Source organism: Vanessa cardui, chromosome 23 (assembly GCF_905220365.1).
Source record: "Vanessa cardui chromosome 23, ilVanCard2.1, whole genome shotgun sequence".
NCBI lineage: Eukaryota > Metazoa > Arthropoda > Insecta > Lepidoptera > Nymphalidae > Vanessa > Vanessa cardui.
In genome coordinates, this window is record NC_061145.1 from 2,800,182 (window position 1) to 2,933,917 (window position 133,736).

At 33.7% G+C, this 133,736-nt stretch overlaps 5 protein-coding genes across 8 annotated transcripts; 3 read left to right on the forward strand and 2 right to left on the reverse strand.

The window, feature by feature from the left end:
- Nucleotides 1-24,979: 24,979 nt before the first annotated feature.
- LOC124539758 lies at nucleotides 24,980-25,813 on the reverse strand. The gene is made up of 2 exons (XM_047117103.1): nucleotides 25,571-25,813; nucleotides 24,980-25,377 (listed from the first exon to the last, which is right to left on the reverse strand). The coding sequence occupies exons 1-2, from the start codon at nucleotides 25,728-25,730 to the stop codon at nucleotides 24,989-24,991; spliced, it is 549 nt and encodes a 182-aa protein (XP_046973059.1). The 5' UTR covers nucleotides 25,731-25,813; the 3' UTR covers nucleotides 24,980-24,988.
- Nucleotides 25,814-26,207: 394 nt separating this feature from the next.
- On the forward strand, nucleotides 26,208-34,327 carry LOC124539756 (serine/threonine-protein phosphatase PP2A 65 kDa regulatory subunit). The gene is made up of 6 exons (XM_047117101.1): nucleotides 26,208-26,598; nucleotides 28,311-28,545; nucleotides 30,495-30,681; nucleotides 32,439-32,593; nucleotides 33,094-33,211; nucleotides 33,293-34,327. The coding sequence occupies exons 1-6, from the start codon at nucleotides 26,373-26,375 to the stop codon at nucleotides 34,142-34,144; spliced, it is 1,773 nt and encodes a 590-aa protein (XP_046973057.1). The 5' UTR covers nucleotides 26,208-26,372; the 3' UTR covers nucleotides 34,145-34,327.
- A 918-nt stretch (nucleotides 34,328-35,245) lies between these two features.
- LOC124539757 (V-type proton ATPase subunit B) lies at nucleotides 35,246-50,202 on the reverse strand. The gene is made up of 11 exons (XM_047117102.1): nucleotides 49,996-50,202; nucleotides 48,752-48,870; nucleotides 46,997-47,126; nucleotides 45,588-45,719; nucleotides 44,397-44,521; nucleotides 42,733-42,963; nucleotides 41,631-41,733; nucleotides 38,545-38,699; nucleotides 37,814-37,951; nucleotides 36,890-37,018; nucleotides 35,246-36,367 (listed from the first exon to the last, which is right to left on the reverse strand). The coding sequence occupies exons 1-11, from the start codon at nucleotides 50,078-50,080 to the stop codon at nucleotides 36,230-36,232; spliced, it is 1,485 nt and encodes a 494-aa protein (XP_046973058.1). The 5' UTR covers nucleotides 50,081-50,202; the 3' UTR covers nucleotides 35,246-36,229.
- A 1,641-nt stretch (nucleotides 50,203-51,843) lies between these two features.
- LOC124539900 (4-hydroxybutyrate coenzyme A transferase) lies at nucleotides 51,844-95,554 on the forward strand. Its single transcript, XM_047117262.1, has 10 exons — nucleotides 51,844-52,282; nucleotides 81,691-81,853; nucleotides 83,765-83,903; nucleotides 84,670-84,760; nucleotides 87,860-88,048; nucleotides 89,729-89,855; nucleotides 90,228-90,316; nucleotides 92,848-92,967; nucleotides 94,301-94,447; nucleotides 94,984-95,554. Exons 1-10 carry the CDS (start codon nucleotides 52,096-52,098, stop codon nucleotides 95,166-95,168), a joined length of 1,437 nt encoding a protein of 478 aa, XP_046973218.1. The 5' UTR covers nucleotides 51,844-52,095; the 3' UTR covers nucleotides 95,169-95,554.
- A 446-nt stretch (nucleotides 95,555-96,000) lies between these two features.
- Nucleotides 96,001-116,048, forward strand: LOC124539663 (casein kinase I-like). Of its 4 annotated transcripts, none has more exons than XM_047116972.1 (9): nucleotides 96,001-96,455; nucleotides 105,735-105,841; nucleotides 106,801-106,922; nucleotides 108,439-108,633; nucleotides 109,934-110,033; nucleotides 110,355-110,457; nucleotides 110,840-110,926; nucleotides 111,672-111,851; nucleotides 112,827-113,432. In XM_047116972.1, exons 1-9 carry the CDS (start codon nucleotides 96,324-96,326, stop codon nucleotides 112,935-112,937), a joined length of 1,137 nt encoding a protein of 378 aa, XP_046972928.1. In that variant the 5' UTR covers nucleotides 96,001-96,323; the 3' UTR covers nucleotides 112,938-113,432. The 4 variants fall into 4 exon arrangements, with proteins under 4 accessions (XP_046972928.1, XP_046972924.1, XP_046972927.1 ...); XM_047116968.1 differs by lacking the exon at nucleotides 112,827-113,432 and adding an exon at nucleotides 114,558-116,048 and having other exon boundaries at nucleotides 96,003-96,455; XM_047116971.1 differs by lacking the exons at nucleotides 96,001-96,455; nucleotides 112,827-113,432 and adding exons at nucleotides 101,041-101,266; nucleotides 114,558-116,048.
- The last annotated feature ends 17,688 nt before the right edge of the window (nucleotides 116,049-133,736 follow it).

Here is a 133,736-nt window from a genome sequence, read left to right on the forward strand (position 1 = left end):
TTGCACGATAATTATATACTAAAGTTAATTTGCACATTTAATGAAATCATCTAACGATTTTGCAATAGTACGAATTTAGTTGAAATTACCTCGAGAATATTTAAGACCGCAGTGCTACCTTATATTATAAAAATCCCATAAGCTTCCCATAGCTAGGCATAGATGTCTCCTGTTATGAAAAGGTTTGACTCTTATTCCCCACTCTTGCACAGCAGTTTGGTAGGTATACATTTATTATTTTGTTGGTAGGGCTTTGTGCAAGCCCGTCTGGTTAGGTACCACCCACTCATCAGTTATTCTGCCGCCAAATAACAGTACTCAGTATTGTTGTGTTCCGGTTTGAAGGGTGAGCGAGCCAGGGTAACTACAGGCACAAGGGACATAATTTAATTTAAATTAAATTAAATTTAGTTGACCATGTGAAAAACATGATTCTTCCAAATTTGTTACGCGGTATCAAGCAAACTTCTCCTTAAAAGCAAGCTTCTCGTTAAGGGCTTCTATCAAATTTCACTTTTTCACTGCCATTTAATTTGATTAAATTTAACATGAACAATATCCGTTTAACTTTATATATTACTAAATGCATCTATACCCTGCGGTATGAAAAACATCACCGTCCCAATGGAACAAAAGAGTTATGAAGAAAAATTCTAAGCAAGAGCAAAATTTATTACAAATATTTCGCATGTCTCGGTCCTATATTAAAGGCTTTATAGGAATCCTTTGTTTAGTGAAGTCGGAACTAATATAGGGGTATATTGTGTTCGGGATACGACGAATGTCCGACGTGGACAGCGGTCAGTGAGTGCTGAGAACTAGATTGTTTAGCGTTACCATCGAGTTTGGTCTATTCTTACTGACTAACTGACTAGAAAAATATTTGAAGATTTATTGTATGGTAACTGTCTTTGATATATTTGACTTTTATGTATTTTATTGTATGAAATTTAAAAATTTGTTTATAAGGCCAAATTTTCGGAAAAAGTTATAGATTAAAAAATGTCACGTTTTGAGAGTGATTTGACAGACTAGTTGATGTATCTCTGTGTGTCTAAAGTGCTGATTACAATTGTTTGATTTATTTTCTATAACAGAAGTGACTTAGCTACTTACACTGGGATAAAAAAGATGGCAACTCCGGTGGGCAGCAACGGCGATTATTATTAAAAGAATATAATTTTTTCTATTATTATTTTTTATGTTATAGGTTGGCGGACGAGAATATGGACCACCTAATAGTAACTGGTCACCATCACCCATAGACAATGACGCTGTAAGAAATATTAACTATGCCTTACATCGTCAATGCGCCACTGACCTTGGGAACTAAGATGCTATGTCCCTTGTGCCTGTAGTTACACTGGCTCACTCACCCTTCAAACCGGAACACAACAATACTGTGTACTGTTATTTGGCGGTAGAATAACTGATGAGTGGGTGGTACCTACCAAGACGGACTTGCACAGAGCCCTACTTCTACATACTACTTACAAATAGTGTTTGCGAATCCGAATTTATATTTCCTGTACGATCATCTCCAACCGAGGATTCTACAAAGAATAAATGTATGTAAACAAACGAATACCACATCCATTTTTCTATTACACATTATTGATCCTTGTCCTACAAGCACTATCAATATGGTCACCTAATACTTTGCCTGTTCGACACAACTGACAAAAACTTCCAATCGAAGCAAACATATGACCGTTTTTATTGTTTTCTTTAACCTTTACGACCTTTATCTCGTGTTTTACTATTTTAATGGTATTATGTTAGTATTTATTAACTCATTTTCCGTTCATACCGGAAAACCTCGCAACAACTTATAGGCTCGCTAAGGAAAATTAACTACTTCTTTCAGGGTAATGTATAATGAGGTTTTATATATGTACGCCACAAACAATCGGTATTAGGACCAAGTTGTGGTAAGTAATGACATATGACAAAGTTCAGAAAAAAAATTAATGTCAATCTGTAACACATATTCGTTATTTATCTGTACAACAAAAACAGTCTGTAAATTTCCCACTTCTGGGCTAAGGCCTCCTCTCCCCATGAGGAGAATGTTTAGAACATATTCCACCACGCTGTTCCAATGCGGGTTGGTGGAATTCACATATGGCAGAATTAATATGAAATTAGACACATGCATGTTTCCTCACGATGTTATCCTTCACTGTCGAGCACGAGATGAATTATAAACACAAATTAAGCATATCTGTTAAGATGCACGGGTTCTAACCACTAAACCACCTCAGCTTTTTATATAAAATTGTCATTAATTAATTCATTCATCTGTAGTTAACTTGTTCTATTATGAAATAATAATTTATAAGTTCCTGTTAAAAACAAAAGGTAAAAAAAAACATCGGTAAATAAAAGAACAAAGAATACGAAACAACATTTTTGTTTACCAAATCTTAATACTTATGCAAATCAAAGAAATTCCAAGGCAAGGATTTGCCTAACGAACCTGCTATTTGATTTATTGTAGATAAAAGAAATGCCCGCATTTGCTAATAAGGTATCAAGCTTCCCAATAGAAAAAACACGTGTACCTTAATAAATTAACACCGAAAAGAATTGTAATAAAATTACCCTTCAAATAAAGCAGCAGCTATACCTACGGTTAATGCAGCTTCCGTACCAGTTTATTACCTTCTTTCATTAACGTTTCGTTTCCTTAACATCTCTGAGTATAATTTTTAATTGAATAATAATAAGTATTGGACAACATCACATACATTACTCTGATCCCAATGTAACTGAAGCACTTGTGTTATGGAAAAGCAGAGGTAACGACGGTACCACAAACACCCAGACCCAAGGCATCATAGATAACTAACGAACTTTTTTTATATCGACTCAGCCGGCAATCGAACCCGGGATCTCGGAGTAGTGTTCCCATGAAAACCGATCCACACACACTCGACCACGGAGGTCGTGAATTTATTAAAAAAGCATGCCATCAACACCTATTTAAATATGTTATTAATTTCGAGGCAGTCTCGGGAACAAGACATTCGTAGATAATCGAAATATCGAGCTCCACCGAATAAAAAAAACACATGGTAAATATCCCGAAATTAATAACTTTAGTAATAAAAATCACCATGTTAATTTAAAATCTTATATGTAAATATGATTTAGATTTAACTACACAGGGTTCAGGAAAAATTAAAAAATATATAAATATAACGGAAACATATAAATATAGAACAAAACAACTCAAACAGAACATGATATCGTGACAAGAGACATCAAACGCGGAGGCCGGCATCGCCTACTCAATATAAGCTACGAGGAAATAAAACTACAATCAGAATTTGGATGTGTTATTTTTATATTCGAATTAAAAAAAAAAAACATGTAGACTTTTTACAACCAAGTTAAGTCTGGGTAGTTAAGTAAGGTCAAGGTAATCATAATATGTTCTACCGCAAAACAGCAATACTTCATTTCGTTGTTTTGGTTTGAAAGATGAGTAACTGTAATTACAGGAAAAGATGATAACTTAAATCCATCAGCTAATAACGTACTGGTAGATATGAATAGGTATAGACAATTAATATCTTAAAGCACTAAAATAAAGGTTCTATGTTCAGCGGAGACCATAGACAGAAATCATTTACCAGTTTCCCATGCTAGTAATATTGATTAGTGGCATAGTAATATTGATCACTTTGGTAAAATCTGTGATAATCATTATACGTGCACAAAAAGTAAGGATAAGCTTATGAAAAGTTTCCGACTCCGCAAAGTCAATAAATCCTTCTTGGGTCCATATCCGTTTCTATAAAAAAATTACGCAGACAATTTTAACTTTGCCGTTTCATCAATTCCTAATCATTTGTAAAAAAATCGTTGTTAAATAAGGCATATTATTCATTACAAGATTATAAAAATGATAAAAAAGCGTGGAATTAATACTTACATATCATATATATAATAATTAATACATTACATATATATAATGTCAAATTAGCATGAATTTATATTTTTAAATGGTGAAAAAAAGTAACTACTGAGTTTCTTGCTGGTATTTCTCGGTAGAATCTACATTCCGAACCTGTGGTATCTTCTCGTAATATATTTGTTATATGACGATTCAAAATCTTACACGAATAAAGTAGATTTTGGTATTAAATAAAAAGTACAGGCAAACTTTTGCTTTGACAGTAATGTTATCTTATTAAGCCTTAACTTAAGTTATGAGTCAACATAAAGTAACAATCTTGGACGAATTGACGCCCGTTCATTATAACATTTACGACACAGATAGAAATACCAGACTGGAATATAGCTTTTGTGAGGACTTTAATATGTGTTTGAGAGCTGCGAATGTGTTAGTGATAAAGTATATTATATTTTAAAATATACTATTCACTTATCCGGTTTCGTCCGGATTCATTTTAAAAGGCACGTGTCTTTTTTAAGATTAGTCGGAATCGAAACGTATTTTATTGACACCTTTTTTATTTTTGACTAGTAGTCCACCACAGCTTCACTCGAGTTTAGGGGATTTGTTGACATAGGTTATGCAAAAAAAGGTTATGTCCTTGTTTGTAGTTCACTTTATACTTCACATCAAATTTCATCAAATTTCGTTTATTGGTTTGGGAGTTAAAGAACGACAAACAGACAGAGTTACCTTCACATTTATAATATTAGTACATATGGGTACTACCCTCTCATCAGTTATTCTACCGCCAAATAACAGTACCTACTCAGTATTGTTGTGTTACTCACACTTCAAACTGAAGGGTGAGTGAGCCAGTGTTACTACAGGCACAAGGGACATAACATCTTAGTTCCCAAGGTTGGAGGCGCATTGACGATGTAAGAAATAGTTAATATTTCTTACAGCGTCCTTATCTATGGGTGATGGTGACCACTCACCATCAGGTGGCCCATATGCTCATCCGCCAACCATATACCATAAAAAAGTCAAAGTGTAGTTAAAGTGGTAAATGATTCACCCGATAGTAAAGGGTCACCTCCACCATACCACACCATAAGATATATAAGAAATATTAACTATACCTTCATCGTCAATTTTCATTCATTAACACTTAGAAGTTCTTTTTGTTGGTAGAATATGATGAAAGGATTTGAGCAAAGCCTTTAATTCAAGCTTACTCTTAACGGCATGGGAGTCTAGTCAGTCATTTGCAAACTTATAATAAAAAGAATTAAAAAAAGATAATTTATACAAGATGTTCTTCACGTAATTTAATTTGCAATTAACGAAATGAAAACAGACACTTTCTAATATTTTGTGTGAGAGTTTTGATGGATGATGATCGATACGCAAAATTGCCAGAAGAGCAAAACAGATTTAAATTAGCAATTATATAAATTACGGCATCTAGGATACTTTTAGCACAAAAAGGTTCATACCCAAAGTCACGCCATTGAAGCTGCCGACAGTAAGAAGTACTGCTTTTTCATATAGGTAAGTTGATGAACAAATAGAACTTCACCAAGGCTGGTCACCAATGCCCATAGACGAAAATGCTAAAAGAAGTTGTAACCATTCCTTACATCGCCAATGTGCCACCAACCTAGGAAACTAAGATGTTATGTACCTGTAGTTAACTGACTCATTCACCCTTCAAGCTGACAAACAACAATACTGCTGCTAAGTGATAGAATATCTTATGAGTAGGTGGTAAGTATCCAGATGGCATAGTATAAAGCCCTACCACCAAGATCTTTGATAAATCTGAAACGTATGGAGCACTCAAAATCAGTTGAGATACACTTATAATTCATCAATTGAATCAACTTGAAAAAATTTTGACAACCTCTATGGTCGAGTGGTGTGTACGCCGATTTTCATGGGTAGGCCACTCTGAGATCCCAGGTTCGATTCCCGGCCGTGTCGATTTAGATTACCATTAGTTTTCTATGTTGTCTTGGGTGTTTGTTGTACCGTCGTTACTTCTGATTTCCATAACACAAGTACTTCAGCTACTTACATTGGGATCAGAGTAATATATGTGATATTGCCTCATATTTATTTATTATTATTTATTATAACCCATTTCAATTTAAAACAGTTAGATGACAAGAGAAACAGTAGTTTCGTACACCCCGGAAAAAACACACAAATAAAATTTTCCTTCTCATAATACTCTGATTATTTCGATGTTAATCATTCTGTTTATTTACCATTCATAACACCTTATAAAACAATGTTTATCGTCTAAAATTTATAGTAAATGAAATTTAGTCTTAAATTACAAATTTATATACAGAATTAAGACATACCTACATCATTGTTACTTTACGCGATCACAGTACTATTTAGAGATTTTGATCTAGGAACCAAATTACGCTCACCACTCAATCAATCTAGCTGTTTAGGTGTAGTTCAGTGACAAACAGACAAAATAAATAATTATCATTCAAATAATAAGACACTTTATAATGGTTCGTAGATAACACATTTAATCGTATAAATGGCAGTAATAGCTATACCTACATAGTAAAGCTATATGTCTTCATAGCATAAAACAAAGCAGCTTCCCGCCGTCTGTACACTTAAGATCTTTTAAACCACGCAACAAATTTTAATGCAGTTTTCATCAATAAACAGTGTAATTCAAGAGGAACATTTATATGTATAATACATGCAAATTATAACGGAAGAAAGCCGAAAATTTCCATATAAGAATTTCTCCTCAAGCTAATATTAGTATATAGTACCCATTTAAAGCCGTTAAGGGTTGCTTGTAAAGTAAAAAAATAATTAACAGATTATCTACAGACTTTTCCCCAAATCAACAACGAACGTAACGATTTACCGTTGACAAAATATTCAAACAATTTATTATATTATAAGAATTTGTAACATAAAATGCTCATATATACAACAATTGATTGAAAAATAGTTACTGTATAAATCATGACCGCGTGGAATAATGACAAGAATGCTAGCTTTAAAAAAAAAGTATTTAAAAAGTCAGATACTCATAAAACAAAGAATATAAGATAAAAAATAGCAAAAGAATAAAAGCACATCTGATATACGTATCTGACTCGATGGCGAATCGTACGGAATTAATCGCTCGCACGAACTGCTGACCTAATTGCGGACAGACGCTAAACGCCCAATCTCGTGTTGCCAAAACACAAAACTGTCATACGAATACATGTACAGACAGAGTGAGAAAAACCTTCGTCAGTTTTTCAAATTAATTCCTTTATCAAGTCTTAAACTCTTAGTACCTTTTGAATCTAAACATGAAATCATTGCGATACAATATGTCATTCTCGAATAGTAAAGATTATCGCTCATACTGAGCACACGAAAATAGATCTTAAGGTGACGAACCTTTTCTTATCCCGACTGTACATAGAAAAATTTGGTTTATACGAGACTATAAGAAGTCTTACAGGTCTAGACAGTCTTTAGCCTGTAGAAGTAATTTTTATATCATAACTATTGAGGATTCTTGTGAAACACCATAGAAGGAAGGCACTCTTTAATCAGCAATGTACTGCTTTCCATAACTTTGCTGTAGTGTCCATTTAGTAACAGTAAGATTTATTTTTTAAATCTACACACATTCAAGCTGTTATGAAATGTAATTAATGCGTATCCTTCAAATGTAATATTAATAATTATAATTACTATAACGAACGTCGAATATCACTTTCAGAAATTTCACCACTGACGATTGAGAACTTTTGCAAGAACTTTTATACGAACAGAATCGCTTTACATATTATAAAATGGTTATTTACTGTTACATTAACTTGTATACCTCGTCTTAGTCACAATGCCCTTATATGAAGCCTTACCCAACCTAGGTATGCTATATAGAACTTACCTAATTTCCAGCAAAAACAATTTTGGGCACAAATGCAACATCCATATATTGCATTGTTTTTAATACATAAAAAACTTCATCTCATTTTCCCAATGGATGATAAATTTGCCATCAAGCATGTAATAAGCTGTCAAGACTAACAAATGATCGGGTAGCGTTGCAAAAATTCCGTCAAGCCGCTTTTAAAAAACATCACAACACGATTTCCCTTTTAATGTACGCAAGTAAGGCAGCCATAAATTCCCATAAACGCAAGACACTTTTTCATATTACTTTCCACGTTTCAATACGATGCTAAAATTATGTTAGCAGAGCCATCTTCTAATAAACATATATACATATGTTAATAAAATTAATAAATGATGCTGGCCCAGGATATATGCAGGGTTATTGGTAACTCGACGTATATCCGTTAGGAGGTGATAGGGGTGATTATTTTTAATAATTTTATCCCCCATATGCATTATCCAAAGGTGAACCGTTTTTGAGTTATCACGTTTTTTAACTTGTTCAAAATTTGTCAAAAATGCAACTTCAAAAATTTAAAAAAGTATCAATTTAAATCTATTTTTTTTTCTTTTGTTTTATAAAACGATTAAACACTGGATATTTATCAATATTTAAACAATAATTATTGATCCAAATTTAAAAATGCGAGACGGAAAACGAATTTATTTCAATATTTTTTCCTCAAAAATGCCTTAAAAACTAAAAACATCACTATGGAACTTGGCCTGCAGATTATTTTAAAAACATAAACGTTTTTTTATCTTTTCAAAATTGTTTAAAAAGAAGGAAATTATTTCAAATCAATCGAAATAAAATCACCAGAAAGGACGCTTGTAGACATTCGTATTCGAACATGAACGAATTCGTACTAAACGTCGCTCTTTAAAATGCTCACAAAATTAACTAAAAATAAAAGCCAATGAAAAAAAACTTACTCACTCACTAAACTGACATAATTAATACAAATTTAAAATAAAATTCAGACACAGAAACAGTTCAATAGCTAACTTATAAAAAAGATATTTTGTAATATAGCCTAAATAAAGTATTAATAAGCGAATCCGAGAAACTCTCTATAACAGAGCACAGCACACACAGCATGTTCTGCAATGAATAATGCAGGATTCTATCCTTACTATTATGCAATGAATGACATAGGGAGCAAAGTTATTATGTACCTTATACCTGTATTTACAAACAAATGAAATTATTCTTATCATTCTTGTTATCTAAAAATTTTTTTTAAACGAATGTAGTTTGCGCAAGTATTTTTGAACAAAACCAAGTAGATATAAATATGATACAAAATAAGGAGCCTGGATCTCTAAATTTAGTCCTGCAATTGTATAATCAATAACAAAGTTGATAAACGATGATACATTCGTTTACAAAGTATTGGTTGAAGAAGTCTACGACTTTAAAATCAATTAAATGACGCTTAGTTTCGAATATTGTCTCTTCCGTTAGAACTTTGTACAAGATCAAGTCAATCCTAATAGTCACCGCCTAACTGTGACATCTATCCCAACGCGCACAAATACATTTGGCAACTCTTTTCTTTGTCGCACCGCTAAAAAATGGAACTCTTTACCAGCACACGTATTCCCCTCCTCTTATAACCTGGGTGCCTTCAAACGAGGCGTGAAGAGGCATCTTGCGGGCCGGCATGGCGAGGGTGACTAGTGGAGTCATATGCCTAACCGGATATTATAAAAAAATAAAATAAAAAAGCCTCCAAATTTTTGCTCTAAACATTACCAAAGAGTTCATTTCCAGATTAAAGAATCAGCCAATGTGAAGACGGACGCAACGGTGGTTCCTCTGCTCGTGCCTAGAAGTCATGGGACTTAAAATGACTCCAAAACGTGAGCATGTCTGTCATTTCAATATTTTAAAATATATAATAAATAATATGGAGAACTTTAATGGCAAACACTTGTTCCGGTTGTTACTATAATTTACATCATTTTAAAATAACATATTTTTTTTAATTATATACTCGATGGGAATGGTGCATCTCCATTTTAATAACGGCAGGTAAAATAGTAAACCTGGAATTCATATGGAGTTTGCTATTATACTGTAAGTCTGAGGAACACTGGCTCTCAATCTATATGTTTCAAAATCAAAATATACTATATTCAAGAATACTTTTACAAGCACTTTTGAATCGTCACTTAACAACTATGTATTGTATACTAAGTGAAGCTACCACCGGTTCCACAGATTAGAGAAGAGCCGTCACGATCTTAGTAGTGACCCTTTTTCAACATTTAAAAATACATGTTTGTTAAACACAATGAGCTGAGATGGCCCAGAGTTTAGAACGCGTGCATCTTAACCAATGATTTCGGGTTCAAACCCAGGCAAGCACCGCTATATATATGTGCTTAATTTGTGTTTATAATTCATTTCGTGCTCGGCGGTGAAGGAAAAAATTGCGAGGAAACCTGCGTGTGTCTAATTTCATCGAAATTCTGCCACATGTGCATTCCACCAAACCGCATAATGGAAATAATAACCCGTGAAATATGTTTCAAACCCTCTCCTTAATGGGAGAGGAGGCCTTAGCCCAACATTGGGAAATTTACATGCTGTTACTTTAAACACAATTATATATGTTAAAATATATCCTGCCTGGAAGTCAACAAGTATTCATTTCAAGCGTTTTTTTATTGATAAGTATGATCTACGACTCGACTTTAAAATTATTTGTCATATTACAGAGTAATAGGTCTAGTAAGTACTGGTCGTTACTACGAGCGCCATCTAGTTCTCGTAAAATTAATTACAAGAAGATTCCACTGTTTTAATTTGAACATCAAATGTAGATGAGAAACAAAGTAATGTAACATGGGATTACGTCTACTTAAGAATATCCTAGCTTTGATCTTCAGACTGACCACTTTCTAGAATTCAAACGAACATTTATTTGAGACCATGCTGGCCCGCGTCTTCGTTCGTATTCGATTTAAAAAATAAAATAAAAATATAGTTCGTAATAAATGTCATAACTCAATCCTTAGAGAAAATAAAATCTTTCTTTTAAAATTATATCTTTATTTAATTTATAATAAGCCACAATAATAAGATAATAAATAAATTAATAATAATTAAAATCAATGAGATATAATTTTTGTTTTTTTTTGTTAAGACAAAAGACGGATTAGTTATAAAACCTTTTTTATTTTATGACGTTTTTAATTAAAAAAAAAAAAAAAAAAAACTTGACGACATCGACGTTCATTAATTTCCAAACTTCTATTTTCGAAAAAAGAAACAAAACAACAGTTCAGACACAATAACAATTTTATTATATGTAAAGTTACTCGCGCCTCAATTAGTACCTACGTCAAAGTTAGATTTACGTTCCGAATCGAGCTAATGAATAACAAACTTTATAACAATTATTTAAGACACAAATTTCATTGACAAAGAATAGTTTTCAATCATAGTATTATATACGACATTTGTCTTAGCCTTTTAAAAGGTTTGATTAAAACAAGACTATTCAGCTTAAGCTTCAATCATAATTAGATTTGACAAGAAACTGTTTTAGCAATTCTATCTGATTCAATTGATTAAACAAACTTAACCAAATGTGCATCTACACAACTATAATAAATCACATATATGTTCAACGAATTAAAAATTAAATATATATTGTATGTTAATTAGGTTTCGCCTATTCAGAAATCTATCTTAATTTAATATTTCCTAATAATAATAACAATGAACTCACTAAAACAATTCAGGAATATTTATCAGTGATAAAACGAAGTACCTTACTTAGTAGAATGGACTGGTAGTCCAGTACGAGTACTTTTTTAAATGTTATTAATTTTAATCGATTAAAAAAAAACAAAGTCTATAGCTATGGTAATATCTATGGTCATAACTACATACCATCAGGCATGTAGTTATGACCATAGTTATGTTTTAATATTTAAAAAATATAATATTAAAACATGTGATTTTAGTAACATACTTAAATTTTTCCTAATAATAGCTACAAATACCTTTATTAATCGTCCATATGGAAACTACTTATTACCAAATCCTACTTAAATTACTGCAGTAGCAATTCAATCAATCTATCGATTTTTAACGTTCCGTTAATCGTAAACTTTCCACCGAAACTATTTTATCTTAGTAAACAGCTAGCCGTCTATAACAAAATTAATGTGTCCGAATGTATGAAACACTTGTTTTATGTACCATTAAGGCATTAACCTTGATTTTATCATATTGGGGCGTGAATTTAAGAGTTTTGTTTACACAAAGTTTGTAATTCAGCACAATAGATATAGTTTATACGTACCTACATTATCTGTGACAAAGGGCTTAATGGGTCTAATGGCGCGTAATTCAGTTCAGTAATATTATAACTCTGTCCCTAATTGTTTAATATTTATCTGTGGTTTGTAAACAATGATCTTCATTAAATATGTCCTTAAGTAGTATAATATGATTGCGTTTACCAAATTTTAATAGGATACTACGTTTGAAAAAGCACTTCAAAATGTTGAATTTCCTAATAAAAACAAATATATATATATATTTATCCCGCAAACAATTGGCCGTCCACTGAAGGCGAAAATGCATTTAAACTGGCGTCCACCTGCTTTTGGCGTCCGTATACCGGACGCCACTTTTTTAGCCGGTGGCACTGAGGTCCTATACATCCTAGCTAGCCGTAGTACAAAAATCGACGGAAGCTAAAAATCGCTTTTAATAGTTGCAATAAAATATTGAAAAGTTCCCGAAGAAATCACCGCGCAGGTGAGGCGCTGCCGCAGCGCGTATATCGCACACTGTATATCGAGGGGAATTCCTGACTACGGATACGCGTATTTGGCGTCCAAAATTGCGACGTTGCCATCTCGCTCATTACTTACGCGTTACATAATACCTATTCGGTGCTTGATTATTGTTTGTTTTACATCAGTCATTTAATGTTTATAAATAATGAATATTTGAATTCCCGGGGACTTCGTGGAAGTTTTTTTTAAATATATTACAATAATTAATATTTATATTAATTATTCATAATAATAGTATAAAGTATGTCTGTCTGTCTGTTATCTTTACACGCTTAAGCTGCTGAACCGATTTAGATGAAATTTGGTATGGGGACATTGTAGAGAAGAACATAGGATAATTTTGTCTCTAACGAGATAATAAAGGAAAGTAGAAGTTTGTACAGGGAATCTATATCCGATAAACTAATTTAAATTAAATTTGGTATGAAGATAGGATAGTTTCCATCCACGAAGTCATCCTCTAAGGGGATAAAAGGGGGTGAAAGTTTGTACAACATCTATATCAATCGTGATTGGTATCTGTACTCTTAAATCATCTGTTATTGGTAGTTTTTATTATTCGGGGTAAACAAACCGGCGTAAAGCTTAGTAACTTTGTACAGGTACCAAATAGCCATATACGGACGCCCAATAGCTGTATACGGACGCCCAATAGCTGTATACGGACGCCTAATAGCTGTATACGGACGCCCAATAGCTGTATACGGACGTCCAATAGCTGTATACGGACGCCTAATAGCTGTATACGGACGCCCAATAGCTTTATACGGACGCCTAATAGCTTCATACGGACGCTCAATCAAAAAAAAAAAAACAGAAATCAAAATAAAATTTATTCAAGTAAGCTTAAACAAGCACTTTGGAATCGTTATTTTACAATTAAGTGAAGCTACCACCGGTTCGGAAAGTAGATTCTACCGAGAAGAACCGGCAAAAATCTCAGTAGTTATTCTTTTTCAACACTTAAAAAATACAAAGTCATGTTAATTAAATACAATTATTATTTATTACTTTTTTAATTTATTTATCAGAAAAAAAAACAATATTACAGTACAATGTGTTGATTAGCACTATAAAAAACCACAAAGGTTTGTCCCTAATTCTAAAATTTCACTGCGCTTTATATAAATTAGGCAAGTATGATAAATAAGTATTTAAAACGATCATTCTTAAGACTGTTGCAAATTATAACGACGATTATTTATATATTTAAATTAATATATTCAGCTTGGAAGTCAACAGATACCTCCACGCTTTTTTATCATCTATGAAATCTTGTTTCGAATAATATGCTTTTTTTACCAATGTATTTTTTACAAACAATTTGAATTTACGAAATGGCAAAGTTAAAAATTTCTGACGAATTTTATTATAGAATCGGATACCTTGCCCCAAGAAGGATTTATTGACTTTGCGGAGTCGGAAATTTGGTGTTATAAGCTTATCCTTACTTCTAGTGCACAAACAATGATGATCACTGATTTTATCAAAGTGATCAATGTTACTGTGAATATACATAATATTGTTGACTGAGACGCAACAGTGAGTATTCCTACTTTTTTAAAAACATCCCGAAGAGAGTATCTAGCTCAAAGATTATAAATAAACCGGATTGCTCTCTTTTGTAAAATAAAGACAGATTCAATACCTGCAGCGTTACCTCAAAGTAATCTGCCATATGACAAATACTGTGAAAAAATCCAAAATATAATAGACGAGCGGTATCAATCTCAGTTAGTTGTCCAACTTTTCTAAACGCGTATGTTGCAGAGCTGAGTCTTCCTGTTAGGGATGATAAATGAGGACTCCACTGAAGTTTGGAATCCAATTCTATTCCTGAGAACACCGTAGTATCGGCTACATCAAGACGGTTACCGTTTAAAGATATCTTATAATTATGCTTTCGAACATTGGGTAGGGTACAAACTACACATTTTGAGCAATCAAAACTAAATTATTTACTGTTAACCAATTGTGTATCTGTGATAATGCACCGTTCACATCGTCATAGTCAGTTTTTTTTTGTCAACCCTAACAATCAGTGAAGTATCGTCAGCAAACAACACCATATCACAAATACCTTTAACATAAAAAGAAAGATCATTTATATATACCAGAAATAGAAAGGGACCCAAAATTGAACCTTGTACAATAGCCGAACGATCGTGATCTTGAAGCATACAGAACTATTTTAGGTGGTACTATGTGGCTGTATGCTACCAACTATAAAATGAAAGCACTGTTCCCAGTAATTTCATTTTATTATAATTACTATCATTTTATTATCGTAAATATGAAATTTGGCAGGTAGATTTTATGACATTCAGGAAAAATAAAACACAGGAGATAACAAATGCAACAACAAAGTAATATGATAGAGAAGTCATAATTATTCCGATGAAGTTTTATGGACAGAGCCACTTGTGCTAAGAGTGAAAATGAGAGACACGATCATATTTGCGCAAACCTAATATAAAAAATTTGAAATCGCTCAAGTTTTTCGCTGATCCTCCGTGAAATCTGGATAACAGTCGTCGGCGTAATCATGGGTAGGAAGCAAAGGATTCGTATTTACACATTATAATATATCGGACATCCGTATATGTATAAGCCTTACGAATATTGGAACAAAATAAACGTTGAACTGTTTGTACAGAACAGCGATAGGAAAAGAAAGAGACAACAGACCTAAAGCTGGCAACGTCGCACTTCCAAATACAGTCCATCCTGTGAGGACGCTAAATAATCGATGCCATAGATAAATTATGATCAATATATCTAGGATGCCTTAAATGTATCATCATGGTTAGGGGTTCAAAAGTGTTTGGGCATGACTGAAAGACGAATATCGTGGAATTTTTTTTTATCGGAAAACAACGTATCCCAAGGACCTGGAAATCAAAAAACTAAGCAGTATTCATTAAGACATGTTAAGTACAGTAAGGGGAACTTGGGGACGTCGTAATGATGCACCACGTACATGACGCCAAAAAGGTTGTAGGATGTATATATATATATATATATATATATATATATATATATATATATATATATATATATATATATGTCGGAAAAATAAACATTTTTTTTTTGCCATAATATAAATTAATAACTAAAAACGCTGTCTATCATATGGGCAACGTCATATTGATAAAAACAATAGTTAAGCATGTACGACTGCTCTCATTCAACGTTCACAGCTAAAAATATTAGTTGTTTTTGGAAAATAATGAATTTCAATCTCTATCGTTGTTGTTTGATGTACAAATTAGTATTATTTAATATAAAAAATAATAATAAACAAGCATTGAAAAAAAAGGAACACAAGAAAAGTTGTTTATCAAAGGGCGAATGGTATTGAAATAATAGTTTTTACCTATCTGATTTCACACATTGACGGCTAGTATTTTAGGTTACGTTATATATAGACAAAAATTACGACTTTTAATATAATAGAATAATAATGGCCTTTAATTTACTCAAAATCTACATATATTTTAATTTTTATCAAGATAACATAAACTTCAAGGTTTAGCTTCTATTTTTATTTCCAGCATTACCACCACCCACTCACCAGTTATTCTAAAATAAAAGTACTCAGTATTGTTATACTCGTTTTGAAGGGTGAGTGAGCCAGTGTAACTACAGGCACAAGGGACATAACATCTTAGTTCCCAAGGTTGGTGGCACATTGACGATGTAAGGAATAGTTAATATTTCTTACAGCGTCATTGTCTATGAGTGATGGTGACCACTTACCATCAGGTGGCCCATATGCTATTCCAACCTATTCCATAAAAACAAGAAACAACAGCATCTAAGACTATCCCAAAAAACGTCTACGAGGGAATCTACGAGCGACAACTTGTAAAATAAAATAAAATTGAATTTTACCGTTTATAAGAATCCATTAATATAATATTAATTGTATTAAAATTTAAATGCTGATCAGTGTTCATTTAATTTATATATTTATACACTATAAATGGAATTCATAAAAATAACCCAGTAAACACAACGCAAGTGCTAAGGCCGCAGAAAACAATATCGGCACATGATTCCAAAAAATACAGACGACAAGTATCGGTTACGTTAATGGGTCGACGGGTAACGCCATCTGGTGAAACCGACACGCTCTTATTGTTCACAGAGTATAATGAAGTTTTTTGTTTTTTTTTTTGCTGTAATATCGAGAAACATTTTCTGTCAATGAAATATACTTTAAAGGGGATTTTTTTTTAAATCGTTTAGCTACTCAAAAAACATTATACGCTTTATAAATATAATATTTTGTAAATATTTCTTTACATACAAGTAAGTATGTACATACAAGTAAGTTGAATATAACGCCTAAACATAGTCTAATATACTTATTACCAACATTGATATATGTTTAATTAAATATTTCAATTTACTGCCAACATTATAAATACGTAAAAAATCCACAGACAACAATTTTTTTCCTAAAAATATATACTTATTTAGCTGATTATTTATTATAACGAATCCCGTAAATAAGACAATGGAAATAATACTCATCTCAAACGAAATTTATTATATCCAAAGCACTGAGGGCTAACCAACCGTGTTCTGAGAGTCTAATGTACGCGACGGGGTCCGCACTGCATGATGTCGATCACATTATCCAAGAAGTTCGTATATTATGTTGAAATAAATTTAGGTAAAGCGTGAATAGCGAAAATATAATAAATACTCTTTGAGGATGAGGATCGAATTGGGTACAGTCGTATTAATCACATCAAATTCCTTTATTCGATAATAGAGGCAGGTTGAATAATAAAATACCCTGTTCTGAGAATAACCGGCAAAAGAAACTCAATGGGTTTTTTTGTCTTTTGTCAATTTGTGATTATTTACATATATACAATGTCAATAAGAAATAGCCAGAAGGCGATCGTTTCAACCATGAGTTGTTACAACATCTTGGGAATGTATAATAGAATCTTTCGCACACAAGCCTTCTTTAATGTGTTTTCAAATTAATTTTAATACTGTTAAAATCTGTACATTACTTTTGGAGTTTATTACGATCATACAGACAGACAGAGGCGGCCGGACGAGATAATCAAAATAGGAGATTTTATTTTCATAGAAATTAGTACCTTTTGCCTTAATCGCATTAGCGACACTACTCTACGGGTCTCTCTTGGAGCACTGCACGGGAGGAGCGGATGCGTTATATCGCTGCTTCTCCAATCCGTGCTGAGGACGGCCATCACAGTGGTTTTAGTGGGTAGGAATCTCCCATTTTCCCCCAAGGATTTTGGTACCTTGCTGTAGGTTTAAACTGCGAGAAAAAAACGTTACTAGATAGATATCTAGTACCTAGATACGACAAATAGATATACTAATATTATAAATGCGACAGTCAATCAGTCTGTTATATCTTCCCGCTGAAGTCTCTAAACAGATAAATAAATAAAATATGGGTTGACAGTTTATGTGCTATAGGTAAAATTTAATAAATTTCGCATAGGTGAAGCCGTAGTCAGTTCTACAATAAATATAATATTTTTAGAACCAGAAGTAGGAAGTAGGCTAATTTCTAAAACAATTAACATTAATTTACAATAACAATCTATCTACCACAAAAGAAAAATATTTATTATATACAACACAAATAACCATCAATAATTGTGATTATTGATGGTTATTTGTGCAATGTGTTGCACAACAATAATCACAATCGCGATCTCATCGCCTTTTTTTAAGGGAAGTTGTGTGACTTGACGCAGATGTTGCTTGTTTATTCCAACAATATTTATAATAAATTTATAATACATTTGATATCCTTTTGGCATCTTACATTTGTTAATTAAATTAATAATTATTTTACTACGGTCTACGGAACACAAAATGGCGCGCACAATTCTTTTTCCATTGTAGTCTTCTTATAAGATCAAAGACGTGAAAGGACAAATATAATTTCGAGAGAGAAAAATCAATTCTTCGCCCTACGTAAATATTTTGTACGCACATTAACGTTGAACTGATACAGGAAAAATATTATGAGGATTGTTTTGTTTTGAGAATTATGTCAAATGTAATTGTAAGCACCAAGATCATAGAACTGAAATAAGCTCCAAGCTTACTTCTGGTTAATAGAAGCGGAGATAAGGCCTAACCGCCTGGCCACGGGAAATTCGCCGACGCGAAATTTCGCGCGGTGAAACATGTACATTGCTATACGTTTGTCTCATTCGCAAGACGCCAGCCGGTAAGGCTAGCAATGCATCATAAACAGGCTAATCCTTTTGCTTTCTATGACCACTTTTACTTATTAACAAACGAACACATACTTGGTGGTAGGGCTTTGTGCAAGCCCGTCTGGGTAGGTACCACCCACTCATCATTTATTCTACCGCCAAATAACAGTACTCAGTATTGTTGTGTTCCGGTCTGAAGGGTGAGTGAGCCAGTGCAACTACAGGCACAAGGGACATAACATCTTAGTTCCGAAAGTTGGTGGCACAATGACGATGTAAGAAATAGTTAATATTTCTTACAGCGTCATTGTCTATGGGTGATGGTGACCACTGACCATCAGGTGGCCCATATGCTCGTCCGCCAACCTATACCATAAAAAAAAGAATAAGCAATCGCTGCAAACGCCCTTTTTTAACTTATGACAAATGAAACCTACGATTAAAATAAGTACTGCTTATAAAATACTAGTTGTTGCCCGCAGTTACGCTCGCGTTTTAGGTGTTAGTAGAGTTCAAGTTTGCTTCATTACAGTTGCATTGGTTTGTTCGTGAAAGAGCGAAAGACAAACAAAACTACATACACATTTATAATATTCATATTGATAATAGCAAATAATACATAAACAACCTATAACTTTGTTTCTTTAAACATAGTTATTAGAAAAACATGAATGCCTGTTTAAATGTCGTTTACATCAGTCCACGACAAAAGTATAACTCATTTCTCTTTGTACTTTACGCCAGTATTAAGCTCTTGACGATTCTAAAAACATTTCATCCAGGAAATGTCGGTCGGTGCAGCCAAATTGAATATAAAATGCAGCTGACGAAAGCAATACCGAGACTTTACGCTACTCGAGAATGAAATCTCTAATCTTAAATTGTTCCCTGTGACCGGACTAAATCTGGTAATGGCTATATACGTCTCAGCGTAATACTGCAGACTTGTTTATTCAAAACGGACATTACCTTAATTAGAACTAAAAATAATTAAAAATTATTACTATACATATTGAGCTTTTAATTAATTTACATAATCTACTTTACAAGTAGTCGCTTATATCATCTATCCCTATTGTATGCTTATATGTTTAAAATTAAGCAACAAAAAGATTTTGATGCCGTTTTTTTTTAACAAATAGTGATACCTAGATTCAAGAGTGAGGTTTTTGTATATAGTACATGGACAATACAGTAAAGGATTGACGTTTGAGGTGCCGTGTGGATTTGTTCGTTTATAGGTTATTTTCCCTTGAATCCAGTTATTCCCTTATATTTCTGTGTGGTGGTCTTTATTTTTAACTTCGAGTAGGTGAGTGAACTTTGATATATTGTTGGCCAATACGGCCATGGATGGAGATGAGCGATTGAAGCCCCCCGATAAAGGGGGTGGTGTGTACGAGTGTGAGATGGAGACTGAAAATTGTCAGGCTTCTGCAGGCCGAGAAATGTCTCGTAAAAGAGCGGCTGAAAGTGTTAGTTCTGAACCATTGTCAAAGCGTCCCATTACTGACCCAGACAGCGGTCTCGGATCAAATACGCATATTTATAAACATCCATCTCTCGAGACCAATTTCCGTAAATATGGCGTCGAAGACTTCGGTCCATTTATTGTACACGTGTCCCGCACTACTGATTCCCCTAATTCCGGTGTAAGTTTAAAACCCATCCGACTTGGGCTGCTCCTATTTGAAGGTGGTGTCCAGCATATAAAAAAAGATGGCATTAAACAAATTGGGCGCAATCGGTTGTCGGTAGAGTTTAATTCTGCCAACACAGCTAATGAGTTTCTGGACCACCAAATTCTGACCAAACATAACTTAAAAGCTGAAATACCAACATATAATGTTTCCCAACTAGGCTTAGTTCGTGGTGTTCCAACAGATTGGTCAATGGAGGACTTTGTTAATGCAACGGAATACAAGGAAGGCTATGGAAAGATTGTGAAAGCACGCCGACTAAACCGTAAGATAAAAAAAGATGATGGTTCACCTGCTTGGCTACCTCCACAATCTGTCGTTCTGATCTTTGAGGGCCAAACTCTCCCAAAGAAGATATTTGCTTTTTACACTTCTTTGGTAGTTGAGGTATACCAACTTCCTACTATTCAGTGTAGGAAGTGCCTTCGGTTCGGGCATGTTCAGATTGCTTGCCGTTCAAATGCCCGCTGCTACAAATGTGGACAGTCACACTCCGGTGAAACTTGTAACATTCCCTCTGACCGTATCAGGTGTCTTTTGTGTACCGGGAGACACTTAGCTACTGATCCGACATGTCCAGAATTTAAAAGGCAAAAGCGTATAAAAAAAATCATGTCCGAGCTCAGTATCTCATACATGGAGGCTTCTGCACAGGAACCTTCAGTAAGACGAGCTTATTCTGACGTGGCAAAAACTATGTTTGCGCAAACCCCTCCTCAGCCAGTACAGACTTCACCAACTTCTCAATCAATTCCTGGATCCACTCCGCAAAAGACATCCTATCGCAAAACTGTCCAAACTCCTTCCCGTACAAGAACTCCCTTCGCAGAGGGTTATGATCGATCTGCCCACAATAAAATTATTAGAGAACCATCACCATCTCTCCCTAATGGTTGTGGCCTGAATAGATCTCTTTCATCACCTAATGAAAATTTACCAGAACTACTTATTATGCTAATAACAAATATAGTCGCTAAATTTAGCGATGTACTACCGTACGACGTTGCCCCCTTACTTTCTAGACTCGCAGAAATTGTTGCTAATGGCCCCCTCGGGCTTAACCAAAATTCTTCAATGGAATAGTAGAAGTATTGCCCCTAAAAAACCTGATTTAATTAATTTAATTAATGCTCATTCTGTGTCCGTTGCGGCCATCTCTGAGACATGGTTGAGGCCTGGGTCTCATTTTAGAGTCCCAGGGTTCGCCTGTTTACGGGATGATCGTGATGATGGCAGGGCAGGGTGTGCATTACTAATTAAAAGATCTTTTCCTTTTTCAATTATCCCTCTCCCTCCTCATTCCCGAGAAATCAACGCTGTTGCAGCTTGCATAGGCAATATTAACTATATCTCAATTTATATTCCTGACCCTAAACTCTCTCTGATCCCTGACCTTTCTACAATTTTGTTCTCAGTCTCTTCTCCACTCATTATTTTAGGTGACTTCAACTCTCACCACAGCACCTGGGGATCATATTACACAGATTCTTTCTCCCCCTGGTTGATGGACCTTTTTGATGATATCAATGTTTGTGTCATAAATGATGGTTCTCCTACCCGCCGTGCATATCCTGGTCAAAATCCTAATTCAGCAGTAGATATTTCTGCTTGCTCTCCAGAACTCTCATCTTCACTAAATTGGAACGCGTTATCCCACACTTTTGGCAGCGATCATTTACCTATCATAATATCACAACCTTCATCAGTAATTCCAATCCCTACTCCTGTACCCCTTCTCAAACATAAATTACAAGATGCCGACTGGAAAAATTTTTCTTCTTATGTTAAATATAAATTAAACGAATTTAACCAAAATTCTTCTTCTCAAAAGTACTTTAATTTTCGTGATACATTGTTTGAAGCTGCTAACTTATTAATTCCCAGGAAAAAGCCTTACTCTAACAAAATCTCCTCACCTCCCTGGTGGGATTCCGATTGCACTTCCTTCGTCATAAAAAGAGGGAGGGCCGAAGACATCTTTAATGCATCTTTAAATCTTGATGATTTTCAGATTTTACAAAAAGTAACTGCCCGTACCAAAAGACTACTTTCCAAAAAAAGAAGAGAGTATGGAGGGGATTTAGTGAGAGCTTATCCCCGAGAACTTCCGCATCACTCGTATGGAGAAATATGAAACGGTTCATTGAAACTTGACCCGCTTCACTCATATGACTCCTCAGGTTGGCTGGAGGACTTCGCGGATAGCCTGGCCCCTTCTTCTGTTTCTTGCGAGTTCCCTCTTTTTATCCCCTCTTCTCATTTAACTTCCTTGGATGAAAGGTTTACCTTTGATGAATTAAATACGGCACTTAAAGGCTTGAGAGATTCTTCTCCAGGTGAAGATGGTATTCCATACAGTTTTATTAACAAATTAAGCACTCCCAGTCTTCATTATCTTCTGGACATCCTAAATGACATTTTCATTAGAGAAGAAATACCCGATGACTGTAAATGCCAAATTATTATCCCTATTTTAAAACCTAATAAAGACCCAGAGAAGGCTGGCTCTTATAGACCAATTGCCCTTTCATCAACCATAGGAAAAATTCTTGAGCATCTTATTAAAAATCGTTTAGAATGGTATTTGGAAAATAATGAGTCTCTAGCAAAGAGTCAGTATGGTTTTCGTAAAAGCAAAAGCACCATAGATAGCTTGAACATACTTACAACTGATATCCGTCTTTCATTCTCTAAAAAAGAACACCTTGTGGGATGCTTTTTAGATATCTCGGCTGCCTATGACTGTGTCAATATTCCGGTGCTCAGAGCAAAAATGCTAGAGCTGAGTGTCCCAGTGAGAATTGTTCACTATATCTGTAAACTTTTTATGGGCAGAACTATTAAAATTCGTAATGGTGGCCTTCTTCTCCCGCCCAGAACACTTTGGCAAGGTATCCCACAAGGGTCAGTATTGAGCCCCTTGCTCTACAGTATATATACTTACGATCTAGAGCAATCGGTCCTTCCTTTCTGTAATATTCTCATAGCTAATCAAAAATTTATTAGCCTTCTGTCTGATTGGCAAGACTGGATACCAGTGTTCACTGACGCTTCAAAATTAACTGATAACTCCGATGGTAATGTTGGTGCTGCGGTTTGGATCCCAAAATTCAACGTTACTTTATCCTTTAAATGCCCCCTCAGACTTCGGTGTTCACGGGTGAAGCTGTTGCCTTATATGAAGCACTCCTATTTGCTGACTCTCATAATTTCTCTAAAACAATTATTTTCACAGACTGTAGAAGTTGCTTACAAAAAATTTGCAGTAATCAATTCAAAATGAAAATTAAGCTTCCTATCATTTTGAAGATTAAAGAGTTACTGTTTAATTGTAAACAAAAAGGTAAAGATGTGGTCCTTGCTTGGATTCCTGGACACTCTGGTATTGCAGACAATGAGATGGTGGACTCTTGGGCTAAAAATGCAACAATAAGTAGATCTGAAAATCATAGTGGGTTATATCATTCCGATTTGTTACCTCTAGCGAACTTGCATGTAAAAAACGATTGGCAAAATTTATGGGATTCTTCAAGACTGAGTAAAGGGCGTTACTATGGGAATATACAACCTGTGATACCACGAAAACCATGGTTCTTCCGATTTCGAAAAGGTGGCAAACAAGCCACATCTACCATATGTCGCCTCCTTATAGGTCATGCTTGCACACCGGTCTTTCTCGCTAAAATCAGAGTACGCGATAACTCTCTTTGTGAGTGTGGTTTGGACGATGGGACGGTAGATCATATTTTTTTCAATTGTCCCAAACTGACATTCTCTTTATACGTTCTTCCTCCAGATATACCCCGACCTATCAATTTTCAATCTCTTCTCACTTATTCGCATTCTCCTTTTGTAGTTCATTTAATGAAATATATTTCATTTCATGACTTAAAACTTTAAAATATTTTTTTTTTGTCTTTCCTACTAATATTTTCTATTTCCTACTAAAAACTTATTTCTATATATATATATTTATATGATACCGTTATTGTCGTGTGATGTCTGTGTCGTCATTTTATGTTATCTGTTTTAGGTGTCCTGGAACAAATCCCTGAAATTTTCAAAGCCAAACACCGAACAATTTCCCTGCGTGTTACTTTCATAAAATGTCGTAATTGGCCAAATACGTCTCACAAACAAGAGATCTGAATGCCATTAATAATAAAAATAAAAAATACAGTAAAGAAACACTCATAATTTTAAAAGTTTCTAATGTCTAATCTTAAATAAATTATGTAGTATACTTAGTATCAGTATCGCACCCGTGCGCAGCCGGGACGGATCGCTAGTGTGATCGCTAGCTATCGAATAAAATAAATTATTATAAATTACAGATATTGTACATAAATAAAACTCGATAATTTCAGTGACTATTTTATTCACGGCTACGAGAATTGAATACGGAAGATTTTATAGGCACAGTATTCCATAAGAGCAAGAAACAGCGGGTACGCGACTTTTTTACCAATTTGAGGAGTAAAAAAGTACGCAATAGCACCAGCACCGGCCGTATACCATCCCCAAACCCTGTCATTCTGTTGAGAATAAACACACAATGATACGATATTGCATGCTATCATTAAATTCCCTAAATGTGGATTGTCGTTTCCTGCCAACGCCATCACGAATGGAATCAAACCAGAGACAAGATGTAGGGTACTTATACTTTGGTCGCTACGGTATAAATCTGCCATTAGACAAGGCAGTGCTAAATATCGACTAGCGCTGTAACTGATAACATAGGCTGATCGGAAATCGTTATTAAATCTGCCGCCTGAAATAAAAAAATGTATTCTTTATTATTATACACAGATCCCTGTTATTTTTAACTTTAACACAAGATTGAAACTGTTAGGTGTGCAGACAAACAGTATAACGTTATTGCATGATAATACTAAAATATAACTACATGTAACTTCACGCTTTCTACGGTTTTCTCATATATTTCGCTTGTTAAAAAGCCTTACTTTGAAAATGCAAGAATCCCAATATTCCATGAACAAAAAAATTGGCATGCATCCCCGGGTGTGAATAACTTTTGGCATGTGTACGCCCTAAACTTTGGCCGGCTACACAACATAACACAATGTGTGCAATTGATGTATTAAGATCATCTTCTTCTCCCATAATATGTAATTCATTTAAATAAAATTATAAATACTTATCTAAAAATCTCAAAAAGAATAACGTTATTGACAAAAGGGCTAAGTCATTTTAAAAATACTGGCCATTTTATTACAGGCAATGTAAAAAGTTTCATGAATAGTTGAGATGATTATAAATTATAATGTGATTTTAATTTAATCATTCTTATGCATCATTTACATGGATGAGTTATTATAAATGAATAAAAAATATCGGTAATACAGTACGGTTCATTCAATTTTATTGTTTTATATAAATAACGCATTATTTAACGATAATATAACTTTATAAAATTCAAAAGCAACAAAAAAGCATTTAAAAAAATGTAATATACTACATCATGTGAATCTAAAACTCCAAAATTATTACTATTATTATCATACATGATTTTATATAGGTAGAATATTATAAATTACATTCCAATGAGACACGAGTTTACTTTGTAGTAGGCAACACTAAATTCTAGAATCGAGATCAAAGCATAGACAAATCCAATTCTAAACCAAAGGCTTCCATTTTGCTGCTAAATGCGTAAGAATTTCCAAAAAAATAACGTCTCAAATTCGTGTGTACAAACGTGAATACAAAGTAAATTCTTAAAAACGCAGTGATTAACAGTTGAGGATGGCGGCCAGTGATTCCGGGACGGATGACTCACTCTATCCCATTGCAGTACTAATTGACGAGTTAAAAAATGAAGATGTTCAACTGAGATTGAATTCTATTAAAAAGCTGTCGACAATAGCACTCGCTTTGGGCGTGGAGCGAACCAGATCTGAACTCATCCCGTTCCTGACGGAGACCATATACGATGAAGATGAAGTACTTCTTGCTCTTGCTGAACAACTAGGTAAGCTTTTATCTTCAATTTCAGCGTATTACTATTTATCTCCATTAGTTGACGAATGCTTTGTATGATATGGTACTTAATGCTATTTACTTATTAAATAACTATAAGCACGATATTTTAAAATTATTTGAATTCGTATTTTGTAAAATTAAGAATTTATTTAACAGGAAAAGGTTATGTTACAATTTATTTTTTTAGGAACTATGTCTAAACATTTTTAAAATTCTAATTCAATCTTTAGGACGGTATGTTGTAAACATTAGGTAAATTCCTAATTAATTAATTACATGCTCGAGTGGTTGACTAAATACTATAATAATTTATTGTTATATATAATGTTTTGCAATTGTAAATTTTAAAAATTAGTTCAAATTGTAATTTAATCATTAAGTAATTTTAACGTTAATTCTATTTCCATGGAATTATACTGTATATAGCTGGAGTTATATTAACTTTATTTCTCTTTCAACAGTGTATATAGTTGTAATTGATGATATAAATTAACAAAATAATCTTATTACTATGCTGTAGAGGTTTATACAAGTCTTACTAGATGTGTACTCACTCATGAGATAAGTTACCGCTAAACAATTATTTATAATGTTGTTGTTGTCTTCTAGTTTAGGGGATATATAACCAGTGTAAATGCAGGCACAAGGGACATGACTTTTTTTTATATTATCCGGGTAGGCATACAACTCCTCTCCACCTGATTGTAAATGGAAATGGAGTCCAAACGCGAGGACGACTAGTACGCATGAGCGAACAAGCTAACATAAGGAATTTGTAACATGCTTGATGGCATATTGGCTAGATATGAGGAATTAATATTTCTTACAGCAAATTTTTAAGAGTGGTAGTGAGCAAACACTATAAGGTGGCCCATTTTCCTGTTCTACTTATCACTTAAATTAAACTATGTAATATGTACACTGACTCTTGTACATTACAAATACAAAACATTTTCATTTGTGTATCTTGGAAAGGGCACTTTATTTTGTTGTGTCCTTGAACTCTCAAAAGAGATGTATTTCTAATCTATTTACTGTCTTTGTGAATTTAAAAATCAACTCATTACTCTAAACAAACACAATTAAATGATATGTTAATCAATAATATTACCAATTAACTCGTAAATAAATGATTTTAATTGATAACATAATATGTAACACTGAAACACATCAGCTTAAACTCCATTTATGTATATCATAATACCTTTAACATACATGTATATATTTATACTGCAGATCATATCAGTCACTTATGTTTATTTATATATAATTAATGACTATGCTAGATAATGATTGGCTATGAGATTGACAATGAGTTTATAATGTTGTCCCTTTCAGCCCAAATGTACTAAAAAGTTCAGTTAAATTAATATTGTGCAAGAATAAAAAATAAATATTATAACATCAAATCTAATAATACAAATTTATTAAATAGGCTAAGTAAGACGAAACAGTATGTAGCCTTTTATTCATCTGTTTATCAACAATTTTTCTGTTTATATATGCTAAGTACACATGCAGGTTTCCTCTCATTGTTTTCACTTGATAACAAATAGATAAATTTGTGAGCTCATTCTGATTTAAAACTGCAAGACATAATTCTGTTCTTTTCTGTTTGTCAAAGTATGATTACTGTTTCTAGACATCTGAAGTTTGAAGACGTAGAAGTATAACTAAATATATTATCTGTTTGATTCTCAGGAAACTTCATCAACCTGGTTGGAGGCTGTGAATATGCTCACGTCTTACTGTCACCGCTGGAGTCTCTTGCAACAGTTGAAGAGACAGTTGTGCGTGACAAGGCTGTAGCGTCACTGAGAGCAGTTTCCGCACATCACTCACCACAAGCCCTGGAACAGTACTTTGTGCCATTAGTCCAACGTTTAGCGGGCGGTGATTGGTTTACATCCAGGGCATCAGCATGTGGACTGTTCAGGTATTTTTTTTAATAAGTTAAACTTTCTTTTATAATCTGGTTTTATTTACAAGAACAATGGATAGGTTGTCTTATAATGTACCAATGAAAATGTTTTTCTCACTAAATCAATCTATAATAAATAAAAAAATCAAAACTATGATTTGACTATATATTTGTATTTTATGAAGGTAACGCCGTCTTTACTACATTTCAAACATAGTACATACTAAATTGTTGATATATCATTCTGTTTATAATAAATATCAAACAAAATTAAACAGTTCTTCATTAACATCTTTATTTATAATTAATATAATAGATCATTTTAGGATTTTGACCATATGCATCACCTTAAAGCAAAGTTATTTATTTAATCCAATTTTGTATAGGCTATTCCCCACCACTCATTCTAAGGAGATATCAATGATAGGCAAATGTTTGATACAATAACAAACACTGTAGCAAATGGTATGGCGTTATGGCGTAGTGCAAGCCCATCTGATTAAGTATCACTCAGTCATCAGACTACCTTTACCGTCTTTACGCTAGGGCAGACGTGGTACACGCCCAGGGGTACGCCCCCATTCTGAGAGGGTCCTGACAAATCAACAAATTTTTTCACATGTTTGTGCTCACGTTGACGGCTATGTATATTTTCGCCGTATTGGTAAGCAGTAACTTACATATTCATCAAAGGGCTAGTGATACTCTTCATAATAGAAATAGATATACTACAGCCATAAGGTTGTACAACCAGTCAGATATCTACAAATCTACTAAAAGTACCGTACAATCTATAAACTGAATGAAACTGTACTTAGGCTTGGTTAGAAGCAAATTATTTGTACGTGGCAGTGGCGTTAATAGGGCGGTGCCACCGGCGCCCAGGCACAGGGCCTCAAGCCTGCCTGCCAGCCTCTCGGGAGCGCAAGAATAGACAGACTGGGCAAGACTATTGTTTTTTCGTTTGGCTCTTGTTAAGATTCTACTGAGCCTCTAGAACTCGATTCCAATACAAATGTACTTACATGCTAGTATCATTATTAAAACATATATCGCGCTCATTTTTGGCAGCGCACGAGCGTATTTGTGTTTAGTGTTTATCCTTAATGGGCATAGCATTTGCACTAGTGAACCTGCATTTAAGTTTTAGTGAGTGAGACAATAATATAGGCAAAGGGTCTGCTTAAATAGGGCGCAGTTATAGAAGCTCGCACAGGGCGCAGAAAAGGCTATTTACGGCAAATACCTACCCGCATTCTACCACCACACAGAAATACTTCTGTTAGTTGTGATCTAGCTTTGAAGGGTGATTACTACACTTTCATCTTAGTTCCCATGTGGCACTCGTCGTTATATGGTTGATATTTCTGAAGTTGCCAATGTCTATATATGGTCCATACCATCAGGTGTTCCATTTTTAGTAGTTTAAATAATAATAATAAAACTGAATATTTTTATCACTTGGTGGTAGGGCTTTGTGCTAGCCCGTCTGGGTAGGTACCACCCCCTCATCAGTTATTCTACCGCCAAATAAAAATAAATGAAGGGTGAATGAGTCAGTGTAACTACAGGCACAAGGGACATACCATCTTAGTTCCCAAGGTTGGTGGCACATTGACCATGTAAGGAATAGTTCATATTTCTTACACCGTCATTGTCTATGGGTGATGGTGACCACTTACCATCAGGTGGCCCAAATGCTCGTCCGCCAACCTATAACATAAAATAAAAAATAAAATAAAATAAAATCAAGAATCTGTTGAATCAATCTCATGAACTTCCTTCCACGAGTTCGTCATTCAAAGATCGATTCGTCGATCGACACGGCAGCGACGAATGCCGAACCATTTAAACAGTGAATGACATATAATATTTAAAAGTAAATGAAATTACATGTAATGTCTGTTCAAATGTGTCTAATTTTATTCGTAATAAAACCATAATTCCATGGTGTACAATTTTAGCGTATGCTACCCCCGCGTGTCGGCTCCCGTGAAGGAGGAGCTCAGAGGGAACTTTCGTTCGCTGTGCCAGGACGACACGCCGATGGTCCGCCGCGCCGCCGCCTACAAGCTGGGCGAGTTCGCGCGGGTCGTCGAAGTGGAGTACGTGAAGAGCGACCTCATACCGATGTTCGTTACCCTGGCCCAGGTAACGTCACTTCCCTATAACAGCCTGTGAATTTAAATTCTCAAGCTTTAGATAAATACATTAAGCCGATTTGAGCATTTTTCAGTCGAAATGGCCCAGTATTAAAACGCGTGCATCTTAACCGATGATTGCGGGATCAAACCCTCTATAACAGCCTGTGAATTAAAATCATCAGTGTTTTGAATTCTCAAGCTTTAGATAAGATTCAAATCAATAATTTCCGGATAGAACATTCAGCCGATTTGAGCATTCCTAGTAGTTAGAACGAGAGCATTTTAACTGATGATTGCGGGTTCACACCCAGGCAAGCACCACTGAATATTCATGTGTTTAATTTGTGTATATAATTCATCTCGTGCTCGGCGCTGAAGAAAATGGAGTGAGGAAACCTGCATGTGTCTAATTTCAAAGAAATTCTGCTATATGTATATTCCCCGGCATTGGAACAGCGTGCTGGAATATGTTCCAAACCTTTCAAAGGATGATGATGAAGGAAGGAGAAGGGAGAGGAGGCTTTAGCCTAGTAGTGGGAAATTTACAGGGTGTTGTTTTTGTTTTTTTTTATATAAAACCTTTAGTTTGTTATTTTGATTGTATCTGTTCCTCCTTTTTTTATTTCCATGTTAAATTACTTTCATTATTTTAGGATTAGAGGAGTGAATTTGGGTACTTTGGTCTTCTGGATATATATTTTTTATTAATATACTTATTATGTAGTTATATAGTTTCCTTTCTTGAAAGATTGTTATTAGTCGTCTTGGTGTTCTGGATTTCTAGTCTAGTCTACGGTACTTAGATATATAGTGTGGTGTCTCCTTGGTAGACGCCTTATTTGTCTGTGAAATACGAAGCCTTTTGTGTGACGCGAAATTGCAACCGTTGTATGGATATCGCTAATACCTCATGCGTGGCTTATATAACAGTAACTGGTTTACATAGTCCCAGGCCATCTGACCATGACCATATGGCCATCTGGTCACTGATGTCGCGCTTGCCAATACAGCTGGCTTGGAAAATTTTCCATTGTTTTGTAGTGAAGTTAGCCTCTTCACATAACTCAACTCAATCCAGTGAAATAAACATCTGAAAAGCAAATAGACCATAAACATACATACCATTATTTAACTCGAAATGAAACTGCTGTTTATGCTACTGTAATTTGGCTCCACAGAAAACAATGTCTTATAATACAAAAATAACAAATGCTTTTAAAAGATGTAAAGGAGTATCTTTTTAAATATATTTTATTATCATTCCTTCCATAGAACTATTCACACAGGTGTGCCTTGTTAAATTAGTTAATTGTTTATAAAATAAACTTAAGAAATAATATCTTATATGTATTTTTTGCTGACTGTTGATATTAGTCACGTCACGCACACTAATATATCTTTTAAGCGCGAACTTCACTCATTCATATTAATACACGCCGAAAATAATTCACTCCAGTGGCGTAGCTATCGTAGGGCCAGGTGGTGCAGTGCACCAGGGCCCCTGAGTTCAGAGGGCCCTCTTAACTAAACCTTAAGCTGCTAAAGCTAGGAAATCACGACCATGCGCACAAGACTTCTTATTTTGTATCTATAATTTTAAAGGGTAATTATTAGTTAAAGAGGGATGGGAAACGGGGTGAGGGCCTCAATCTTTTTCTATGCACCGGGGCCCTTTATCACCTAGCTAGGCCACTGATTCACTCTCCACGTTGGAGTAGCGTGCCTTCGTGAGTGATTACATTTATGTTTCTATTTCTATTCTAGGACGAGCAAGATTCAGTGCGCCTCCTGGCAGCGGAGGCCTGCGCCGCCGTGGCCGCTCTGCTGCCGCCCGAGGATATGGAGCAACTCGTCATGCCAACCGTCCGCCTGCGCGCTGAGGACGCCTCCTGGAGGGTGCGCTACATGGTTGCTGAAAAGTAAGTCGAATCAAGTACATATATTTCAGTTTAAAACCTAGACCAAATATTTTAACCACTTATTGCTCCTGGAGGGTGCGCTACATGGTTGCTGAGAAGTAAGCCGTCTTAAGCGCATATATTTTAATATAAAACCGAGATCAAATATTTTAACCGCTTACTTGCCCCTGGAGGGTGCGCTACATGGTTGCTGAAAAGTAAACCGTCTTAAGTCCATATATTTCAGTTTAAAACCTAGATCAAATATTTTATCTTCTTTTTTGCATTATACCGTTCTCGTTGTGGTTCATTCCGTTGTTTCCATTGAGTATGATATGATTTATAAACAAAGCGCCAGTGAACTTGGAATTAATTGATTGTAATGTCTGCTTTCTCGGCTTTAGCACCATACTGCTCTTGTTGTGGTTCATTTATTCATCCCGGTTGTTTGATATGCAGTATGATATGATTTATAAACAAAGAGCTAATGAACTTGGAATTAATTGATTGTCTTTTGACAGATTTGTTGAGCTCCAGCAAGCTGTAGGCAGTGAACTGGCTCGTACCGACCTCGCACAAATATTCCAAGCACTCCTTAAGGACACTGAAGCTGAAGTACGAGCCGCGGCCGCTGAGAAAGTAAGTTGAAGTTTGACTAAAACTATGTTGGAGTTATAAAAAGTGGTATAAAATTATTTAAATATAATAATTTCTTTTCAGGTTAAAGACTTCTGTATGAATCTAGACAAGGCACACCAGGAACAAATCATTATGACTATGATTCTGCCACAGATTAAAGACTTGGTCTGCGACCTCAACCAGCATGTGAAATCCGCTCTCGCTTCCATCATAATGGGTCTTAGCCCTATCGTCGGCAGGCAGAACACTATTGAGCACCTTTTACCGTTATTCCTGACGCAATTGAAAGATGAATGTCCGGAGGTCAGGCTTAACATAATTTCAAACCTAGAATGTGTAAATGAGGTCATTGGTATTCAGCAATTAGTCCAATCACTTCTACCGGCAATCGTTGAACTCGCCGAGGACACAAAATGGCGCGTCCGTCTTGCCATAATTGAACATATGCCATTGTTGGCTGGACAACTCGGCCAGGAATTCTTCGATGAAAAGCTAACCGGTCTATGTATGTCCTGGCTGATTGACCACGTCTATGCTATCCGTGAAGCAGCTACATTAAACTTAAAGAAATTAGTCGAACAGTATGGAGCAGCCTGGGCTGAAACGAATGTGATACCAAAAGTACTGGCTATGTCGCGTGAACAAAACTATTTACACAGGATGACATATCTGTTTTGCATCAATGTACTCTCGGAAGTTTGTGGGAAGGATATAACTACGAGAGTACTTCTGCCGACTGTCTTATCTATGGCTGATGACAATGTTGCCAACGTTAGGTTCAATGTTGCCAAGACTCTACAAAAAATGGCGCCATACTTAGACCCCGCCGTGATCCAGCCGCAAGTGAAACCGGTTTTGGAGAAGTTGAACGTGGATCCTGATGTTGATGTTAAATATTTCGCTTCAGAAGCGATCGCTGGAATCGCCGGTTAATTTATATTAATCATTACAACTTTTCTATTTTGTATTTATTCCAACAAAGATCGTTATACGAAGCCCTATACCAACTCGTCAAGTTTCATTCCAGTGTTGAAAATCAATAGAGAACACTTCAGGCGGCATTTAATTTGCACACTTTGAAATTGTAAACAAATTTAATATAGATAATAAAAACCATTCTTGTTTTATTTATAATGACTCTGCCCTTCTGTTATATATCTAAGTTGGTTTGGTACTTCTATTTTTTTTATCACTAATCAAAGACATCGAGATTATGCCATAGACAATTTACCGCATTCACGTAATTTGACATATGACACAACTGAAACAGTAAATGTAATCCATAAGACCTAAAGACTGAAAGGAAAGGTGGAAGTTGCTTAGTCTAAAAATGATGCGTTTTCTTTCAAATGACAAATCAATCAATGTTTGGCTAAACACCACCTCAACAGCTATAGAGACTATAGTTCTATCGTAGAGTAAAACTTATTTGTTGCAAGAAAATAATTCAATCTCAACAGAAAAATGTTCTTGGCTCAAATAAATGCATTTTCATCTATATCCGTAGTACAGTAAAAATACATATCGAAAACCGGGTTTTATTTTACTGGCATGTACTAAATGTATAACATTTTACCTTGGATATGAGAATCAATAACCTTCACAAGTATTTCAAAAGTTTTATCTCTTTTATTACTTAACGCTTAAAATTTTGCAAGATTTATTCACCAAGGCAAGTTCTTCGAATTTAAATTACTAATAATATGTATTGAAGAGAAAAGGGTAAATGTCGTATTGGTTGGAAGTCAGAGAACTGTTTGCACCCAACATTTGCACTCCAATATGCCATGCGTAGTTGATTGCTCTCATTTGAGTTTGGGGCCATAATCTAATTCATTCAGGAAAATATCATTTTCACAATGCTGAATGTCACTGATATAAATTGCTAGATATTGTGTAACATTATGAATTGACAAAATATAACCCAACTATATAGTATGGCTCCTTATCAAACAATTTCCTCCTAGTTTCCAAACCTCATTTGTAAGCTATGGATCAAGGTTTAATATTTTATGAAAAAAAAAAAACGAATAATTTAACTTCTATACTTTTTATTTCCATAAAACAACAATGTCCTAATTCACTTATTCATTGAAGATAGAATTTAAAGAGTGAACGAGGAGAACTCGACGTGGAATGTAACACGTTGTTACGGGGCTATATGAATTTATTATTGCTATTTACATAAATAACATTCTGTCACAAATTGTTACGAATTCAGAGATATCACACATGGACGTGTATTACGAATGATGTTATTACAATATAATTTTATAGATTAAATACATTTCCTTTGAACACACCTTCAACAATTTGTGCACGAAAACAACAGATAAATATCATGTGTCGGAGAAGCACCAGCGTTATAACAAAAATACATTTATTATTCAATTCGTCCAGCAAAAATCACTACTTCAGAAGAAAATATATACACGAGACGGCAACATTTCCTTTCACGTAGCAACACCGTTATATGGCTGTATTATAAACATTTATTTATTTTTCTCTAATTATTATAAAGCAACACGATTGTTATAATTTTGTAACTTGATTGTAATACATGTAATACACATTATTAATAAACTATTAACAACTTACTAGTAAACAGTATAATATCTTACAATTTACCGCGGACCGACATCCCAGCCGAGCGAAGAGGTAATAATAATAATAAATAAAAAAAAAAAACTATAAATATAATCTCCGCTATAATTAAAATCGTTGTACAGTTAATTCACTCAGAATTTACTTTCATAAAAGCAACACTATTGATGAAATAAGGTAAAATTAGAATCAGTGTTGTCATAACATATTTGCTATATTCCCTTAGAAATACAATGTAGGATGTTTATTACAAAAAAACATATCTTATATAAGGAATTAATGATATAGGCTACAATCATTAACATCCCCTACTTTTTTCGAGGCGAATATTCTTCGATATAGTATGACAACACTGAATATTAAAATAATAAAGTTTCTGGCTAGCGTGTCGGGCCGCGCATGCGTGGGGCGGGCTTAGTGGCGCGAGTCTCTGGGATAGAACTCTGCGAGGATGGAAGCCGGGATACGTTTGAGCATCTCCTTGGGGAAGATACGGAGAAGCTGCCAGCCGATGTCCAGGGACTCGAAGACTGTACGGTTCTCGTAGTTGCTCTGGAGGAATATTGATATGATATGAACATTTGTAACATACACTATTAAATAGGCTATTTGACTGGTTTTTAAAATCCATTTTATATTATTTAGTAGAAGTTAAGGAACCCAGTAAAAGTTTTGTTTTTTATTTCTAGTACATATTTGCCGAAAAATATCGTATAAAAAAATCTATATTTAAATAGCGCGCAAAAACGCTACTTGGACAATATGGCGCTGCTATGGTCTCCGTGCATCACTTATTTTAATCTAAGGTACATATAGTAGAGAAGCAAAGTTTACAAGAAAGTGACTTCATCATAAGCCCGGCCAATCAGGAGCGTTTTGTGTCACGTGACAAACGTTTGAAAAAATGCATTTTTATTTAAGGATTTTTGAATAAATTACGTATTATTTTCAACTTTCGTTAGTAAATAACCATTTTTAAACTGTAAATATACACTGATTACAATAATTCACTATTTATCTTTGGCATTGTCAAATAGCCTATTATAAGAGGAATAGCTAGTTCGTATAAGTCACCTGGGTGATGAAGTTCTTCTCGAACTTGGTAAGGAACTCGAGGTAAAGCAAGTCGTCGGGCGTCAGCGCTTCCTCACCGACCACGGCTTTCATGGCTTGCACGTCCTTACCGATAGCGTAGCAGGCGTACTGCGGAGCAACACGAAAATATTATGTCATATAATATACATGTCACCGTAACATTACAAAATCCGTTTTATTACAATCTGACGAGACGTATTGTAATCTGTTGAAATATTGTGAACTGCGAAATATGATTGCAAATTAACGTATCATTTTTCGCTATATTGTAATCTATGGAAGTTAAACTGTCAGATTACAATCTGTCCCTCTAAATAAATAATAATCATAAACATTTATTGAGCAAATTACACTACTTTCACACAACATGAAAAACGAAACAACATAACATAACAAAATATCACTTATCCAAAAATACATCAAACAAAAAAAAAACTTAAAATACAACAGAACAAGTTTTGAGAGTAAAAAATTAATAATTAAAATAATATTAAACAATAAGTAGTGTGCAGCAGTGTTATTTAGCCGAAAGGAGATCCACTCAGTGAAAAATAGAAACAGCATTGCTTCTACACTGATTTTCAGTGGTCTCCTAAATTCACAATAATCAATGCTCACACTAATAAATAGTTTAATTAGTTTTGTTGGAATACTGAGAATTATTTAGAAATAAATACAACAGTAAAGATTCATGTTAAACAATAAGTAGTGTGCAGCAGTGTTATTTAGCCGAAAGGAGATCCACTCAGTGAAAAATAGAAACATAATTGCTTCTACATTGATTTTCAGTGGTCTCCTAAATTCACAATAATCAATGTTCACACAAATAATTAGTGTAATTAGTTTTGTTGGAATACTGAGAATTATTAAGAAATAAATACAATAGTAAAGATTCATGCTTACCAGTTGGTTGGACACGTCGGAATGGTCCTTGCGGGTCATGCCCTCGCCGATGGCGGACTTCATCAGACGCGACAGGGAAGGCAGCACGTTGACTGGTGGGTAGATTTGTCTGTTGTGGAGCTGACGGTCTACGTAGATCTATGGGAATAAATTTAATGATTAAACATAGTAAAGTAACAGCCTGTACATTTCCCACTGCTGAGATAAGGCCTCCTCTTCCATTAAGGAGAGGGTTTGGAACATATTCCACCACGCTGTTCCAATGCGGGTTGGTGGAATGCACATGTGGCGGAATTTCAATGAAATTGGACACATGCAGGTTTCCTCACGATGTTTTCCTTCACCGCCGAGCACGAGATGAATTATAAACACAAATTAAGCACATGAATCAGCGGTGCTTGCCTGGGTTTGAACCCGCAACCATCGGTTAAGATGCACGCGTTCTAACCACTGGGCCATCTCGACTCATTAAACATAGTCAAAATCAAAATAAACTTCATTCAAGTAGGCTTTACAAGCACTTTTGAATCGTCATTTTACAATTAAGTGAAGCTACCACCGGTTCAAAGTAGATTGGAAACTCAGTAGTTACTCTTTTTTAACATTTAAAAAATACAACGTCATGTTAATTGAATACAATTATTTAAATTAATATATCCTGCTTGGAAGTCAACAGGTCGTAATAAGATTTTTTTTACAGCCTTATAATAAATATGACGTCATATTCTCACCTGTCCCTCAGTAATATAACCCGTCAAGTCAGGAATTGGATGGGTGATGTCGTCGTTAGGCATAGTCAGAATAGGGATCTGTGTGATGGATCCGTTACGGCCCTCGACACGTCCGGCACGCTCGTAGATGGTGGCCAAATCCGTGTACATGTAACCTTTGGTGACAAAAAATATATTATATATTGAACATTTCAAAAATTCGTAAATCTTTTATGGCATAATAGGCTATTTCATTGTTTCTTAACCTGTGGTCCGCGGACCCTTGGGGGTCCGCGAGTATAGGTATGGGGGTCCGTAGTCTCATCTATGGACCATTTAATAATAACAAATAAATGTAACTAAAAGTCTCTCGTAATCGCTACGCTTTTAGCATGGCGAACGTGCGCCAGCGACGGTGTCCGAGACTGAAGTGAAGTCCGAAATGTGCGTGCAGGCTATAACTCTCCCCGCACCGCCCGCGCCTGACACTAGCGCCGAGTAATCATTTGTGTTGTGTGCTTGCGCCTGCATTGTTTTGTTTTGTGTTGTGTTGCGTTGGAGACGTTACGTTACGTTTTTAAAGTGATTGTGACTATTTGTGACAATGAAACGCTGGTTAAAATCAAATGATTCCGCTTCAGACGAAGCAAATGAAAAATCTTCGACTTCAAAGGTTAAACGTCGAAAGTTTTGCAACGAATACTTAGCTTTCGGTTTCACAAGTACCAATTTAAACGGCGAAGAAAGACCTCAGTGCGTCATATGCTACGAAGTTTTGTCGAATGAGTCAATGAAACCGGCCAAACTCCGACGTCATTTAGAAACAAAACACCAAGATCTTCGTGAGAAATCTAAATCCTTTTTCCAAATTAAAGCTTCGGAATTAGAGCGAAGCAAAAAAACAATGATGAAGACTGCTACTGGGACCAATAACGAAAATGCTGTATTAGCGTCTTACCAAGTATCCTTGTTAGTTGCAAAAAGTGGTAAGCCTCACACCATCGCCGAAGAATTAATATTACCGTGCGCTAAAATTATGGTTTCTGCTATGTTGGGAGACAAAGCTTCCAAGGAATTGGACATAATATCGTTATCAAACAGTACAGTGAAGAGTAGAATTGATGAAATGTCAGGAAATGTTAAAGAGCAGTTGATTTTGAACGTTAAAGCGAGCACATTTTATGCTTTGCAATTAGATGAGAGCACAGATATTAGCAATGATGCAAACTTGCTTGCATATGTTCGTTACGAACACAACGACGGTATAAATGAGGATTTATTATTCTGTATGCCTCTGCCTTCGCATACTACAGGTGAAGCTATTTTTGAAGTATTGAACAAATTTATGTCCACTCATGAAATACCGTGGGATAAATGTGTGGCGGTTAGTACCGATGGTGCTCGAGCTATGACCGGTACACGAATAGGACTTCAGGCGCGCGTAAAGAAGATGAATCCATCTATTGTCTGGCATCATTGCTGCATTCATAGAGAGGCATTAGCTGCTAAAAATATGCCAGAAAAATTAAAAACAGTGTTAGATGACATAGTGCAGGTAGTGAATTTTATTAAAGCGAGGCCTCTAAATTCCCGTATTTTCGGAATGATTTGTGAAGAAATGGGAAGCATTCACAAGCAGTTGTTATTGCATGCTGAAGTACGTTGGTTATCTCGTGGCAAAGTTGTGTCACGTGTTTTTGAGCTGAGAGATGAGATAAGAATATTCTTTTTGAAAAATTCTGTAGGCGGAGCTAATAAACATGCTGATAAATTTAATGACTTTGGATGGCTCTCAATGGCAGCATATTTAGCTGATATCTTTAATGCCCTTAACGAGCTGAACTTGGGTCTGCAAGGGAGAGATAACAACATCTTCCAAGTTGAAGATAAAATAGAAACGATGCTAAAAAAGATTGACCTTTGGACTAATCGTACAATTAAACAAAACTATAATCACTTTCCTACACTGGCAGCGTTTTTGGAATCCTCTGGTGAAGCAACGTTGTCAACACAAGTACAAGACGAAATGATTAAACACCTCCGCACGTTGAGGTCTTCGTTTCGGAATTATTTTCCAGTACCCGACAAAAATAAAACTTGGATAGTAGACCCTTTCAACACAGACGTTACTGATATCATTGGCTTGACAACGGTACAGGAAAATCAATTAATCGAAATATCCTGTGATTCAGCTTTGAAACGAACTTTCAAGGAATTCTCTTTGTCAAGTTTTTGGTTGAATGTAAAAAAAGATTATAAGGAAATATCAGAAGAAGCACTGAAACATTTGCTGCTTTTCTCAACCACATACCTCTGTGAAAAGGCATTCTCTGCTCTGGTATATACTAAAAATAAATACAGAAACAGATTGCATGTGGAATCCGATTTGAGATTACAACTTAATAGCAACATCAACCCAAACATCACTAACTTAGTTGCAAAAAAGCAGCACCAACCTTCACACTAACGTTTTTGTATAACTAAGTACTTTTCTTAATATATATATAGTAGATACTAAAATAAATGTTCAGAAAATTATTAATGTTTTTTTTTATTATTAAGGGGTCCTTGAAATTGTGCTTGATTGCCCAGGGGTCCGTGAACTGTAAAAGGTTAAGAAGCGCTGGGCTATTTGAATGCTTTTTTAAAATCCATTTTATATTATTAGGTAGAGGTTAAATAACCCAGTAAAAGTTGTTTTTTTTATTTCTAGTACATATTTGCCGAAAAATATCATATTAATTCCATATTTAAATAACGCGCCAAAACGATACTTGGACAATATGGCGCTGCAATGGGGTCGGTGACGTCACTTTGCTATATTTTAATCTGTGGTACATATAGTAGAAAAGCAAGGTTTACAAGAAAGTGACTTCATCATAAGCCCGGCCAATCAGGAACGTTTTGTGTCACGTGATAAACGTTTGAAAAAATGCATTTTTATTTATTGATTTTTGAATAAATTCAGTATTATACCTCAGTTATTATATTCAGTAATATACACTGATTACAATAATTCACAATTTATTTTTCGCATTGTCAAATAGCCTACTTTGGCAAAAAAATTAACCAAGCTGTTAGCGGGTGTAGTACATGGGGAGCCTTACCTGGGAAACCTCTACGTCCGGGCACCTCCTCACGAGCGGCAGACACCTCACGCAGAGCCTCCGCGTACGAAGACATGTCAGTCAGGATTACCAGTACGTGTTTCTGTAGACGGACAACACCGGGTTAAGCGAAGCCTTGGACAAAGTGACTAAGAGCTATTTATCGATTATTTTGTAAGAGGTGAGGGGACCATCCAGGTCCGGGCTAAATCAAACTTTAAATTATTCAACATTTCACATAAATCGCTGATCACTGTATAAAACGAAAACATGGAATATTTTGACATACATTTATATAAACTTATCTTTTTATTTTGTAGTGGTGAAAAAAGCTTTATCAAAAGTATAACACCTCGCCTCATTGCCTCCTGGGCTGGTTCGTTTTTTGTCCAGAGGATCGGAATTGCGATTCAACGGGGAAATGCTGCTAGTATTCTTATTTAATGTTAATAATTCTTATGTTAAAAAAAGGAAATCTTTTCTATAAACAAAATCGGAAATCACTAAGTGCCTCCACAGTTGTATGTTCAGGAATCACAATAGACTTAATAGTCGAATAGCATATAATACACAATGTCATGTGTCAACATAAATAGCAATATCACTAGCTATTAACTGATATTTATCGGCTTTCTATTAACAAGCTATGTTATTGAAGAGTGTTTGTACACTTTCACTAATCTGTAAACTTATTATTTACAACAAATGCCTTGCCAACTTCCTTGGTGGTAGGGCTTTGTGCAAGCCTGTCTGGGTAGGTACCACCCACTCATCAGTTATTCTACCGCCAAATAATACTACTCAGCATTGTTGCGTTCCGGTTTGAAGGGTGAGTGAGCCAGTGTAACTACACGCACAAGGGACATAACATCTTAGTTCCCAAGGTTGGTGGCCGCATTGACGATGTAAGGAATAGTTAATATTTCTTACAGCGTCATTGTCTATGGGTGATGGTGACCACTTGTCATCAGGTGGCCCATATGCTCGTCTGCCAACCTACACCATAAAAAACTCACTAACAGTAGCTCCCAACTGGCATATTAAACAAAAACATTTTTAACGACACTACTCAACAACAACAGCTGAGATATTCTCGACTCACCTCACACTGGTAGGCCAAGAACTCGGCGGCCGTGAGGGCCAGACGCGGGGTGATGATTCTCTCGATGGTGGGGTCGTTGGCCAAGTTCAAGAACAGGCACACGTTCTCCATGGAACCGTTCTCCTCAAAGTCCTGCTTGAAGAACCTGGCCGTCTCCATGTTGACACCCATAGCGGCGAACACGATGGCGAAGTTGTCCTCGTGGTCGTCCAAGACTGATTTACCGGGAACCTAAGGGATATACAATAATAATAATATATGAGACAATCATCATCCTCCTGCCCGAATATCACGACGTATTTACACATATTTAGATAATGGCATTTATGATAAACACTCATGACAGCTTATATAATACCGTCAAGGGCGGTTAGATGGAACTAATAAGTATTATTACCATATCGAGATCATACATTTGATAAGGCATCTAATCATATATTCAAAATTTTCGGGTTACACTAGGTGTGTATATTAGATACACTAGGTGTGTATATTAGGTATATTTTTGAATACTGATCATATTCAAATAGCATCATCGTTATAATAAAAAAGCGTTGACTTAGTATTTTGTGATTTCTAGATATATATGTCATATTTCTATGTAGGTATGTCATATCATTATCATCCTCCTGTCCTTTACCCAATTTTATTTGGGGTCGGCGCAGCATATCTTCTCCTTCCATACTTCTCTGTCAGACGTCATCTCACAAGTAACATTCTTTCTAACCATATCGTCTTTCACACAGTCCATCCATCGTTTTCTCGGTCGTCCTCTACGTCTACATCCATCCACATCCATGCTCAAGGCCTTCCTCACAATGTGTTCCTCATTCCTCCGCATTACATGCCCATACCATGATAGCCGATAATAATATATGAGACAATATCACATACATTACTCTGATCCCAATGTAAGTAGCTAAGCACATGTGTTATGGAAAATCAAGAGTAACGACGGTACCACAAACACCCAGACCCAAGAATAGAAAACTAATGGTAATCTACATCGACTCGACCGGGAATCGAACCCGGGACCTCGGACTGGCGTACCCATGAAAACCACACTATTCGCCCACGAAGGTCGTCAAAGAATATTTTATCGTTATCTAATTACGGAGAGAAGAGAAGTTAACTAAATATATATTATAGTGTTATTTTAAATTGAATACAAATGATGATCAATATTGACAAAATATACTATATGTCACACACTGTCAAAATGTCGGACGATTATCGTCAATTGTAATTTATTGATAAAAAAAATTAATAACTTCTAAGTTCATTTAAATTTACTTACTGTATTTTTATTTATTAATACTTTCTAGACCAAATATGTTTGAAAGAGAAGACAATTTCAAAAAGGTTTAAATTTTAATTTCATTTTCGGACAAAAAAAGGTGTTTATTTTGCCAAAATATATTTTTTGTTGCTTTTTATAAGGATATACAACATTGAGTACTATTTTAAAAACCGTAGAATACCCTATTGTTGGTAAAATGAGTGAGCCTTCAATGAGGACTCAACTCATGATTTGAAGATGCTGCAACCTCTGCTACAGCTGTGGTACTGATGTACTCTCTCGACAACCAAGATGATTCTGGCTTTGGAACTATCTTGTCAAATGGTTGGGTTAGTTAGGTTAGGTTATAATTTTTTTTACGAACCTTGACAAGACCGGCCTGTCTACAGATCTGCGCGGCGATTTCGTTGTGAGGCAAACCGGCCGCAGAGAAGATAGGGATCTTCTGACCACGAGCGATGGAGTTCATCACGTCGATAGCGGAGATACCTGCAGTCAGATAATGGTTATAGAGTGCTGTGTAATTTGAGTCAGTTAAGGTAAAATAACGGTTGACCAAAATCAAAAGAGGTTCACCAATAATAATATCAATTATATGTTTCGTAGATAATATATTATTGTATATGCACTAGAAGTAAGGATAAGCTTATAACGCCAAGTTTCCGACTCCGCAAAGTCAATAAATCTTTCTTGGGGCAAGGTTTCTATAATAAAATTCCACAGACATTTTTAACTTTGCCGTCTCGTAAATTCAAATCGTTTATAAAAAATACATTGGTGAAAAAGGCGTATTATTCGATACAAGATTTTGTAGATGATAAAAAAGCGTGGAATTAATACCTGTTGACTTCCAGGCAGGATATATTAATTTAATAATTGTATTAACTAACATGACTGTATTTTTCTAAATGTTGAAAAAGAGTAACTACTGAGTTTCTTGCCGGTTCATCTCGGTAGAATCTACTTTCCGAACCGGTGGTAGCTTCACTTAATTGTTAAATGACGATTCAAAAGTGCTTGTAAAAGCCCTCTTGAATAAAGTATACTTTGATTTTGATTTATAAAAACAAGATCAGAAACAAAAATTGTTTCAATCAATCAATCAATAAAAACTTTTAAAAACAAGCGTTTGTGCTAAGTACTGAACTATACATTATACAGGTATTATTGATTGTATTGTCTCCTTAACTAAGTGTTGACAACAAACAGCTGAATAAAGATAAATAAAGAGAAAATAAGTAGGAATGTATCAAAATGTACTTTCCAGATGACTAAAATATTTAGTTAATTTTAAACAAGATTAATTTACAATTTAAAATGAAAACATTACAGTGTTGTATTCTAAAATTAAATTATAATAATAAATAAAAATAAATAAAATATTTCATCAAAACAAAACAAAATAAAATTTAAGTTAATTATACTGCAATAAATAAAAAAAAAACTGATAAAGACACAATATTAATTGCATTGTTATATTACATAAAAAAATTACACAAATATTCAATAATGTATTACTTATATTCTTTTTTTATATATAAGTCAGTTAACTTACCAGTCTGAATCATTTCCTCGGGGTAGATACGCGACCATGGGTTGATGGGTTGACCCTGGATATCCAAGAAGTCCTCAGCGAGGATTGGGGGTCCCTTGTCGATTGGTTTACCGGAACCGTTGAACACACGACCTGATTGGATTTATTACATGTTAAGTAGATGGTTCTATCTTATTAATTAATGCTTGAAAAATTTGGTATATTAAACAATATTTTGACTATATTTTGGGAAGGCATCAAACAAAGGGGAGATTGTAAATGGTTAACATAAGACATTGCAAGGCCTTATCCACTCCTACTACTTCCTTAAACATTAAATATGAAAAATACCAAAACTTATTGGCCCAAAATGCCCCAAATAAATTAAGTAATTACTGATATTCCTATTTAATTCCCTCAATTCTATTTAAGCCAAGATCGATCCTGCGATTTTTTACAATGAGGCGGCTTGTAAACCACTCAGCTATTAACGCTTAAATTATCTATGATTTTATCTCTCTCGTGCTTTTATAATACAGACTCTCTCTCTCCCCCTCTCTCTCTTTATTCGAACCAAAGCAATAGTGTATACATGATACACATCTGCATAGAGCCTTACATACAACATAGGCAGAGCTTATAATTTTTTTCCAACAAATTTAGAAATAATAATTTCATAATATGATTTTAATTAATTATTTTCATTAATAGTAATAAATAAATAGGAATAAAAAATACCAAAATCATTTTATTCATAAATAATTGATAAAGTTAAATTATGTTTGACAATATAAAATCTTATTTCTCTAATTCTGTAACATGTTGCGTAAATACAACTTTAGTTTTAACTATCTACATGTTTATCTTCGAATATCGTACCATAGTAGATAGTAACAATTTAAAGGTAAATTATTATTTCTAAAATATTACGTTTTACTTTTAGCATTCATGGATCAGAGATTTCTTTGGTCATAATCGATTTTTATCCATAATATTTTGTAGGAAAGGTTTTTACAAAACGAAAATTCTTAAAACTTCTTTCTTAATATCAAATAGTATTTTTTTTATTGGTATAGGTAGGCGGACGAGCACATGGGCCACTTGATGGAAAGTGGTCACTATCACCCATAGACAATGACGCTGTAAGAAATACTAACTATTCCTTACATCGTCAATGTACCACCAACCTTGGGAACTAAGATGTTATGTCCATTGTACCTGTAGTTACACTGGCTCGCTCACCCTTCAAACTGGAACACAACAATACTGAGTACTGTTATTTGGCGGTAGAATAATTGATGAGTGGGTGGTACCTACCCAGATGGGCTTGCACAAAGCCCTACCACCAAGTAAATACCAACAAGTATAGTATGTACAATAGTAATTTATATGAAATGCATACAGTGTTAATAAGTGTCAATAAGACTTACCCAACATGTCTTCGGATACGGGTGTGCGCAAGATGTCTCCCGTGAACTCGCAGAGCGTGTTCTTGGCGTCGATACCCGATGTACCTTCGAATACCTGGACAACGGCCTTGGTGCCGCTGACTTCCAGCACCTAATCATTATAGACATTGTTAAGTAACATACATAACAGCTTCTAGCCATTCTTTGTGAATCCATACACAATGATTTTATTTTTCATAATCGAACATATAGAGGTTACAGATAGACTGAGTAACATTTGAAATAATAACATAAGGTATATAAGAACACCAACACTTCACATCTCCAAAATCATATAGTTGTTCATTGAAATATTTTTCCAACCGAGCATTTGCAAGTCGTTAACATTAGACCCTAGAAGACCTACTTTCCATTACCAATGCATCAACCTTGGAAATTATTTTATGTCTCTTGTGAGTTACGATGAAATGAACTTATGTCGGATCAATAAAAGTTACCAGATTTAATTTAATTAAATGTAGTATGTGTGGGCATTGAGAGGTTTAAGACTATTGGTCTTAAGCAACATCAGCTAGTCTTAAAAAAAACAGACATCATTACATACTAATTATAACTAAAACTATGCTCTCATTATGCCTATCATGATTGTAGCTTCACAATTTAATATTTACATAAGTAAATTGTGAATATAATTAAATTTAATCTCAATAATACATTTTATTTTATTGTACAATCCTTAAATACTTTAAATGCAGGATAATGAAAAACCATAACTGTTACTAACTCTATAGTTTCGTCATAATCAGATAATATTTAAACTGTTGTGTATGTTTAAGATAAGCATAGATGAGCCAGTGGTTTGAATGAAGACATCTTAATCAATGACCTCAAATTGGAATAAGCCTGGAATCTTATAATCCATATTCTAATATGAAATGGATATTTCTTTCAAATATTAATTCCAATTTAAATTTCCATTATAAATTGGAATTCATATTTATTTTTCAATACAATTTCCCATTTATATTCCAATATGAAGATATCTTGGATATTAGATCAATAATTAATAAATTTCAAAGAGCATATATTTTTTTATAAAAACATTCTACAAAGTGTCTTATTTGATTGTACTGTAACATTAATAATCTCTTTTTAATAAAGTTTAAAGAAAATATTTGATAGCCTAATATTGTATCCCTTGTAAAGTACCAAACAAATCTTTTGGAAAATTATGCTAGAGTTAATTCGTACTTTCTGAAAAATATCATTTTTGGTGCTTATAATTTTCTTCCTGCAATTGACAATTATACATGAACACTACTTTAGAATAGTAATACTGAATAATTCTTTAGAATAGTTTCAATCAAATTCCATTAAATCAAAAAGGTATATATATATTTTTTTTTTCATTATGACAGGTGATATATCAAAGATACAATATCTGAAATATTTTTTATCACATCATGTGTCAGTGACAGGATTTTTATCCTCAATTGTTTGAATGACAATGATTTCTTTAACAAAAAATAAAAACTTTGAATATAAAGGCTCTTTCACATTTAGTTACAAGTTAAATATTAATCATGGATATTCCTATTCTCCTCATCCTATTAAAATGAATCAGGATAAATACACACAATAGCAGCCTGTAAATTTCCCACTGCTGGGCTAAGGCCTCGTCTCCCTTTGAGGAGAAGGTTTAGAACACATACCACCACAATGTTTCAATGTGGGTTGGTGGTAATACACATATTAAAATAAAAATGTTGCAATTACCTGACCAGACCGTAGGGTGCCATCAGCGAGTCTGAGCTGTACAATCTCAGAGAATTTGGGGAATTTCACCTCGTCTAAGATAACAAGGGGTCCATTTACACCCGACACCGTCTTGTAAGCTGTACGACAAAACAAAGTTTAATAACATAATCTTAATCATAACCGTTGCTAATAAATAGTTATAAGAGACCAGTATGTGTATATTAGTTTTCTTACAATTTCTGCGAAAGTTACCACCTATAGATGTTAAAATATTGACATATGTATTCTTAAGTAATTTGAAAGAAGTTAATTAGTGTACTTTTATATGATATTAGGTTAAAATAGTTCTGATTTTTTAAAATAAATGTGACATTTTATAAATTTCTTACTTCATTGTGATATAATAACTATGTACTATGATAGAAAATTTGGGAAACTATACAGTTAATTAATACATTACTAGATTGTAGTACCAAAACTAAATGTCAAATTTAAATGATAATACTATTTAAATATTTTATTTTATAAGTAAACATTTTATCTATGTATAGTTTTTTTTATAAGTAATTTATAGTACTTAAATGAATATTTGCTAAAACCCAAATTCTTGATATGCATATGTCTTCTATGTTTAAAAAAGGAATTCCATTTATTTTTATAACCAGCCATTACTTACATACATCTTATAGAAAAATAAAAATAATTTCGAAGTTACTACTTAACAGCTGACCAAAGTCATGTGATTCCAATAAGACACTTAAATCAATATAAAAAAAAATTACTATATTTTTTTATATAACATTCTTGAATCGGTTTTAAAGCCCTACTTTTAAGTAGGTACGTATGATTTACTTTGATTTTTAGATAATTCTCAAGGCCGTGTCTCTATACATCTAGGGCGTTTGTCGCAATATTAGATGTTTTCACAATTAAATGAAAATTATACTACGAAAACGATGAGGATGACTTCGATCAAGATATAAAGTTCCACTTTATACCAATTAACTTCTTTCAAATTACTAATGGCAAAGATTTCAAATAGGTTTCATGATAGCTTCTATGGGGGAAATTTTATCAAAATTGATCAAGATTGATTTATTCCTATGGAAATCATATATAGACGTATATTTTTTTGGAAAAAAGTCAAAAACAAAACATAATAGAAGAACTTAATGGCAAAATCGATAATTTGACATCGCTGACTTGCCAAGTAATAAGAGCTATATACGTACAATATCGTATTAAAATATTATAAAACTTACTCAGACGGGGCTGGGATATGAAGTCACGGGATACCACCAGGGCATGTTCCTTATTTGCCTGGGTAGCTGAAAGACTTTTAGCCATGTTTCAGTTTTCCTTTGGCAGGCCGCTCAATAAAACACCAAACTGCGCTGCCTCCTCGCCCGAAAACTGACGAATAGATGTTTTGTCTATGCCACTTCACGTGCTGTCACGTGACCTATCACAAGATAAAAGTTGCCATTATATACAAGATCTTACCAATAATTATAAGCATAAATATGAATTGTGTTATAATTCACACTTCGGCAATATTAAATACAATAAATAGTATAAAAGAAAAATCTTTCTTGAGCTTAAAATGTTCTTCAATAATTTTAGTATCATAAGTATTACATTTCAACTACGAAAACAATTATGTAAGCATAGTTTTAGTCGATTGATGGTATTAGTTAAAATAAAAGAAATAATTTAAGCTATTTTTGACTACTAGTACAATACTAGTACTACTAGTTTTAGAAATTATTAAGACACTTGAAGTAGGTAATTTGTTTATATTTTTTTGTATTGTAAAATCGAAATAAGAAAAGAGTGTGTTCGTGCAATTCACACAAGGAAAATGTGAAATTAAATAATATTTGTTTTTATTTTAAGCTTATGACATGACATTTGCTCCTTTCTACTAAATAAAAAAGTACTACTTCAAAAAATATGTTACTATTTTACCTTGTTTTTGTATGCAAGTAAAACAAGTATAAGCTAACTTAAAATCAACACTTAAACGGTATGTTTTAAAAATTTGTCTTTGATATCGTATATTTCAATTTTTTAACTTTTTTTCTGGGAAAACAAGCTATAATGGCAACAATTTAAGCTAAACGTAATATGGCCACCGAACATTTTTCTTAATGGTATTAATTTTTAATCTGTTGAAATTTCAAAATGATATTGTACCGCGTAAATTTGAAATTATCGTAAACTTCTGCTCTAAAGAAATAACAAAATAAACCAGATATAAATTCGAAATACATTGTATTTTAATTTGTTTATATTATAGTTACATTGTATTGTATCAATTATTTTTTTATTATTCTGCGTAGTATAATAGTAGATGAAAATGCATCAAATTATATAAGTTTGATGTTTTCATTTATTTTATATATTCTGCGAATATATATCGCATTTACTATCTACTTATCAAAAATAAGTTTCAACTGTCTTCAGTGATTTTAAAACTATACACTTCGCGTAAATGTTTATTAAAACATCAAGACATAATATTATTAAACTTTTTGTCGTATACTTATAAAGTAATACTTTTAAATATTTAGAATATTGATTTTAATTTTATTTTATGATATAGATCACGCAGCTAGTTTTGCATCGTCGATTTTTTATCGATTGAAAGAGAAATAGACTTAATCAAAGTTATGTATAAAAACAAATATGGAATTCAAAATCAATCAATCAACGTTCAGATTTAAGTGGGCTCATAAAACCACATAACTCAATATAGGTACATAATATCTTAATTTTCTAATTAATGATGGACGATACGAAGCAAAAATAACTTTATTTGACAAAGAACATAATACAGAAAGAATTTTCGAACAAACTAATACTTAATAGTTCAAAATGAGAAAGTGATGACTTTTTAAAAAGTGTAGCCCTTAAAAATTTAGGAACACGTTCCACCAACTCATATTCTATTCGGTTTAATATTTATTAGTATTCATTAAATTCGATATATTTTTGAATATATTACAAAATTTACGCATTTTCTCCTAACGTAACATTTTAAATAATGCTACGTCATATCTTACTTATCTGTGGTATGTTCGTAAATACTAATAAATATGTCAAAATTCTCGAGTGAAGTGCGCGGGGTACACAAGTCAGACGGGCTGTTTGTCGCTCGGTTTAGCTGTGTTGTATACAGATACACAGAATACATTAGATTTAGGTATAGTTTTCTCGCAACTCGACCTATCGTACAAAGAGGGTCGTCCCTCTTTTTTTTTCCTGTGTCGATACATAAACATTAGTTTTGTGTTATAAATTATTAAAAAAAATCAGTTACATTTATTCGTGAAGTATATATTTAAAAATACCATAATATAATGTCGGCGATAGGTAAAATAGTGCCGAATGTATCGGCCTGGAACTTCTCTAAAATAAGCGCCGCGTTACAAAGTGTGAAATCGAATAGGAATTATTTTACGTATACGCAAGAATTATCGCAGCCTTTGGACCGAAAACCTGAGATTGTAACAGCTAAGCAGGCGTTTGAAAAATGTTTAAAATCAGGTAAAGTTTATTTATTTTATAGTTTTAAAATATTATGCTACTATACTATTATTAATTTTAAGATTTATTTATGAATATATCGTACTCAATCATTCAAATGAAACTAGAAACATATAATTTGAAGGCCCCTTGTCGTGTAACATTTTTCTAATTTACTGTTTAAAAAAAAGTAAATTACACAGATAACACAGAGCTATAATTTGAGTCAGATATATAGACACATGAGTTAAATGCCAATCATTAATCTATTAGGCGAATATTATCCAGAGGCAGAGAGTCAAACAATTGAACCTTGTACTCTGAACTCCACTGTTTATTGATGAACAATATTAATCATAGTTTTGATTTCATACAAATTTGAACTTTGTATTTAGAAGTAGTAACTTAAATTTATTCAGTTTTTATTTTCTTCTACTATTAATTAATATGTATATTTTAAAGCACCTACAAATAAAATACTGTTAATAATTAAGTTGTTCTAAATTACAATACTGTTCCAGATTAGTTTTAGTTTGAAAATAACATATTTCAATACATAAAGTATCAGTGGCGGATTTGCCCTAAGGCCCAATAGGCCCGGGCCTAGGGCGGCCAGGTATTAAGGGCGGCAAATCGTAGCAAAATAAATCACTCATTATAATAAGATTAACAAGAAATAACTCAAATGCAAAGTATCGTAATATGTTTTTGCATATGGATCACGTACCGTATGATTAAAATTTTCCTAAATTACTATTTTTACATATCAAAGTATAAATATTTTCATACATCGTAGATACATATAAAATAGTTTGTACTTTAGTTTAATATAAGTGTTCTAGGAAGTATAGGTATCGATTGTTATTACGCGCGTGTACGGCGTGTAGTCAAGTGCGGTGCGTCGCGCTACTCTCCCCCCACCCACGCTTACTCGCTTGCCCGCTCGCGCCTGCGAGTTATGTCAACAGTGTGCGTATAGCAATAGCAGTGAGCGGACGGATTCAGTTTTATACTAATTAGTAAACGCTTACGTAAAAACTTTGTGTTGCATGGTTAAATATGGACGGAAAGAAGAGGGTAAGGTTAAGTGGGGCAGAGTATCGCAAGCGGGCTAAAGAAAAAGATGATAAGCAAAAGGATACGATTAAAAAAACGCGGAAATTAGACGATTTCTTTGGAAAACCGTCTACAGATATTAAAGATCCTACTATTGAACCAACACTCGACGTTCATAGCAGTAGCGGAGCTCCGTCAACTGATGATTCTGCAGTGTCTTCAAGTGAAAATACTTTGGTCGATGTGGCAAGTATATCAAAAAAACAAGCCGAAGATGTCCCACTAGTACCAGGAGTAGGAGTGCAGCCCAGTCCTCCGGATAAGGAGCTCTACGAAATCAGCGACGATCCAGCTAAATGGACAATCGACGAGTTCACGCGTGATCACATTTGTAAGAATGGAGCCAATCAAAACATCCAAAATGATTTTCCTAATAGTGAGCGCATTTACAAAGATAAAGTGCGACAGTTGTCGAGACATTTATTCGAACGTCAGCTTCTAAATGGCGAAAAAGTTCCGCGAAAGTGGCTAATTTATTCCAAAAGTACTGGATGTGTTTATTGTGGTCCTTGTCTACTTTTTAATGGCGGGGAGAGTCAGTTCGACAAAAAAGAAGGTTTCAATGACTGGAAAAATTCATATCATCGAGTTTCATCTCATGAGAATTCGCCTAATCACAAATTATCTGTTCTGCAAATGAAAGAACGAAGTAACGTGTTAGGTCGCATTGACCACGCATTAACAATGCAATTAGATGAAGAAATAAATTACTGGAAAAACATTCTGAAAAGAGTAGTTGCATGCGTAAAAGCACTTGCATCACGTGGTTTGCCTTTCAGAGGACACGATGAAAAATTTGGATCAATCCACAATGGAAATTATTTGATGTCCTTAGAGCTTATCGCTGAATTCGATCCGTTCTTAGCAAAACACATTACACGTTATGGAAATCCAGGCTCAGGATTTACGAGTTATCTTTCTTCAACAACGTGCGAAGAATTTATTCGACTTATGGGGAACAAAGTTTTGAAGACAATTATAATGGAAATATTAACAGCGAAATATTTTTCTCTGATCATTGACTCGACACCGGATATATCTCACGTAGACCAGCTCACTTATGTAATCAGATATGTCCTGCCTAATGGATCACCTGTAGAACGGTTCCTCAAGTTTATTCCAAACACAGGCCACAAATCACAACAAATGACAGATGCTGTTACCTCAACTTTAATTGAATTGGGAATTGACATTTCCAACTGCCGCGGGCAATCATATGACAACGCAGCTAACATGTCAGGCATATACAACGGCCTACAAACTAAAATAAAGGAAATATCACCCCTTGCCGACTATGTTCCCTGTTCAGCACACTCGCTTAATTTAGTAGGTGAATGTGCAGCTGAAAGCAGCCAAGAGGCTTGTTCCTTCTTTTCTCTACTCCAAGAGTTATACAATTTCTTTGCAGCGTCAACTCAGCGTTGGGAACTCCTTCAAACACATTTCACCGTCAAAAGTCTATCAACGACTCGTTGGTCAGCTCGTGCAGACGCATGTAAAAGTTTGCGCGAATCCTGGAATGAAATCCATAAAGCGCTAGTCACCATCGAAAATGACACAAAACAGAAGAGGACCGTTATATGCGAAGCTAGAGGTATTCGTTTGAAACTGGAACGTTTTGAAACGGCCCTCATGGCTGTTTTTTGGGGATGTTTACTAGATCGCATCAACGCCACAAGTAAAAAACTTCAGAGTGTGGAAATTGACATTACCATTGTCATAGAACTGTACGACACTTTAATACATTTTGTTGGCGAAACAAGAGAGAATTTCGATGAATTCGAAAATAAAGCCATAAAACTGTCCTTCGTACAGGAATATGAAAAAGATTTTCGACGCAATCGAAAGCGTAAGCTGCTTCCTGACGAGACAAATACAGGTGAAAACATGAAACAAAAAAATGGCCGTGAAAATTTTAGAATAAATACGTTTTTGGTAGTCATTGATACATTATCAGAAGAACTGAAAAGACGCCGGGATGCTTATAAATTACTCAACAATAAATTTTACTTTATTACCAACCTGACGAATTTAAGCATCTCAGAAGTCGAAGATAAGGCCAAGGCATTGCAAATGATTTATTCTACTGACTTAGAAGACAATTTTACAGAAGAATGTCTTCATTTTCGTTCTCACTGCAGCATAAAAAATGAGGAGCGAAAGAGTGCAGTCAGTCTGTTGAAATGGTTACGAACCGAAGGTCTTCAAACCATTTACCCAAACGTGGATATTGCTCTTCGTATGTGTGTGTGTACACCCGCCAGTAACTGTACAGGAGAAAGATCGTTTTCTTGTTTGCGCAGAGTTAAAAACTATTTACGCACAACAATGACGGAGCAAAGGTTAAACGATCTTGCTTTGCTTAACATAGAAGCTGATTTTTTAAGCAAATTGGATTGCGAAGATTTAATTAATGATTTTGCTGCGCTTAAGTGCAGACGAGTTTTGTAACACATTGTAAAACATGTATGTTATTAAAAACAAAGCATAAAACTGTTTTAAATGTTTTATTTAAATGTCCAATCATCCCTAAAACCTCGAAAAATATTATAAACTAACTGCCTTATTCATAAAAATATTATTACACTGATCTAGTTAAAATATGTTTTGTTTCTTTTACCACAAAGACGTTTTCAATTGGAAAGCACATTTTAGTTATTGAGGGCTTAAACTTTTTTATGAATAAGACGGTAGCTTTACAAGGTAGCTTTTAGTTAACCAATTTTCTGAATCAATTACAAGTGGAAGTAAAGATTTTTCTTTTCATTAAAAGTGGAAGAAGAAATTCATTACTGATGTATATTATAGTCTATAATGTTGGGGCTAAGAAAGGGGCGGCACATGGCCGGGGGCCTAGAGCGGCTAGGACTGCAAATCCGCCACTGTAAAGTATTATTTTATAAAATAAAAATGAATAAAATTGAAGAAGAGATGTACTAAATTAGTAAAAGCAATGTTTATTTACCAAAAACAAATTAATTATTTTATCCAGATTAATAACAATATTTATTTATAAAAAACTAATTAATTTTAAAGAGTTTATTATCCAAGGTCATTGTTGTAGCATTCTGACAAATAACATCTATCTGATTTAACCAGTAGGTTTTATGTTTATGGACTACTATATACTTATTGATAACTATTAGAATTATAAAATTGTCAGAAAAAATAAAAATTAGTGACGGACTCAAACAAATAATTATTATGCAAATCATGACCTTTTGGAATGCAACCTATTCATAGATTCCAAATTTAAATTCTCAACTTAGAAGTCTTATATAGACAGATGTACTATGTGAATGTTGTAATTTTGTAAATTTATTTTTCATTATTAGAAAGAACTATTACACTAATGATGTAAGAACATTGTTGAACAACTCAGTTATCTTTATTATAGCCATTTTGTGATAAGTAATTTTGTTTGTGCACGCTACACAGTATAAATTAATTTCCTGTTTTATTTTTAGCATTTGTATTCTGTAATTTAATGAAATGTATAATTATGGTATCTAACTGACCCATGGATCAGTAAGCCAATCTCTTATCTAAATAATTATTGAATAATAATAATTGAACATTTCCTAGCTAAACTATGTAGTCAAGGACTTATTATTTTTTGACCATTGAATACCTTTGTTGAATTCTTTTTTAAATGAAATCATTCATTGAAATAAAATGTAACTGATGTTATACACTAGTTTCTCCCTGTGGCACATCTCATGCTTTAAAGGTTGGTCAACAGATGTTATAAAAAATAGCCTGTCTTTTCATGGGATTCAGGCTTATTTCATATCAAATTTCATAATATTCCATTCTGTGGTTTGGCTTCAAAAGCTTAATAGGCAGATTTTGTTAAGTTTTTATAATATTATATGAATTGTAAAAAATTAATATTGTATAAATATGTATTCATAAAACAAAGCAATCTTGTTCAATATAAAACCATGAAGGCAAATAGTGTGGAATGTAAGCGTCATTTATTAAATATAGCATATATATATATATATTATTTTACTCAATAGTAATTTATATTAAACCTAAAGAATATCATTTATTGTCACTGTAAATGCAAGAGTTTTTTACCCATGTAAACAGATTAGTTAAAAATGAATTATTCTACATTTTCCCTTCACTGTTTTAAAAGTGCATGTATTGATCGTAATGTTGTTTATGAATTAATGATAGCTGTGACTTCTTAAGTAATGTTAATCTTAAGTACATGCAATCACAAAAGTGACTATAAGGTGGATTGTAAATTTAACTTGTTAGTGATGGTTGATCCGAATATGAACTCAGAGCCGTAAAGATGCACGTCTAATAACCACTACGCCATCACGGCTAATCACAGTAGTATTTATACATTTAGATATGTTAATCAAGATCAAGTTTGTAGTGCATAATATAACAGGGTTATTAGCAATTTGTATGGAATTCATATATCGAAGGTTTTCAACTTTAACAGAGCTGAGATGGTCCAGTGGTTAGAACGCATGCATCAAACGATTGCGGGTTCAAACCCAGGCAAGCACCGCTATATACATATGTGCTTAATTTGTGTTTATATTGTTTTTTTTTATGGCTTGTCTTTGTGCCAAGAGGGCACAGATTATTTCGCCAATGTCACGTGCGATGGAGAAGACACGATGGAGATTGAACGGTGCAGTCGAGACTGCAGGCTTAAATTAATTTTAAGGGCACAATAGTAGTGGACTCTCTGTTAACCCATAACCTAAAACAATACAATAATATATACATAATTAAATAAACATATAAAATGATTATTAAAACATCAAATAAGAACGATCACAAAAATATTTACAACTTAATTTTATTACGCTCAATATATTTACATAAAAATTTACAAAGTGGACTAAACACACACATTAACAAACATTCAACATTAATAGGGCGAGGAACTTTGGGAGGGAGAACGTCGTATACAGGATAGAGGAGTTTGGGGCAAGAAAACAGTATATGGGGTAAGGAACCTTCGTCAAGGCCACATTCACACAAAGAGTGATCTCCTACTCTAATTTTACAAAGATGAACGGGCGTACATGCATGTCCAAGGCGTAAACGGCAGATAGTTGTGGTTTAACCCAACGATTAGCTTGCCTGTGATGAGAAAACCAAGGACGCCTTGGAATATCTGGTTGTAGAGTTGCGTAAAATCTACCTTTAGATTTTGATGATACTTCCCAATCAGAGTTCCAGGATTTAACAAGATGAGTTTTCGCTAGAGCACTCAAGTCTTGAGTTGAATTTTTAAAGTGATCAAGAGAGCCAGTTGTTATAGCAGATTTAGCAAACGAATCTGCAGTATCGTTGTCGGGAATACCAGAATGGCTTGCTATCCAGACAAGCGATAATTCCAACCCCTTTTGATGACAGGAAAACAATGCTTCCCTAATCTTAAGGATGATAAAAACTTTCGACTACTACGAAACGGACTTTCCTTAATAGCCAACAGACAACTCAAAGAGTCTGTCAAAATCAACGTATGTTTGAGGTCATGGGAGTGGGCAAAAAGGATGGCTTCTAAAATTGCAATTGCTTCACCAGAAAAGGATGTTTCAAGAGGGGATTTAAATTGAAGAACAATTTTGAATTTGGGTATCCAACAGGCTGAGCCAACACAGCTGTCAGGGGATAGTTTAGAGGCATCAGTAAATATAAGTAAATGATTTGACCAATTTTGATGAAGAAATCTTTGAAATTTAGAGTTCGAATCAGGGGCCCCTTTAACAAGACCAAGATCTGTAATAATAGATGGATTATAGACTAGAGATCTGAATGGAGTGGAAAAAAGAGGATTTGACTGGAACCTTAAGATAGGGTGTGGGAGTGTTGTAAATTTTAAGAAACTATCTAATAATAAGGAAGGACTTCTAGAGCGAACGCAGAGTTGGGATAGTTCGCTTAGACGGGACCAAAGAGGATGAGAGGATAACTGTAAAGATTTTACTACAAAACGGTCGCATAAAAATTGTCTTCTCAGTTGAAGCGGAGGATCAACACATTCAACTTGCAGAGCGTTAGTGGGAGTAGTTTTCATAGCTACTATGACTATTCTGAAGCATTTGTATTGAATTTTGTTGAGTTTTTCAGACACGGATTTACTTAGGGGTTCTAAGACAAACAGTCCGTAGTCTAAATTACTACGAACTATTGCATTGTACAGTAGTTTGAGAGAATAGGGGTGAACTTCCCACCAGACTCCTGAGACTGCTCTAAGGACGTTAATAGCCTTTTCACATTTTTTAATAACATGCTCAGAGTGACAAATTCCATTCAGTTTGTTATCGAGAATAATGCCTAGAAATTTCGTCTTGTTGCCAAAGTTGATACGTTGATCCCCACAAAACAAGTCGAAGACCGGAATTTGTCTTTTTCTAGTGAAAACAACTGCCTGAGTCTTTTCAATAGACAAAGACAAGCCATGGTCAGAGAGCCATAGATCAAGATAATGTAAAGCAGAGTTTAGATGCAAAGTTAAATTTTGAACATATGAAGATTTAAAATACAAAACAATGTCAGCATATTGAAGTATGTTACAATAGTTATTCACTGACAATTCGAGATCATGGGTATAAATGCTATAAAGCAGTGGGCTTAGAACTGATCCTTGCGGGAGACCTTTCCAGACAAACCTGGGGGGAAGAATACGATTTTGATGTTTAACGGAAATTGATCTGCAAAATAGCAGACTGCATATGAAATGAGTTATCCTCGGAGGGATACTCAGCTGTTGCAGCTTCTGCCTGAGTACCGGAAGAAGAACATTATCATATGCTGAAGAAATATCTAGAAAAACACCCACGAGGTAATCTCCGCTAGAGAAGGCTATTCGAATGTCTGTCGTGAGAATGCTGAGACTATCAAGAGTGCTCAAACCCTTTCGAAAGCCGAATTGAGAGGGAGAGAGAATATTCCTGCTTTCCATTATCCATTCCAAACGATTTTTTATAAAATGTTCAGTAACTTTCACTAATGTAGACGATAAAGCAATGGGTCTATAAGAATTGGGGTCCAAAGGACTTTTTCCTTGTTTGAGTATGGGGATAATAATTTGGGACTTCCAAGATTCCGGGACGATTCCTGCTGAGAAAAAAGCATTAATTATATTCAGATAGACGCATTTAGCTTTATCGCTGAGGTTTGTTATAAAAGAGTAGGGCACGCCATCTTCCCCTGGTGACGAGTCCTTCCGTCCGTTCAGAGCTGTGTGTAGCTCTGAGATAGTAAACGGACTATCCATATCATCTGAGGTAGATGATTGAGTAAAATTTATAAAACTATCCTGGCATGGAACAAAGGGGGGTGCAAGTTTGGTAGTAAAATCATTAAGCCATACGGACGGATTATAGGCGTTTGGGTTATCAGAATCGAGGGAGCGACGAAATCTCTTAAGATTTCTCCAAACTGTTTGAGGGGGAGACCGACGACTAAGGGATTCACAGAAATTGGTCCATCCCTGTTTTTTCTTTCTGGAAAATAGTTTTTTAATATTGGCATCTATATGCTGATATTTGATAAAATTTTGTGAAGTCATACATTATATGACTCTTCGGCTTCAGATCTCTGTTGGACTAAGGAATTACACTCTTCATCCCACCAAGGCGGAGAGATGCAAATTTTTTTATTAAGATTTTTTTGTGGGAAATGGGAATCAGCGGAGGATTTAATAATATTAAGAAAAAGCTCGTAGTAAGCAAGAGCATTTTCACCATTCATAAAATCAGGGAGAGAGCTTAACACAACTGACATCAATAGAGTTAGAGTATCCTAACCAGTTAGCATTTTTAAGCCTATATTTTAGAAGTGGGGATGATTTGGATGGAGCAATGGATCTGTTGTTTAATGAAAGAAGGATAGGGAAATGGTCACTACCAAACGTAGATGGGAGGATATTCCAAGATATTTGAGAGGAAAGGGGCGGGGAAGCTATGGATAAATCAATAGCGGAATTAGGATTCTGATTAGGATTAACCCTACGAGTCGGCGAACCATCATTGAGAATGCAATTTACATCATCAACGATGTCCACCAACAAGGGGGCAAATCCATCACAGAAATAGGAACCCCATAATGTATGGTGGGCATTAAAATCCCCCATAACAAGAACAGAGCATGGGAAGGAAGAAAAAATGGAGTGTAATTCAGGAGCAAGTGAAAGACTAGGATGAGGAATGTAAATAGATAAAAAGGAGATGTTGAAGGCTTTGATAGCTACAGCATTGATGTGCTGGCTAAAAGGAGGTAAGGGAAATTGGGAGAAGGGAATGGAGTGCCTGATCAAGATGGCACAACCAGCATACCCATCATTTCTGTCATCCCTCAAACAGGAGAAACCCGGTACCCGAAAACGAGAGCCAGGAATCAACCATGTCTCAGAGATGGCAATAATGACAGGTTTATATGAATTGTGTATGAATAAGTGTGTGAATAAGTGAGAGGAGTTCAGGTTTCTTAGGACGGATGCTTTGACAATTGAAGGAATCTGATTGGGGCCATTTTGAAGGATGGTAAATAATTGGGATAAATCATTGGCAACGTTGGACGGTAATGGGACATCATTGCATGTACTGAGGATATTTAGGAGAATTTTGGTGAGTAGTTCCAATAAATTGGGATTATTATTAGGTGGGGAGGGATGAGGAACATTTAGAGCGAGACCATTATGAGAAGAGGAGGGGCAGTTGCCAACTATGGCCTGATACCCCTTTCCTTGCGGAAGTCTAGGGGAGGGAGAGCGGACAATGGTTTGTCTATAAGATATAGTAGGATTGGAGGTGAACTTTGAAGGACCAGGGAAGGGTGGGACGTATGTAGGAGCAGAGAACAACTCTTTTGCTACCTCAGCATAGGATTTACGGACATTGGGGAAGCGAGAGGCAGCTTACATGTATGAAACATTACCTTGCGACATTACAATTTTAATTGATTGCTGACGAGAATACTCAGAGCAATCCTTGTCTGTGGTAAAGTGTTTGCCAGAGCAATGTAAGCATGTAGCCTTGTCTTTAGTAACCTCACACGAATCACCTATATGAGACTGAGAACATTTAAAGCACCTGGTAGTAGATCTACACTGAGTCCGAACATGGCCATAACGACAGCAGTTTAAGCATATTATTGTGGGGAGATTGTATGTTTCAACGGGAAGGGATGTATGGAATGAGTATATTTTGCCAGGGAGGATTTGACCTTTAAAAGTTATGACTACCGATTGAGTTGGGATCCAAGACACAACTCCTTCGTAAATAGTCTTCCGGTTAAGACGCCTCAATTTTATCACTTCCCCACATCCATGAGGAAGCTCAATTGACTCCATAAGGTCCTCCATAGACCAGTCCACTGGGATACCTTTTATTAGACCCATTCTGGTAATGTTATATGTAGGAAGGCTAGCCGTATACTTACACAATGCTAAGACTGGGTTCTTTAAAAAACTATTTGCAGCTTGTGCTGAAGCAAACTGAATTTCTATTTTGTTCCTTCCAACATTTTTGACACCATCATTCATAATAGAGCCAAACTTGTGCTTATGAAGAAATTGTCCGAATTTAATGGCTCTAATTGAATTACCTGCAGCTGGATCAGCTACTTCCCGAGAGACGAGGTCAATGAAAGGACCTTTGTCGTCATCCGAGTAACTTTTTGGGCCATCAATATACGAAGGAATTACGTAAACGTTCTGGATAGAGGGACTAGCGGTAGAAGGGTGGTTTACTGTTTTCTTTGAAGAGTCAGTTGAGCAAGAAGACTTATCGCCGGAGCGTTTGCGAGAAGAGGATGTTGAAGGATCAGATTGTAATTCCGAACCCCCGGGATCAGGCGGTCCGGGAGGCGGATCGACATCCATTATACACTAACTACTGTAACTTAACTAATATACTATATCTATAATCAAAAGAAAAATAACACTTACCGAAACCGAATTATGTTAGTAAAACCCAGAAACCATAAAATGAAACTATTTGCACTGAAAATTCACAAAATAGTTACAAAGAATTGATATAAAAACACAGATATCTCACTAACACGTGTGTCAACCAAAGTTAACGCAAGCGAAAGTGTTTATAATTCATCTCGTGCTCGGCGGTGAAGGAAAACATCGTGATTAATTTCATCGAAATTCTGCCACATGTGCATTCCACCAACCCGCATTGGAACAGCGTGGTGGAATATGTTCCAAACCCTCTTCTTATGGCCTTATCTCAGCAGTGGGAAATTTACAGGCTGTAATTTTACTTTACTTTACTTTTTCAACTTCTCCTGCCATTGAAATAAAGCTATGTTGAGAACCACTGGCTTAGATAATATATAAAGTGCCCTTAATCAGTTACAAGTGCTCACTCCTTCTCTGTTTACGGCTTTAATCTCCGTATAGGTGTTGCAAACTTTTATTACAAGATAAACATAAAAAGATAATCTTAATATATTTTGTATGAATAAAAAATGTAAGTAAAAAAATAAATTAAACTTTATTCAGTTTTTGATGAACAATATTAGTCATGGTTCTGATTCCATACACATTTTAACTTTGTATATGGAATAAAAATCGATACATATAATTAAATTGGAGTGTCGGTTTGTAACATTTAACAGCCCTTTATTACTTTACTTAGCACATGTTTGTATACACGGTACATATACCAAAATAACATTTTTTTACAATTTTTGTCCGTCTGTTTGTTCCGGCTAATCTCTGGAACGGCTGGACTGATTTTGACGGGACTTTCACTGGCAGATAACTGATATAATAAGGAGTGACTTAGGCTATTTTTTTTTGTTTAATTCAAACGCGTCAAGATCGCGGGTACAGCTAGTGTTAAATATATTCAATTTAAATTTTACTTCATAATTAAAGCTTGTTGAAAATTTTAAATTTTGTATTGTTTATGTATACCACAGAATACACCAACTCCAAATATAGCAATCATGATAACTATGTACATTATATAATCGTAAATCGACTTTTAAGAAGTCTAATATTTTTCATTTCATTTTACTCAGGGGGACTCTAAAAAATATGTTGAATACGCAATTATTTCTATTACTTTTTAGTGCATATTTATTTGTTTTAAAATAGTGTTTTGTTTGAAATTGGTTTTTCTTTTTGAAAACATTTTTATTTATTTTTTGATTTTAAGTGAAGCTGATGTATACTGACTAATTTTTCTTAATATGTATAGATTTAGCGTGCCGTTTATATGAGTCCGAAACTACTTGGAGGACCATTTCAAAATGAACCAAATGAAAATAAAGCAAAAATAGAGTTTCGAAAATGCGGCTTTAATACATGCGGCATAAAAGAGCTGTAATAGGCCTCAGTGAAAAAACTTTGCTAATATATGTCGTACATCATATGACATGACATTACATACAAAAAATTTGATTAAAAACAGTAAGAAATTCTGCCGCATATCACCCTAACTGTGAGCCGTTTAAGAGTTCCATCACTAAATAGTATAAAACAAAGTCGCTTTCTCTGACCCTATATCCCTATATCTTTAAAACTTCGCAAAGGATTTTGTTGCGTTTTTTTTTAATAGACATGTAGTGTGTTACAAGAGGAAGGTTTTTGTAAATAATACATGAAAAATATAGTAAAGAAACACTAATAATTTTATAAGTTTGCAATGTTATGTCGTAAATAAACAAATTCTGTAGTACAATTAGTATCAGTATGCACCCCTGCGAAGCCGGGGCGGGTCGCTAGTTGATTATAATATTCGACTATGACAATTAGGTACATGAACATAACCACGTTACGGAAGGTGACTCAAATATCCAAATAACTTTAAAAGATTCGGCCGAGTATCGCTAACGTGCTCCTCAGAATTTTTCTGTTCCCGTCCGTTCCGTTACTTTGTTATGGATCATAAAAAAAGAATCAACAAAATTGGTTGCCGAAATTTTGAATGATTCACCTATTTATCGTGCACATACATAATGCAAATTGAAGACTTATATCGTTTTCATAAGGATACCATTAACAGAACTGGACAATTTAATTAAAATGGGATCATAAGGGAAGCATTAGCTTTCAAACAAAAAAATATTAAAATCGGTCCACCCAGTGAAAAGTTATGAGGTAACAAACATAAAAAAAAAGAAAATACAGACGAATTGATAACCTCCTCCTTTTTGAAGTCGGTTGAAAATAGACCTTATCACAGCAAGGAGCAAGGTATCTCAAAGATTTGTTTTGTCGTGAGAAAAATAATAAATCTGTTCGCGACTGTATCTGTTGTCAAGACTAGTGTCTTTAATGTGTGTAATATGCATTCTCGTGACGATTGCAGTTATATAAATAACAAAGCATGATAGCGGCACTCGATACAAACAATAAGTTCTCGATCAAAATCATTATTAAAGAGTTTAAATACAATTACAAAATAAAATACTAAATGGCGGTCATTACTTTTTATCATATTAAACTAATACTATATTAAGTAGGCTCTAATAAGCACTTTTGAATCATGTTATGCGATGAATTTAAATGTTTGTATGTAACATACAATGTGGAATGAATGAGTTTATTAGTTGAATTCCAATAGAATGTATTTTTTTATTTTTAACCCCGTGACGTTTCCACTGCGTATTCTCTCGAATCGCTCGTATCTGATTAAAAAAACCTCATCAAAATCCGTTATGTAATTTTAAAGATCTATACATACATAGAAACAGACAGCAGTAAGCGACTTGTTTTATACTATGAAATGATATTTTTTGTCACTCCAAAAATGTATATTTTTTGGAAATTTTACCGTCCTTCTTAGAGAATCAATAATATTAGTTATCGATAAATACGCATCCCTAAGATGAGGACTTGACGTTTTAGGGCTCCTATGGCGGACGACTCCTAATAAAATTCGCATATCCTTTTCTTCTATATGACACCTGATTATTATGTTTGCGTATATTACTGATCTTTTGTTTACCTTATTTTCCTATTCATATGTCTTCAAACTAGAAAACAGACTTGTTAATACTTTGAACAAGACACAAAAGTATCATAGGCAACCCATCAACTTTTGTATTGAATTTGTTTTTCTTTACTAATTTCAAATTCCGTTATTATATCTAATTTAAATAAAGGTCACATATGGGGTCGCCTAACGTGGTCGATGACAATCCAAGCCCAAATTATTTATTACTCCTGTTACGACGTTGGTAGTTAAAGGGTTAATAACTCAGTAATTCTCCTCAGAACACGAGCTTGTAATGTCAAAATGTTATAGGCGACATCGATTTATAGACTAAGGTTAAGGGATTTAGTACGTAAGACTGTTTTCGACTGTCTCCCTATTATAAGAATAAAATAAGAGTAGGCCGCCCTTAAATATTTATAATGTAAGAATCTAAAGGAAAAAATGAATGCACGTTTGGTTTATTTTAATGTTAGAATTTAAATTAACACGGTTATTTTCTCGTGAACAAGACATTCGTAGATAATGTCGAAATATCGAGCTCCACTGAATAAAAATAAAAAAACCATGGTAAATCACTCGTAATTAATAACTGTAATATTTTAATTTTATGTTTATTTGTAATTTCAAAGGTTATAAATGTACACGTCCGAGATAACCTCGGCAAACACGCGGTTTCGCCAAAGCACCCCCCCCCCCTTTCATATATCTTTGGGCATTTTTTTGATCTTTCGTAGGAACTATCGAAACTCCTTTCCCCTCCTTGTAAGAACAGAACACATGAGACATGGTCGATCTCCTCTCTCCATAAATCGTCTTACGTCATAAATAAATGGAGTTACAAGTATCAAAACGCCTTATCACTCACTGCAAGTCGATTGTATACATTCAAGAGTTAAGATATGAAGAGAAATCATAGGTATAGAGTCGCACAATCAGTTAATCTATTCGTAAGCTAATTACTAACTTTAGCGTATTACAATCAGCGGAGGCGTGAACACGATTAAATTATAAAAAAATAAATAAATATGAGACAACATCACATACATTACTCTGATCCCAAAGTAAGTAGCTGAAGCACTTGTGTTATGGAAATCAGAAGTAACGACGGTACCACAAACACCCAGACCCAAGACAACATAGAAAACTAATGGTAATCTACATCGACTCGGCCGGGAATCGAACCCGGGACCTCAGGGTGGCGTACCCATGAAAACCGGTGTACACACCACTCGACCATGGAGGTCTTCAATTAAATAAACAACTTTAACATTGGAATGAAGTGATGTCATTGGTCGAGATATTGAATATATTCTATGTTCGGTACGGATTCGTGAAAAAAATAGTTTTTTTTTTTAATTGTTTGATTCTATAATCGGAATTTTGAAAAATAAAGTAATAGTAGAAATGTGACACGAAATCATAACGTTTCGATTGATAATTACTGTTACGAATATTAAAAATTGTATAAGTATCAAGCTTTAAATTGCATTCAATTACTATTTTTAAGTATAAACTATACAAAAACAAAATTGTTACAAATATTTCTTTATAGGTTACGTTTACATCATAACATCCCTGACACTGACCATCAAATGGACCACTCGACCTAATTATATTATAGAATCAACTTCAATACTAATATTATAAATGTGAGAGTAACTCTGTTTGTCTGTCTGTTCGTCGCTCTTTCACTACCAAACCGCCGAACCGAATTTGAAGGAATTAGGTATGAATCAAATTTGAAATCCAAAGACAAAGGCTACGTTTTTGTCTAACACATGGCAACCAAAACCTAAAACGCGAGCGAAGACGTGGTCGACAACTAGTATACCTATATAAAAATCTTTTAATTCAAACGTGTACAGTACAAATATCAAATTTTATAAAGAGTCTCGAGCCGCAAATAACAAGCAATTTAAAGCTATTTTTATATCACGAAAACACCGACTGTGAGAATGTTACTCGAGATACGTGTCCCGTATAAATTAATATTATTCGCCTTATCGCATTTTTATAAAACTTTATAAAAAAAAATAGACGGTAACAACCAGGGTATTGAAATAAGGTTTTAATATTATTGAAGTGTATTTTTATTAGTTGTGTCTAGAAATAATGATTGCGTGAAACGATTTTTGAATTTAGAAATTACAGTAAGTTAGTTTAATATTTTTGTATTATCTGCAAGTCTGAATTGCGTACGTTTAATAAATATTTTTATTTTCCATCTCAATTTCAAACACACATCGAAACAAACATTCATCAAAACCGGTTTAACTCCTTTGCGATACACACACACAAACACATATACAGAATGATATAGAGATAACTTTATATGTAATTTGAATTATCGTCATTCGAACGCCAGTGTGTTCTAAATTTAAAAAAAGTATTAATCCTTTTTAAATCACGTTTTGACGCAAATTTCTTTGAATATGCTTGAGTAATGTACTGGTTTTCGCCTAATTTTTTTTAGTACAGAAGTCTTACGTGCGTACGTTTTACAAAGTATGTTTATATTTTTCACTCTCAATTAACTACGCAACATATTACATAAACAGATAATATTATTATCTATAATGTAGATTATGTATTGTATGTTGTGACATGTAGTTGATGTCTTGGGGTCAACGACATGACATCATTAACACCGATTGCTATTTATTTACTATCATTTGAACCGCTCTTTGTATAGCCATAAAGATGGGTGTGGCATAATATTATGATACATTAATATATGTATTTATAACTATTTCATGCATTTGTTATCGCCTGTACTTTCGCTGTTTAATGGTTGGTCGTCAGGTGTTGGTATAAAAAAGTATGTCTGTATGTTTATCTGGGATTCAATCTTTCTTCATAAGAAAATTTTATCAAATTCAGCTTAATGGTTTGAGCGTGCAAGTGCAAACAACCCGTTACTTCAGAATATATTATATCAATATAGATATATTTTTTATTTTTGTTTATATAAAATGGACTATTATGTTATTTGGTTTTCTTTTAAGAAATTCTCAACATGGAAGATGCGATATTTTTATTTGTGTTTATTTAAAAAAACTTCATATAGGATAGACCACAGGTATATTAAAAATCAAAAAACCTTCTATTTTAATGCAAAAAATGCGGTTTCAAAATGACAATTTAAATTTTCGTGCAAAACGAGTCTTTGTTTCGTATGACGTCACTTCTGTCTGTCACTGACTGGTTTTCATACTTACGCGTTTTTTCTCGATCTCTGAGATACTTTTTTTTGTAAAAATTTAAAACGGACTACTCGATGCTCCGAAAAAAGCAGTATTGACGTATGATTTGTGCCAATGTGTTCATCTACTTCAACAAAGTTTTCAAATAAATGGTTTTTGAGTGGATCTTCTGACACAAAACTAAGAAAAAACTAGTTCCAAGTTGAAAAGAGAAACCTGGAATCTGCTTTGACAAAACTAACTTCCATTTTTATTCAAAATACACAATTAATTTTCGTTTCAATATTCTCTTTTTTTACAGCTGTAACCTCAAATACGTATTCATAACAGGAGTGACGTCACTGAAAGCCAATTAGTGTTTTGAAATACGTTCCGTTTCAAGTTACTTTAATTCAATTATTCTTAAAAATAAAACAACTTTATATCTAATATAAACCTCTCAGTGGCCCTTCTTTTATATTTTTTTAACATTTTAATAGCAACATTGTCATACGATGCGAAGTTTGTGTGAATATGGAATTGAGGAATAGCACACAGTCCCCGTCTTAAGCAGAATAAGCGCGTGAGTGCAAGCATTGTACTGGCGATCTCTCTCTCCCAAAAATGTTTTAATGGTCCAATTAGGATAGTCCAAGACTTGACCATCATTGACGTCATTGCAATAAGGGTTAATACGGGTCTGAGGCCAGGCTGAAAGCATACTTGTGTTGCATTAGCTGCTGTACGATTGGCTGTTCAATTAGCAATAGTTTTAAGGTCCAATGATGTTGTAGTAAACAGATATGTTATTAACGCGCAAAAAGTGAAGACTAGAAAACGTCCTAATTGGGACGTTTGCCTCTAGTTGTTTTACGTAGTAATACGTTATAATACATCATAATTACGTAGTAATACGTTTTGCGTAATTAAAATATCTAGTAATCCCTTTTACTTATTGTTTTTATCAAGCTATCCTTTTTAATTTTAACGAAATGTAAAAATAAGCTAAAATAAATCTGTTGTTTTGTATGGATATAACATATCTGTTTATTAGAATATCATTGAAGATTATTATTTGTTTGAAACCACTATGGAGGACATTCTTAAAAAGCTATGTAAAACTAATAAATATATAGTTGTATGTGGGGACTTTAACGTCGACTTACTTAAAGAAACTACGTTAAGTGTTCGGTTGGTCGCCTTGTTTATGTCATTTAATATAACTCATAGAGTTAATGAACCGACGCGAATAACCGACGGTACTTCTACGTGTATTGATAATGTGTTCTGTGACTGTGAAATATATGAAGTATCAATTATAAATAATTTAACTTCTGACCATTGTGGTCAGAAGTTTTCATTAAAACACAAAGAAATAAATCATTTAAAAAAAATAATATACAGGCCAATAACGGCTAACAAATTACATTGTTTTAAAGCTATTGTGGCGTATAAATTGTCTAATCTAGATCTTACGACACAGGATCCAAATGAGCTTTATAATTCATTTTTTGAAGTAATACTAAAAGAATTTAACAATATATTTAAAATGAAATCATGTTATAGTAACACAAAATTAAAGTTTAGTGACTGGGCTACTGTTGGTATTTATAAAAGTAGAAATAAATTATACGACTTATATGATATGAGGAGGTGGAATCGAAGCGTAGCCTTTTTAGAATACGTCATTAAATATCCCAAATTTTTTAAAACAGTATGCATTTCTGCTAAGTCCTTATATTTAAAGAAAAAAATCCTGAATTCTGATAATATAATTAAAGCCACATGGGATGTTATTAGTAGTGTTAGTGGAAAACCCAAAAAGGAAATGATACCAATAGAATTGAACACAGGTAGTAGATACACGAGTTCTGAATTAGAGGTTGCTAATTTATTTGAATCATTTTTTGATAAAGTACCCCATAAAATAACATTTCATTTAAAATCATCTACATCAAATGCAGCTAGGTTATTAAATAATAGTGTTTCTAAATGCGTTATTGATTTTTCATTTGAAACGGTTTCTGCGATAGATGTCATAAAAGTATTTAAAACTGTAAATATTAAAAAAACTAACGACATATGGGGCATTTCGGTAAAAAAATTTAATAACATCATATACGATATTGCTCCGTATATAGCAGTAATTTTTAACAAGAGTTTGGACGCGGATTCATTTCCTAACTTGTTAAAATGTAGTAAAGTTTGACCACTTTTTAAAACTGGAAACAGAAGCGATCCCGGTAATTACAGGCCTATTTCAATACTCCCATCCTTAAGTAAAATTTTCGAAAAAATTATTTTAAATCAACTTCTCGTCCATTTCGGTACAAATGCTATTTTTCATGGTGAGCAATTCGGTTTTAGAAGAGGTCGCTCGACAACTGATGCGGGGATTGCGCTTCTCAAACATATTTACGATGCTTGGGAGAAATCACAGAACGCTATTGGAGTATTCTGTGATTTATCTAAAGCATTCGATTGTGTAGAACACAAAACGCTTCTTTATAAGCTCAAATATTACGGTGTTAAAGGTAAAGCTCTTGATCTCATCGCTTCATATTTAAGTCAAAGAATCCAGCAAGTTTTCATTAATGAAATAAAGTCTTCTGGATCTACGTTAAAAATGGGAGTTCCAGAAGGTTCAATTTTGGGACCCTTTCTATTCCTAGTATATATAAATGATCTTCCTTTCTATGTTAAGGGTATTTGTGATATAGTGTTGTTTGCTGACGATACTTCGCTGATTTTTAAGGTTGACAGGAAAAAAAATGACTATGACGATGTGAACGGTGCATTATCACAGATACACAATTGGTTTACAGTAAATAATTTAGTTTTATAATATATCTTTAAATGGTGACCGTCTTGAAGTAGCTGATACTACGGTGTTTTTAGAAATAGAATTGGATTCCAGACTTCAGTGGACTTCTCATTTATTATCCCTAACAGGAAGACTCAGCTCCGCAACATACGCGGTTAGAAAAGTTAGACAACTAACTGATATTGATACCGCTCGTTTAGTTTATTTTGGTTATTTTCACAGTATTATGTCATATGGCATATTACTTTGGGGTAACGCTGCAGATATTGAATCTGTCTTTATTTTACAAAAGAGAGCAATTCGGTTTATTTATAATCTTGGAGCTAGAGACTCTCTTCGGGATGTTTTTAACAGAGTAGGAATACTTACTGTTGCGTCGCAATATATTTACAACAATATCATGTATATTCACAGTAACATTGATCACTTTGATAAAATCAGTGATAATCATTGTATATGCACTAGAAGTAAGGATAAACTTATAACGCCAAGTTTTCGACTCCGCAAAGTCAATAAATCCTTCTTGGGGCAAGGTATCCGTTTCTATAATAAAATTCCGCAGAAATTTTTAACTTTGCCGTTTAGTAAATTCAAATCGTTTGTAAAAAATACATTGGTAGAAAAAGCATATTATTCGATACAAGATTTTGTAGATGATAAAAAAGCGTGGAGTTAATACCTGTTGACTTCCAAGCAGGATACATTAATTGAAATAATTGTATTTAATTAACATGACGTTGTATTTTTTAAATGTTAAAAAAGAGTAACTACTGAGTTTCTTGCCGGTTCTTCTCGGTAGAATCTACTTTCCGAACCGGTGGTAGCTTCACTTAATTGTAAAATGACGATTCAAAAGTGCTTATAAAAGCCTACTTGAATAAAGTTTATTTTGATTTTGATTGGGTATATAACTATGATATACTCGCACTGTTTTCTCAATCTTTCAATCAGATTAAATTCAATTAAAAGTACATTATTATTATTTGTTTTGTAAACACGATCACATGCTATAACAACTCGTGTATTTATAATGTAACTAGGTTGAGGTGAACTTGAACGTCGAATTGTAATTGATAAACCGTTGCCCCTGTTTTCCTCTGCACATTGCATTGTATTGTTGCAGAAATAAAACATTAAAAAGTTTTAAAGTTATTAATTTCGGGACATTTACCATGTTTTTGTCTACGAATGTCTTGTTCACGAGACAGACATTCGTAGACAATGTCGAAACATCGAGCTCCACCGAACAACAATAAAAAAAAACATTGTAAATATCTCGAAATTAATAACTTTAATAATAAAAATAATCATGTTAATTTAATATTAAAAAGTTTTTATTTACGTTTTTTTTGTAATATAAAATACACAGGTAGTCTGGCAAATCGCTCTGTAAGAAATATGAATATGATTTATTGCTGATAGGGTAGACTAATGTTGGAGTAGGTACCAACCTGATTTGCACATATTAGTGTGAGAGTAAGTGCTGGAACTGGCCCGCTTACTGTCAACTCTTATGTTACATAGACTGTCTAAGTTTGTAACATAGGAGATGGATATCCAGCGTAAAGTTTTTTGTAGATTTTAAGATGTATAAAACTGTAGTACATTATTTTGATCTATCTCGTAGGATTCAACCAGTGTTAGCTCTAAAAATGAATTTATTTATGACATTACATTAGAAACCTCTAGATCACTGTTTCCTTGTTTTTTTTTGTATAGCTTGGCGGACGAGCATATGGGATACCTGATGGTAAGTGCTCACCATCACCCATAGACAATGACGTTGTAAGAAATATTAACTATTCCTTACATCGCCAATGTGCCACCAACCTTGGGAACTAAGATGTTATGTTCCTTGTGTCTGTAGTTACACTGGCTCACTCACCTTTCAAACCGGAACAAACAATAATGAGTACTGTTATTTGGCGGTAGGATAACTGATGATTGTGTGGTACCTACCCAGACGGGCTTGCACAAAGCCCTACCATGAAGTTATATACATATATATAGTTATATTATAATATAGTTATATAGGTATACTTATATTACACATGATTATACATATACCTTCTTCTGAATCACGGGACAGTGGGAAGCGACTTCGTTTTATACTATGTAATGAAGTTCAAAAATATACAACCTCCTTTACTCACAGTAAAGTTAGTTGTAACCAATGCGAACTACTCCCTTCGCTAGTTAAATCACTAACAATCAACAATTGTGTATGGCCGATGTCCGGTATGAGGGGTAATCCGATGTAACCAATACACAAGCCATACCGACTTAAATTGATCATTACATACGTATTTGTATAATGCATTGGCATATACCAAAATATCTTTTGATGTCAGTGGGACAGTGTATGTCTTCTATAAAGAGGCGCGGATATCGTATGTTAGCATAATTGACCCCTGCTTCTTGAATCTATCCTACCATTTATGACATTGACTGTCATATTGAACTAGTGACTACCTTCTTCGTGTGCTATATTACTGAAGGCTTGTCCTGAAATACTTTCGCCGATGTATCGACTAGTACTGACTACCTTATGTAACTTTTTACTACTTTATGTATATGGGTCGGGCTAGTAAAAATGTTATTGTAGCTTCCTTTAAAAAAGAACCGGCCATCCATCATATTGAATTATAAGAAAGTTATAAGATTGTTGGAATATGTTCCAAGCCCTCTCCTTAATGGGAGAGGAGGCCAGCGGTGGGAAATTTACAAGCTGTTACTTTACTTTTGTGCACACTTGAGCAGATAGTGGAAATGATGAGATTACTGTTAGAAATTCTGTTAGAAATTCCTATTTCATCTTAGGTTAAAGATTTGGGTGTTTTAATCGATAACTCGTTGAAATGGTCTGACCAAGTTAATGAGGTTTCGCGCAAGTTTTATGCCACGCTACACTCCATCATGCGCTTTAAAAACTTTTTACCTATTAAATCAAAAATCCAACTGGCAAATTGTCCGTTGTTACCAATTATAGATTATGGTGATGCATGTTACCCCGATCTTAATGTAACACTTTTAAGTAAACTCGAAAGATTGCATAACACCTGCATACGATTTATATATGGCCTCCGTAAATTTGAGCACATTTCTTCATATCGGTTAATGCTTAATTGGCTACCTATTAAAGATCGTAGGCATTTAAGAATACTATGTATTCTACACTCTCTTGTTTATAATCCACTTGCTCCTTCTTATCTTAAGTCCAAATTTAATTTTCTTTCCGATACTCATGTTAGGCATCTTCGTTCTTCTCATAACCTTCTTCTTTCTATTCCTCCTCACACATCTGGTTTTGTATCTAATTCTTTCACTGTTAACGCTATACGACTTTGGAATGAATTACCAGTCGTCATCAGAGAAACGTCATCTAAAGATCTGTTCAAAAGTAGGGTAAAACAATTTCTCTTAAAGAAATATAGGTCTTAGCTTTTATCGCCTTTCTTGGTTTCGTTCCCTTTTATTTTATTTAAGCTGTTATTATTACACTGTACTTTTAGTATTATTGGTAACTTTTAGTTACTTTATCATTAGTATATTATTAAATGTATGTTATATGTATATATTTATAATATATATTTATGTAAGTAAGTGTATGTTTATATATATATATATATATATATATATATATATATATATATATATATATAAACATACATACAACATACATCCTACAACCTTATATATATATATATATATATATATATATATATATGTGTGTATATATATGTATGTATGTGTAATGTAATTGAATATAAGGATGGCTTTATGCATCTACTGTACGCTCTTTCTTGCATGTGCTAAGGTTGGCTGGTAGATAAGGCTATATAGCTTTAAGCCCGCCTTTTGCTCAATTTATTTTTTGTTACATATTTGTGCAATAAAGTTTAAATAAATAAATAAATAAATTCTTATCATTTCTTAAGAATTTCTAATAGAAAAGATAGATCACAGTTGCGTACATTTCGAGAGGCCTATGTCTAGCAGTGGACTGACATGGGCTGCTGATGTATGATATAGTGTTAGAAACGTTTAGAGAGTTAAAAAGGAGTACAATATTATCGATGCCAAAATGACTGAACCGAGATGGCCCAGTGGTTAGAACTCGTACATCTTAACCGATGATTTCGGGTTCAAACCCAGGCAAGCACCACTGTATACAGGGTTATTTGTAAAACATTAACAACCTCGCAGGGCTAGATTGAGAACATCATAAACAACAACTTTTGTTTTATGACTTTTCATAACTCATTAATTTTTACTTTCATACAAAATTAAAAATATTAAAATTGATTTCTCTAATGTTAAAAACTCTATACGGCAATGAAAAAAAAAACAGTTAAAATAGTCTGATTTTAGCTCCACCCACAAAATGGGCGGAGTTAACACGCTTGACTTGACGTAATTAACGCTTTGATGCGCCGTCGCAGTCTTACGCTTTGATGTGCCCGCGCAACGTGCTCTTATTGCTAATTTCAGTTTACAGTCCGTTGATTTCAGTTAATAAGTTCACTATGCCATATTCCAATATCGAATATACTGAAATGGTTCGCATTTTAGCGAAATGCGATGACAACGTTTCAGAAGCATGTCGTCAATATGCGATTAAATTTCCAAATGTGCCTACTCCAAGCCGCGTGACAATGCTAGCTGCCACACAGCGATTACGCGATTACGGCCAATTCCGTTCTCCTTTAAGAGATAGTGGTCGTCCGCCAAGGCGCACAGTTCAAGAGGAAGAAGACATCATGGAGTTCTTCGAAGCCAATCCAGCAGCGAGCACCAACGATGCAGCCCGGCGGTTTAATGTATCGCAATACTTCGCATGGAGTGTTGTACACAATGAAGGGAAATATCCCTTTCACCTTCTTCGCGTCCAAGAATTAAACGAACCCGATAAACCCGCGCGAGTTGCGTTTTGTAACTGGGTGCTAAACGAGAGGCCAACTATTTTATGGACTGACGAAGCAACATTTGGCAGAGTCGGTTTGTTCAATTCTCGCAATGAGCATTTGTGGTGCCATGAAAATCCACACAAAACTAGACCACATCATTTTCAACACCGATTTAGCGTCAATGTGTGGGCAGGAATTGTAAATTCAACTTTACTAGGCCCTGTCTTTTTGAAGCGACTCAATGGAGAAACATACCTACGTTTCCTCACTGAAACACTACCAGATTTAGAGGAAGATATACCCCTCGCTGATTTACGTGTTATGTATTATCAACATGACGGAGCGCCAGCGCATAATGCTCGCGAAGTCCGGAATTTTTTAAATAACAATTTTCCTGGTCGTTGGATTGGGCGCGGCGGACCTCGTGCCTGGCCCGCTAGGTCGCCGGATATCACGCCATTAGATTTTTATTTATGGGGACACGTCAAAACATTGGTGTATAGTGGACGTGAAATCACAAGCCGTGAAATGTTAGTGGAGAAAATCACTTGGGCTTTCGACCAGGTTAAGTCAAACTCACAAGTGCTATCGAGAGTGAATGAACAATTAATTTTTAGGTGTGGATTATGTGTAGGTTGTGAAGGTGACTACATAGAACAATATGTGCGGAATACACACAGACATCCCCGGGATTTAACCCTTAGAGGTACAATAGAATAAAATTTAATTTAAAATAAGCATCATTGTATAGGTTCACCAATACATTAACATAATTTCATTGTATGTTTCACATTCCTAAGCAAATATAAAAGCAAGCAAGTCAGTATCAATTAAGCGTTCAAACAGACAAGTCATTCTCATTACCTAAACGCGATACTCACAAACTAGCTGGTCTCCATAAAACTATTAATTCTAAATGGTGTGTGGTTCCAAACCCATACTATCATTTTATTATGTTTTTGTTTTATTTTTAATTTGTTAAAACAAAATCAATGAGCTAAAACTTAAGTTTGTCTTTTAACTTGAGAAGAATCTTTATACCCAGATCCTAATTCCATCGTGAAATCAGTTTAACAGAGTTAAGATCATATTTTTTAAGTTAATTGTATAATTCATATTTGCATTTTTTTTTGTAAATGAGGCAGTCAGAATAATAAAAATATTGCCCTTAGGTTTTTTTGTATAAAGTTTGTTCATAATAAATTGTAAAAAAAAACAATTGAATGTAAAATTTAACAAGAATGTAATAATATTAAGCATAAAAATTAAAGCTTATTAAATTAAGGTCTGTTTTTTGTTTAAAAAAAAATTATTTCAGTTCTTAATTTATTATACAAAAATATTATTATAACAAATTAGATGAAGAAAGGAATAAAAGATATTGAGTCATATTAATACAGTTACATACCATAGGGACATACAATACCAAGATTAATAAAAAACAAGGCCTTTTGTGTATAATAAAATAATTTTATTATTCTTATGATTGATGTTCAATTGAGATTTTCCTCTGAAAATTTGCAGGAAGGTTTGATAGTTTCCTGGTCTAGCTCGCTTGAGGTACCCAATCCCAGCTGGTCTGATCAGCTCTTTGCCAGCATGGTTGATATACAACTTTTGATAAGTTGTCTACCTGTAGAGATTATGAGACTTATTAAAGAACAGAAGTTTACTGGATAGAAAATACAATCCATTCTGAAATATGTATTGTGGAATTCATAAAACAAACATTTCATCAGAGGCGTTGGATTGAATTCTAATTGCAATATTAGCAATACCAAAAAGTTACATATGCAAAATAAAAATAGTTTTATTTAAATGAGGACTTTACTTTCACATTTTAAATCTAAGCAAATACATCTGCTGCTATTCAATTCCAAACTAAAAGAAAATAAATAGTTAAATTACATGCTTAATAATTTAGTTAATTTTTTTGTCTTATCAATTCAAAAATAACATTATTAATTAATGCTTCCTCTAAGAATTTAATTTTACTTTGTATTAGTAATGTAAACTTATTTTACTAAAAGAAAGGAATACCAATAACAACCATAGGAAATAACAATAAAGAAAGCTGTTGAGCACAAAGATGAGCTTTCTCTTCAATATTTTTGTCAAGAGAATAGAAATTGTATGACATTTATAAAATTTTAAATAGATTGGTTTATTTAAAATTGTTTAAGGGAGATCAACAAGGTCTTGTACACATCTGTACAGAGGTGCAAAGTAACAGACAACATTTAATCTTGTATCACAAAATACGCAAAATTTTACATAGGTAACTTAGGTATAAAGAATGAATTAAATTTTCCACACTTTAATATTAAAAAATATCCCAACAAAAGATTACATTAAAAAATGTAAAACATAGCAGAGAAATAAACATACTTACTATTTAATTTCCTTTTAATTGTCTTATGGTGGAAAGAACTAAACTTTCAATTTGCAATGGTCAGTAGCAATGTCGCAAAATAGTAGTCCAACTAAAAGTAAGTTGCAAAAACTGTTAAATCTAAAACTAATGATTCATAAAACAAACTCGTAAAACAAGACCGAAAAGTTGCAAAAAAATTGTAAACAAATACATAAATGTCACATTGCAGGGTTTAATTTTAATTTATCTTGATTGGATATAGGCAATGATACTAGACCATACAGCCTTGTCTTTACAGTAAGATTCTGATAGATGGATAGAAAAGATACCTACTATTTTGAAACTGAAAAATAATTTGTTTTGATAAAACTTATTTGTTTTTATTCTATTGTTGAATGTAAATTAATAACACTGACTCCTTTCTTCCCAAAAAAAAAATTTTAAAATGCACTTCTAATTCTTGGTTCTGGTAGCCGGAATTTCAAGTTGATGGCCTGTTTTTAATGTTTAATAGATTCGTGTGTCATATTACTTTATAGAAATAGTTAAATGTTGAATACATTAGTCATACACGTAAATTACGTACCTAGGCATCTAAACATGCCGTGTGCCTAAACAAAACGATTTAACCTTTTATCATTTTAATACGGTCAGTTTTATGCTTTGATAAGTAGGAGTATGAAGGCGTTGTGGTTTACCTATGTACCTACATAATGAGTCACGATTAATATTATTACGGCTTTTGATGGATAGGCCGGCCAGATCAAATGTTGACAAGTTTTTAATTTATTGTGATTATCGGATTTTAGTTATTGTTCGATTAAATAACTCATTAGTTTACCTTGAATAAGATAAATTAAAGTAAAGTAATAGTAGTACAAGCAGTTTTACTAAAAAAAAGATTAGGTATTGATAATAATCATATTGTCTTTTGTTCATAAATAATTAAATAGGTACCTTATTTTAACTTAGATTGTTAAAATTGAGAAATATTTATTTTCTTGTTCGTAATTAACTTTCATTTAGCTTTATAGCTTTTTTTAAACGACTTAAAATTGCGGTTTTTAATTTGTCGGGACTTTTTTATGTAGGTAGGTATGTTACGGAATCTCAAAGACGGTTTGACCGATTATGAAAATTCTTTTTTATTTCAAAGTATACTTAACAGTCGGTCTCATTATCAGGAGTCGAGGATCCTATTATCAGATAGGATCCGGGAGATTAGGTACATAGTTTAAGAAAAGGTATAAAATAATAATTAACTTTACTACGTTATACGAATACCAAATAACTAAATAATCTTTTGCAAATTAATTAGTCAAGTGTTTAAATTGGAACATGAGACTGAACATCACTTTTTGCTCGGCACTTCAGAGTAAAAATTTCCGGGAATCCTAATTCCGGACGTAAACATAAAATACAAACATTCACACTATGATAAACATTCGTCATCGTAGCCACGAGAGGAACAAAATCTGTTACATCCTGCAAACATTTGCGCGTCGCTGTGTCAGTTAAACTGATAATACGAAGACGTATAGCGAAGCGTGTGGGCGGCGCGAAACCCTTCTACGCGCTTTCCGAAAACCGCTGGCCAATAGCGAGCCAGTCACGTGATTACGTTGAGGGTTTTTACTATTATTATTAAATATGAATGACGCAACACGGAAGGATATTGAAATGTTAGAGAGTGCAACAAAAACTTGTAAATGTTTTTTTGGAAAAAATATTTAGTTTTGTTCAAGGTCATAAAACAAAAGTTGTTATTTATGATGTTCTTAATCTAGCCCTGCGAGGTTGTTAATGTTTTACAAATAACCCTGTATATGTGCTTAATTTGTGTTTATAATTCATCTCGTGTTCAGCGGCGAAGGAAAACATCGTGAGGAAACCTGCATGTGTCTAATTTCATTGAAATTCTGACACATTTGCATTCCACCAACCCGCATTGGAACAGCGTGGTGGAATATGTTCCAAGCCCTCTCCTAAATGAGAGAGGAGGCCATTAGCCCAGCAGTGGGAAATTTACAGGCTGTTACTTTACTTTACTTTACAAAATGACTAAAAAATGCTATTTTATTTCAGGGCAAACCGTCTTCGCCCAGGGTGCAGCGGCCACACCCGTGCCGCTACTCAATGCTATGACGGAGGTCGGCAAAGCGGGCTCCCTTAAGGATATCAAGGTCGTTCACATGCACACCGAAAAAGAAGCCGCTTATGTCGCCCCGGAATGCAAGGACATATTCAGGTAAAATATTATGTTGTAAACTACTAATATTAATATTTCTTATAGCGTCATTGTCTATGGGTGATAGTGAACACTTACCATCAGGTGGCCTATATGCTCGTCCGCCAACCTATTCCATAAAATAAATACTATTAAATCTATATTAATATTATAAATGTGAAAGTAACGTTCTGTCTGTTTGTCGCTCTTTCTTTCTTTCTTTCTCTTTCTTTCTCTGGTATGGCGCAAACTCCAAGAAAGGACTACTTTTTTGAGTAACATATGATATACCAACATAGAAATATGACATACATACCTACAATTCACAAAATACTAAGTCAACGCTTTTTTATTATGACAATGATGCTATTTGAAAATTCAATGGTATTCAATAATATGCCTTATTTGTCAATGGTTTTGTATTATTACTATTATGTATCTAATATACACACCTAGTGTAACCCGAAAATTTTCAATATATGATTATATGCCTTATCAAATGTATGATCTCGATATGGTAATAATACTTATTAGTTCCATCTAACCGTCCTTGACGGTATTATATAAGCTGTCATGAGTGTTTATCATAAATGCCATTATCTAAATATGTGTAAATACGTCGTGATAACGAATATTCGAATATACTGATATCATTGACTTTATCGATGGAATTTGTTTAGTTCAAGTATCAAAATGGTTTGTATTAGCTATATCAAATTCGAGATCGGCAGCCATGTAATCTAAACACTATGTATGATATGGAAAAAAAGTTAAAATATTTTTTTTTAACATTTTATAAATTAAACGCACAGTCATTTTATATCAAATACCAAAAGCATTATAATAATGTAACAAAAAGTATAGTATATAGTATGGAATGTTTTTTTTTTTAAATTAATTTTAAGACGTCTGTCGGGTTAGTCATTAATATATAAAAATTGTTGGCTACTAAGAAACGTTTATATCAAGATCAAGGTCTAAATTTACTGAATATTAGAGCGGTTTGATTAATCTTAAGTTTGTACCTATTGCTTTTTCTCAACAGGAGAGGTAACTTTAGCCCAATGGTGGGATAATTATCTGCTTATAGATTTAAATATTTTATAAAAAAAATACATGAATAAATAAATAAGGCAAATAATCAACACCAAATCCAAATCATGTGATGATAAAAAGTGTGGAGTTGTTGTTTTGTTTTTCTGACAAGAGATACAAAAATTTAAATTGGTGGAAATGGGTAGCTTCTGAGTTTCTTCGCCATTTTTCACAGTATAATCTAGATTCCAAATCGGTAGGTTACGTCATCTATATTAATAATTTCGTGCAGTTCTACGATAGGACCGATCGAAACCTATCCAATTATAGATTGTATGTAAAATCGTGTCGCATAAAACATAATTATTTCAACGGGATGACGTCGCGTGTTTGAAGTTTACGGGTGCACCCGTCAGTAAGTTTGTTCTAAATAATAATTTCTTAGAGTTAACATAACACAGCATGAAACAGTCGCTCTATATAATCATCATCATCATTACATAGTATAAAATAAAGCCGTTTATCGCCGTCCGTCTCTATGTATGCTTAGATCTTTAAAATTTCATAACGGATTTTGATGCGTTTTTTTTTCAATAGATAGATTGATTCAAGAGCAAGGTTTGTAAGGTGTGTATACGCGCACAATATAATAGAGAAATACTGTAATACACAATACCTACCATGTAATAATACTACTTGTCGCTAGTTGAATATAAATAAAAGTTATATTTTTTTTGGAAAAATGAATGATGAGCCTTTAATTTCATTTATTTTGACCGAGTAAAATCGGGTTTTTATCTTGTTTACATCTTATAAAATGGCGATCCATAACCGTAATAGCCGACATGAAATAAAATATATACTATGTAGATTTCGATCCAATGTTTCCATTTCCAGGTCCGTCTCGTTATTCATGGCCGCCAACGTCCGCAAGTCGGTAGCCGAGGGACGTTCGGACGCGATACCAATCTTCCTGCAGGACATCCCCAAGCTGTTCCATAGGAAGATCATCCAGCCTGACATCGCTATCATTCAGGTTAGCTAAATATATATTAACCACACTCAAGTCCTTAAGATGTTTAAATGAACTAAATTTTGATACGTGTTTATTTATATAACTATGAAAACATATGTATCTTAACAATATGAGTCAAATGCATTAATGTTAATAATATTGTTAAGTTAATTATCAATTACATTTGTTTGTTAATACGTGTCTGAGACCAGACTGAATGCATACATGTGCTGCATTAGTTTTTTTATGATATAAGGAATAGGTTGGCGGACGAGCATATGAGCGACCAGATGGTAAGTGGTCACCATCACCCATAGACAATGAAACTGTAAGAAATATTAACTATTCCTTACATCGTCAATGTGCCACCAACCTTGGTAACTAACATGTCATGTCCCTTGTGCCTGTAGTTACAATGGCTCACTCACTCTTCCAACCGGAAGACAACAATACTGAGTACTATTATTTGGCGCACAAAGCCCTACCACCAAGTAATTTATGAACAAACTGACAGATAACTACTAAAAGAGTCGGTATAACTAAAGGGGTCTGTGGTCATTGGATGGCCTCCTTTGACATCTTATAATGTATTTATACAAAAGTAGGTAACAAAATAATTTTAATAAAATGAAGATTATATATTGTGATTCATAAATTTGAGAGATCGCTATAAGCGATAAGACCGCCTTTGCGCACCATGTACTTATTTTATGTTTTATATTTCCCCTTTTTTTCCATGTGTTGTGCAATAAAGCATTTAAAAAAAATAAATTGTTTATATTTCTAGGTTTCGCCCCCAGACCAACATGGATACTGCAGCTTGGGCACATCGGTGGACTGCGTGAGATCAGCTTTGGTCAACTCCAAGATCATAATTGGTAAGATTTCACTCGAATCTTATAAAGAATCAACGAAAACAACCAATCTGATTCTTGATTCCTATGAATCTGATGAAATGGTTTCAGTTGATCCTCAAAATCTCCAGAAAGACATTTTTTGTTTTCTTGGATAGCTTGATCTTTGCGCATTCTATAGTTAATATAAAGATACCAAAATACGTGATTAATTACAGAATATTCTAGTCGTCGTTTGTCAGCTTATAACTTCTAAACGGCAGTCATATTCTAAAAAACTAAATCTTTCGATACTTTTGATATTGATCGTACTTCGTGCCAACAATACGCTAAATATATTCAGCGAATTCTCAGTATTGCCGTATGTATGCCATTTATATCAAGGTACAAAATACAGTGTAAGAAATGACGGCACAACGATTGTTTGTGAGCGTAAGGCGTATAGTCTATTTCAACCAATAGAGATCGAAAACAAAACACATACATAGAAATCAAATCGATATAATTGGTCAAGAGCTATTCATTATATGGATTTGCGAACTTTTGCGATTTATAAGTATTGACATAATCAAATCGCATAAAATACATCAAATGCGACATTATTAGCCGAGATCTGAAATGATATATTAGTCCGGTCATTTTAGACATTCGAAGTTACATAAATTCCCACCAAGCTGAAAATCGGTAAGATTGTTTAAAATGTCATTAAAAAAAAAAATTAAAAGTTCCCCATCTTTCCCCTGTAAGGAAAAAATTTTATTCAAGGTCAATGGTCAAAAAATGAGTTTTTCGCGATTTTCAGCAAAACGGTAAGTTTTATCATAAAAATACTACAGACAATAATTGTAGATTATAAAATTATCTACAAAAAATGTGTTAATACTATTTGAACGAGCCACCGTTTTTAAGATATAATAAATAAAATAAAATAAAATAAAAAGCCTTATATTTCTTGCATTCTATAGTTCATTAACAGTGTGAATGCAAAATAAATTAACAATCAAAATAAATTAAATTAAAATTAAACTAAATTAAACAAAAATGATGTGATTCTGATGATGTAAACAAATAATTAAATTAGATTATAATATAAATTCATAACAATTTTTGTAATTTCATTCAATTGATTATAAATACAATTAATTAGTTATTGATTTGATATGAAGTTAATATTGCAATTGATATTATATAATATATAATCCAATTAAAATAATTTATATTAACATTATTATTATTATTGTTTTTTATTTGCAAGAACCCTCTCCATGAGAGGTAAAGGCCTCCTCCAGAGAGGACCAGTGCTCTCTATTTTCGGCCACTCGAAGCCAATGAGTACCGGCTACTTTTATTATGTCGTCTACCCAGCGTGCATTTGGTCTTCCTCTCCTTCTCTGTCCTAATGGGCCTGTCCATTGAGTTGTCTCTCTTGTCCATCGATTATCGCTTAGCCTCGCTACGTGTCCAGCCCATTTTAAGATATAACGCTTCAAAAAGTTGCAAAAGTTGTAATCGTCATAATATGCACACGTTTCCTCGCCACCTATGAGGTAGTGTACTTAGCGCGTTTTTTTAACGTGGTTTCCCCAGTAGGCCTATTTCACCGGTTAGTTTTGATCATGTTTAATTTGAAACTATTGGAAAATAATGGATATTAGCAGAGATTGAAAAGATTAAAGCAATTTAAGTTAAAAAAAAAAGTAGTGAAATTTAATCGTCCGAGTCGTAACTTTCAAATTCTTCTTCTTGATCTTCTTGTTCTTGTTCTTCTTCATCTTCATACTGAGTGCATGTAAACTGCGTTAATAGCGATGTATCGCATGTTGCCTCGTTGGAATCAAACGGATCCTCCACTGTCGGTGATTCAATATTAGAGCACAACCGGCCTTGACAATACGTGCATGCCGGAGAACAGAACAGTCCGACTTTTTTGCAACCACATTTAGCACTGCATCCCTTTTTGCAGTTGCAAAAAATCGAGTTCAGCAGTTTTTCCGGCGCAGGTGGAAGTAAAGTGTGCACTGGTTCTAATGAATTGTTGACCAACTTCCAACCTCACTATGTATGGTCTAGCTGATAACCAAGCCAAACTTGAACTTGGTAATATACCCTAAAAAATAAACTTTCAAATTTTGTTTTTAATGACATTTTAAACAGTCTTACCGATTTTCAGCTTGGTGGGAATTTATGTGACTTTACTCTTATTATTTGGTCTAATTTGACCGGACTATATTAACATATGTTTGAAAATAATACCATATAATAAGTAAAAACATAATTGATTTTGTTAAAAAGTGGCGTTTGTTTGCCGCTTATGTAAGGATGGCTTATCTCTATTCGATTTTCCCACCGACTTCGTTCTGAGCCGAGGTGCGATCTCATTGGAGACACCCTCAGGACGAACTTTAAATCCTAGCTCAGCGCTCATCCTCAGGGCTGAGGACATTAGTACTCGCCCGAAAGTCCTATAGGTTTCGTCGTCGTGGTGTGTACGTGGTAGAAATAACTTAGTCCACAATTTGAGATATCACTCGTATAATACGCACACAATAAACACAAAAACAAGAAAAGTCAAAAGGTAATAGAGTACGGAAGAAATTTACAGTTCTAATAGACGGAGTATTAACATTAATTACGAAAACTAAACACGAAAACAATTAGACAGTACGGCTAGCAAAAAGTAAACAAATCGCATCGAGTGTGAGGTATCGACTAACTTCGTACGTATTTTGTACGCGGCTTACAAAATTATATCGCAGTGGCGGGTAGACGCGGAATAAATGCGTCGCTCGGCCGATCCGCCGCATACTACGGGTTTCGCCCGAGTATGCCTGTGAATTAATATTTATTGTGATATAAAAGTAAATATATGAAATATAATGTTGGTGTGTATTGTATATGTGTATTATATTATTACATAAATAAATATAGAATAGAATATTATTATATATTTTATTTGTGTAATTGTGAAATGTAATAAATAAATATTATAAATTAATAAACTAATTATAAATATAATAATGATTCGCCTACAGTCCGGTGACGCTGTAAAGGCCAGTTGGCCAACAGCAAAAAAATAATATTCCATTTTCGAGGGCCTCAGAGTGTACATGTTCTCATCCGCAGCCCAGATCAACGCGAACATGCCGCGAACGTTCGGCGACGCCATCATCCACGTTTCGCACGTGGACTTCGCTGTGGAGGACAACACGCCGCTGCCCGAGCACGGCGGGAAGGGCTCCAGCGCCGAGGAGACCGAGATCGGACGCCTCATCGGCCAGAACCTCGTCGAGGACGGCGCCACGCTACAGATGGGTACGTCACACCCCCACAATCGATAAAGTAAAGTAACAGCCTGTAAATTTCCCACAGCTGAGATAAGGCCTCTTCCATTAAGGAGAGGGTTTGGAACATATTCCACCACGCTGTTCCAATGCGGTTTGGTGGAATGCACATGTGGCAGAATTTCGATGAAATTAGACACATGCAGGTTACCTCACGATGTTTTCCTTCACCGCCGAGCACGAGACGAATTATAAACACAAATTAAGCACATATATATAGTGGTGCTTGCCTGGGTTGAACCCGCAATCATCGGTTAAGATGCACGCGTTCTAACCACTGGGCCATCTCAGCTCTCGTAGTCATAGTCGATAACTCAAACTCAAATAACTTTATTCAATATAGAAGCATTACACTTTCTTATTGATGGTCAATTGAAACACTATCACCGTTTCGGAAATGAAAATACCCTGACCTGAGAAGAACCGGCGAAAGAAACTCAGCAAACTTAACCTTACGTAACCCATGTATCCCTAACCTAATCTAGAGATTTGATATGTAATGCCCCAAGTTCCTGCTGAATAAAAGTAACTCTGGCTCAAAAATGTTACTCTTTGAAAGTTGAGGTACCCAGGCGGGTTTGCAAAAAGCCCATCGACCAACACTTCATTCGAACATACAGAAAAAAATGACCAAAAGTAACAACTATATATAAACAACAAAAATAAATAAACAGCTTGCTTTGTTCCTTTGATGAGATTTCTGCCAGCATGTCCAAGAAAAAATAATTTAGACAAATAAAAGATCATTATGAATTTATTGTTACGTTTTAAGATAATATCATAAAATCAACGCGTCTTCATATAACTATGTCGTGGTTACAACATTGCTATATATACGTATTTAAACCGCATGTGTAACCGCAGCACTCGAATGTAATAGGAAACCAGAAGTGACATATACGAGGCAATATACTCTAAGAGGCAATACCTCTTCCAATAGCAAACACTAAGTAATTAATGAACACAATATTGGGATTATATTGTTTAACCAATCACTAAGACAGGTTTTTCATTCTTGTTGAGAAGTTAATATAGAATAAATATTATGTAAGATCTGGAATAAATTTTGGTCAACCAAAATTTGGCTTTATCACAACTGACAAGTGCAAATGGTGTTTATAATGGGTTTTTTTATGGAATAGCTTGGCGGACGGTCATATGGGCCACCTGATGGTAAGTGGTCACCATCACCCATAGACAACGATAGTTTATAATAGTAGTAAAAGTTACAATCAGCAAGCAGCAAGGTGCTGATCCGTTCTATGTATGGTGTTGGTTAGTATGCTTAGTGTCGTGTGTGTAACGTGACTGACTGATTACAGTAATGTAATAGGGGATATTTACCAATTACGATTATAAATAAAGTAAGTAAAGTAACAGTCTGTATATTTCCCACTGCTGAGATAAGGCCTCTTCCATTAAGGAGAGGGTTTGGAACATATTCCACCACGGTGTTCCAATACGGGTTGGTGGAATGCACATGTGGCAGAATTTCGATGAAATTAAACACATGCAGGTTTATAAACACAAATTAAGCACATATATATAGTGGTGCTTGTCTGGGTTTGAACCCGAAATCATCGGTTAAGATGCACGCGTTCTAACCACTGGGCCATCTCAGTTATTAGTAAGTTATTGTTTTTTTTTCCAGGTATCGGTAGTATCCCCGACGCCGTGCTGTCGGCGCTGAAGGACCACAAGGATCTCGGCATACACTCGGAAATGTTCAGCGTCGGTGTCATCGACCTCGTCAAGCGAGGCTGCGTCACCAACAACAAGTTCGTAAGCCTTTACCAACACTTTTGACCACTTTTGACCACCACTTTGCCAAAGTTTTTCAAAGTCTTGAGTCAAACATCATTACTTGAATTCTGAAATTTTATAAATAATATATGGTAGTTATTATGATTTTGTGAAATAATAGCGTTTCTTTGTCTGCGAAGTAACTTTAAATTTTATTAGTAAATTCTATTCTAAAATTGTAAAAATTATTAATTTATTGTTTAACTAATAATTATAGATAACTTAAATTATTACAAAAAAAAACAATTGATTATAATATTTTACGAATTGTACTAAACCCTTAATTGTTATATAGTCAACAATATTCAGTATCCATATCCAGATTATAAATAAAATTAATGTTTCAGGAAAAAGAACCACAAAGGTCGCATTGTAGGCAGTTTCCTCGTGGGCAATAAGGAGTTATATAACTTTGTAGACAATAATCCTTTCATTGGTAAGTAATTTATAAATAATATTATCTCACATAGCTTTAGACTTTATTAAGTAACAAGCTGAGGCCGTTCGTTTGCGTTTGAATTAAACTATAATTTTATTTGGTGGTAGGGCTTTGTGCAAGTCTGTCTGGGTAGGTACCACCCACTCTTCAGTTATTCTACAGCTAAACAACAGTACTCAGTATTGTTATGTTCCGGTTTGAAGGGTGAGTGAGCCAGTGTAACTACAGGCACAAGGGACATGACATGTTAGTTCCCAAGCTTGGTGGCACATTGACGATGTAAGGAATAGTTAATATTTCTTACAGCGTCATTGTCTATGGATATATGACCATTTACCATCAGGTGGCCCATATGCTCGTCCGCCAACCTATACCATAAAAAAAAGTAAAAAAAACATCAGCTATCTGCCAGTGAAAGTCCCTTCTAAATCGCTCCAGTCGTTACATAGATTAGCCAGAACAATCAGACAGACAGGCAAAAAATTTAATATATGTTATTTCGGTGTTGTTAATGCTACAAGTGATTATATTTCAAAGAGAAAATAAAATCAAAGAATAGTCTTCTCCTCTCTGTATGTTATGACTGATATTTTTCTTACATCATGAACTGACTTTCGGGTAATATATTAATGTTTTTGTTTTTTTTATTTGCAGAATTATAAAAACATTTCTCGAGAAGTTTAATCAAACATTTTTTAAAAGGTTACATTTAAATTATTTCGTAGTTCGATTAAAGTAGATATTTCTGGTATATACAAAGTTAATTTATAAGAACTCATATACTCGCTACATTATTACACTGTCGATTGTAATATTGTATATGAGTTTCTTTATTCCACTAGAACTTTTAAATAGTTGAACAGATTCAGATGTATACAATCCTCTCAAGTTCTAAGTGGCAAGATTCATTAATTTGGGACCGTCATGTTTTAATATTTAAAGTTTTTTTAACTTTTAGAACAAATTCCATTCAGCCAATCGAGCTGTTGACGTATTCTGTAAGAAGGAACTCGTAACTCACCGCAGAACGAGCGTGAAATGAATGAAATATTATATATTATATATGAATGAAATATATGAATGAGTGGTAGCTTCACTTAATTGTAAAATGACGATTCAAAAGTGCTTATAAAAGCCTACTTGAATAAAGTTTATTTTGATTTTGATTTTGATTAGATTATGATATACGACTTTTGTTATAATAGTAACAGCTGAAATGTCTATTTCGATGGCAGGAGACTAAAGCGAATGCAAAACTTTGACCTTGAATTTAATTGACATGATATGATTGGCCGAGATTTAACATAATCTATAGTAGGTGTTATTTATATTATTTTTTTGAATAAATCAAATTTCGAATGTCAGTGACGTCATAGAAGATTTCGCTCAATGTTCATTGGTATCGTTTATAAGGCCTGAGTGGTCGTCGAAGTACTGGGAACTGATCAAATGACTTCTGAAATTATTTTTACTGATTCCTAACCGAGTCTCATTATCAAAATCAAAATAAACTTTATTCAAGTAGACTTTTACAAGCACTTTTGAATCGTCATTTAACAATTAAGTGAAACTAACACCGGTTCGGAAAGTAGATTCTACCGAGAATTACCGGCAAGAAACTCAGTAGTTACTCTTTTCAACATTTAAAAAATACAATCATATTAGTTAAATTCAAGTATATATGTATGTAATGTATCCTGCCTGGAAGTCAACGGGTATTAATTCCAAGCTTTTTTATCATCTACAAAATTTTGTATAGAATAATATGCCTTTTTTATCAATATATTTTTATAAACGATTTGAATTTACGATACGGTAAAGTTAAAAATGTCTGCAGAATTTTACTATAGAAACGGACACCTTGCCCCAAGAAAGATTTATTAGATCCTGATAAAACAAAATTAGCTGTAACATGCGCATTATATATATTTATTTGTTTATATATTTTACACATACATAATGTCACGTGCTCTACGAACTTAGATAGGGTCAGCAAAATAATACATTTTTAAAGTTAACTAAATAGGCTATTTGACAATACGAAAAATAGATTGCGAATTATTGTAATCAGTGTATATTATGAATTTAAAAATGGTTATATACTAACGAAAGTTGAAAATAATACTTAATTTATTCAAAAATCCATCAATAAAAATGCAAATTTTCAAACGTTGTGACATAAAACGCTCCTGATTGGTCGGGCTTATGATGAAGTCACTTTCTTGTAAACCTTGCTTTTCTACTATATATGTATACCACAGATTAAAATACAGCAAAGTAACGTCACTGACCCCATTGCAGCGCCATATTGTCAAAGTAGCGTTTTCACGCGTTATTTAAATATGGAATTTTTAATATGATATTTTTCGGCAAATATGTACTAGAAAAAAAAAAAAAACATCTTTTACTGGGTTCCTTAACTTCTACTAAATAGTATAAAATGGATTTTAAAAACCAGTCAAATAGCCTATTGTCTAAAATCAAATTGAATAATTACTAAAAGTAACTGTAATGAATTATCTTTACAGAAATGTTGGAGATTGACTACGTGAACAACACGCACATAGTATCGCTGCAACCCAATATGACTGCAATTAACTCGTGCATAGAGGTCGATCTCACGGGACAAGTGTGCGCTGACTCAATCGGTAAGTACTATTACGTCTAAATAAATTGCACTTAATTCACGAGATATTTTCGAAAGGAAGTTAGTCCAGTCTATTTCTGAACTTGGAGTTAGACTCTGTAAGAATACTCACTGTTTCGACGCAATATATTTGCAATAATATTATGTATATTGTATGAATGATAAGTCGAGATGGCCCCGTGGTTAGAACGCGTGCATCTTAACCGATAATTGCTGGTTCAAACCCAGGCAAGCACCGCTGATTCATGTGTTTAATTTGTCTTTATAATTCATCTCGTGCTCAGCGGTGAAGGAAAACATCGTGAGGAAACCTGCATGTGCCAAATTTCATAGAAATTCTGCTACATGTGTACCAACCCGCATTGGAACAGCGTGGTGGAATATGTTCCAAACCTTCTCATCAAAGGGAGAGGAGGCCTTTAGCCAAACAGTGGGAATTTACAGGCTGTTGTTGTTATGAATGATAATAATTATACGTACTCATAAGTCTTATAGTCCGAAGTTTTCAAAGGTCAATAAATCGTTCATTCTTGGATCAAGTTTGACTTTGCAAACGAGACTCGGAGCAGGTGTAGCGAGCTGTTATACAGTACGGACTTGAAGCTTTTTTAAAAAAAAAAAAGAGTGTTCACAAAACTAAACTTAGAAATAGTAAGGGTTGAGGGGTGAGTCCTTGAAATAGAATAATAACAATATTAATTATTAAACGCGACCGTCGGAATCGGAGGTTGGAGTAGGACTGACTCTGAGGAGCGAGCTACTGAAGGTTATGGGGGAAAAGGTGATGAGTCGGTAGTTTCGGTCAGCAAAATGGGTAACAGTGTGGGCAGTGGCGTAGCTATCGTAGGGCCAGGAGGTGCAGTGCACCAGGGCCCCGGAGTTCAGGGGGCCCTCTAAACTAAACCTTAAGCTTCTGAAGCTAGGAAATCACGACACAAGACTTCTTATTTGGTATATATAACTTTAAAGGGTAATTATTAGTTAAAGAGGGATGAGAAAGTGGGGGAGAGGGCCCGATTAATTGTATATGCACCGGGGCCCTCCTCACCTAGCTACGTCACTGAGTGTAGGGTTATAACAGAGCCAGTGACGTAGCTATCGTAGGGCCAGGTGGTGCAGTGCACCGGGAGGGGCCCGTTTAAACTAAACCTTAAGCTTCTAAAGCTAGAAAATCACGACCCTGCCCACAAGATTTTTTATTTTGTATCTATAATTTTAACGGTAAAGAAAGAAAGAAAAAGAAATTAAAGAAAGCTTAGGGCCCGATTCTTTTTCTATGCACCGGGGCCCTTCCTCACCAAGCTACGTCACTGAACAGAGCGCTCGGTCCGCAGGTACGCGCATGTTCTCCGGCTTCGGCGGGCAGGTGGACTTCATACGCGGCGCGGCCGAGGCCGTGGACGGGCGCGGGAAGCCAATCATCGCGCTCGTGTCAACCACCAAGCGCAACGAGTCAAAGATCGTGCCAACGCTCAAGATCGGTCAGTCCAAGTACACATTAACGAAACCATAGATTAGCGAATCCATGAAATGTATTTGTAGTTTTGGATATTAATGTTGAGTACGACACAGCTTAGATGTAGCATCGGCAATTCTACACTACTGCTGATTTATACAACGAATAGAAATAACTCTTCGTTGTTATAATTTCTCGCGTCAGTTCAACCCGAGAAAGCAAGTGCATGTAAAGCAAATTGACGAATATATTAGGTCTTATGATATTACAAGTTATTACGTTTGTGTTATGATTATATTCACATAAGAAATAAATATTGATAATTTGGGATAACGTACTTAATTCGGATGTGATCGGTTTCACGAATTTTGCCGATGCTACATCTAAGTTGTGTCGTACTGTACTTAATTCGGATGTGATTGGTTTTACGAATTTTGCCGATGCTACATCTAAGTTGTGTCGGACTATAACAAAATATTTAAAAAAAGGTCAGTTTCTCTACACATATATTTAAACGAATAGTATATAAATAATTAACATTCTTATTGACTCCATAAACAGGTGCTGGTGTTGTAACAAGTCGTGCTCACGTCCACTACGTCGTCACCGAACAAGGAATTGCGAATCTTTTCGGTAAAACTCTGCGACAACGCGCCTACGAACTCATCAAGATAGCTCACCCAGATCATCGCGAGGAACTAGAGAAAGCAGCTTTCGAACGTCTCAAATGTATGCCTGCACCCTAAGCTATGGATAATTTACAATCCATAGACTAAAATGTTGCCAGTGTAGAAAATACAATGCAATATGGTAGTTTTCATTAGTTACTTCTAGAAGTAACAATGATAAAAACTTGTTTGGTACGCAAATAATAAATTTCGAATTTAAAAATGCATTTGACACGTTAGATAGAGCATTAGTTGTGGCCTAATAATTACTGAGATTTTACGTAGCAACGATTTTAGCTCGTAAATAATGTTTAAATTTTTGTATCACACGACTATGTAGATTTAAGAATATTTTTTGCGAAGTCTTATATTTTATGGTTAAACCGCAGTCTATAATTTCATATATTTTTATGTGAGTGTTTATGTTACTGTTTAAAAAATGTAAAATAAACGTTTAAACTGTATATTTTTTTATTTTATTTACACTTTCTTAAAGAAAACCTTCGTTCATTTATTTAAATAAAATTTAAGGGATTTTTCCTGTATACTAGTTTTTTCTAGTTACTAATTATTTTTATTACATAATTTTGTTAGTGTATCAAAAATATGTAATAAAAATGCTTGTAAAATTTTCCAACGCAGAAATATTGAATGTTGAATAATAATACATTTAGAGCTTCGGAATAAACTTTTTTATATAAGAAAGCGCTTTAAAAATAAAATAAATAAATATATAGCTAAAATGCAGAGTATTTATAGGCGACGTTGTTTACAAAATTAATAAATAAGTAGTTAGAATGTTTTATTCTTATAGTTTTTTTTATGTTAAAATAGAAAACATGCAATATTTAAATGTCCGACACAAATCTATCAAATCGGGACATGTATAGTCTGTGACATCGTACAAATTGGAAATTTGGAACGCACCGTAAGGGCGGAGGCCATTTCCATTATTACAAGCCACATATTTTTGTTTCTTTCCGTTCAACAAATCCAATAAATTTTATATAAATCTAGATTTAAATAAAAGTGTTAGCGTATCAAAACGTGTCATTGCAGTGTTGAGTATTTTGGTTGCTCTATAAAAAATAAACTAAAAACATCTGCGAAGTACTTTTATTTGCCAACTGACGAATCGTCGATATCTTACTAAGCGAATAATGATCCTTGACTCCGTATAAGTGTTAATTCGAACTATTATTAAAATAATATAATTGCATACAAGACGTAAACATGTCTTCGTTCAACCATCTCATCGCTTTTCGACAAGAACTTCTTATTATAAATAAATATAGAATCATTCGAAGAATCGGAGGTGGCTCATTTGGTGAAATTTTTTTGGGAATAAACGTTGCCAATGGCGAGGTAAGTCCTGATCATTTACTAGAATTAAGAAATACGACAAATAATAATATACCAAATACTATAGTACAATATGTTGTATATGTGTTTTATCGTACATTTACGTCAATATTCTTTAAAACAGTGAAAAAAGATTTCATTTCAATTTACAAGTTTACCTAACTAAACTAACTAATATAAAGATAAAGCACGTAAAATAGTATAAAACCCGAAAGACATATGTTGAATATATATTTTTTTACAATTGTCATATTAGGCTGTGTTATTTGAGCATATATTTCATCACATGTCAATATTTATTAATTCAAGTTTTGATTAGGAAGTGAATGAGCTAACAATGACCTTTAAGTAAGATTACGATTGCTATAAAATACATTTTATGTGTGGGTTTCAAAAATGTAAATGTTAGAATTATGAGTTAGCAAAATTATATATGAGTTATGAAACAACTAAAGATCTGTCACTAGCATTTCACATAATATATAATTAATATATATTGCATTTCAAATGAATAAAATACAAGTTTTCTTATAATTTGATATAGTATGTAAATTTAAAGTGATTCATAAATGACTATTTGTTTTACACAGTAGTATTTTGAGGTTGTACTAGTAAGATATACCATATTGAAGAAGTAATGAAGATAAACAAATAGAGGTTTACATATTCCATGCTCTAAGTATATTCTAGTACACTGTACTGTACTACAGACAGTTCTAGAATAATGTGGAATAGTGTTGCATATCTAAAGAGTACACTACTGATATATTTCAATTTTCGTTCAACACAACTTCAAACTTGCCAATATTTAAAATACTTGTGTACAAATTAATAATAAATATCATTTAGTATTATTCAAGATCTTGAACAATAATATCACATGAATGCAATGTCAAAGTTTTTTAATTTGTTTTACTTCCCTCCTGGTTGAAATAGACTTTGAATTAATTACTAATAACATTCAATTAATATACTGTGACACAACTTTATACCATGTTATTGACTTACTCAGAATGGATGCTTTTCATGCCTGGGCTGATAATTTTAAGGCAAATGATTATACAAATATAACCTAAATGATTAATATGAAGTAACAGTTGTATAAATAGCTAGTCTACTTTTTTAAAACACATCCTGTGTTGTCTCATAATGGTTTTGTTATCATTGATGTTGGTTGTGTTATAAATAGAGTAAATACCAGAGGTAAAGGTGGCTTTAAATTATATTAGCCTTAAACAAAAAAAACCTGACTGATTCGTAATTGAATCAAAATATTTAATTTGATATGAATTATATACAGAATTTCAGTAATTGAGACTGCTGAGATGGCCCAGTGGTTAAAAAGCATACATCTTAACCAATGATTGGGGTTCAAACCTTTTGGCAAACACCACTGAATATTCATGTGCATTTGTGTTTATAATTCATCTGATGCTCGGCGGTGAAGGAAACATTGCGAGGAAACCTGCATGTGTCTATTTTCATGAATATTCTGCCACATTTGTATTCCACCATCCGGCTTTGCAACACAACACCATTATAAAATATGTTGCAAACCTACTTCAAAGGGAGAGGAGGACTTAGTCCAGCAGTGGGAAAAAATTACAGGCTGTGTTTTGTTTTTTTTTAATTAATTGATTGTGATTCAGTTCAGTTTTATTCATTTCAAATATTTGAAATCTATATATAGTCTTTCAGAAAAAATAAATATTTAACTAGCTGTGACATTATTCAGACACAGATTTCTTTCCATTTCAAAGTTCTCAATATCAATAAAACTAAGATATACATTTTATGTATACAATGTACAATATTTCTAAATTTTAATTTTGTAGCAGTTTGTTTTATTCATAACTGGGATTATTTAATATGCTGAACAATACTATAAGACTTCAATATTTAATGCGAGGGAATGCAGTAAAAAATTCTAACATATGATATTTATATATAGATATTTCTAATGTCATTGATATTCATTTATTTCTTTAATTAAAAGGCATTGTTATAGCCTTAGAGAAGAATATATTAACAAACCATATCCTTATTGGCTTAATTTTACTTTTAAATTTAAAGAATATAGGTTATTCAGGATCTTGACCCAAAGTGAGTGACAGTCTGTAAATTTCCCACTGCTGGGATAAGGCCTCGTCTTCCATTAAGGAGAGGATTTGGAACATATTCCACCACACTTTTCCAATGCGGGTTGGTGAAATGCACATGGGGCAAAATTTCGATGAAATTAGACACATGCAGGTTTCCTCACAATGTTTCCTTCACCGCCAAGCATGAGATGAATTATAAACACAAATTAAGCACATATGTATAGTGGTGCTTGCCTGGGTTTGAATCCACAATCACTGGGCCATCTCAGCTCTTGATCTTGACCCAATTATACGTCAATGTTCTTAATTTGTCTTTACTTCATTCTTGTAATAGATATAGAAATGTAAATTGAGTTTTTACATTGTTAAGTCTTAAATTTGTTCTTATATGTTTACAACATTAAATAGTAGAGATACGTAAATATTATATTATCCATCTCCCTATTAGATAAATCATTATTTAGAATTTAAAAAATTGTCAAAATCTCATCAAAAGTTTAATGAACGAAAAATTTATTTAGTATAGAATTACAAAACTGAGTGGGATACTTACACTTGTTTAAAAGTTCATGTAAATAGTTACAAGTTTGTTAATGAAACCTCATGGTGTATTTATTATTAAATATATTTCTAAATTAAATACAATTGTAGTATAAATAGTGATATAGTATTGATTAACAGGTTTTATTGAATATAAGTCTATGGTTTGTTTATCTTTCTCTTTATGCCATTGGAATAGGTTTATAATGACCTAGTGATTATATATATCCTAAAATTGAAAAAAAAAATAAGTTAAAAAACAGCAGTGTGACTATACAAACTCTTCAATTCCGCGAAATAACAAATGCGTTCGTGACGTTATGGAATTTTATTAGGTATTTATTTTTTTTTATTCTTTTTTTGCCGAATCGAACTTAATCTCGGAACTAATCGCAATTTGACGAAAGCTATTTATAATCTTATCAAATTATTCTGACGTGACAGTGTAAGATATAACATTTACAAGTTATGGTTTTAATAAAATCTGCTTTACTGTGAATGCTCATTAAAGTAGTCTCATAAATGCCATTTTGAATCATCATGTTAAAGTATTGTATTAAAGCAACTACTACTTATTACTACTACTTCGGTTGGGAAATTAAGTTTTACCCAGAACAACTGTCACAAAACTCACCAGTTATTCTTTTTCCATCATTTTAATTCCAGAGTTTATGTCTATATCGTACAATTTAATTTAATTATATTCAACCTGGCAAATGAACAAATACTAAGCTGATGCGTTTTTACAATTAATACTCTTGTATTTAGCATTATACATATATGCATAGGCATATTGCTTATATCAATGTTTTATGACATGAGATTTATTTATTTTTTATTATACACCAGGTCAATACTTCCTGTATTGACTTTACGAAGATGGAAATTATGAGTTTAGTTTAAAGCTTGTATTATATTATTGTAAGCTTACTGCAAAGCAAATGTGGTATATAATGGCCAGGACAGCTCTTTTTTACCCCAAAGCAATAACATCAACATATATTACGCGATGCGATCCCATCAGGCACGATAAATAAAAATTCCGTAGAAATTTAGTTGAATCACTATTCTTCATATTCGTTAGCTCTCAAATTTCCTTTCTTGCATTGGTAAGGAGAACAGCACCCATTTCGTCTTTTTCCATTAAGAACTGAATTATAATTTTCAAACCAATCTTGATATCAATGATAATCCTTGATGAAATGAAATGATATGTATGATGTTTGAGATTTTGGCCTAAGATTTAGAATGTGGTGAATTTCAGATAATCCAGTAGTTTCTTCAGACTACTCTGATAGGAAGGAAGAGACTTTTGTACCTTACACAAGTCTCTTCCTTATTTAAGATTCAGACTACTGAAAAACTCAGCTACGAGCCCACTTTTTTACTTGCTGTAAACCTTGTAAATAAATGTTATTTAAAGGATCTATCTATCTTATAGATTTAGAGAGGATATGAATAGATTTGAATTCAATAAGATATTTATCATTAGATAATTTCATTCAAACCGTAAAAGACAGATTTCTAAACTCAAGACAATCTAATGCCAGTGGTCAATAAATAAAATCAAAGCTCTGATGTTGTAAAAAATATAAACTGACAAATATTACACCCATCACATACGTATCAAAATTGTGTGAGTCTAAAATTATTTAAATATTTTTAATTTGTACCTTCGGAAACATACAGCATTGTATACAGAATACATACTTCTTATTATTACCCTTAACAATGAAAAAAAAAACAAATTCAAAGTATGCAGGACCTTTATAATGTAACAATATGTAAGTTTTTTGCTGATAGTGCATTCGTAGCCTTATGTTGAGAGTTCTGACGAAACGAAATATTCCATAGACGTAAAGGAAACTATAGACTTCATGTCTACGAGTTCAGTTTTTGATGTTTATATTTATCTGTGGTAAAATATTTGTTGATTAAAATGTGATCGAGATTTCATGTAGTTTGTTATTAAGTTTACTATTAAGAGTTTTCAAGAAATTAGTTTAAGTTAAATGCGCTTGATAGCATCAATAAATAGTTTGAGATACGCAGTACAATATGTCTAGCCAACTCAGGCATATATTTATTGCCGATAGATATAAAATAGTGGCAAAATTAGGACAAGGTTCATTTGGTGAAATATATCAGGCGAACCACAGATATACTGGAGAGGTAAAATGCATTACCGTGTGTTTTGAGCATAATCTTTATCCAAAAAAGTAATATTCAAGACATGAACTGAATTTGACTACTAAAAATAAAAAAAAAATTATATTTGCATGCCATCACTTCCGTAGTTCTTTTTAATTAGTAAACAGAATGAATGTAAGGTAGTTTGGCCTGCAAACTGATAAATATAAAAAAATAAGGACAGCTTAGGTGATGAGTACTGAGTACTGATATCTATCATATGGTATTAAATGTTTTTGCATGGTACACAAACTAACACGAATCTAATCACAATTTCATAAAAACAGCTTCTTTTAAACAATCATAGGCTATATTACAATCACAGTAACAATAATAACCAACTTCATCATTGGTAGAATTCTTGAATAATTTATAGCAGTGGTTCTAAAAGTTGACTGAAACTCAACCCATCTAAAAAAATGCCTGAAAGCAGACCATTCCTCTTGATTTACATGAAGAAATTATAAGAATTTCACGGTAAGTCATTACCATTGGATAGGCATTGGAATCCTAACTACTACTACCACATAAAATCTGTTACATTTGACTTTTTGTTTCTAAATATTAACCAGCATAAAATTCTGCCCCATATATTCTGTAGGGTAGGAAAACTTTTTTTCTTGTTTCTGTACTTAGGTCAAATTAAAAATAATTTTTTGTCTATTTTAAGTTTAACATTTCCCCAGCGTGAGTAATATTTTAACTGTGAGTAAAGAATGTACATTTTTTAAACATTTACTTGCTAATGTATTTATTTCAACATGTGAATTGAGTTTAAGAAAAGTTTATTTAGACTTTTTTAATCTTTTTATTAGTTTTTATTTTTATAACATTTCAATATATTTTAAGTTTCAGATTATTCATATATATTCATATATATATATTGGCTCTATCATGATCTCCATAATAAATCCTATGTAGTTTCTCATTAGTAATCTTTGTACAGTCAAACGTACTAGGTGATATAAATTCAATAAAAAACTTCAATTTAGGGTCCTCATTATACTACTTTCCTGCTTAGTTTTGGTGTAATGCATGATTACTACCTTTATATGTGCATGGGTATGGTGAAATTAAAAAACTGTTTCATAACATGAGATAAAATAATTTTAACAATCAAAATTTTGGTAAGAAAAATGTTAAAAGAAATCCATGAATATATGCTTTGTTGAGATAGTGGTTTATAAAACCACAAATTGAAAATATAGATATAAATATAAAGTAGTAGTCAGTGGTTAGTGTTTACACTCATTGATTCTGAAAGTAAGCTGCTGCTCTGGCAAATTTGAAGAAAAAAGAATATGATATTTCTTTTTTCTTAAGATAACTGTAAACTTAATGCAATAGCATCAAATTTTGAAAAGTTTAATGTTAAGTAATTTTAAAAAAAGTTTTCTAAAATCGAGGTTGATTTTGTACTACTACCTCCATTGACATAATTTATTCTATGATAGACAGAATGTTAAAAACAGGTATGAGTTGGACTTAGCTCACTACAGTGAAAAACCTCCATTATATTATTAAATCAAACTGTTGAAACAGTGAAAAGAAAAGTTTTCTCATTCGTCGTGAGTGATCGTGGTCGCTTCGTTAGTGCCGGGAAAATCATGGCGTATATTATTTTTTGCTTAAAGAAATGTAACGAACAATATGACGTTCCTAGAGATAAACTTTTCATATTCGAAACTTAATTATAAGAATACTATGTATAAGATTATAAACTAACATGGTTATTTTTATTATTTGAGTTATTTAATACGGGATGTTTACGAGAGTCTCGTGAACAAATCAAAATATCGAGCTCTATCTACTGAATATAAAAAAACATGGTAAATGTCCTGTATTAAATAACTGTATGAATACTTTATTACAAAACGAAATAATTTAAAAAAAAACTAGCAGGCGCATCCGGAACTACTAAAATACCAAAAACTTGTAAAAATATATAGGTAGGTATAAGTCTTCGTCAAATATTCTTGATAATGATAACTAGAATACATACTTTCAATATTAGACACGATTTATTTTATTCATTCACTTTATAATTTTAAATGATATATACATAGGAGAATAGCGAAGTAAAAATATATCAATATTCATTATCACGTCCAGTTTGTACTCAATCAACTACTAATTAGTAACATTTTACATATAACTCAATACATATAATAAAACTATAATGTTTTATATTATCATTACAATAAATGATAAGACGCGCACGTTAAGGGTTTAGACAATGATTCGAATTCAATAAAGTAATTACTAAAGGGGAAAAAATTTAAGTAGTATATTTATATTATCGGGTCAGATTATAAAACAAACAAAAGGTAGCCGGAGCGCGCGGGAAGTCTCAAATAGTGAATATAGAATCGAAAGCGCATTCCTGGTAGTGATGTTACTGTAAATATTTTATTATTGATGTATTAAAAAAAATATATGAGTAATGTACACATATAAACGGGAATTAGCATTCACATTTTTCTCCACTACAATGTTCAGACTGTCTTATAGCAATATATTCAAATGATAAAATATAACTTCTATAAGGACTAAAAAATGCATGCCTTTAAAATGGTGAAATTAAAATTATAAAATAATTATTATGAGCATGGAGTGTGATATTATTTCAACAAGAGCGATATAGTTATCGACTTCATCAAGCACTTAAAAATATGGTTTCTAATTTTTTCAAATAAATTTAATTTGATCTAACAAATAAAAAAGGAGTACAAAAGCATAATTAATACGGTAAATTATTATTAATATTAAAGCACCAACAGCAATGTTATTAAAACAAAACACAATAATCGTTCTGGCAACACTGATCGTATTGGTAGTTTTGTTGAGAGTGGTAATATTTCAATATTTTAAGTCTGGTATCACAGCTATTGTGACGTCACGAGGTACAAGCTGACGATGACCACTTTGTACTAAAAATGATTAATTTACGTAGTTTTTCATAGCGTTCATATACAATTAGTGATTTTTAAATAAGTATAAAAACTAAAACTAAAATGGTAAATTAGTGTCCTAAAATAGGAGTTTACATAGTTTAGTGACAGCGAGTGATGAAGGCAAAAGAAAATGGCTTCCTTCGAACGCATTTTATATTGCAAGACGAAATTAATAATAAATGGTAGATATGAAATCATCCGCAAAATCGGCAGTGGAAGTTTTGGAGATATATTTTATGCTAAAGACAGTACGAACGAGGTAAATAAAACTTGAAACAAAAATTATGACTCAACAAAGTAAGATTCTCATAAACGGGCCGTTCGATTCACGAATTCCCTTTAAAAACTTTACAAATCAAATTCTTATTATGTTTTACATGATTATGAAGCTACAATATATATATTGCATGTTTTATTATATTTTTAATGTAATTAGCCATTTTATAACGTTTCAATAGATTGAAGTTTTCGTATATTCAATAGAGATACATTTACCATAATAATTGTCAGTTTTATCTTTAAGAATTTATTTTCCTTTTTTAACAATATTATTTTTGTCGGTTGTAAATAAACGATACAAGATATTTGTAAAAATCTGAATCATATGATTTTGATGGGAAATAAACTTTGATTATATACAATTTATCACAAATTTCTAAAATATTCTTGTTATTATATATCTATATTTATATCGAAATGAGTATTTTTTGTTGCACAAATATATCTGACAACAATCAATTTGATACATTGTTGTTTCTATCAGATTTTTATTTAGATGCAATATGAACTATACTATGAAATATGAATTAATATTGACACTTTATAGTAAGACGATGATAGTATGATTAAAAAAATTGTTATATATCAAATATAACAATTTTTTTAATCATACTATCATCGTCTTACTATAAAGTGTCAATATTAATTATATATACATATTACTTTTGTTATAATCTTTAATTTTTTGTAGGTTAATTTGTGAAAGTTATAGATATAATACAATAGGTGTAAGCAAGTTGTTATTTATAGCACAATCACTCAACATTCTGAAATTACATTTATTGTCATTGTTATAAAATTAAAATTAGAAATAGTTAATAGTTCTTTGGTTTAAATGCTTTGGTTTGGCTGTATTCAATTAGGTTTTTACCAATGCTATAAGATATGTCAGTTAATTGTGGTATAACAATAGAGTTGTTGATCAAATGTGTTTATTCCATAAGATAAAAATATTAATTGATTGTGTAGCCCCTTTAATGTTTATTTTTAATTGTATTATATTTACAACCTCGCAAGACATGTCTTAATTTAAGCTAAGGTAAATGTAGTGTTGAGGTTTGTTTCACAATACTCTATATGTGAAATGAATTCTGTAGTAGTTATTGTAATATTATTACAAAGCTGCCCTTCTTAAAGCTTTGGTATAAAATTTATAGATATATAATAAGGTGTATTTGTACTATGGTGTCTTAACAATATGTATTTATTTGTCACAGGAGGTCGCTGTTAAGATAGAATCGATTAAGGCGCGGCATCCACAGCTTCTCTATGAGAGTCGAGTATATAAAATGCTCCATGGGGGCATTGGCATACCACATATCAGGTAAATAAAGAGACATGATAAAATTTAAGTATATAATTAGTAACTTAATGAAGGACTATTATAAGATATTCTACCATCAAACAGCTGTTGTATTGCTTTAAAAATAATAATAATTCAGAGTTGTTATCAAAATTTGTAGAGAAAATGTTTAATTAAAATACTGATTTTCAATCATTGCTAAATCTCTTAGAACATATGGCTTAGCTTAGCTATTGATACTGCAGTGTGAATGTGAACCCGCCACAATTCTGGTAATTTATGTATGTATGCATAGGGTTTACTTAAATAAACAAATAATTAACACATAATATATTAAAATAGATTTTAGAGTGATTGAAGTTATTGCAAGTTGCCAGGATAAATCAATTATCAATAGCATATTCGGAAACAATAAATAAACAAAAATGTATCATTAAGTTGTTTTAAATTAATAACAAAGCTTATAAAATCCTTGGATTGAAGAGATTTTCACAACCATATTATGTAAATTGTCAGTTGACCTCATTACAGTTTTAGCAACAGTTTCAAGGCCTTCTCAAATTTGTTGCTTGTTATAAGTTTGAAGAAATGTTAATTAATCATATTATATAATAACACATAGAATTAATACTTAAAAAACAGGTTTGTTTACTAGTTGTAGAAATCAAGTTGTATTTATGTACACAGATTTAATAATTGATTTAGCAACTTGAACGAAACTATTTACAGTGTAGGTTGAATGAGTATTAATTGTCTGCCGCAAGATCAATTTAAATAATATTAAATTCCTTAGAATGTTTATAAAATCCCTTCTCTTATGATGTCCAACAAATAATGTTTATATTAATGCTTATAAATCTCTTCAGTATACAAAAAATAAATGTATTGAAACTTTGTAGTAACAAATAATATGTATTTATTTTCACTTTTGAAGTGTTATTTTATTTACGGGAATCATAAGATAATGTTATTTGTTTCAGATGGTACGGCTTCGAAAGAGACCACAACATCCTCGTCATGGACCTTCTTGGTCCATCTCTGGAGGACTTGTTCAACTTTTGTTCGCGTCAATTCACAATCAAGACGGTTCTTATGCTTGCAGGTCAGTAGCTTATAATAATTAGACAATATTTTGTTGACAATAATTACTTTTGCTTAGATTATTTATTTCTTTCTGTGATAAATAAGTCACATTTTTTATACTTATCTTATTTTTTCCTTTTGAGAAAATAACAAATATACAGGTCTCATGTCTATTTATACTTGAAGATGTAATTGTTGCTACGATTATCAAAAGTTTGTTTTTTTTGTCTATCAATAATTAGTTATGATTGTGTGAAAAGTACAACACTTACCAGTTCAGAATGTAAATTCTAACAAGAATTGACCAGCAAGTAAGTTAATCTTTTACAACTTTTAAATGATTTAGTTATTAAATATATATATACAAGCTCATATTTTTTATATAACATTAACCCCATGTTTATTTAAATTGAATTTAATGCAATATTCTTGATTCCATGTAAACACGAGGGAATAAATAAATACTAGCAGTTGGTGCAATGTCAAGAACATAAAGTATTTCAATAATTTGCTCATGTGTATGTTTTATTTAAGGCGTATTGCAGCGTTTTTTAAAAATACATATAAAATTTATATTTGTAAGATACATTAATTTTCTTGTTAAACGTAATATGATATAAAATAAGTTTACTTTTCTGCGTTTCGTGTATAATTTTATTAATCTCAATCACAACAAGCGAACTAAAGTTGTTTGTTACTTAAGTTAAAATAAATAGTTAGTTACCAAAACCCTTTGAATTCAAAATGGCGACTAACGGCGGAATGTGGTCGCCATTTTGAATTTAGAATATCACCGGCTCCACCTCAAAGTTCAAACTTGCTCAAACAATGCAATTTGAAGGAAAATTTTGCAATCCAACTGGGTGCTGTGTGTATTCATGAAAGATATGATCGCGTCATGGCTAAGGCTATCCACAAGAAAGACATCACGCATGTATTAAAATTATAGCAGAATGCTGTATTTTTTATTTTTAATTAAATCTATAGAAGATAAAAAAATCCCAAATATTGTTTAAAAAAAAAAAATTGTATTTAAATAAATTATTTAGGTTCAAGTATACACATTTTATTCCGGTTTTAACAAAATAGGTGCATAGGTGCAAATATTGGATACTTTCGATTTAATTAGATATTACTTTTTTTTTATATTTTCAAATTTCACATTGAAAAGTTATTGTTAAGAGATTATTAAATGTTTTCATTAAGGTCAAAATCGGTCTGTTCACTTAAATATAAATATAAATATGAGACAACATCACATACATTACTCTGATCCCACTGTAAGTAGCTGAAGCACTTGTGTTATGGAAATCAGAAGTAACGACGGTACCACAAACACCCAGACCCAAGACAACATAGAAAACTAATGGTAATCTACATCGACTCGGCCGGGAATCGAACCCGGGACCTCAGAGTGGCATACCCATGAAAACCGGTGTACTCACCACTCGACCACGGAGGTCGTCAAGACTTATACGAAATATTATTTTTGTTTAATTATAGAACTGTTGTATACATTATGATTGTCGTGACAGATCAAATGCTGGGTCGCGTGGAGTTCGTCCACTGCAAGTGTTTCATCCACCGCGACATAAAGCCGGACAACTTCCTGATGGGTATCGGTCGGCACTGCAACAAGCTATACATGATCGACTTCGGTCTCGCGAAGAAGTTCCGAGACGTGCGCACCCGAGCCCACATCGCCTACCGCGAGGACAAAAACCTGACTGGTTAGACTATTTCATACATAACTCTAAACTCTCGTACTTTAGACCTGAGTTAGTTTCTGCTGCGCTAATTATTCCATTTCCAGATATTGTTATTTTTGTTGAAATTGTGGTTGAAGTTTAGTCAGTGTTGTATGAGCATTTAACATTATTTTATAAACAAAAGTACTAATAGTTAGTTGACGAATATTATCTAAATTAGATTACATTAAAATAATCAGTATGGATTGCGTAGTTCTCATATATAACTGACAATATTGTCAGCATAAATACAACTAAGATCATATTAACTAATAATACCTACATAGTTCGAAATTTAATTATTTATGATTTCTTTAAGACATTCACGATTCAAGTGCTTGTGAAAGCCTACTTGAATTAAGTTTATTTTGATTTGAAAAGATTAAAAAATTCCGACTTGAAGGAAATAATCTAAAGAAATTTCTATTTTGCGTCGAAGCCTTAAATTTTATTTCTCAACGCCCTCCAATGTCGGTTGGTACAGAGTCACGTGGCATATTCTTGTGCAATGTTTTTCTTCACAAAGGACAACAAGATGAATTGTAAACACAAATATGGCACATGAAAATTGGTGATGCTTGCCCGATTTGAACCAGCAGTCTTCGGTTCAGATTTACATGGTTAACAACCTCTTTGATGAATCAATAATAGCTTTGCTCAGAAGAATCTTATGATTTAAATTATAAAACTGCCCTAATCTAAAGTAAAAGAATTATAATAAGAAAAATTGTAAATGTGTTACAATAGGCTATTTGACTGGTTTTTAAAATCAATTTTATATTATTTAATAGAGGTTAAGGAACCCAGTAAAAGTTGATTTTTTTATTTCTAGTACATATTTGCCGAAAAATATCATATTAAAAATTCCATATTTAAATAACGCGCGAAAACGGTACTTGGACAATATGGCGCTGCAATGGGGTCGGTGACGTCACTTTGCTGTATTTTAATCTGTGGTACATATATTAGAAAAGCAAGGTTTACAAGAAAGTGACTTCATCATAAGCCCGGCCAATCTCCTGATTGGCCGGGCTTTGTGTCACGTGACAAACGTTTGAAAAAAATGCATTTTTATTTATTGATTTTTGAACAAATTAAGTATTATTTTCAAGTTTCGTTAGTAAATAACCATTTTTAAATACATAATATACACTGATTACAATAATTCACAATTTAATTTTCGTATTGTCAACTAACCTATTCAATAATCGTAATGGATTATTAACAATTAATTCCTTGCTTGGATACTTTTAAGGTTTTAACTCGTAGTCTCTGTCAACAGGCACAGCCCGCTATGCGTCTATCAACGCTCACCTCGGTATCGAGCAATCCCGGCGAGATGACATGGAATCTATGGGCTACGTACTTATGTATTTCAATAGGTGAGCTTATCCTGTTTATTGTAATACGTGCAATCATTAAGAAAAAAAATGTAATACAATCCTTAATTTGTCATTATATGTGGTATAATGCATATACCTTTGTAACATAGATTATTTAATAAGTTGTGTAATGTCGTTGTATTCGAGGATGTTTAACTCGAAATTGATATTTACTACAACAACAACAGCCCGTAAATTCCCACTGCTGGGCTAAAGGCCTCCTCTCTCTTTGAGGAGAAGGTTTGGAACATTTTTCTACTGTGACTAAAAATTTTTTGACGATTAGATTTTTTTTTTAAACACACAATTCATAATTTGCAGAGGTTCCCTGCCGTGGCAAGGCTTGAAAGCTATCACAAAGAAACAAAAATACGAACGTATTAGCGAGAAGAAAATGTCCACGCCTGTCGAAGTTTTGTGCAAGGTAAGTATTTTAATTCGATTTTTTTATAATAAATAATTTGTCTCTTTGTCACTAAATATTCAACAGTAATTAGACTTCATTAGAAGTCTCGACTAGGTTCCAATTTTGGGTTTGATCACTAGATGAAGTTCTTTCTTGGAGCTAACAATTGCTGTATGCTTACTTTCACCAAATTCGGTGGCATTGTTTGGCTGTGAAAGCTTTAGAAACAGTTGACAGACAGTCACTGAATCATTTTTAATATTAGTATAGATATTGGTATATTCAAGTTAATATTAACTGTATAATCAAGTACAGTTTTGTAATTTGATTGTTTTAAATATATTTATAATTTTTTAATTATTATTTTTTTTGTTTTACAATATAATTTCGTCTCTTACAGGGATTCCCAGCGGAATTTTCAATGTATTTAAATTACTGCCGTGGTCTTTGTTTCGAAGAAGCTCCTGATTACATGTATCTTAGACAGGTTAGTTAAATTATATTAAAAAAAAAAATTATATATTTCGATGACGGCATTGCAGTCGGCACCAAGTGCCGCGACCGTGCGACTTAAATTATAAATTCATTTGTTTGCTTCTTATAAAAACATTGGCTTATTCTACTTTATACAGAAGCAATTACTTGCTCGGTATATAAGGTAATGATAACGAGGCAAGTTTTTAAGTTTTAGATATAATAAAATCTGTTCTCCGTGGTCGAGTGGTGTGTACACCGGTTTTCATGGGTACGCCACTCTGAGGTCCCGGGTTCGATTCCCGGCCGAGTCGATGTAGATTACCATTAGTTTTCTATGTTGTCTTGGGTCTGAGTGTTTGTGGTACCGTCGTTACTTCTGATTGTCCATAACACAAGTGCTTCAGCTACTTACATTGGGATCAGAGTAATGTATGTGATGTTGTCTCATATTTATTATTTATTTATTTATACCGGAAGGTAAATAGAATCCTAAAGAATAACATGTCAAAAGTGTCTAAACTCTTTTAAAGACATACCGGAAGGTAAATAGGATCCTAAAGAATAACATGTCAAAAGCGTCTCGTATAGTATCGTATACATATAAAAAGCAACCGGCAGAGCAAAGTGTCACTAACGAATTGTCGCCCGCAGGATCCTAAAGAATAACATGTCAAAAGTGTCTCGTATAGTATCGTATACATATAAAAAGCAATCGACGGAGCAAAGTGTCGTAACTAACGAATTATCGCCCGCAGTTGTTCCGCATCCTGTTCCGCACGATGAACTACCAGTACGACTACACGTTCGACTGGACGATCCTGCGCCAGCGCAAGCAGCAGAGCACGGAGGCCGGCGCCGCGCCCGCCGACCGGCGCTCGCCCGCCGTGCAGCGACGCGCGCAGCAGCAGCCCGCGCAGCCGCCGCCCAAGACCGAGGTATAATACGACAAAAATTAGATGTACCATCGGAAAATGCAATGGAATAAAATTAAAACCGATTACTGACGATTCTCTGCTCAACCGATGATTTCGGGTTCAAACCCAGGCAAGCACCGCTGATTCATGTGCTTAATTTGTCTTTATAATTCATCTCGTGCTCAGCGGTGAAGGAAAACATCGTGAGGATACCTGCATGTGACAAATTTCATACAAATTCTGCCACATGTGTATTCCACCAACCCGCATTGGAACAGCGTGGTGGAATATGTTCCAAATCTTCTCCTTAAAGGGAGAGGAGGCCTTTAGCCCAGCAGTGGGAATTTACAGGCTGTTACTTTACTTTTACTTTACTGCCGATTTACACAACCAATAGAAATAGCTCCCTATCGCGCCATTCGACGCTATTCGTCGCTATAGATTCACGCGTCACAGAAAAACAAGTGCATGTATATCGACGCGTCAAATTGACGTATATATTAGGTCATATGATATTACAAGTTATTACGTTTGTGCAAAGATCATATTCGCATGAGAAATAAATACCGATAATTTGGGATAGCGTATAGTAAGACACAAATTAGATGTAGCATCGGAAAATGCAATGGAATGAAATTAAAACCGATTACTGACGATTTACACGATCAATAGAAATAGCTCCCTATCGCGCCATTCGATGCTATTCGTCGCTATAGATTCACGCGTCAGAGAAAACAAGTGCGTGTAAATCGACGCGTCAAATTGACGTATATATTAGGTCATATGATATTACAAGTTATTACGTTTGTATGATGATCATATTCGCGTGAGAAATAAATACCGATAATTTGGGATAGCGTACTCAATTCGGATGTGATCGGTTTTACGAATTTTGCCGATGTGACATCTGAGTTGTGTCGTACTATACCCGCCGCGCCGCCTGCGCCCCGCAACCCCTCCGCTGCCCCTCTATGATCCCATCCCTGTCCGTCCCAGGTGAAGTCTATCCATGCGGTTCAGAATTCGAGTAGACAGGCGGTCAAACCTCACCAGTCGGTCGGTCAGTTGAAGAAGAAATCCATTCCGATATCGCCGACGAAACCTTGACGAGTCGCCGTCGAGAAATGCACCGTAGCTTTATATAAATTGTTGTCTTTTGAAGTTATTTAGTAGAGTATTTTAATGTTTCTGCTCCTTTGGTTTTGAATCTACACACTTAGAAAATCTATGGTTTAATTCGTAAGATTGCATCATCGATAAGAGTTGCGTGACATTATAGATTTGTTATAATATACCAGTTCATTAAATGTTTGTGATTTGGGTATGATCTACAAACATACATTTTTTTCCTTGTGTTTCGTACGATAGTAATCAAATTCGTAGTAATTTTCTTAATATATTGAAAATAATATCCCTTAATAATAATATTGATAGAATTTTTGGGTTAACTTATTTTTTAAATTGGTTAAATGTTTTTAAATAGAAAGGCATTTATTATAGTAGTATATAATACGGATGATTGTTTGAACGTTGCGTGTAAAATTGTGTAAAAATTGTTAATAAGATGGAAAAGAAAATAATAAAAAATAGGTTTGTTTCGTTTTCGTATGGGTTTCATTAAATTATTAAAATGTCTAAAGAGAGCTTATCTTTAAAATGTATTGAGTTATTTTTGCCTTTTGAATATTATACTACTACTATCAACTGTGAATTTTGTATATATTGAATAAATATTTGAAAATACTAAATATTTTTAAAACAGCAAAGGAGACGATTGCTATGAAACGGTAATAACTAATAAATTAAGAGGACTACAAGAGCTAATTGCTCTTGAGAATCGCATACACACTCACACAAATGCCTCTCGTGGCTTAGCAAGGCAACGAGGTTACGCCTGAATATTCCAATAGAATGCGCCATACTGAACGATGTAAGATCTATGATTGATAAAAATGGATAGGACAACAGTATTATTTTTACTTATGAGTGTTAATTAATTATGTATGTCCTGGATACTTGCAGTAAATATTTCACCCATTTCCACTGAAGTTATCAGCTGATTTTTTCACATATGTTAAGTCTCGATAACAATGCACGATTCATTGCCGCCATATTCAATACAATATGGCGGTCGTTAGAAAATGGCGATTGAATAATAAATGAATATGAGTATACGAATATTCCATAGAGATACTGTTTCCATTCTATAAAAAAAAATTGAATTACGTACATATGACACTTCTAAATATTTTAGTTCTTTGGTTCAAAACAACTACATATTTCATGAGCCGAGATGGCCCAGTGGTTAAAACTTGCATTTAGCTCATGTAGTCCCTTTTATATATCTAAAGACATAGTTTAAAAATGTATTGAGTAATTTTTGCTTTTTGAATTATACTAATACTGTCAATTGTGAATTTTGTATATACTGAATAAATATTTAAAAATACTGAATATTTTTAAAACTAAACAGCAAAGGAGACGATTGCAATGAAACGGTAAAAACTTATTTTTAACATATCAAGACCATCATCACGGTAATATCTTGGTCCGTACTGTGTATATAGCATCGTAAAGTTGTAATCAGTAAACTCCATTTAATTATAGTACATATTATTAATGAACACCATATAGAAACATAGATGACAGTAGAGCTTGTGCTATATCCATGAATATACTAGTAGTAATGTAATTATTGTAACTGATGGAATGTTATCTTACTTTCAGTGAAAGAGATTACGACGTTCGGCAGCCACGGGCGGTCCCGCGAGGAAGCGAGCGCGATAAGTGTGTGTGTGCGGAGTGCGGAGTGGGAGTGCGTGCGGAGTGCGGAGTGCGGAGTGCGGAGTGCGTGCGGAGTGCGGAGTGCGCGGGCGCCGCTGCCGACCTCGGCCCGCCGGCGACGCTCGCGGCGAGGCCGGGACAGACTTTCTATTTTATTACAGAGGCCTTTTAAGTTAACGTCGGCGTAGTGTATAGTGTCCTTTTGTTTAACGAAAGTGTATAAAAACTTCGGTGACTAACTTTTTCTGTGAACGCAGATATTGAATAATATACCTATTTTTTTCATATGGGATTGTATTATATTTTTGGTAATGTCCTCACCTATCGAGTAGCACGTGTTAGGATCTTCGGATCGTTGATTTGCATTTTTTTTTATATCGAGAAAATAAAAAAATTCATTGTAATGTTTGAAATGATGTGACATTTTGATTAATAATTTAAAATTTAGGTCTTATTTTGTCTCAATATTTATTAAGTTCGTCGATGTTAGTTCTTCCTAAATAGCTAGAGTTAATCGGTATAATTAGTTATATGTCTAAAATAGTTTTGCAGTGTGCACAGTCGCTTGAGAAAACTCCAAAGTGTGTGTACGATTTTTTAATATATTTGTAAAGGCGCATATTTTTTTAGACGGTCTAATACAGATATATACAATTATAATAATACTTCGATGCGAATATTGGCTAAAAACTTTTAAAACACTGATTACCGGTATATAATGAATAGGTCTCTTTAATTGAAATTAAAAAATGTAAAAAAAATAAAAATAGGTTAATGAAAGTGAATCCAATCTTATGGAATGCTTCACAGACATCCCATATTCATAGATGTAAGTTCCATTGTTTATAAATTTCTTTTGTCATTTGTCAAATCGTACTCTTGAAATTGTACATAGGTAGGAGTGTGTGTGTGAAGCGTTCTGAAAGAACTAGGTACATACATATGTATCGTATATTTTAAGTACTGCAGAAGAGAAATGTAAATACGAAACATTGTTCATTTTAACTGTTATTTTTTTTAAGAACACTTGGATTTGTCGTGGTTGTGTCGACATGTGACGTCACAAAACACAACTGCTCCTTTCGACCGTCAGGTGATATTTTTATATGAATTAAATATCAAGATGCTCCTATATTACTAGCTCCCCGGACTAGAAGACACTTTAAAATTATTATATTATGAAAGTGTGCATGATCGATATTATACTGCGAGCATTTGTAACTTGGGGACAAAAACGACCATTTACATCCGTAAAATGACTGGAATATATATGATCAAATTTTTAAACTGGTGATAATGTGGATCTCAATATTCCTCTTTATATCTGCGGTCAAAGGATACGTTATTTGGTACATTAACTTGACGATGGTTATTTCGTCTCCATTTTAATATGTTCATTATTGCACTTAACTCTAATAAATAATAATAAACGTGCTTCGTGGGTTTTATTTTTATATCCTCTATATTGCCACCAAAAAATAAGAATATATATGTACAGAGTTGGCTTTAAGATCTCGAAAGAATTCGTCAATTATGTGCTGCACAGTATTCATATCCCTTTGTTGTAAATAAAACTTTAGCAATTTAGTGTATCTCAACTTTTAACTCTTATAAGTATTATCGTGTTTTTAACAGTTCAGTGGCTTAAACGCAGAATGAAATTTAACAAACTATAAATACAAAGCCACCATTGCACATAAAGATAAGTACACTTCACACACACAAGGCTTCACTGCAGTTGAATTCGATGGGTACACTGGGAGACGTAAGAGCAACATCACGATATCAAGAGAGGAAGTGGTATTATTTTTGTACTACGAGGATAACGTAACCCAGTATATTATGTACTAGAAATACCCTTTATAAGTAAATAAAATTATGATTATTAAATAATCTGGGCTCTAGACGCTTAAAAGTGGAAAAGTGATAAAAGAGGTAAAACTTGATTGATTATCAACGTCTTTGCATCTTTCTCCAATATAAACTGATTGAGACCAGAGGGCTTAGACAAAGTAATATTTAAAAAACGATAACGAAGTTAGAAAAGAACAATATGTATGGGATTGACTTAAGCTGCGCTAAATCAATTATTATTTATTTATTATTATTATTTATTTTTTTAACTTTTTTCATGCTCTCGTTTTAACGAGGTTATATTCTCCGTTTTTACGGGATTCTATCCAAACAAAAACGGACTACCTAATCACTCGATAAAAATTTCCGCACAATCCTACATGTATTCAGAATGACTGCTTTCTGTAATAAAATAAAAGTGAGTTTGTGTATGCCAAGTGCTTGTAAGCTGAAAAACAGTGAGTGAGGAATGACTCCGGTTGATGAAATAATAATGGGTATAGTTTTTACGTTTTTTACTTTCCACTGAGATTTAATTTCGATGGACAAATCAGTATACTTGGCAATATTTTCGGTGAAAGTTGAGGCTATGTTATGAGTATTTGGTACAGCGATATCTATAAGGTAAACGGTCTCCTTTTTCTTATCATGTAACATAATATCCGGTCTATTAAAATGTACGGTTTTATCAGTTATTACAGTCCCATCCCAATAAAGCTTAAATTCACGTGACTCGAGGATGATGTCTGGTTTGTATTTATAATAAGCAGTTTTGTCATTGACAAGATTGTATTTGAATGCTAGGTATTGGTGAACAATTGCAGCTATTTGATCGTTTCTATGTTTATAGTCCGTCTGTGTTAATGTACTACATGCTCCTGTGATGTGCTGTATAGTTTCTGAGCTATTGTGGCAGTGTCGACAAAGGTCTGATTGTAGTGTGTGGTCTTTGATGATGTGTTTTCTATAGTTTCTGGTATGTATAATTTGATCCTGGATTGCCATCATGAAACCCTCTGTTTCAGGAAAGATCACCGCGTTTGAGCCACGTGTTAGACACAATCTTGTCTACAATTGGGTTCATCAGATCGCGGCGGTGTCTTCCATGAAGTGATTTTTGTAGCCAGACATTAATTTTTTCTTGTGCGGAGAATACTGCTTCATTTTTTTGTTTTGTGTGGTCTTTTAGATTGAGAGGAGTCAGTTTTACGTCTGCATGAACTACAGCACAATGGAGTGGGATCTTAGTGGCTTGGTGATGAAAGAATGCTCGAATAGAGGTAACTTGTGAGTTGTGGAGATTTTTAATATCAATAAGGCCTCTACCACCTACTTGTGTTGGTAGCGTTAGCCGTTCAATACAGGATCGTGGGTGGTGCTTTCTGTACTTTGTGAGTGTTGTGTTTATAAGACGTTGGAACTTAATAAGATTACTTTTAGACCAGTGTATTATGCCAAATGAATATGTTAATGTTGGAGTGACGAAGGTATTTATTGCTTTTATTGTGTTTCGGGCGTTAAGATGTGTTTTAAGTATTTTATGCAATCGTGATTTAAATTGTTTTTCGAATATTTTCTTTATTTGTTTCTCATGGATTTGTTTAGTTTGATTAAAGCCTAAATATTTATAACCAGATACTTCATCTACGGGTTCTATTATTTCACCTGTTTGAAGGCGGTACGAGTTTTGTTCTATTTTTCCTTTGTTAATTGATTGTATACTACATTTATCTATGCCAAATTCCATATGAATATCTATTGAGAAGTTTTCTGTAAGATCGGCAAGATTGTTTATTTCACTTAAACTATTTCCATATAATTTGATGTCGTCCATGTAGAGGAGGTGTGAAAGAGTGTAAGCCTTACTATTGTATGTAAGTCTGTAGCCCATATTGGAATTGTTAAGAAGTGTAGATAGTGGGTTTAAAGCTAAGCAAAACCAGAGGGGGCTCAACGCATCGCCCTGGAATATTCCACGCCGGATTTCTATTATTTCTGTTCCTAAACTATGGTTGCCATTAAACATTTTAAGAATGGTTCTCCAATGAAGCATTGTATTTTTTAGAAATTCTATAATATGCGGGTGAATTTTATAATGTTCAAGTATGTATATGAGCCAGCTATGAGGTACAGAATCAAACGCTTTCTTATAGTCAATGTACATAGTGTATATATTTCTTTTTTTGGTGATTGCTTGCTTAGAAACAACTGCATCAATAGTCAGCTGTTCCTTGCAGCCTAAACTACCCTTCCTGCATCCTTTTTGCTGTTCTGCTAAGATATTTTGTGAAATCACATGACTATACATTAATTGGCTAAGACAAGATGTAATGATCTTATATATGCTCTGGAGACAAGTTATGGGCCTATATTTAGCAGGATTTTTTAAATCAGTTCGGTCTTTGGATATCATATATGTTGACCCTAATGTGACGTAGTGAGGCATTATTTCAGGTTTTTTAATAAAGGCATTAATATGGCAAAGCAAAAACGGATGTAAATATGTAAATTTTTTGTACCAGTAGTTGTGTATTTTATCAGATCCAGTAGCTTTCCAATTATGTGTTTTGTTTATAACTTGTTTCAGAATATCAATATTAATTTCGTCAAACTTCATTTCAGGTAAATCTACTAATAATTCCCTATCCCGTTTAATCCAATCGCTTTCATGGTGTGTTTTAGGATTAGACTATATGTTAGACCAAAATTGATATAATTTTTTTGCTTCTGGCATATCTGTTACAGTTACATTACTATCTTGTATATTACTGTTAAGGTTTCTATAAAACAATTTCTCATTGTTATTAAATAAGCCATTTTGTTGTTTTCTAAGAGTGGTTTCTTTATATCTACGTAAGCGAATGCAGAGAGCGGTTAGTTTTTGTTTCAGAGTATCGAGAAAGTGAGTTAGTTCTGTATTAGCATTTTCATGTCGTGAATGAATTTTGTAAGCTTCTTTAATTTTGTCTACTTCGAGTTTTATTTTCCTACTCGTATTACCGTTAATGTATTCTGTCAGTCTTCCAATTTTTATTCTAAGGGCCGCAACTTTATCCTCCAATCTTTTTTGCCATTTAGGAGTAGGCCTTGTCCTGTGTATAGGTTGGTGATCACTAATTTTACATCCATTACATATATAAGCTGTAACGCCGCCACAATATACAGCATTTTGAATTTCACTAAAATCGGATTCTGGTGATATATGAGCAGGGAGAACGGATAGGTTTATATATTGTACTATACTAGCAAATTTTTTGGACGTCTTTTGTTTAGGTATACTGGGTATAGTAGTGGGATCTAAGTTTTTATATTTATTTAAAAGTAGCAAGAACGTATCTTTAATTTGATTTTGCATATCACTAGTTAGATTAGATAAATGTTGTAAGTTGTTGCTATGTTCAGTATCTTGTACAGTGTTATGGCTAGCAACATGTAGTAGAGTGTTTTCAGATATAATCGGTAGACTTATAGAGTTAAGAGTAAGTAAATTGTTTGGAGTTGCTGCTGTTGCTATCTGGGTATTATCTAAAGCAAAATTCTGTAATTGTGATATTTGCACAGGTGTGTTACGTTCAGAAAGATTTGTATTATTATTGATATGACTTGCTAATTCTATTGCAATTTCATCTTTTAATTCTTGGAGCCTATCGGTGTTTATAAGTTTATTATTTATAATTATTCTACGTTGGTCCGCTACGCGTTGTTCAGATACGTGAGAAAGGTTAGGGTATTCCAAAATAAAGCATTGATGTAATAGTCGTCTGTACGCGGTTTTATTTGTTTCAACTTTAGTAATTCTGTAATAGCTTCTCATAATAAACTCATTTAAATCGTTATCCCAACGCATTCTTTGGCTACCGCTTACGTTATTTCTGATCGGGCCAGAATGTATTTTTAAGTAGTCACCCGCCTCTTCACGTATCATTTGAATTTGTTCAGTAGTTAATAAGTTATTTCGTACTATAGCCCGGCGCTGGCCTCCTACATGTTGCCTGCTGGCCTGCATATCCGGGAATTTTTCAGTGAATCTAGAATGAAGTTCGGGAAGGTACGATCTTGTATTAGTTTCCATGGATGCTAGAATGAAATATGTGCGTAGGATAAAGATATTCATAGCTTCTGTCCATTTCCTACGTGCACGTTTGCTAGCTTTGGCGGGTGCAGACGTTTCGGCGCTTGCCTTCTGCACAACATCCGTAGCTAATAACGACGATATCGATTCAGTGGTATCGGAGTCCGAGAGACTAGCGTCGGTCGTCTGATAGTTAAGGATTCCCACCCGGAGATTCATCTTGCCCCTGGCTCCACGGGTTAACAGCCTACTATCATCGGCGTCCCCCATGGAGCTACCGGGAACTAGGGGCTTATTTAAAGGATTATTGTTCATACTTTTGTTCTTTTGGACGAAGAAAACTCATCATACTAGTCCAAATTTGATGAGTGCACAGTAGGCTTCCTAACTGAGCCCATGGACGCCGCCGTTGGTATACTTTATACTCTTCCGCCGCCGTCCTGTAACCGACATCCTGTGCTGATGCCAGTTGTACTATCCAAACCTTAGTAAGACGTTCACGCCTAAAAGCTTTAGATAGTTCCCCTGATGGATATACAGCCATCGATCGGTCACCATTGCCTCGTTAGTTTATAGCAGGGTGCACCACGAGCAGGTGAGGTTGGCTTGGAGTCTACCCCCCCTAATTAGACTCCCTTACACCCCTTATTATTATTATTTATTATTGTGGGCTGCACACAATGAGAACACATGGCAGAGGCGCCAAAGGAGATTAACGTTAAGAAGAGATTTGGAAACGATAATAGATACATATCATTATCATGGGAGATATAAACACTGACCTTTTAAAATCTAATAGTCGCTCTCTTCGCCTCTCTAACTTTTTAAAATCAATCGCTCTGTATATTCTTCCTTCTGGTCCCACTTATCATATATATATATATATATATATACCACATAATTCAAATGCTCCTGATACTTGGTTAGACGTAACTTTGACTTCCTCTATCGATTTTGTTTTGAAACATGGACAATTGTTGGCTTTCGGATTTTCTCGACACGACCTCTTATATTTGGCATATAAGCTAAGACCCCCGACCCCGACCCCCGAAAATGAAACCTACAACTGTGTGGATGCACAATTTTTCTAAAATAGACCAAGAGGCTATACTGCGGGACGCGAACTTACTTGACCTATTACTAGTGTACAGTTCTTCGTCACTGGACGATAAGGTCTCCCATTTTAACTCGTCCATTTTATCGCTTTTCGATAAACATGCTCCACTGAGACCAATTAAGATGAGACAACCACCTGCACCGTGGATAACGCAAGAAGTACATATGACCATGACACGACGTGATCGCGCCTTCAGAAAATATAAAAAGGAAAGAAGTGCTGAAAATTGGTACATTTATAAAGTTGCTCGTAATAGGTGTAATATGATGGTGAAAACAGCAAAGCGCCACTACTGTCACAGTAATATTGCAAATGCTTCCACGGCCACTGTATGGAAGTTCCTTCAAACCATGGGTTTAAACAAGCGTGAAGGGAAAGCTGTTTTATCAACACTTTCTCCTTATGTTTTAAATAAACATTTTTCCTCAATTACGCCTTTGTGCTCAGATATTAAATCAACGACTATCTCTGAAATCAGGTCAATGACCGTTGCGACAAGTGATAACTTTGTCTTTTCTCCGATATAACTATTCTATGATAACTGATGATGAAATTCGTACCATTATATTTTCAATTAAGTCAAATGCTACTGGTTTTGATGGTATCAATCGTTTGATGGTTACATCTATTGCAAATAAAGTACTACCCGCTACCACTCACATTATTAACTTTTCCATGTCAACCGGAATGTTTCCTATAAATTGACGGAAGGCTTTTGTCATTCCTATTCCTAAAGTCTCTAACCCTAGCCTGTTAACTGATTTTAGACCAATCTCGATCCTTCTTTTTTTGTCAAAATTCTTGAACACACAGTTTACAAACAAGTGTCCTCCTTCGTTTATAGTAATAAAATTCTTAGTTCATATCAGTCAGGTTTTCGGTCATAGTACTACTACCGCTCTTCTGAAGGTCACGGAAGATATTTGGGATGGTATGGAGAATAGAATGATCACCATTTCAGTCTTAATCGACTTCTCTAACTTTTCGCCATTGGTTTTTGAGTGGTTCTCATCATATCTTCGCGGACGCCAGCAAGCAGTTAGAGTGGATCAGTCGCTCTCTGATTGGTTTGACCTTCATACTGGCGTACCACAAGCTGGCATTTTATCTCCTCTTATTTTTTAGCTAGTGTAAATACCTGGTCTCAAAAGTTCGGGATAAAGGTAAACCCATCTAAATGTCAGGCGATCGTTATTGGGAGCTCTCGCCTTATCACCAACCTTGGCTTTACATCTTTACCACCCGTTTTATTCAATGACATCAATATTCCTTACCGCAATCACGTAAAAGACCTTGGTCTTCATATTGATACCACATTTAGTTGCTCTGTGAACAAGAACATCTCTGATATTAGTCGCTCAGTTACAGCCACGTTAAGATGTCTGAATCGACTTCGAAATTTCCTTCCCATCAAGACTAAGATTTTACTGGTGCACGCCTCGGTCTTTCTCATAATTGATTATGCAGACCTATGTTATTGCGATCTCAACGAAAATCAACTGGATAAACTTGATCGTCTCTTAAACAACTCTTTGCGCTTCATCATCTGCCTTCGAAAGTTCGACCATATCTCTCAGTATCGTGATAAACTAAAATGGTTCACAATTCGACAATGTAGAGACTTCCGATTACTTTCATCTCTTTTCTCTATTCTCTTTGATCCTCTCTCTCCCGACTATTTGAAAGGTAAATTCAAATTTCTTAGTGATAATCATAATCGTGAACTACGTTCTAAGGATTTTTACCTTCTTTCTGTCCCTACTCACTCTTCCAGTTTCCTCTCTAATTCTTACTCCGTTCAAGCTATCCGATTATGGAATAAACTACCCGAAAATATTAGAAAAGCTACCTCTAAATTTTCTTTTAAAGATCGTTTACGTGAGCACATATTGACAGCCCCTAGCACTTATGACTTCTGTTATTATATTTATTTATTTTTTTACAATAGACAGTGTAAATCAATATTTATTTTGTATATGACATGTATGTATATGTTTTATTTTTTTTAGATTTATATATGACGGCGTTACCGTCCTATATTAGGTTGACAAGCTGTCAACCTAGCGAAGCGTCACTGTCGATGGGAGGCGAGCAGCCATCTTGAACGAGACGGCGCCCGTTTACCACACTTATGACGAATAGCTGTGATTGCCGCCATATTGCCGTTTTATTTAAACTATCTTAGTTGATTTTTGTGTGAAAGTGCTGTGTATTCGAACTATTCCTGTGACTACAGTAATTATTAAATTGTAATTAACATTTTGGACAGGATCGTTTATTTTACCACGCCCATCTGCCCGCTCTAAATAAAATGAGTTCTGGTGAAGGCCCTTCTTCTGTTGAAAGCCCTCCTGGCCTTTCATCAGAAGTGGGATTTGATGGTGCCCAAGTTGAGAGTCAACGGACAAAATCGGATGCCGAAAAGTCACTAAGCAATATGGAGGCATTGTTATCTCGGGTTCTCTCAAGTCAGCAAACACCAGCTGCTAGCACTGCTCATTCTACGCAATTGCTACCTTTTAACCCAGACAACGAAGAATCTGACGTTGAGGCTTGGTGCAATATAACCGAATCTATCGTTCTTAAGAAAAATTTAAACGGAATAGACTTGCTCATGGCCCTTACCAGCGCCTTGAAAGGACGAGCTGCAGCCTGCATTACTAAAGTGGATATAAACGAAATGACCTGGACTGTGGTCAAGCAATGTCTAATGGCGAAATTTTCAAAACCAAAGTTGCCGCAGGATTACTTCGACGACATATTACGATTTCAAATCGCTGCCAAAGAAACAGCTTCCGAATCTGCACTACGTCTGTGGAGCTTGATTGAACGGATTCCGAAGTGCACGATGGCTGAAGAAGTAGTTACTGGATTTGTGATATCAGTACTGTGTAAAAAGGATGGACTTATACGTCGCGAATTAAATGCTCACAATATTACGACTCGCACTCAACTATTTCTGCGTGTCTGTCCCTTTTTTTATTTGATAGTGGATCATCTTGTTCGCTTTCAAAAGAAAGTTCTTGCGATAAACTTTTGGTACTGCGCGTAAATACGTTGTTTATCTTAGTGGTATCGGTGGCAATGATCTGCTATGTACTACACAAATTCTAAGCTAGGTTGAAATCGGTGATCGCCTTATTAGTTTGCTCTTTCACGTAGTACCGGATTGCAAGATATCAGATCCTATTATAATTGGCAGAGATATTTTTAATTTAGGGTTATGTGTTAAAATGGACAATGATAATCTTGTTATATAAGCCAAAGAACAATCAAATTTTTGTAATAAATCGGATCCTTTAGATTTATATCAAATTGATACAGATTTACAAGGGTGTGATAAGGATATGTTGATTTCAACTTTAAGAAAACATTCTGATAGTTTTATCGAAGGTACACCGACTAAACGAGTTAAGACAGGAGTATTTGAGATAATTTTGGTAGACCCTCAAAAAGTAGTGTATAGACGTCCTAACAAACGCGCACCTATAGAGAAACAAATAGATAGATAGATAGATAGATAGATAAAAACTTTATTGCACACAAACATTAACAGGAAAAAAAACAGTAATAACAAATATAAGGAAAAGAAAGTGGTGTACAAGGGCGGTCTTATTACTATAAGCAATCTCTACCAGACAACCCGTAGTGAAAGAAGCAAAGTCAAAATATATGGGTAGTGCAAATAATAATAAGCGAAACGAAGGTAATCCAAGCAATTATAAAAACCTAACTACATACATACATACATACATATACACATAAATACATACAAATATACTAAATACATATAAATACATATACTTATAATATATACAAAATGAATTTAAGACATACATATAATGCACTATAAGTTTAATGATCATTAACGTTACGTAAATAATAATTGAATAAACGATTTTTAAAGGAGTTTATAGATTCTGACTGGCGAATATCTGAGGGGAGTGAGTTCCAAAGCTTGGCAGATTTAGCTGTGAATTAATTGCTATAATAGTTGGAATGACAAGTCGGTAACTTAAGGCGATTGTCATTCCGTGAACGGAGACCAAGGCTATGTGTTTGGTCTGAGCCGAGAAAACAGAAGGACTCTTTTAAATAGGAAGGAGAAAGAGGATTGTAAAGGATAGTGTAAAGAAGAAGGAGAATGTGAAAGTTACGACGGACTCTTATAGGAAGCCACTTAAGTTGTAGACGGAAGGAAGAGACATGATCATATTTTCGTAAACCGAAAATAAATCTTATGCACAGGTTTTGCAATCGCTCTAGTTTGTCGAGTTGAATTTCGGTTAAATCCAAGTAGCATTGATCTGCATAATCTAGTATTGGCAAGAGAAGAGCATTGGCTAAGGATTTCTTAATATTTATGGACAGAAGGTTTTTCCATTTTCGTAACCGCCCTATTGCAGCAAACAATTTACGACTTACCTCTGCAATTTGTGGGGTCCAAAAAAGGGAATTATCTATTAAAATACCTAAGTTTTTAACAGATGGGGTGATGTTTAAAGCAAAGGAGTCAAATAAAATAGGAGGTAACAAATAATTAAGGAACAAGTCCAAAAATTGTTAGATGCTGAAGTTATCCAACAGAGTTCCTCTCCTTTTGCAAGCCCGATTGTCCTCGTTAAAAAGAAGGACAATTCGTACAGGCTTTATGTAGATTATAGGGGGTTAACCTCTAATACTGTACCGGAACGTTACCCTTTGCCCCTCATTGACGAACAAATCGACAAGCTTGGTGGGGCCAACTTAATAAGATATAGAATAACTTATATTTTTTTAGTGAAATAATTTGCAGACGAGAAAATAGGAAATAAATTAGTTAGTTACTAACCGTAAACAATTTTTATATCACGAAAACAAATTGCCTCTGAATCAAGCCGTATGTGTAACAAAATATGTGTATTGAAGAGAAGACAATTTTTAACATTCATCTATGCATTGCTTAACCACCAAATACAGTTTGTGTTTAATTGTGGAACCACAAAAATTCAAGTTTTGAGTGTATAGGTAAATTGGTGTTTGTAGATTGAATTACTTTATAATACATATTTTAATAAAAATAATAGAAACTTACGACTTTATTCTTGCTGTCACAAGATCTTTAATTTTATATGAATCGAGGCATATAATCGTCAGTATCGTTACGATGTATAATCCGTAAACATCTACAACGCGTACAGTCGCAACCATAATTTTTGTCTCTTTATCTGTCTTTTATTTTAAAAGTAGTGATAGTAGTACATATAACTAACCTAACCTAACAGAAATTTACCATTTCACCAACGATTTCATCAGGCCGTTACTTTCCCGTTCGAATCGTTTTATTTTACAGTTGATTTTATATCTTCGATGACCGTATATTATTCTTAATGTCAATTTTTAATAATAAAACATCATTAAAATATAATAGACAAACTAATAACTTAGTATTGAGTGACGTCGGAACCGAGTCACTTTTTGCGTCGAAAATCTCAGTTTAGCCCGTCTAATAGTATAAAATGATTTCAACAGAAGTAATTTATTTGTAAATACACTATAAAATATTAAATTATCTATCATTATAGATGGGCGAACTTACCGTGTATGAGTCAAATGAAATTCTGCGAGATGTATCTACATTGCAATGCAATAATTTTGACCCCATGCATTATCCAAAAGTGAACCATTCTTGAGTTATCACGTTTTTTAGCTTTTTTCAAAATTTGTCTAAAATGCAACTTCAAAAATTTATTAAAAAAAATAGTATTAAATATTATTAAATATATTTTTTTTTCCTTTGTTTTATAAAAATGATTAAACACTGGATATTTTTCAATATTCAAACAATAATTGTCGGACCAAATTTAAAAATGCGAGACGGAAAACGAAATTATTTCAATATTTTTTAAAAACCATTGAAAGAATCTTACTTACTTACTAAACTGACATACTTAATATAAATTTAAAATATATAATAAATCTGTAAGGATGTCAATTCTGTACATGAAATATTTTTCCAAAATAACTATCAGGGGGTGATCAGGGGTCGATACTGATGCCAAAAATGTAATCAGTAAAATTTTTGTCTGTCTGTCTGTCTGTCCGTATAACCGTTATAGAAACAAAAACTACTCGACGGATTTTAACGAAACTTGGTACAATTATTTTTCATACTCCTGAGCTGGTTATAGTATACTTTTCATCACACTACAGTCAATAGGAGCAGAGTAGTGAAGGGAAATGTCGGGAAAACGGGATAAATTACTCCATATTTTAAGCTTCCGTCGCGTGTATAACCTTAATGGTAAAAGCTACATAGAAATTGTGTATTACGGAAATGTTCTCCTTAAAATTATATAAAAAATATCACATATCAGCCTTTGTCTATTTTTTATGGTTGACTCACAATAACACGTGTCACTCCCAATAGCTTAGTAGTTCGAAGCTCTTTGATTATATTTATCTATTCCTGCTTTTATAACACTCTCAATCATCCCAAATTAAAAAAGTTATCAGTATTAACTATTCCATAAAAAAGAATCATAGAAATCGGTATAGAAACACCAAAGTTATACATGAAATACGCTAATAATAAAGCTATCGCACGTGAATACTACATCTATACTACTATATAAATCTCTAGAGTCTGCCTGTACACTTATTTTTGTCGTAATTCGTCATAAGTATTCTTTTTATGATTGACTGACATTTTTGTGTGTCTGTATGTTCTGCTACAACTCGAGAACAGATGCACCGATCTTTATAAAAATTGGTATACAGGAAAAACATTTGATTGCGCAAATGATAGGCTATCTATATACAAAAGTAGATGTGTTTATATGTGAGTCATCGATAAACTCAGAAACTATTTGATCGATCATTAAGATCAAATGAATAAAGAGATTATGCTATCCCCATTGATGTAACTCGCTACCAAGTAGCGCTGCGATATAAATATATCTACACCGTTCAACCGATTGTCATGAAAATTAGTACGTACAAGTATTTTGTCACGGAGAAAGTGATTATTTCATCCGTATCATTAAAAATAACCAACAGATGGCCATTACGACTATTACGATTCATTTATATGTCGATCAACCGATAAGTATAAAATATGAAATAAAAAATGCAAATCATTGATCATCATTGAATAAAACAATTTATATAAATAGAAACTACCATGACATTGAAGAAACAAAAGATCGGAACATCAACAATATATGCGCAGCATCATCTAAAAGAGCTACGGAAACAACATACCAACAAGAAATACGTTTAGAAACAAATAGAATCCGAATTTCTACTTTGAGAGTTGCCAAAACAGTTAGTCAACGTAATGATCAAGTTGCAGATCTTCGAACAAGAATCTTTATCAAGAGATACTGAAAAACCTGACGAGCGAGCCCAACGACTGGATGATCAACGATTAAAATAGACTGAGTCAAGAACTAGAACCAATCTCAATAAATCCCGATGTGATCATTGGTTCAATTAATATAGTATGCCCGTATTGTCACGCTATGATGTTTAAAATAAACTGCTGATATAGTGCTACTCCACTGACAAAATGTATTTGCCACAATGGTTGAACCACCAGAACCTCTTCTTATCTACGTTACGGGAACTACTGAGGAGTCTGAATATTTCCTTCAACATATTAGAAATTACAATTCTTGCTTTGAAATAACATCATTTGGAGCAACAAACATTGTACAATACAATAATTTCGCGTCTACGTTTAAAGTGTATCATATGATTGGTTCACTTCTTTCAGTATCTAAATAAAATCCAGTTTCTGGACATTTATTCCATGGACAACGTAGAAAGAGATTGATCTTCGATGCATGTTCAGTACCACAACTAATCGAGAAATCATCGCTAAATTTAGGATTAGGTATGCTTTATGTAAATAAATGTTTAGTTAAAGATTTTAAAACTGCTCTAGAAAGTGAAACAACAAATGATTCAAAGTTATATAGTCATTCATTATCAATGCAGATAGAACGCCATTGAATGCAGAGCATGAAAGGCATTTTAATGCTGCCGTAGCTCCTGAAGTCACAGCTGTAGTTTTCGGTAAAGAAATTACAAAACGAGGTATTGTTATCATTAGGTAAGCGACACAAAAACAATCAAGGTGTCGCTGAAAAACATCAATCGTATGACATTATTACGATTATCCAATTATGTTTATACGAGCAGAAGATGGATATCATCTCGGACTGTATCAAAATATTCTCACGACAGGCTCTGTGACATCGAAGAGTTAGTTGTATGGATTTTTTTGCGTATCGTATAATGATTAGAGATAATCAATCTAACTATATTCTTAAGTGTCGTCAACTGTTTTAACAATTCATTGTTGACATGTACGCTATGGTCGAGAACGAACGATTAAACAACATTCGATACAACCAATCAAAACTCTGAGCCAAAGAGTACATTTATTTACGAGATACAATATCGAATGATATAATATCTGCTGATATTGGACAAAGATCTTCGTACAGTGGAAGACCAAGACATATGCACGAATATACTCAGGATGCTTTGACGTACGTTCGCAAGTATTGACAAGGTTGTAAATGTAATAACATTGATATTCGATAGAAACGGATAAAAGAGTACGTGTTGGTTTGATGCAAACTTTTACAGACTATAGAAATTAAATTAAAAATTTCATCGTACCTATATAACATCGTATAATTTTATAGGTGTTATGACCAATCTGCAGCCTATCGAGAACATCATTGAAGAAGATGACGAAAATTTTTTTTTTTTAAGAATTTGACTAGATCTCGCATGTTTTTTTCTCTTTATTTGTTCCTTTATTATTTGTACATTGTTGATGATCAGTAATTAATTACAAAATGAAAAATTAAATTTTTTTTTTCTGCGATTTGCCCAGCGAAGCGGGCGGGTATAGCTAGTTTAAAATAAAATTTAGAAACAGAAACAGTTCAATAGCTAAGTTATAAATAAGACATTTTATAATATAGCATAAATAAAGTATTAATAAGCGAATCCGAGAAACTGTCTATAACAGAGCACAGCACACACAGGATGTTCTACAGTGTATGTCGAATTACCATTAGCCCTGTATATGTAGGTGGACGAGTAAATGGGCCACCATGGGTAAGGGGTCACCTCCACCTATAGACAGTGGCGCTGTAAGATATATTAACCATTCCTTACATGGCCTGTTGTTCCACTGACTCACTCATTCACACCGGAACACAAAAATACTGGGTATTGCTGTTTGGCGGTATAACATCTAATGAGTGCACCCACTACTAGCCCATCTGGATAGGTATCACCATACCTATCTACTGGGCTAGTATGCGTATGTACATAATATCTTAGTGTTTCCGTCTATGCGTTTCCACAAGAGAAGATTTAAAAGGTCTAAAAGGAAAGCTGCTGAAAGATTACTTTTATACCAAAGGTATGAACGACAACAAAAGAAAATCATAGTTACAGTGTTTTTTACTTTATTTAACATCATGTCATATAACTTACAGCAATTAACAATATTTTCACATACTTTCCACTAGCTCGAATGAGCCTTACATACACATTTTGAAAAACTAACACTAATAATATAATTTTAACATATTAGAACGTCAACATACTGGATACGAGTATAGCTTACAAGGAATTATTTGTGTTGATGAGAATTATTATAAACGTTTAATTCGCAGGGTTATTGTAACGTTATTTATTATTTTGCTATAACGAAACGAAAAAACGTTAAGTTTAATTTATGTTACTGAACGAAATTTATGACATTGACGGAATCCAGTGTAATTTTTTTTTAGTGAAATTTTAATGCCACCATTTTTGTTGACCCCGCGAATCAAAACTCAGCTTAAAATTCAAAAACAACGTTAAAGTTACATTTTCGAATGTTATTTGATTGTGAATAATTATAATGAATAAATAACTGTAAAAAAAGTTATTATATGTAGTGATATTTTCAATAATGTCATAATAATTTTAAAATTCGAATATCGGTAGTCATATGTAACTTTGACGTTGTTTTTTTTAATTTACGCAGTTTTGTTGATATTAGCCACGATAAAAATAAAATGATATGAAACTTCAACATTAGTCATTAATATTATTAATTTAATAAAATATGCTACATTTATTGTATATCAAAACACTAGATGCTTCGAAGCCATTTGAATATAATGTTGACATTACAATTATTAATATGATATAAGCTAAAGGAAAAACGTGCAATAAAACACTTAGGTCTAAATAATAAATCTTATGATAAATTGTTATTTAACGATCATGAGTATTGTTATACGCTCATAGCGAGCAGGATTTTGTCTAGAAGGACTAGTATTTAATTTTGTGATTTGAAATTATTGAATAGACTCCTATATTATTTAGGGAAGCTTGTTCTCAGAGTAGGTAATTAATGTTACCTCTGTAGGTATATAGTCTCTCTTACGACACATCTTAGTTGATAGTCCGTTTGGAAAAGATATTAACATTTACTTTTTTTTATAAAATTATTTATTATCTGTAGCATTTAAGTCGACAGTTATAAACTATTACGGCCTGACAGATATTAATTTTACATTTACATACACATGCCTGCCAAAAGTAAGATATGTAATTAAAAAATAATAAATTTTGTATAAAGATAGGCAATAGCGGATTGGCCAATATATTGTAAGCAAGTCACAATTACATATGTTCATTGATATTATTTTGAGGAGACGAAAAAAAAAATTAAATTTCGAATTTTAAATTCAAATTTAACAAATATACCTTCGATAGGACTATATTGAAGGGGAATATTTTTTATTTTTTTTTAGCATTGGCAGCATTCAAGCACACAAGCATTTTTTTTTCTAAACATACATTAACTACCTTTTTATCATTACTCCACTTTAAATTGACATTTATAATTGATGCACGTGCGTGCATAGTTATACTTTTTAAATATATTCTTGAAAATAAATTATAGTAATAACTTCAATGATATTCTAATAAACAGATATGTTATACCCATACTAAACAACAGAAAAAAGTGTGCCGCGCCGGGAACCGTTTATTTTAGTTTATTTTTACATTTCGTTGAAAGTAAAAAGGATAGCTTGATAAAAATAATAAGTAAAATGGATAACTAGATGTTTTAATTACGCAAAACGTATTACTACATAATTAAGATGTATTATAACGTATTACTGGCATAATTTTGATGGAAACGACTAAAAGCAAAAGTCCCAATTAGGACGTTTTTTAGTCTTCACTTTTTGCGCATTAATGACATATCTGTTTACTAGAACATCATTGCTTACAACAGAATATTATAAAAAAATATTTTATAATATCTACGGGGTAATAATGATCACAGAGGGATTTAGATGTACATTTATATATTTATATACGTAATCGATACATTTTATACGTTGGTTTAAAACTAACGTATCCTGCGCTCGAAGTCTATCGAAGCCGTTTATAAGAAGCTTACACCCACATATGCAAAGCATTTATGCTTGACAGTTAATAAATATCCCATACGTTTCGATTTCATTTAGAACAATAGATTTGCCGTTTCAAGGCCGTTTAGATAGGTACCAAGGCAAAGTAGCTATTGAAATATATTTAGAAAAGCGTAAAAACTTTAACGTAAAGCTACTTATTATTGTCACTACTTTAATACTTGTAAATAATCACTCTAGACCATGAAGTAAAATAGAATAAATTCATTTCTAACACTCGCTCTTGACATTTACGGGTTCAGTAAATAACGTTGTTTACGGAATGTCTCTTTATCTGTCATCACTAATTTGCCATTTGCAAGAAGATTTTTTTTTTCTTAAACGGTCAGTGGATATATAACTTAAGGACAGATTTAATACTTCTCTTTTTTTATAAATATATTGATAGGACGCTTAACCTGTCAAGTTTCTTGAATCTAGTACCGAGACAGTTGACTAGAAATAGAACAATCGTTACTAAAACGATTTCAAAATGTTAATAACGTTCTTTCAATCAAGTGATTCTTAGTGGTCCGCAAAACTCTTGAGACCTATGGGTCTCAAGAGTTTTTTTGTAGATCACTCGAGCTATGGCT

What these genes read in the sequence shown, in the direction of transcription:
- LOC124539758 (XM_047117103.1), bottom strand. Translation starts at nt 25,730, where the DNA reads ATGGGAGAAGAAGATGATCTTAATACATCAATTGCACACATTGTGTTA. An exon ending in GGGATTCTTGCATTTTCAAA is followed by an intron (nt 25,378 to 25,570) that starts GTAAGGCTTTTT and finishes TTTTTATTTCAG; the next exon opens with GCGGCAGATTTAATAACGAT.
- LOC124539756 (XM_047117101.1), top strand. Translation starts at nt 26,373, where the DNA reads ATGGCGGCCAGTGATTCCGGGACGGATGACTCACTCTATCCCATTGCA. An exon ending in TGCTCTTGCTGAACAACTAG is followed by an intron (nt 26,599 to 28,310) that starts GTAAGCTTTTAT and finishes TTTGATTCTCAG; the next exon opens with GAAACTTCATCAACCTGGTT. An exon ending in TGTTCGTTACCCTGGCCCAG is followed by an intron (nt 30,682 to 32,438) that starts GTAACGTCACTT and finishes TTTCTATTCTAG; the next exon opens with GACGAGCAAGATTCAGTGCG.
- LOC124539757 (XM_047117102.1), bottom strand. Translation starts at nt 50,080, where the DNA reads ATGGCTAAAAGTCTTTCAGCTACCCAGGCAAATAAGGAACATGCCCTG. An exon ending in TCTTGGCCTACCAGTGTGAG is followed by an intron (nt 41,734 to 42,732) that starts GTGAGTCGAGAA and finishes GTCCGTCTACAG; the next exon opens with AAACACGTACTGGTAATCCT. An exon ending in CCGACGTGTCCAACCAACTG is followed by an intron (nt 37,019 to 37,813) that starts GTAAGCATGAAT and finishes GTTGCTCCGCAG; the next exon opens with TACGCCTGCTACGCTATCGG.
- LOC124539900 (XM_047117262.1), top strand. Translation starts at nt 52,096, where the DNA reads ATGTCGGCGATAGGTAAAATAGTGCCGAATGTATCGGCCTGGAACTTC. An exon ending in CTGACATCGCTATCATTCAG is followed by an intron (nt 83,904 to 84,669) that starts GTTAGCTAAATA and finishes TTATATTTCTAG; the next exon opens with GTTTCGCCCCCAGACCAACA. An exon ending in CGTGCCAACGCTCAAGATCG is followed by an intron (nt 94,448 to 94,983) that starts GTCAGTCCAAGT and finishes CTCCATAAACAG; the next exon opens with GTGCTGGTGTTGTAACAAGT.
- LOC124539663 (XM_047116972.1), top strand. Translation starts at nt 96,324, where the DNA reads ATGTCTTCGTTCAACCATCTCATCGCTTTTCGACAAGAACTTCTTATT. An exon ending in ATTGGCATACCACATATCAG is followed by an intron (nt 105,842 to 106,800) that starts GTAAATAAAGAG and finishes TATTTGTTTCAG; the next exon opens with ATGGTACGGCTTCGAAAGAG. An exon ending in CGAGGACAAAAACCTGACTG is followed by an intron (nt 108,634 to 109,933) that starts GTTAGACTATTT and finishes CTCTGTCAACAG; the next exon opens with GCACAGCCCGCTATGCGTCT.